General features: G+C 39.0%; 1 protein-coding gene across 2 annotated transcripts; it reads right to left on the reverse strand.

Moving 5' to 3' along the window:
- Window positions 1-13,511: 13,511 nt before the first annotated feature.
- DEPDC1B (DEP domain containing 1B) lies at window positions 13,512-119,710 on the reverse strand. Of its 2 annotated transcripts, none has more exons than XM_054488765.2 (11): window positions 119,572-119,710; window positions 106,429-106,694; window positions 72,360-72,495; window positions 70,453-70,580; window positions 69,701-69,831; window positions 67,769-67,816; window positions 63,709-63,849; window positions 22,318-22,484; window positions 19,988-20,164; window positions 15,664-15,849; window positions 13,512-14,503 (listed from the first exon to the last, which is right to left on the reverse strand). In XM_054488765.2, the coding sequence occupies exons 1-11, from the start codon at window positions 119,617-119,619 to the stop codon at window positions 14,342-14,344; spliced, it is 1,590 nt and encodes a 529-aa protein (XP_054344740.1). In that variant the 5' UTR covers window positions 119,620-119,710; the 3' UTR covers window positions 13,512-14,341. The 2 variants fall into 2 exon arrangements, with proteins under 2 accessions (XP_054344740.1, XP_063520908.1); XM_063664838.1 differs by lacking the exon at window positions 119,572-119,710 and adding an exon at window positions 119,139-119,270.
- Between the last annotated feature and the right edge of the window lie 21,323 nt (window positions 119,711-141,033).

Raw genomic sequence — 141,033 nt, forward strand, 5'->3', positions numbered from 1 at the left:
TCATTTAGCATTAGGTATATCTCCTAATGCTATCCCTCCCCCCTCCCCCCACCCTACAACAGTCCCCAGAGTGTGATGTTCCCCTTCCTGTGTCCATGTGTTCTCATTGTTCAATTCCCATCTATGAGTGAGAACATGCGGTGTCTGGTTTTTTGTCCTTGCGATAGTTTACTGAGAATGATGATTTCCAGTTTCATCCATGTCCCTACAAAAGACATGAACTCATCATTTTTTATGGCTGCATAGTATTCCATGGTGTATATGTGCCACATTTTCTTAATCCAGTCTATCATTGTTGGACATTTGGGTTGATTCCAAGTCTTTCATATTGTGAATAGTGCCGCAATAAACATATGTGTGCATGTGTCTTTATAGCAGCATGATTTATAGTCCTTTGGGTATATACCCAGTAATGGGATGGCTGGATCAAATGGTATTTCTAGTTCTAGATCCCTGAGGAATCGCCACACTGACTTCCACAATGGTTGAACTAGTTTACAGTCCCCACAACAGTGTAAAAGTGTTCCTATTTCTCCACATCCTCTCCAGCACCTGTTGTTTCCTGACTTTTTAATGATTGCCATTCTAACTGGTGTGAGATGGTATCTCATTGTGGTTTTGATTTGCATTTCTCTGATGGCCAGTGATGATGAGCATTTTTTCATGTGTTTTTTGGCTGCATAAATGTCTTCTTTTGAGAAGTGTCTGTTCATATCCTTCGCCCACTTTTTGATGGGGTTGTTTGTTTTTTTCTTGTAAATTTGTTGGAGTCCATTGTAGATTCTGGATATTAGCCGTTTGTCAGATGAGTAGGTTGCGAAAATTTTCTCCCATTTTGTAGGTTGTCTGTTCACTCTGATGGTAGTTTCTTTTGCTGTGCAGAAGCTCCTTAGTTTAATTAGATCCCATTTGATAGAACGCTAGCAAGACTAATAAAGAAAAAAAGAGAGAAGAATCAAATAGACACAATAAAAAATGATAAAGGGAATATCACCACCGATCCCACAGAAATACAAACTACCATCAGAGAATACTACAAACACCTCTATGCAAATAAACTAGAAAATCTAGAAGAAATGGATAAATTCCTCAACACATACACTCTCCCAAGACTAAACCAGGAAGAAGTTGAATCTCTGAATAGACCAATAACAGGATCTGAAATTGTGGCAATAATCAATAGCTTACCAACCAAAAAGAGTCCAGGACCAGATGGATTCACAGCCGAATTCTACCAGAGGTACAAGGAGGAGCTGGTACCATTCCTTCTGAAACTATTCCAATCAATAGAAAAAGAGGGAATCCTCCCTAACTCATTTTATGAGGCCAGCATCATCCTGATACCAAAGCCGGGCAGAGACACAACCAAAAAAGAGAATTTTAGACCGATATCCTTGATGAACATTGATGCAAAAATCCTCAATAAAATACTGGCAAACCGAATCCAGCAGCACATCAAAAAGCTTATCCACTATGATCAAGTGGGCTTCATCCCTGGGATGCAAGGCTGGTTCAATATACACAAATCAATAAATGTAATCCAGCATATAAACAGAACCAAAGACAAAAACCACATGATTATCTCAATAGATGCAGAAAAGGCCTTTGACAAAATTCAACAACCCTTCATGCTAAAAACTCTCAATAAATTAGGTATTGATGGGATGTATCTCAAAATAATAAGAGCTATCTATGACAAACCCACAGCCAATATCATATTGAATGGGCAAAAACTGGAAGCATTCCCTTTGAAAACTGGCACAAGACAGGGATGCCCTCTCTCACCACTCCTATTCAACATAGTGTTGGAAGTTCTGGCCAGGGCAATTAGGCAGGAGAAGGAAATAAAGGGTATTCAATTAGGAAAAGAAGAAGTCAAATTGTCCCTGTTTGCAGATGACATGATTGTATAGCTAGAAAACCCCATTGTCTCAGCCCAAAATATCCTTAAGCTCATAAGCAACTTCAGCAAAGTCTCAGGATACAAAATCAATGTACAAAAATCACAAGCATTCTTATACACCAATAACAGACAAACAGAGAGCCAAATCAGGAGTGAACTCCCATTCACAATTGCTTCAAAGAGAATAAAATACCTAGGAATCCAACTTACAAGGGATGTGAAGGACCTCTTCAAGGAGAACTACAAACCACTGCTCAATGAAATAAAAGAGGATACAAACAAATGGAAGAACATTCCATGCTCATGGGTAGGAAGAATCAATATGGTGAAAATGGCCATACTGCCCAAGGTAATTTATAGATTCAATGCCATCCCCATCAAGCTACCAATGACTTTCTTCACAGAATTGGAAAAAACTACTTTCAAGTTCATATGGAACCAAAAAAGAGCCCGCATCACCAAGTCAATCCTAAGCCAAAAGAACAAAGCTGGAGGCATCATGCTACCTGACTTCAAACTATACTACAAGGCTACAGTAACCAAAACAGCATGGTACTGGTACCAAAACAGAGATATAGATCAATGGAACAGAACAGAGCCCTCAGAAATAACGCCACATATCTACAACTATCTGATCTTTGACAAACCTGAGAAAAACAAGCAATGGGGAAAGGATTCCCTATTTAATAAATGGTTCTGGGAAAACTGGCTAGCCATATGTAGAAAGCTGAAACTGGATCCCTTCCTTACACCTTACACAAAAATTAATTCAAGATGGATTAAAGACTTAAACATTAGACCGAAAACCATAAAAACCCTAGAAGAAAACCTAGGCATTACCATTCAGGACATAGGCAAGGGCAAGGACTTCATGTCTAAAACACCAAAAGCAATGGCATCAATTATAAATATTGATGTGGTTGGCTGTGTCCCCACCCAAATCTCATCTTGACTTGTAGTTCCCATAATCCCCACGTGTCAGGAGAGGAGCCCAATGGGAGGTAATCAAATCATAGGGGCAGTCATCCCCATGCTGTTCTCATGATAGTGGGTTCTCACAAGATCTGATGGTTATATAAGGGGCTTTTCTCCCTTTGCTCGGCACTTCTTCTCCTGTAGCTTTGTGAAAAAGGATGTGTTTGCTTCACCTTCCACCATGATTGTAAGTTTCCTAAGGCCTCTGTAGCCATGCAGAACTGTGAGTCAGTTAAACCTCTTCTCTTTATGAATTTCCCTGTCTCAGGTATTTCTTCATAGCACCATGAGAATGGACTAATACAAATATTAATTATATTTTACTTAGTTCTCATGAAAATAATTTTTAGTCCTCCAGTTTTTTAAAAATTAAGTTTCATTTGCTTTATTAAACATAGAAAGAAATCCATTATAAACTACTCAAGAAGACTACCTTGTTATTACTTTGAAAGATACACTAGCAGCAAGATGTAAAATTTGTGGGGGCTAGAAAAGGGAGAAAAGCTTTTGTTATATTCTCTAGAAAAGGCTCTAGATACTATGTGTCCTCAGTTCTGACAGAAGAGCCCCAAAAGAGGCATTACAAAGTGAGCAGACCTAGCCACATACATAATTATTTTTTGTTTGGAAATAAGCACTGTTGGTGACATTTTATGGAAAATATAATTTATTCTACATCCTCAAATGAAGCAAACAATTCACTCAACAATTCTCTAAGGTGAAATTTGCAAAAACTGTAAATAGAATTTTAACTTAGATTCACTACTTAATTATGAAACTTACATTGCAACATAAATATGCACTAACAAACTGAAAGTGACTTTTTTTTATTGGGTTAGCACCCTGTTGTCCCATTGTTCCCAGTTTATTTCCTCAAATTGAAAATTTAAACGTTAAAGTTAACTAGACACTGAAAAAATTCATCAGAGGGTACTTATTACACTGTTAATAAATATATCCTCCACTTATCACAGGAAGTATATTTGTTCTATAAAATTAAATAAGAAATATATTTCCAAGTTGATACAAAGTAGCAAATTCTGTTTATTAATGTGGTCTTAGATCCCAACTTTCAAATCACTTGAGTACCCATGAGCAAATAATTTCTTTAAGACTCAATAATCATAGTTTATGTTTTATGGCAACTTGTTTGGAAGACCCAATGATGTCAAGGTATTATACTCTGCAAGTTATATTGTCTTAAACAAGAAAATGCACGACTGCAAATGCTGTAAAATCAGAATTTCCTATGTTTCATGCTGAAGTGAGTACTTCAAAATACTATGATGATCAATATAAATACAGTTGAATCTCTCCTAAATACTGATTTTTCATAGGTAATAAAACTCTTACTTTTCCCTAGGTCTTTGACATATGTAGGTTTTTGTTCTTGAGGGTAAAAGTAATGATTTACCACAGCCACACCCATATAACTAAGGACCATTTTTACTGATTCCTCTTTTAATCATGATTTAAGATTTTTGTGACTTTCCAAACATAAGACATTTTTAGTTTCTTCTTCCTGTACACAAGCAGCTCACAAACATCAGCTTTTTAAAAGTTATATTTCCTATAACAATGTGCAGAAACTCTCTTCTATATGTGGGAATCAAAACCAGACTCTTGGATAACATAAGTGCTAAGTCGTGACCCATATGTCTATTAAATTTGCCAGACTCCCAGACATGACTTCCCTGAAGGCAGATGCAGGAACACAAAGACGTGTGAGAAATAAAAATGAGAAATGGCTGAATTCCATCATCCTGCTCATACACAGAGTGTCTTCAACCTTGAAAATTTGCTATAGTACTCGTTTAAAATTTTCTGTATGGAACATTCATTTGATAAATTTCTTACCAGAGTCTCTTAGGGCAATGATACTCCCTATGACATTTTTGACTCATCATACCTAAAAATAAAAGCAATTATACATAAAAATGAAAAATACTTTAAAAATCATACCTAAAAATAAAACAAATACATGCTTATGTCTACAGTGCATCAAAGAAAGACTTTGTTTTCATCACTGTTGCAGTATCTTTTGTGGGAATTTGTGGAAAATGCGATGAAAAATCTTTAGCATATATTTGTAGAAAGAGACCAAAAGAAATTGGAAGTGAATTTGGAAAAGCTGGTTAAGACAATGAAAATGCTGCAAATCAAAAAGAAATTTCAGATCTTAAATTTTTTAAAGTATAGGTTGAAAAATGACAAACGAGCTTATACATAAGTATCCAAAGTAAATGTGCTAAAAACCATAAAACATTGCTCACTGGAAACTATACAACACATTAGTCAGGAGCCTGGGGTTTGCAGTTAGACAGTGCTTGTTTTGACTGCCATCTATTTTACTTGCAAGCTGAGTAATCTTAGGGATATTACCCAACCTGACTGAGCCTCAGTTTCCTGAGCTGTAAAATGGACAGTAAAATGAATGTAAAATCCATAATAGTGGACATATGAATTGAACAGGAGACTAGAAGTGCTGAAATGTAAGAACATTCTGAAGAAATTATCCAGAAAGCAGCATAGAAACACAAAAATACAGACATATGTTGAGATTAAGAGACAGAGTATAGAGTGAGATCTAACATACATTTAATTAAAGATTCAAAAGCAGAGGAGAGATTGTGACAAAGGCAATATTTAAACTGATGAAAGACCTCAAACTTCTGATTCAAGAAGCTCAAGAAATCCCAAGCAGGATAATTATTTAAAAAGTACACACCAAGATATAGCAACATCAATGAAAGACCATGAAAGAGAGAGAGAAAAGCAGCCTGCCAAGAAAGGGGCACATTATTGATAAAGAAGTGATATCTAGAGTGGCAGCTGACTTTTAAACAGCAATAATGTAAGCCAGCCAACAAAGGGATAACTGCAGTATATGGAAATAAAATAGCTATCAACTTAGAATTCTATACGCAGTGTATTAGTCAGTTCAGGCTGCTATAACAAGTACCATACACTGGGTGGCTTATAAATAGAAATTTATTTCTCATAATCCTGGAGGCTGGAAGTCCAGGATCAAGGTGTGAGCATGGTCCATTTCTGGTGAGGGCTCTCTTCCATGTTGTAGACTACTGACTTCTTATTGTATCCCCACACTATAGAAAGAGGGCAAGAGAGCTCTGTGGGTTCTCTTTTATAAGGGCACTCATTCTATTCATGGTCTACTCTCTTGGCCTAATCACCTCCCAAAGGCCTCATCTCCTAATACCATCACTTTGGGGGTTAGGATTTCAACACATGGGTTTTCTGGGGAGACAAACATTTAGTCCATAACTTACAGTTAAACTATCTTTAAACGATGATGGCATTCTTTACACTAAATTGTACACTGAATGGCTAAAATACAAATTTTCTGCCATATATATTTTACCACAACTTAAAAAAATATATAACATACCCCAAATCACTGAATTATACATTGTAAGTGGGTGAATTGTATGGTTATGTGACTTATATCTCAATAAAGCTGTTAAAAAGAATAAGGGCAAAATTTAAAAAGTTTTCAGACAAAAACAAAGTAATCCCTTACTGCAGATAAATTCTAAAGAATTTACTTTAAGAAGAAAAAAAGTGGTAAAATACATGGGTAAGTCTAGTAAACAAAGACTACATAAAATAACAACAATATATTATGAAGTTTAAAAAGCAATAAAACATAATACATTATAATAATATCTAATTGGAAGGGTGTTCTTACTGCATTAAGGTCCCTAAATAGTCTGAGATGATGGAAAAGGTACTGACTAACTTTAAACTTTGATATGTTAGTGTAAAAGACACAATTCCTAGGGAATCCAACAAGAAGATTAGAAACAGAGTGCATAGGTTTCAAATTAGCAGGAGAAATCATGAAATTATTTCCAAAATCCAAACAAAGGCAAGAAAGTGAAGACAATTAGTTAGAAAGCATCAGTAAAGGTGCTTTTACCCAAAATTAGAGTAGATTTATACCTAAAATTAGAGTAATCATATTAAACTGTCTAAATGCTACAATTAAAAATAAAGACTGTGAAGTTGGCTTCTTAAAACATAAACTACATGCTGTTTATAAGAGATACACCTAAAATATAATACAGAAAGACTGCAGACAAACACATTACTAATGATAAAGAATGACATTTTATAGTGATAAATAAAAAGGTCAGTCCACCAGATAAATATGAAAATTCAAAATGAATTTAATCAGAAATCTATAATAATTCTCTCAGTAATAAATATAAATACAGCCAAGGTGAGAAGATCACTTAAGACTAGGAGTTTGGGACCAGTCTGGGTAACAAACACATCAAGACAAAATCTCTAAAAAATTTGAATAAAATTAGCTGAGCATAATTAGTCCTAGCTACTTGGGAGGCTGAGACAGGAGCATCACTTGAGCCCAGGAGGCCAAGGTTGCTGTGAGCTATGACTGCACCACTGCACTCCAGCTTGGGCAACAGAGTGAAACCCTGTCTCTAAAAAGAAAAGGGGGGAAAAAAACATACACACACACACATATATACAGGCAAAATAAATCAGTAAAATTGTAGGAAATTTAAACAAGATTTTATATATAGAGAAAAAACTGTAATCACTGCAAAATTCATATTCTTTTCATGTGTACAGAATATTAACAAAAATTGATCATATACTAGGCTATGCAACAAGTCTCAACAAATCTCAGACTGAAATTATACAAACCATTTTTCTGACTTCAGCATAATTACATTATTTATTTTTTAAAAGTTAACTAAGTTCCACCCAAGATTCAAGAAAGAAATCATTCCAATCATATATAGAAAAAGAGAGTAATTTTCAGCTTAATTTATAACCTTGATCAGAAAGTCAACAAAGATAGTAAGAGAAGAAAATTTTCAGGCCAATTTTACTCATGAACATAGATACAAGAACTGTAAACTAAATATTAGCAACAGAATCTAGATATACATATTCAAATGATAATACATCATAATTAGATTTATGCCACTCCCAGAATGCAAAGTGGCTTAATATTAGTAATCAATTAATGTAATATAACCCCAATGATAGACTAAAAGATAGAACTTATAAAATCCTCAAATGTAGGAAAGGTAGTTGATTAAGATTCAACATCAACTTACAGTTAAAACAAGCAATAAAAATTTTTTGACAATAGAATAGAAATAGAAAATAACTTCTTTTAAAATTATAAAAGGGTATCTACAAATACTCTAATGCTAAAAACTTCCTCTTTGAAATTAGGAGCAAGATGATGCTGCTGCGATCCCCACTCTATTCCACATTAAACAGTAACTCCCTCTTATCTGCTAGGGATATGCCAGACCTCCATAGGTGCCTGAAACCATATAGTTTTGTTTTGTTTTGTTGATATAGGGTCTTACGCTGTCACCCAGGCTGGAGTGCAGTGGTGTGATCTGGGCTCACTGCAACCTCTGCCTCCCAGGTTCAAGTGATTCTTGTGCCTCAGCCTCCAGAGTAGCTGGGACTAGAAGCGCCCGCCACCACACCTGGCTAATTTTTGAATTTTTAGTAGAGACAGAATTTCACCAGGTTGGCCAGGCTGGTCTCAAACTCCTGGCTTCAAGCATTCTGCCCGCCTTGGCCTCCCAAAGTGTTAGGATTACAGGCATGAGCCACCATGCCTGGCCCTGAAACCGTATAGTATTGAACACTATATATACAGGCATATCTGGTTTTATTGCACTTCACAGATTATATTGTATATTGTATCCAGATCACTGCATATTTTACAAATTGAAGGTTTGTGGCAACCCTGCATTAAGAAAGTCCCTTGTTGCCATTTTTCCAACAGTAATGTGCTCACTTCGTGTCTTTGAGTCACATTTTGGTAATTCTTACAATACTCAAAGGTTTTTCATTATTATTACATCTGTTACGGTGATCTAAACAATAGCTTTTCACTGTAGATAAAACAGCGTTCTATTGGCAGAAGATGTCATCTAGGACTTTCATAGCTATAAAGAAACCAATGTCTGGCTTCAAAACTTCAAAGGACAAGCTGACTCTCCTGTTAGGAGCTAATGCAGCTGGTGACCTGAAGCTGAAGCTAATGCTCATCTATCATTCAAAAAATCCTTGGGCCCTTAAAAAATACACTATATCTACTCTGCCTGTGCTCTACAAAGCCTGGATAACAGTACATCTGTTTACAGCATAGTTTACGCAATATTTTAAGCCCACTATTGAGATCTGCTGCTCAAAAAAAAAAAAAAAAAGATTCCTTTCAAAATATTACTGCTCATTGACAATGCACCTGGTCTACCAGGCATGGATCCATGAAACAAAGGGATAAGTCATTTTCAGAGTGGGCAAAGCACGACAGTCCAAGATTTCATCATGCTATAAGAACAGCACACAATTTAAAACTTGTTTATTTCTGGAAATTTCCATTTAATATTTTCTGACTGTGGTTGAGCATGGCTTACTGAAACTGTGCAAAGTGAAACAGCAGATAAATGGGAACCAGGGAACTGCTGTACTTAAGATCTCCAGTGTCCTGAGACAAAAAAGAAGGAAAGGATGGAGGGAGCCAGGGAAAGGAAGGAAGGAAAGGAAGGAAAGGTAGGAAAAGGAGGAAAGGAAGGGAGGGAAGGGAGGGAAGGGACGGAAGGGAGGAAAGGGAGGGAAGTGAAGGGAGAGAAGGGAGGGAAGGGACGGAAGGGAAGGGAGGGAAGGGTATGGAGATTGGAAAGTATGTTGTATTTAGGTCACTTTATAACAAATTATTCTTCAATTAAGTGGGTTAAAACAATAAACATTTATTATATCACAGTTTCTGTGGATAAGGAATCCAGGCACAGCTTTGCTAAGTCCTCCAGCTTAGAGTTTCTCAAAAGTCTCCAATCAAGGTGTCAGCTAGGGTAGAGTCACCTCAAGGTTTGACCAAGGGAAGATCCACTTCCAAGATCACTCGTAAAGCTGTTGGCAGGCTTCATGTCCACGCTGGCTGTTGGCTAGAGACATCAGTTCCTTGCCTGGTGGGCCTCTGAAAGGGCAGCTCACAACATGACAGCTGGCTTTCCTCAGAGCAAGCCAGGGAGAGAATAAGAAGGAAGACAAGCCTCTCCCTCCTCCCTCCTCCCTCCTCCCCCCTCCCCCTTCCCCTCCCCCTCCCTCTCCCTCTCTTCGTCTCCCTCTACTTCTTTTTTCGGTCTTCCTCTGTTGCTGAAGCTGGACTGTACTGCCATGATCTCGGCTCGCTGCAACCTCCCTGCCTCGGGCTCCTGTGATTCTCCTGCCTCGGCCTGCCGAGTGCCTGGGATTGCAGGCGCGTGCCGCCACGCCTGACTGGTTTTTGTGTTTTGGGTGGAGACGGGGTTTTGCTGTGTTGACGGGGCTGGTCTCCAGCTCCTGGCCTCGAGTGATCTGCCTTGCCTCGGCCTCCCGAGGTGCTGCGATTGCAGACGGAGTCTCGCTCACTCAATGCTCAATGTTGCTCAGGCTGGAGTGCAGTGGCATGATCTTGGCTCGCTACAACCTCCACCTCCCAGCCTCCTGCCTTGGCCTCCTAAAGTGCTAAGATTACAGCCTCTGCCCCGCCGCCACCCCGTCTAGGAAGTGAGGAGCATCTCTGCCTGGCCGCCCATCGTCTGGGATGTGAGGAGCGCCTCTGACCGGCCGCCCCATCTGGGAGGTGAGGAGTGCCTCTGCCCAGCCACCCATCGTCTGGGAAGTGAGGAGCACCTCTGCCAGGCCGCCCCGTCTGGGAGGTGAGGAGCGCCTCTGCCAGGCCGCCACCCCGTCTGGGAGGAAATGAGGAGCGCCTCTGCTCGGCCTCCCCGTCTGGGAAGTGAGGAGCGCCTCTGCCCGGCCGCCCCACCTGGGAAGTGAGGAGCGCCTCTGCCTGGCTGCCACCCCGTCTGGGAGGAAGTGAGGAGCGCCTCTGCCCGGCTGCCCCGTCTGGGAGGTGAGGAGCACCTCTGCCCGGCCGCCCCGTCTGGGAGGTGAGGAGCACCTCTGCCTGGCCGCCCCGTCTGGGAGGTGAGGAGCACCTCTGCCTGGCTGCCACCCCGTCTAGGAGGAAGTGAGGAGCGCCTCTGCCCGGCCGCCCCGTCTGGGAAGTGAGGAGCACCTCTGCCTGGCTGCCACCCCGTCTGGGAGGAAGTGAGGAGCGCCTCTGCCCGGCCGCCCCGTCTGGGAAGTGAGGAGCACCTCTGCCTGGCTGCCACCCCGTCTGGGAGGAAGTGAGGAGCGCCTCTGCCCGGCCGCCCCGTCTGGGAAGTGAGGAGCGCCTCTGCCCGGCCGCCCCGTCTGGGAAGTGAGGAGCGCCTCTGCCCGGCTGCCCTGTCTGGGAGGTGAGGAGCGCCTCTGCCAAGCCGCCCTGTCTGGGAGGTGTACCCAACAGCTCCAAAGAGACAGTGACCATCGGGAGCGGGCCATGAGGACGATGGCGGTTTTGTTGAAAAGAAGGGGGGGAAGTGTGGGGAAAGGAAGGAGAGATCAGATTGTTGCTGTGTCTGTGTGGAAAGACGTGGGCATAGGAGACTCCATTTTGTTCTGTACTAGGAGAAATTCTTCTGCCTTGGGGTGCTGTTGATCTACGGCCTTTCCCCCAGCCCTGTGCTCTCTGAAACATGTGCTGTGTCAACTCAGGGTTAAATGGATTAAGGGCGGTGCAAGATGTGCTTTGTTAAACAGATGCTTGAAGGCAGCATGCTCTTTAAGAGTCATCACCACTCCCTAATCTCAAGTACCCAGGGGCACAAACACTGCAGAAGGCCGCAGGGACCTCTGCCTAGGAAATCCAGAGACCTTTGTTCATGTGTTTATCTCCTGACCTTCTCTCCACTGTTATCCTATGACCCTGCCACATCCCCCTCTCCGAGAAACACCCAAGAACGATCAATAAATACTTCATAAAAAAAAAAAACCCAAACCAAACCAAACCAAACCAAAACAAAGAAAATTATTTGGCTCCGTTTGGCTTAAAAAAAAAAAAAAAAAAAAGAAGGAAGACAAGCAAGATGGAAGTCAGAATTTTGGAATCTAATCTCAGAAGTGATACCCCATCACTGATGATGTATTCTATTACTTAGAAATGTGTCATTTTAGCTCCACCCACACTCAAGGACAGGAAATTACACAAGGCATTAAATACCAGGAGGCAAGGATCACTGAGGACAATATAGATGCTGTCCACCACGGAACAGAAAAGCAAAAGCTGTTTTTTTCCTAATATGTAGACAATGCAAAAGAATCATACTAAATGTTTAGAATTAACAAGTCTAGCAAGGTTCACTGTAAACAAAACTCAGGAAAAATCAGTTTTATACCATACACAAGCAACAAACACGATAAGGAAATTTTACACCAGCATTTACAAAAGAATTAAACATCAACATTGATCAGCTGAGTAACTGTTGAAACAAGAAATGGGTACTATGTTCTTTGAAAATTTTGATACTTTTTTTTAAAGTATCAAATACTTGGGAACAAATCTAACAAAAGATTTGTAAATCTTCACAGAAAAAAACAACTTTTTTCTCATTTATTTCAAATAAATGGAAGGGTAAACCATGGTCATGGACTAGAAGACCTAATATTGTAGACAACAATTCTCTCCAAATTGATTTATACATATAATGCAATCAAAATTAAAAAAAAAAAAAACTCAACAGGGTGAGCGTTTGTCTCTCTGTGTGTGTGTGTGTGTGTGTGTGTGTGTGTAGGCTTGACAAACTGATACCAAAATTTGTACAAAGACGAAAAAGTCAAAAAAATGGAAAAAATGTTCAGCCATATTAATAATCATGGAAATGCAAAATAAAACCATGATCAGACACTATTAATAACCACCACATTGACAACATTTCAAACTCTGACGATAGCAAGTTTTAGTGAGGATATTAAACAAAAGGCGTTCTCATACACTGTTAATGGGAGTGTTAATTGGGACAACCATTTTGGATAACTGCTATTATCTATTCATCAATTTCACACTTAATTGGTGCTTATGTTTTATGATCTCTCGATAAGTATGTTATTTTTTTTTAAAAAGTAATCTTAAAAAAAAAAAGGAAAGAAAACAACCACATATACTTCCAAAGACAAGCAACAGGAAAAGAGATTCTGAAAAATAGACTCTACCTCGGAGTGAAAATAGAGCAAAAAGAAGAATTATTCTTGGCTCTAAACAGAATGCCAAAGTCTGAGAATGAATCCTGAAACACTAAAAATCTCCCATTACATTACGTATTTGGAATGTAAGGTGGTACCCAAACCAATAGGAATACTTTGGTCCATTTTTAAAAGCAAAATCTGCATCAGATGTAGGAGGTATTTTGCTACAAGAGAACAGGAGCAAATCTTAAGTGCAAGGACAAATCAGTCCAAGGAGTACTGTAAGCCAATTAGCAGGTGTTGCTCTCAGCTTTTTGGGTAATTGCACTCAGAGGAAGACTTTCAGATGCTCCATAATCCAAGTGCACCACAATTTTACAAAAGGACAAAGCAATGCTAAAAAATTGGCAAAGTGCTCGCCTAAAGACCAGTCAGTACAAAAGCCCAAATCTTACTTTTCATTTTCTCATAGAAATAAATGACTGATGAAGACCACTGGCAAAGGCATTTGAGGATGCTCTCTAACTGATCTAAATAAATGCCAAAAAAGAAACACGAGTAATGGCATTTTTAAAAAAAAATAAGTTTATTTACATTTCACTTACTTTCAAAAGGATGAAAATATATTTATAAAGGAAGTAGTCTCATTTTATTTAACCCATTTGCGTTTGACTTAGAATCACAGGTCTAAGGGTACCCAAAGAATTTATCCAGTTCAACTTTCCATTTTTACCTAAGACTGAAATTATACCATTGCAGGCAGATGAAAATCTACTCCACTTATAGGTAAACATCAACTAATATATATGTTATAAAAACACTAGCTTTAGTAAAATCTGTCATAACAACCAATAAATCTGCAATAAAAGCATTGCTATCACAATATAAGACATTAAAAAATTTATCTGCAGCAATAAAACCTGGAATTTATACAGGAGAAATCAAAATTGGCTACTAAGTCAATAGCATCACAGTAACAGTACCCAGTGTCTTTCTTATTCAAGTATACACACTATTTTTAAGTCTTAAGGCTATAATAAAGATACCAGTAGCTAGGATGTATATACACAATTATTTAATAAACACCATGAAAAAGAAAGCAAAGAGATAAAAATACCCTTAAATTCTGTAGCAATTACAAACATGTTAACATTATCACTATATATTTGACTCATAAATTTTAACCAATGTATACACTTTAAAAATAGCATTGAGTTTTATAAAAATACTAATGGCTAAACATTTTTAAAAACTAAGGCAATCTTTATCTATGTATTTCAGTAGTCTTTGTTTTATGCTTTTCTTTCTTCCACCACCAAAGTCTTTCTCCTAACCACCATTCACTCAAAACAACAACAGTGGTCTCTAGTGCCTATTGCTGTGGAAGTATTATTACATTCGAAAACTTCTAGTTCTTTGAAATGGTTGGAAAGGCTTCTTTAGTGCCCACATTAGCAGCTGTGGTTTCGGTTTGGGTTTTTCAGGAAACAGAAGTGCTTCACTTTCTGGTGTAGGAAATCGTTCTTGATAGACTTCAGGATAGGATTTCTGAAACTAAAAAAATGAATGGTCCAAGAAGAGTAAAAAAAGACACATAAAAGCCAATAAAATTAGGCAGCCAAATTTTAAGAGTTTCTGAGCCTGTATTTTCCTGTTTTTGTTTATTTTTGTTAAAACATTTCATTCCAATTTCTATAGAGCTAATCCATCTTTCCTTTGATCTAAGCTTCAAATAAGTTCCCCTTTTAATAATGTTTCTTAAAATTCCCCCCACTGCCAACTATAAATAGACCTCACTTTTTAAATATTCACAAGTAACTCTGACTTCAAAATAACTTCTGTTCTACACAGTTAAATAAAATTTTGGCCCAATTACATTTCACCATTTTTCTGTTTCTCCAAGTCAGCCCCACCAGCTTCTGCTCAAATGGAAGAGGGAATATTCTGGTGTATATTACTTTGCGAAAAGCTTAAAAGAGAGGCAGTATACTTTCTGTTGATCTTTACCACTAAACTCTTCTCCAAAATTACTCTGAGAATAATATGATCAGAAGCCCAGAACTCTGGTGCTCTGTGTGTAATCCTACAGGTACGGTGTTTCCTGAATCCAACTATGTAGAGTTCAGTCTTTAAAAACAAAAACCACTCACCTGATCATGGATCAACCTTTATGAATAGTCAAAAGTAACATATTGTGAATTAAAAACGATTCCCTGGAACCCTAAGCTGTGTCCCCTAACATAAGAGGAACTAAAAACTTGTACTGATACCTGAGGCAAGAAACTAATTTGATAGTGGCTATCTAAAACCAATGGCTTTTAAACTCTAAACATTTTACACCTGTGAATTCCATCTGCTTTGCCTTTCGAAAACATGAAAAGAAATCTACCCTCACTGATAGCTTCTCTGAGATTAAAGCAGATGCTCTGCTAATTCACATCATGCCACATACCAAAACAAAGGACAAATATTAGAGAATAGCTCCATAAATGAAGAGTTTGGCAATGGTAACAGATTTACACTGAAGAATAAAGATCTAGGAAACTGACCACAAGTGTGTAAATCAGTGAGACTTCTGGAATGTATGAACTATTATACTTAGAAAACTGCTATGGCTCAGAAGATGAGATTTACATGAAGCCTATTAAAATTAAAAAAAAAACATAAAAACAGTAGGGAGGAGAAAAAATGGCTTATAAGGAATATCATTTTACCTGCTTCAGTTTCTTCTTCTTCTCTTTGTTGGAGAGTTTGGCATCTGTTATGACTTCCTCCAACAAGGCTGCCAGAGGTTCCTGAGAGCCGTATGATCTTTGATATTCAAATTCCTCTGGACTAATTTGACGGCAAAATGATGGAGCAGATAAAGTGATATCCATATCAGCTCCTGGGTATTTTATCTGAGGTAAAAGGATTAGTAGTGAAAGAATATGGCATATTTTCAAATAAATTATAAGAATTAGTTTAGATCAAATACAGGATATCTCCTTGTACTGTAGCGATGCCATGTTAGTCCTCAAAATTTGATTGGGGGAAACTCTATATTGAAAAGTAAAAGTATTTCCATAACTTCAAAATATTATTATTTAAAGCCACGGTTTTAAACTGGATTTTTACCTTTGTAAACCCAGGAGCCATTTCAATAACAAAAAAAGCTTGTGCCCTTGTTGGGAACAGGCCCCAAAACTGGCCATAAACAAAATCTCCACAGCACTATGACATGCTTGTGATGGCCTTGATGCCCACGCTGGAAGGTTGTCGGTTTACAGGAATGAGGGCAAGGAACACCTGGCCCACCCAGGGCAGAAAACCACTTAAGGCGTTCTTAAACCACAAACAATAGCATGAGCGATCTGTGCCTTAAGGACATGTTCATGCTGCAGATAACTAGCCAGAACTCATCCCTTTATTTTGGCCCATCCCTTTATTTCCCATAAGGAATACTTTTAGTAAATCTTATAACTGGCTTGCTGTCAATAAATATGTGGGTAAATCTCTGTTCAAAGCTCTCAGCTCTGAAGGCTGTGAGACCCCTGATTTCCCACTCCACATTCTATATTTCTGTGTGTGTGTCTTTAATTCCTCTAGGGCCGCTGGGTTAGGGTCTCCACGACCGAGCTGGTCTCGGCATTCCCTCTTTTAACAAGATCTGAAATTCAAGCATAAATTAAACACATTGACTAAAATGATTCAAAACATTGATAATGCTGTATATCCACTGGAACTATCTGGGCGCCTTCCCACATCTGAAGAGTGTGATTCTCAATGCCTTGGGGATGGTAGTGGCATGCATTTAGCTAAGCTTTTAGGAAGAGAGGGGTACTACAATCATTTCCTAACATCTTACCCATGAGAATCAAGTAAAACAACAAATCTGCAGACATTGCAGAAGGGATAAGGGAGAAGAGAGAAATAAGAGGAAAAAGGAAACCAAGACCTGTGAGTAAATGAACATACATTAAAAATATTTAATTTCAGAGCCTGGAGTCCTTTGAAATAGAAGGTTGCAGATGAGCATCATAGAAGGCTTGTGTCAAAAACATTGCCTATCTAATAATGTATCCCAGGGTCAGCTCTGAAACTGTCCTAAAACAATCACTGGAATAATCCAAGCAACACTGCATTTTCAGAGAAGCACTCCCCTAAATGTGATACAGTGTAGAGGCTTAGGAGCCTAATCAAAAGAACAAAGATCTATAGGTTCTGAGTGCTGAATGGAACAGGTGCTTGGCAATTCTAATATGTACTTGCAAGAGAGAAAAAGTAACTGGACAAGTGAATCACTACTGATTTTATTCAGAGCACACTGCAGTGTCTCTTCACAAGATCATGTTTACCTGCAGTTAAATTAATCACCATAGCTCAGCCTTCTGAACTACAAGTAATAGCAAAGGGCTCACAAGGCTAAGTTACTACATATATGCCTGTGCTATGCATGTGAATACACAAACCTAGCAAGTATACAGGGCAACACAGTTATTGCTTGATATTGTTTGGCTGTGTCCTCACCCAAATCTCATCTTGAAATGTAGTTCCCATAATCCCCTTGTTGTGGGAGATGGGAGGTAACTGAATCACAGGGTGGTTCCCCCCATGCTGTTATTATGATAGTGAGTGAGTTTTCATGAGATCTGATGGTTTTATGAGGGGCTTTTCTCCCTTTTGCTCGGTGCTTCTCTCTCCCGCTGCCTCATGAAGAAGGAAGGATGTGTTTGCTTCCCCTTCTGTCATGATTGTTAAGTTTCCTGGGTCCTCCCCAGCCATGCTGAACTCTGAGTCAATTAAACCTCTTTCCTTTACAAATCACCCAGTCTTGGGTATGTCTTTATTAGCAGCATGAGAACAGACTAATACACTGCTATAACATTTCCTTGCAGAAACTTGGGGAAGTATTTCTGTTCATTTTTATTTTCTTTAGGTTTGGCTCATAAAAATATCAGAGGAAAAAAAATTAAACTAAAACAGCAGTTAAGATTACACTTTTCACCCATGCAAGTGGCAAAGGTACATATAAGTGTTAATGATAATATCCAAACTAGGCAAAGGGGCAAAGAAATGAACACTCACTTTCTTATACCACTGACAGAAATGTAAATTGAAATGATCATTCTAAATTTGGCAATATGCTATCGATACTTAAAATATGTTCATGGCCTTTGGCCAAGCAATGCTGCCCCTAGAAGTTTATTCTTAGAAAATAATCACAGATTAGCCAAAAAAAAATCTACCTTTAAAAATATTTACTGCTATACTGCTTCCAAAATGGGGGAAAGCATGGAAACAATCTAAATACCAACCAAAAAGTATCATTTAAATAAATTATGGTATATCCATATTATGGAATACTATGTTGCCAATAATATTATTATGGAATAACATAACAATAATGATGATACCAACAACAAAGGCAGCTACTAATTGTAGGTTTACAATGTGATAAACATTATTGTGAGCATTTCACATGTATTAAGCCCACATGTATTTTAATCATGTTTTAATTCCCTAGAAAAACTCTATGAGGTAAATATTAACTACTATTATTCTCATTTTACAGATGAGAAAAAGAAATGTTGGGACAGATGTTGAAGCAGAGACATATTATATAATTTGCCTAAGGTCACACAGCTAACAAAAGGCATGTCATGAATTCAAAGGCTCCTGAGTCTGTGCTCTTGGCCATTCTCATGCCAATCAACAATATTTAATGATGGGGGAATTTTTTTCTCATTGTTAAGAGAACGTAAGTGGCAGGAAGGGAGGCAGGCAAGAAGGAAGAAGGAAGCAGGGAAGGAGGGAAGGAGGGAAGGAAGGAAGGGAAGAAGGAAGGGAGGGTGGGGAGGGAGGAGAGAGGGAAGAAAGTAAGGTAGGCATGGACATAGACAGCAGACAGACACAGAAAAAAAAATTTGAAAGACTATAATACTGACTATGAACATTTTAGTGTAACTCTGATACTTTTTGGTGTGTTTTTTCTATATTTCCCAAGTTTCTTCAATGTGTTAGGTTGATAATTGCAAAAAAAATAGAAAAAATTTTAACTTTAAAATTGCCTTCTAGAAACAGCTGGACAGTTAATTATTTTTGTAATACCTCAGAAGGAGGCAGTTCACTGGTCCTTAATTGTGGTGCCTCAAAAAGATCTCAAATGAGAAGAGGTCCAATCAGTCAGAAGGAGTGAAGTGGACCTTCTGCCTGCCTTTACCAGGTTTCTGCTCCCACAGGCTGACATACAAACCCCACTTTGGGGTCCACACGATAATAATATATTACACTTCTTTTGCATTGTTTTTATATAACCACCATGACAACAGCAGCAGCTACCTTTCAAAGAATACCTGACATTTGTCAGAAATTCATCCTAGGAATTGTAAAGTATAGTGTTCTAATCTTCACAACTTTATAAAGAAAGAATAGCCCATTTTAACGCCTGAGGAAAGAAAGTAAAATCCAAAGAGGTTAAGGGACTTGCCCAGAGTCACACAACAGAAAGGATACAGCTAGGAATTTGGCCAGGGTTTCATGGCTCTCATGCCAGTGTTCTCCTACTGTACTATGATTTTCAGACAGGCAATATGGAATGATAGTTTAGAGCACTGATTACAGAGGCTGACTGCATCAGTCAGAATTCTGGCTCTGTGGCCTTAAACAAAGTTATTTAAGTTCTTTGTGCCTTAGCTTTTTCATGCAAAAAGTGAATATTAAACTAGGTCACAGGGCAATTATGAATCAAGACACTTACTGCACATAAAATCATTTCCATCAGTACGTATATGTAGATTCTGAATAAACTCATTCAAGGAATTAGCAATAAAAGATATGCCACATGGATTGATATAACAAAACCAAATGTGCATTCTGTAAACTTTTCAATGATAATACAAACACATGCAGGGGATTACTATGTGCCAAGACCTGTTGTAAGTACTTTATAAACATTAATTCACTTAATCCTCATAATAAAATGCCCCAAGAAGCCTAGCAAGCTTACGTGACTTTATATTGCCAATTTTATAGGACTGATAATATCCTCTCCTTTACCTGGACTCTTCGTAGATGAGCCACATGCTCCTCTATAGAGGTCTGCAAGGCCAAAGGGACTTTCAGAATTTCCTGGTAATTGTCCATCAGAAACGTTACCAATCTAGCAGCTAATAACTCATCCAAGTCCACTTCATCCTTGGAACACAAGATGCAACGGGAAAACGTCTGAACCATCTAAAAAAAAGAGCGGGGTAGGGGGTAAACGCAGACGAGTATTTTTCTGAACTGAGTGCAATCTAATTTGCAAAAGGCAAATATGAGAAATAGTCTAAGGCACAGGGTGCATATTCTACCAGGAGTACCCAGCCATCTCAGATGGGTTGATGGTGTCAACAACCAGAACAAACAAAATGTACATCTTCCTGTTAAGAGACTGCAGAGAGATGCTTATCTGAGCAATTTTTAAAGGTACTTCCTTTTACGCATGATTTTAAATATACACACATATATATATATATACACATACACACATATAAATATATGAAAACAAATTTTGAAAATCATTATCACCATGACTTGAATCATGTAGCACTATTAAGTTCAAAGCACTTTATAGCCATTTAGTCAATTATTATTTATCCTAATTTCATTATTGATTTCTTTTAAACTGCTAACACAGTCCACATGCCTCAACCATTACATCTTTTCCTAGTTAGCTTATTTTCTCTAGGATTTTCGATGTATATTTGACAATCATCTTTGAACAAAGCCATGGGACTTTTCAAGAAGTACATTAAGTGATGAGACTCTCTTTCAGGCAAGCAGAAATGCAAAATATATTATAGCATCAATATCATGTAATAATTTCCATAGAATTTATATTAACTATTCCTTTTTTTTTTTTTTTTTTTTTGACGGAGTCTCGCTCTGTAACCTAGGCTGGAGTGCAATGGTGTGATCTCGGCTCACTGCAACCTCCGCCTCCCAGGTTCAAGCAATTCTCCTGCCCCAGCCTCCCGAGTAGCTGGGATTACAGGCGCCTGCCACCATGCCCAGCTAATTTTTGTAATTTTAACAGAGACGGGGTTTCACCATGTTGGTCAGGCTGGTCTAGAACTCCTGACCTCAGGTGATCCACCCGCCTCGGCCTCCCAAAGTGCTGGGATTACAGGAGTGAGCCACCACGCCCAGCCTAACTACTCCATTCTTAATACTGTTTTTGGACTGGCTTTTTTTGTTTTGTTTTGTTTTTTCCTACTACTTTTATTGCTGACAATCTTCCTTCAAAATCTTTAAGTAAAAAATCATGTAATTCTGCTTAGTAAGACTTCATTAACACACTGCAAATGATCTTCACTTACATTTACATGTACAGAGAGACACACAGGCAGAGAATTTTTTGCCTGGAGACCATGGACCCCAGGGACTCTGTGATCGCCTTGAAACTGCATGCAAAGTTTTGCACATGTATTTTATATTCAGAATAGATATAAAGTTTTCTTCAGCTTTCCGAAAAGGTCTATTAGCCTCTCTAACCATCCACTCACTCCAACAAAATATAGAGATCAAGAATCCTACTGGGCACTAAGTGTTCCTCTGATCTTACTCTATTACTTCTAAAACTGGGCCAGTGAATCCCCAGGGAGTACACAGTGGTTTAGCAGGATATGGAAAGCACATACATTCCACTGAAGCACCAGTTTTGCTCCAAGACATTTTTTGAGGAAAATTAAGAGATTTTGCTAGTACGTTAATTCTAAAATAAACTCTCTTTAAAAACATATGCCAATAGAAGCAGAGATTAGATGGTAGTTACCACAGGCTGGGGGATACAGGGGCATGGAAATAGAAGATGATGGTCAAAGGGTACAAAGATCCAGTGAGACAGCAGGAGCAAGTCTTAGTGCTCTAGTGCACAGCATGGTGATGACAATTATAATAATATATTGTGTATTTCAAAATTGCAAAAAGAATAGATTTTTAACGATCTCATTACAAAAAAATGATAAGTTGGTATGGTAATGAATCTGTTAATTAGCTTGACTGATTCTTTCTATAATGTATACATAAATTAAAACATCACATTTTACCCCATAAATATATGCAATTATTATTTGTCAATTAATAATAAATTTAAAATAATTTTAAGTGGGAGAACAGGATGTAGCAGATCTCTCTACAGAGTTTGCCCCTACTCAAGTCTCCATTTCTCATTATGTTCTTTAAGACACTTAGAACAAAAGCACGACACAAGTCTGGGTGGACACTGACTGTGGCTCTTTTAAGCAAGCCTGGTTTGTACTTCCCTCTGATCACCCGAACTAATACACCTTACTCAGTCTACTTTCATTCCAAAAAGTCATATCTGATGTTAAAAATCAACCTACCAGTGTTCGGGTACCAAAGCCATCACACAGGGGTGGCATCTCTTTGTTTAAGCAAATCCTTGCCATCATCCTCATCAATAGCTGTAACTTTCTCCTATTTTCAGGAGGCAGGAGAAGGCAGCAAATCTGAAATGCTTCAACTGCCACTTTCTCCTTCTGTAACAAACCTGATTTAGAAAAAAAAAATGTTATCTTTCAACACCTATAGCCTAGTAGATTCTATATGGTCATATTTTAACAAAATATATATTAGTAAAATTACATAAAATATTTTCACATATTCAACTATACTGGGTCAATTGAATATAGATCCATTGTCACTCACAAATCACTATAGAAAATACAAACCATCAACCAGGCATGACAAATATATAGAACCAAATACAGCCATTTTCTCCTCCCATACACTAGACAGATATATCTCAATTTTCATAGCACTCTTTCCCGAACCAGGAGCAGCCAGGCTAACACTACCCTAACCCTCAACTCACCTAACAACTCACGTTGTTAATAAGTCCAAAACAGCAAGAACGTGAACGTGTCATCACTCCCCTGAATGCTTCCCTCTGTATTATTTCCTCATTATCAGCAGGCTCACCACCTTGCATGACTCTCACTGACTAAATAAAGGACTGATGCCCACAAAGTCAGTCCACTGCCAAATGGCTCCCCTTCTTTCTAAATAATGCCTTTCAAATAACCCTTCCTTCCACTTAGGCTATCTTTCTTAGTTAAGTGTGCCGATTCAATCATGTTATATGCCATCCTTCCTCATCTCAGGTATGATTTTGCTAAAAGTTATGATATTCTAGCCAGGCACAGTGGCTCACGCCTGTAATCTCAGCACTTTGAGATGCTGAGATGGGAGGATCACTTGAGGCCAGGAATTTGAGACCAGCCTGGGCAACATAGTGAGAACCCATTTCTACAAGAAAAAAAAAAATTTAATTAGCTGCCATGGTGGCACATGCCAGTAGTCCTAGCTATTCAGGAGGCTGAAGGAGGAGAACTGTTTGAGCCCAGGAGTTTGAGGTTACAGTGAGCCATAATGGCACCAGCCTGGGCAACACAGCAAGACCCTGTCTCTCTTTTTTTTTTTTTAAAGGATATTATAATATTGCTCTCTTTTTTACTATATTTGTCCCTGGACATACTTATATCCAAGCCCTCTAATGAGGTAAAACTGCTTCTATCAGTTTATCTGTCCTATATCCAACTATTTCAAGTTACCACTAGTCTTTGGGAGGCAAAAAACATCTTTTATATTGAATAAGTATTTATTGACCATCTACAATATACAAGAACTGTGCTAGATCCCAGAAATACAAAGATATACCAGGCCTGTTCCTTTGAAGAGCTTATGCACTGTGAGGAGAAACCCATAAACAAATAAGTGACAAATGAAAAGCAATGCAAGAAATATCTGCAAGGGCCACAGAAGGGGAACTATAAGCCACTCAGTATGACATGTAGTTATGAGGGGAATGACTTGGTAGAAGTAAAGCTAGAAAGATCAACAGAGATGAGGTCTCAGAAGGCCCTGACTGCCAGATGAAGGAGATTGGGTTTGATCCCAAAGGCAGTGGATGTGCACGGACGGGAAAGGAGGGCAGAAGACAGATCTTTTCTAGACCAAGTGCTGATCCTAGACGTACTCAGGAATGCTGTTGATTATATCATTATCATCTATGTAGACCTGTTTTCAATTCCACATCATCAAATCATGGAAAGAAAAAAGGTTTACGATAATATTTTAATATATTCTTTCATTTACCCAACAAATATTTATGAAGCCCCACCTGTATTCCGGGAACTGTATTAGGAGGGGACATGCAGTGAGGAATAAAGCAAAATCCCTGTGTGATCTCATGGAGCTTGTTTTCTAGAAGATAAAAAGCAAAAAGATATAGAAATACAAGGTCAGGCAGCAAGATGCTATGGAGAAAAATACACTGGAGAGGAGCTGGGGAGTGAGGGGATGTGCTCCAAAAAAAACACTTCTATCATCTTCAGGAAGGCCCTCTCTAAGGAGGTAACATGTGAGCAGAGATCCAAAGGAAATGAGAGCAAGCCAAGGAAATACTGCAGAGACAAACTTTCAAGGTGGAGGGAATGGCAATTACAAAGATTGTAATGTGAGAGCATACTGGGAGTGTGTGAGGTACAGGAATGCGGCCAGCATCAAGAGACAGTGTGTGTAAGGAAAACACAAGTCAGAAATCAGGTTAGAGAGGCAGCCAAGGGGCAGATCATGCAGAACTTTGTAGGCTATATCATTAAAGACTGAGGGGTTCATTATAAATGACCTGAGAAACCACTGGTGGGTTCTGAACAGAGGAGTCACTTGATCTGAATTGCTTTTTACTGTGGCACCTGTAGAGCAAATAGATTGCAAGGGGAAAGCAGGGAAAAAGGAAGACACACAGCATGCTGATGGTCTGAATGGGGATGTAGCAGTTGAACTGGTAATAACTAGTTAAAATCTTCCTCCACAAAGCCATCTAGTTTTTCTGTAAAGCCTCTGTCTCACTGTCCCACGAATCCCTTCTTTTTCCAAATTAAAAATCCCTTTGCAAAGGCAGATATCCTTACTGCATTGTATCTACATTGCTTTATGAATGAGACTACAAGCTAATTGAAAGCATAATGCATTTATTTTGGCAAGCCACATTTCCTAGTATAATACAAGGCAAACAGATAAACACTCAAATACCTATTTATCAATAGACTATATATTATATTATATTATATTATATTAAATTAATTATTAGCCAGTATTATATGGCTACTAAATGATAATTTTTGAAGTTATGCAACAATATTAGTAGTACAATATTTTTTAAAAAATAAAAGCATGCTGATTATAAAGCCTTTATGAAAAATAATGTATTAAAAAAGAAATATATTTTAAAATTAAGAGTACATCAGGGCTGTAAAATAATCAGAATTTTATAAAAGAAATTTAAAAATTTCTTTGTGAGGATGCTATTAAACAAATATGTAAAAATTATATCCACTATATCTTTTCAAAAAATTATTACTAAATTCTAAACAGCCAGTTGCTTGCCAAACTTACAGTAGATAATAATTTCAGACTTTATGAAAATTAAGTGAGGCTAGGCATGGTGGCTTACACCTATAATCTCAGCATTTTGGGAGGCCAAGATGGAAGGATCACCTGAGGCCAGGAGCTTAAGACCAGCCTGGACAACATAGCAAAATCCCATCCCTACAAAAACATTAAAAAATTAGATAGGCATAGTGGTGCATGCTTGTGGTCCTAGCTACTCAGAAGACTGAGGCAAGAGGATCACTTGAGCCTATGAGTTTGAGTCTGCAGTGAGCTATGATTGCACACTGCACTCCAGCCTGGGCAAAAGAGCAATACCCTGGGAAAGAAAAAGGAAAGGGAAAGGGAGAAAGAAAGAAAAAGCAAAAAAGAAATCAAGCAAGAAAACATACGTAAATCCATCTCAGGAATTTATCTACAGAAACCTACATACTGGGTGATAAGCCACCATCCTTGACTCATAAACATCCCAATAACTCAACCTTCCTGTGAGACCCTTTTCCTCCCTCCTGTCACTGATCCCAGCTGGGACTCCTCTACAATTTCTTCCAACTGTCAACCTTCCTATTTCCTGTGAAAACAGAAGCCTATGCTACTATCTCTTCCTCCTTTAAATCCATAATCTTTCCCCAAGATCATCCTCCTGCTTCTAGCAGTGGAGGAGCCACTATCAGTATCTTTAACAGAAGGAAGTCTCTGCTGCACAATATTGGATAATGTGGAGGGAGAGGGAGTTGCTTACTCCCAAAGCTAAAGGAGCAGCATGAAAGGATGAGGTTCCTGTCACCTGCAGCTGGAGCATGGAATACAGTTTACCAGACTGGGGAGAAAACCCACTGTAAGGACTGGTTAGGTCTATAACACTACTAGATTTGAATCACAGTTGAGCTACATAATGAATTAAGTAGGACTCTGTAAGTTGATCTTGTAATTTAGCTGTCTTTTATAGCAATGTTCTGAGTAGTGGGGAGAGAGGAGAAGAACAGAACACTTGTTCAAAGCTACCTGCTTGGAAAGGCTTGGGACAAAACCTATTATTTTGACATAATTTATGAGATAAAATTGAAAAATTAATTCATTTCTCCCTCCAAAGAGGTATAAAATTGCTATGCCCAATTCCATTTACCTGCTTACTTTTTTCCAAGTATACATTACTACCACCTAATATACTACAGAATTTACTTATTATGTTATCTGCCATTGTTTCCCCTCTGCCCCACTGGAATGTAAGCTCCACAGGGTAGGGGTTCTTATCATTTTCGTTTGTTGATATGCCTCCTGTGGCTAGAAAAATACCTGGTACATCATAGGTACCAACACATTTCTGTGTAAAGAATGAATGAATGAATGATATGAATGAATGAATACATGAATGAAGGATAAGAATGACCCATCTCTTATTGGGATTATAGCCAGAATATCTGGATTAAATCCCAGCTCTCACCGATTGTGGACAAGTCAACCTCCATAAATCAGAAAATGTTGTCAACAGTCATAAAACCAAATCAATGTACTACACTGGGTATCCATGGGCTATATAGAGGAGTCAAGTGAACTAAAATTTCAGTGGCATCAGTCATAGCTACTACTACCTTAAAGTGTTAAAACTAACATCAGGAGGAAGATACAACATGAATCACATACAACTTTGGCTGGATTTTCTTTAAAATCTGGTTAAGAAATGTATTGTGCACTAATAGATAAGATTAAATTTGGCTCTGGGCCTCACAACAATAGCAGGTAAAATTCCACAATGTCCCAACACAAGCATATTATTGAATAATAAATCATTTAATTATATGCTCCTAAACCCTAATTGCCTAAACATTTGTAGAACCACATTACATAGTATGGAAGAAGATATAAACTTATGTAAACATCATCCACATATTATGTTTTTGTCAAATTCACCATGTGTAATTCAGAAAGCCTCTGTCACAGTTATTACTCTGTGAGTCACTGGAAGATTTTCAGGCTTGCATTATTATTACATACAAAAAGGTATGTCTCATTCCCTGGTGTTAGAAGGTCCTAAACAACTCAAACTTTTTTGATTTTTCAGCTGAAACTTTGTAGATGTTTTTGTTAGCTTCAGTGAGAGAACTATCTTTGCAGTTGCTATTTGATAGTTGGCTCCTTGTTATAGATTAGTGAAGTCTTTACTGGAGTCATCTATTAATATACAGGTATAACCTCGTTTTACTGCACTTCCGTTTATTTGCTTTGCAGGTATTATGTTTTTTACAAATTGAAGTTTTGTGGCAACCCTGTGTTAAGAAAGGCTATCACCACCATTTTTCCAACAACATGGGCTCACACCATGTCTCTGTATCACATTTTGGTAATTCAGAATATTTCAATTTTTTAATTATTATTTTATCTATTATTATGACCTATGATCAATAAGTAATCTTTGCTGTTACTACTGTAAGTGTTTGGGGGAACCACACAATATGCCCATAAGACTGTGAACTTAATCAACCAATGTGTGTGTTCTGACTGCTCCACCAACAGTGGTTCCCCTGTCTCTCTCCCTCTCTTTGGGCCTCTCTATTCCCTCAGACACAACAATATTGAAATTGGGCCAATTAATAACCCTACAATGGCCTCTAAGTGTTCAAGTGAAAGAAGAGTCACATATCTGTCACTTTAAATCAAAAGAAACGATTGACCTTAGGGTGGCAGGTTAAAAGCTGAGAGAAGTCACAAGCTAGGCCTCTGGTGCCAAACAGCCAAGTTATGAATGCAAAGAAAAGTTCTTGAAAGAGACTAAAGCGCTACTCCAGTGAGCACACAAATGACAAAGCAGTGAAACAGCTGTGTTGCTGACAGGACGAAAGTTTGAGTGGCCCAGATAGAAGATCCAACCAATCACAACATTTCTTTAAGCCCTACCCTAATCTAGAGCAAAGTCCTAACTCTTCAATTCTATAAAGGCTGAGGGAGGTGGGGAAACTACAGAAGAAAAGTTGGAATCTAGCAGAGGCTGGTTTATGAGGTTTGAGGAAAGAGGCTGTCTTCATAACATAAAAGTGCAAGGTGAAGCAGCAAGAGTTAATGTAGAAGCTGCAGCAAGTTACCTAGAAAATCTAGCTAAGATCATGATGAAATTGGCTACATTAAACAACAGATTTCCAATGTAGACAAAACAGCCTTTAATGGGAAAGGATGCCATCTAGGACATTTGTAACTAGAAGGGAGAAGTCAATATTTGGCTTTAAAGCTTGAAAGGACAGGCTGGCTCTCTTGTTAGGCGCTAATACAGCTGGTGACTTGAAGTTGAAGCCAGTGCTCCTTTACCATTCCAAAAATCCTAGGGCCCTTAAGAATTCTGCTACATCTGGCTGGGTGCGGTGGCTTATGCCTGTAATCCTAGCACTTTGGGAGGCTGAGGTGAGTGGATCACCTGAGGTCAGGAGCTCAAGTCCAGCCTGGTCAACATGGTGAAATCTTGTCTCTACTAAAAATACAAAAATTAGCCAGGTATGGTGGCATGTGCCTGTCGTCCCAGCTATTTGGGAGGCTGAAGCAGGAGAATTGCTTGAGCCCAGGAAGTGGAGGTTGCAATGAGCCAAGACTGCGCCACTGCACTCCAGCCTGGGCAACAGCGCAAGACTCCACCTAAAAAAAAAAAAAAAAAAAATAGAATTATGCTACATCTATTCTACCTGTGTTCTAGAAATGACAACACATAGTTTAGTGAAGATTTTAAGCCCACTGTTGAGATCTGCTCAAAAAAAAAAAAAAGAATAGTAAGTAATGGTAAGTAATCAGTGTTACTTTCCTGATTTTTATGCTTGTATGAGGGTCCTGTAGGGGAGTGACCTAGTTTATAGGAAAAACACTCAGAAATATTTATAGGTGATAGAACATTTGATTGGCAATTTACTTTCAAATGGTTCGGAAAAAAAAAGTTCTTTGGACTGTACTATAGCCGTTCTTGTAAACTGGAGATTGCTAGAAAATTTAAAAATTTGTTTAAAAGAAAAATGGTGAAAGGTCTGAGGGAATGCAAGGTCATATGCGGGCTAAGAATAGTGTTATGAATACTCTAAGGATGTCAATGATATCGTTATGGTTTCCATCATTGCCACAAATAACTGAAGGATATAAAATATAAGTGTGACACCTGGGAGATATCATCACTCTTCTAAGCTTCTCTTGTGCTATACACACACAGGAGCTACATGCTACTTTTTAAATGCATTGCTTTTTTGTAGTCTTCATTATGCTTCTCTTCTCATGAGATATTCATTGCGAGATTTCAATTTCTCTAAATCGATTTGAAGGCCATGATTTGACCCTTACAAAATCTGCATAACAAAAACACATTTTAAAATAGGGTGCTAAGATAGTGCAACTATGGACAAATAAACTGTGAATCTTCAGCTTTAAGGGGGCCTACTTCAAAAACAGTGGAGCCAGAAGGGGCTGCTGATTTGTCACGGAAGAGAAGCAGTTTGGGTTTGTGAAAGATAGTAGACTCATGGAAATATTCAACAGGCAGATGACGATAGCAGCTCTGGAATTTAGGGGACAGGTCAACACTTGAAATACATACTTGAGAATCATTAATTTATTCATTCAATGAAGGTTTGAAAAGAGCATAAAATGTTCTAGGACTGTGCTAAGATCTGAGAATCCCAAAACAGTGAGACAAAGATCTTGTTATCAAGAAGCTCACAGTCTGGAGAAGAAGATGAACGAACACAAGCCATCATAAAGCAATGTGGAAGACAACAATAGAGATGTGTCAAAGGGATATCATGGAAGCACCAAGGAGACTGACAGGTAATCGATAATGATCTGTCCCAGGAAGATTAAAATATAATAGCCATAAGAGGAAGTTACTTTTTTAAGTCTGTATTTGAATACTTAATATAATGTCACAGAAACACACAGAAGTCATTCAACAACTATTTCCTCAAAATCAGATGAACTAAGACAGTCCATGAAAAAAGGCTGTTACATATGTATGTGTGTGTGTGTGTGTGTGTGTGTGTGTATACATAAAAAACAGATGTAGGGTCATTGTTTTGCCATTAATTGGGTCTGAGGTTTTAAGCATTCCTGTATGACCACCCAAGAGATTACTTCTTGATATATTTTAATCAGTTAAGTTCTTTGTACCAGTGATACTTAGTCACAAATTGCACCTATGTTGTACTTTCAGTTTTCAAGTCTTACAGGAACCATTCTCTGCTATACCTCTGTGGTCCAGGGGATGAAAGGGATTTACACCTCTGTACATCTTTCCTTCCTTTCTCTTTCACTCCTATAAAAGAGGGCAACAGAAGTCTGAACTTGTTTGTTTAAACTCCACCAAATCATTCTGAGCATGGTTCTAAAAGCAGCACCATGCGTTTTCCCATCTGAGCCTTCATTTTATCTTTTCTGACTGTAGAGTGGTCATGCTCATAGTTAATAAACAAACAACACAACTTTTAAAAATCACTTTAATTTCTGTGAGTTTTGGGGGGTTTTTGTTTTTTTACACTTTCTTTCTAGTTTCTATGTCTTCCTCCAATCGTCTCTGTTTTGTTTTGTTTTGTTTTGTTCTGTTCTGTTTTGTTTAAGAGATAAGGTCTTGCTTTATTGCCTGGGCTAGGCTCAAGGGATCCTCCTGCTTCAGCCTTCCAAGGAGCTGGAACTACAAGCATGTGCCCCAACACCCTGCTAATCCATTCAGTTTTGTAAAGTTTGTTTATATTTGTTTATGTTTCTAAGCCCCTGCTTGATCTCTTCTCTTTAACTTACCATATAAGATAGGAATTTATTAATATTTAGATGTAATATGTTTATTAAATAATGTTGTCTTTCCCTTTCAATTGGATATGAGTACTGCATTTATTTATCCAAATACGAAATGTTAGGTTTTTTAAAGTTATTATTAGCAGGCCAGGCATGGTGGCTGACGCCTGTAATCCCAGCACTTTGGGCAGCCAAGGCGGGTGGATCACCTGAGGTCAGGAGTTCGAGACCAGCCTGGCCAACATGGCGAAACCCTATCTCTACTAAAAATACAAAACATAGCCAGGCATGGTGGCACATGCCTGTAATTCCAGCTACTCAGGAGGCAGAAGCAGGAGAATCACTTGAACCTGGGAAGCAGAGGTTGCAGTGAGCCAAGATCATGTCACTGCACTCCAGTCTGGGTGACAGAGCAAGACCTTGTCTCAAAAATAAATAAATGAATAAAGAAATAAACAAACAAAGCTATTATGAGCAAAGTTATGAAGAACAAAGCCACCCCTACAGCTAATACTTCATGCACATACATGACATTTCACTCAAATTAATACTTGAGTAAAATGAATCAAAAACATCCCAAGTTTAAAATCTCGAAAGGGGGGGGGGGGGGGGGTGGAACCAAGATGGCCAAATAGGAACAGCTCCAGTCTACAGCTCCCAGCGTAAGCGACTCAGAAGACGGGTGATTTCTACATTTCCAACTGAGGTACCGGGTTCATCTCACTGGGGAGTGTCGGACAGGGGTGCAGGACAGTGGGTGCAGCGTACCAAGCCTGAGCCAAAGAAGGGCAAGGCATCACCTCACCTGGGAAGCACAAGGGGTCAGGGAATTCCCTTTCCTAGTCAAAGAAAGGGGTGACAGACGGCACCTGGAAAATCGGGTCACTCCCACCCTAATACTGCGCTTTTCCAACAGTCTTAGCAAATGGCACGCCAGGAGATAATATCCCACGCCTGGCTCGGAGGGTCCTACGCCCACGGAGCCTCGCTCATTGCTAGCACAGCAGTCTGAGATCAAACTGCAAGGTGGCAGCCAGTCTGGGGGAGGGGCGCCCGCCATTGCCCAGGCTTGAGTAGGTAAACAAAGCAGCCAGGAAGCTTGAACTGGGTGGAGCCCACTGCAGCTCAAGGAGGCCTGCCTGCCTCTGTAGACTCCACCTCTGGAGGCCGGGCATAGCCAAACAAAAGGCAGCAGAAACCTCTACAGACTTAAATGTCCCTGTCTGACAGCTTTGAAGAGAGTAGTGGTTCTCCCAGCATGCAGCTGGAGATCTGAGAATGGACAGACTGCCTCCTCAAGTGGGTCCCTGACCCCTGAGTAGCTTAACTGGGAGGAACCCCCCAGTAGGGGCTGACTGACACCTCACATGGCCGGGTACTCTGAGACAAAACTTCCAAAGGAATGATCAGGCAGCAACATTTGCTGTTCACCAATATCTGCTATTCTGCAGCCTCCGTTGCTGATACCCAGGCAAACAGGGTCTGGAGTGGACCTCCACCAAACTCCAACAGAGTTGGAGCTGAGGGTCCTGACTGTTAGAGGGAAAACTAACAAACAGAAAGGACATCCACACCAAAACCCCATCTGTACTTCACCATCATCAAAGACCAAAGGTAGATAAAACCACAAAGATGGGGAGGAAACAGAGCAGAAAAACTGGAAACTCTAAAAATCAGAGCACCTCTCCTCCTCCAAAAGAATGCAGCTCCTCACCAGCAACAGAACAACGCTGGATGGAGAATGACTTTGACGAGTTGAGAGAAGAAGGCTTCAGACAATCAAACTACTCTGAGGTAAAGAAGGAAGTTCGAACCCATGGCAAAGAAGTTGAAAAACTTGAAAAAAAATTAGACGAATGGCTAACTAGAATAACCAATGCAGAGAAGTCCTTAAAGAACGTGATGAAGCTGAAAACCATGGCACAAGAACTATGTGATGAATGCACAAGCCTCAGTAGCCGATTCGATCAACTGGAAGAAAGGGTATCAGCCATGGAAGATGAAATGAATGAAATGAAGCGAGAAGGGAAGTTTAGAGAAAAAAGAATAAAAAGAAACGAGCAAAGCCTCCAAGAAATATGGGACTATGTGAAAAGACCAAATCTATGTCTCATTGGTGTACCTGAAAGTGACGGGGAGAATGGAACCAGGTTGGAAAACACTCTGCAGGATATTATCCAGAATTTCCCCAATCTAGCAAGGCAGGCCAACATTCAAATTCAGGAAATACAGAAAACGCCACAAAGATACTCCTTGAGAAGAGCAACTCCAAGACACATAATTGTCAGATTCACCAAAGTTGAAATGAAGGAAAAAATGTTAATGGCAGCCAGAGAGAAAGGTCAGGTTACCCACAAAGGGAGGCCCATCAGACTAACAGCGGATCTCTCGGCAGAAACCCTACAAGCCAGAAGAGAGTGGGGACCAATATTCAACATTCTTGAAGAAAAGAATTTTCAACCCAGAATTTCATATCCAGCCAAACTAAACTTCATAAGTGAAAGAGAAATAAAATCCTTTACAGACAAGCAAATGCTGAGAGATTTTGTCACCACCAGGCCTGCCCTACAAGAGCTCCTGAAGGAAGCACTAAACATGGAAAGGAACAACCAGTACCAGCCATTGCAAAAACATGCCAAATTGTAAACACTATCGAGGCTAGGAAGAAACTGCATCAACTAACGAGCAAATTACCCAGCTAACATCATCAGGACAAGATCAAATTCACATATAACAATATTAACCTTAAATGTAAATGGGCTGAATGCTCCAATTAAAAGACACAAACTGGGAAGTTGGATAAAGAGTCAAGACCCATCAGTGTGCTGTATTCAGGAAACCCATCTCACGTGCAGAGACACACATAGGCTCAAAATAAAGGGATGGAGGAAGATCTACCAAGCAAATGGAAAACAAAATAAGGCAGGGGTTGTAATCCTAGTCTCTGATAAAACAGACTTTAAACCAACAAAGATCGAAAGAGACAAAGAAGGCCATTACATAATGATAAAGGGATCAATTCAACAAGAAGAGCTAACTATCCTAAATATATATGCACCCAATACAGGAGCACCCAGATTCATAAAGCAAGTCCTTAGAGACCTACTAAGAGACTTAGACTCCCACACATTAATAATGGGAGAATTTAACACCCCACTGTCAACATTAGACAGATCAACGAGACAGAAAGTTAACAAGGATATCCAGGAATTGAACTCGGCTCTGCACCAAACGGATCTAATAGACATCTACAGAACTCTCCACCCCAAATCAACAGAATATACATTCTTCTCAGCACCACACCACACCTATTCCAAAATTGACCACATAGTTGAAAGTAAAGCACTCCTCAGCAAATGTAAAAGAATAGAAATTATAACAAACTGTCTCTCAAGACCACAGTGCAATCAAACTAGAACTCAGGATTAAGAAACTCACTCAAAACTGCTCAACTACATGGAAACTGAACAACCTGCTCCTGAATGACTACTGGGTACATAACGAAATGAAGGCAGAAATAAAGATGTTCTTTGAAACCAATGAGAACAAAGACACAACATACCAGAATCTCTGGGACACATTCAAAGCAGTGTGTAGAGGGAAATTTATAGCACTAAATACCCACAAGAGAAAGCAGGAAAGATCTAAAACTGACACCCTAACATCACAATTAAAAGAACTAGAGAAGCAAGAGCAAACACATTCAAAAGCTAGCAGAAGACAAGAAATAACTAAGATCAGAGCAGAACTGAAGGAAATAGAGACATAAAAAACCCTTCAAAAAATCAATGAATCCAGGAGCTGGTTTCTTGAAAAGATCAACAAAATTGATAGACCGCTAGCAAGACTAATAAAGAAGAAAAGAGAGAAGGATCAAACAGATGTAATAAAAAATAATAAAGAGGATATCACCACCAATACCACAGAAATACAAACTACCATCAAAGAATACTATAAACACCTCTATGAAAATAAACTAGAAAATCTAGAAGAAATGGATAAATTCCTCGATACATACACTCTCCCAAGACTAAACCAGGAAGAAGTTGAATCTCTGAATAGACCAATAACAGACTCTGAAATTGAGGCCATAATTAATAGCTTATGAACCAAAAAAAGTCCAGGACCAGACGGATTCACAGCCGAATTCTACCAGAGGTACAAGGAGGAGCTGGTACCATTCCTTCTGAAATTATTCCAATCAATAGAAAAAGAGGGAATCCTCCCTAACTAATTTCATGAGGCCAGCATCATCCTGATACCAATGCCTGGCAGAGACACAACCAAAAAAGAGAATTTTAGACCAATATCCCTGATGAACATCGATGCACAAATCCTCAATAAAGTACTGGCAAACTGAATCCAGCAGCGCATCAAAAAGCTTATCCACCATGATCAAGTGGGCTTCATCCTTGGGATGCAAGGCTGGTTCAACATACACAAATCAATACACGTAATCCAGCATATAAACAGAACCAAAGACAAAAACCACATGATTATCTCAATAGATGCAGAAAAGGCCTTTGACAAATTTCAACAGCCCTTCATGCTAAAAACTCTCAATAAATTAGGTATTGATGGGATGTATCTCAGAATAATAAGAGCTATTTATGACAAACCCACAGCCAATATCATACTGAATGGGCAAAAACTGGAAGCATTCCCTTTGAAAACTGGCACAAGACACGGATGCCCTCTCTCACCACTCCTATTCAACATAGTGTTAGAAGTTCTGGCCAGGGCAATCAGGCAGGAGAAGGAAATCAAGGGTATTCAATTAGGAAAAGAGGAAGTCAAATTGTCCCTGTTTGCAGATGACATGATTGTATGTCTAGAAAACCCCATCATCTCAGCCCAAAATCTCCTTAAGCTCATAAGCAACTTCAGCAAAGTCTCAGGATACAAAATCAATGTGCAAAAATCACAAGCATCCTTATACACCAATAACAGACAAACAGAGAGCCAAATCACGAGTGAACTCCCATTCACAATTGCTTCAAACAGAATAAAACACCTAGGAATCCAACTTCCAAGGGATGTGAAGGACCTCTTCAAGGAGAACTATAAACCACTGCTCAATGAAATCACAGACGATACAAACAAATGGAAGAACATTCCATGCTCATGGGTAGGAAGAATCAATATCATGAAAATGGCCACACTGCCCAAGGTAATTTATAGATTCAATGCCATCCCCATCAAGCTACCAATGACTTTCTTCACAGAATTGGAAAAAACTACTTTCAACTTCATATGGAACCAAAAAAGAGGCCACATTGCCAAGTCAATCCTAAGCCAAAAGAACAAAGCTGGAGGCATCGCGCTACCTGACTTCAAACTATACTACAAGGCTACAGGAACCAAAATAGCATGGTATTGGTACCAAAACAGAGATATAGACCAATGGAACAGAAAAGAGCCCTCAGAAATAATGCTGCATATCTACAACTCTCTGATCTCTGACAAACCTGACAAAAACAAGAAATGGGGAAATGATTCCCTATTTAATAAATGGTGCTGGGAAAACTGGCTAGCCATATGTAGAAAGCTGAAACTGGATCCCTTCATTATATCTTAGACAAAAATTAATTCAAGATGGATTAAAGACTTAAATGCTAGACCTAAAAACATAAAAACCCTAGAAGAAAATCTAGGCAATACCATTCATGACATAGGCATGGGCAAGGACTTCATGACTAAAACACCAAAAGCAATGGCAACAAAAGCCAAAATTGACAAATGGGATCTAATTAAACTAAAGAGCTTCTGCACAGCAAAAGAAACTACCATCAGAGTGAATAAGCAACCTACAGAATGGGAGAACATTTTTGCAATCTACTTATCTGACAAAGGGCTAATATCCAGAATCTACAATGAACTCAAACAAATTTACAAGAAAAAAGCAAACAACCCCACCAACAAGTGGGCAAAGGATATGAACAGACACTTCTCAAAAGAAGACATTTATGCAGCCAACAGACACATGAAAAAATGCTCATCATCACTGGCCATCAGAGAAATGCAAATCAAAACCACAATGAGATACCACCTCACACCAGTTAGAATGGTGATCATTAAAAAGTCAGGAAACAACAGGTGCTGGAGAGGATGTGGAGAAATAGGAACACTTTTACACTGTTGGTGGGACTGTAAACTGGTTCAACCATTGTGGAAGACAGTGTGGCGATTCCTCAACGATCTAGAACTAGAAATACCATTTGACCCAGCCATCCCATTACTGGGTATATACCCAAAGGATTATAAATCATGATGCTATAAAGACACATGCACACTTATGTTTATTGCGGCACTATTCACAATAGCAAAGACTTGGAACCAACCCAAATGTCCATCAAGGATAGACTGGATTAAGAAAATGTGGCACATATACACCATGGAATACTATGCAGCCATAGAAAATGATGAGTTCATGTCCTTTGTAGGGACATGGACGAAACTGGAAAACATCATTCTCAGCAAACTATCTCAAGGACAAAAAACCAAACACCACATGTTCTCACTCATAGGTGGGAATTGAACAATGAGAACACACGGACACAGGAAGGGGAACATCACACAACGGGGACTGTTGTGCGGTGGGGGTAGGGGGAGGGATAGCATTAGGAGATATACCTAATGTTAAATGACGAGTTAATGGGTGCAGCACACCAACATGGCACATGTATACATATGTAACAAACCTGCACGTTGTGCACATGTACACTAAAACTTAAAGTATAATAATAATAAAATTAATAAATAAAAATAAACAAAGAAAAAGAAAATGTGGCACATATACACCATGGAATACTATGCAGCCATAAAAAAGGATGAGTTCATGTCCTTTGTAGGGACATGGATGAAAGATGGAAACCATCATTCTCAGCAAACTATCACGGGGACAAAAAACCAAACACCTCATGTTCTCACTCATTGAGCAATGAGAACACTTGAACACAGGAAGGGGAACATAACACACCAGGGTCTGTCCTGGGGTAGGGGGAATGGGGAGGGATAGCATTAGGAGACATACCTAATGTAAATGACGACTTAATGGGTGCAGCACACCAACATGGCACATGTACAAATATGTAACAAACCTGCATGTTTGCACATGTACCCTAGAACTTAAAGTATACCCTAGAACTTAAAATATTAAAAAAAAAAAAGAAAGAAATGGCTTTCAGGAAAAACAAACATGCATTAAAGAACAGTTTTTGGTTATTACTCATCTTTGTACAATTATATACTACTTTCTTTTCTTAGTAATTCAAGTCTTGAGCCTAAGTTTTTTCAGACAATAAATTCAAATGTTTTCTGAATGTTTTTGGTGAATAGCAACTATGCTTATCATCATATGATATACTGATTTTCACAAATAGTGATTTTGACTTCTTTATTACCTTTAGGATATTGGCAATGTAATTTATGAGTTGTATTAAATAAAACCCTTGTCTGCAAAAAATAAAAAATAAAAATAAAACATGATGCTTTAAAAAAAAAGTCCTCAGATAACATGTGTTACTTTTTTGTTCAACTTTGATTTATAATTAAAATACTACAAAAATGTAGAAATTTTAAATGTAGAGCTCAGTGAGTTTTGACAAATGCATACCCCCATGTAAACAGCACAACAACGAAAATATAAAACTCTTCCACCCCCCAAAGAATCTACTGGTGCTCTTTGGCAGTAAGGCCTCTCGATCCCCTAGACCAAAGCAACCTCTGACCTGCTTTCTGCCTCCATAGATTCCCCTTTCCTAGAATTTCATGTAAATGGAACCAGAATGGCTTTTATCACTCAGCATATTTTTGAGATTCATTTATATTGTTGTATGTACCCATAGTTTATTTTTATTGCTGGGTAATATTTCATTGCATGGATATGCTACAAAATGTTTTTCCATTCACTTGCTGATAGACATGTAGATTGTTTCCAATGTTTTGATATTATGAATAAAGCTGCTATGAATACCACACAATTTGTGTGAACACATGTGTTCTTATCTCTTAGATAAATACCTAGGAATGAAATTAAGGTATATGTATGTTTAACTTAGTTAGAAATGATGAACTCATTTTCCAAAGTGGCTATGTCATTTCACAGTCCTATCAGCAATGTCTGAGGGCTCCAGGAGCCCCACATCTCACCAAAAATTTATGTCAGTGTCTTTGGCTTTAGCCATTTTAGTGTGTACATGGTAGTATCTCATTGTGGTCTTAATCTGCATTTCCTGTATGATTAATGATATTAATAATCTTTTCATGTGCTGAGTATTTCATATATATTCTTGTCGTGTCCAATATTTTTGTCTTTTTTATTGCATTGTCTTGTTATTGAAGTGTTCTCTACATATCCTAGTTATAAGTGTTTTGTAAGCTATGTAATGGGAATTTTCTTGTCTTTTCATTTTCTTAACAGTATATTTCAAAGAGCAGAAATTTCCAATTTTGATGAAGTCTATTTGATATAATTTTTATTTTATGGTTATGTTTTCTAGGAACTAAGATATCTTTGTCTATGCAAAATTGCAAGAATTTTTCTCCTATACTTTCTTTTGGAAGGTTTTTAGATATATCTACTATATTTGAATCTGTGATCTAGTCCAAAGTAAAATTTGAGTGCATACAGTATACAGTATAAAGGTTCACTTTTTCCATAATAGATATCCAGTTGTTCCAACACTACCCTGAAAAGATGATCCCTTCCCTTGGCTTCTTTGCTGCAAATCACTTGACTACAGATACGTGAAATCTACTCTTGGACCCTCTATTCTATTCCATAGGCCTAAATATCTATCCTTATGCCAACACCACACTAAATATCAATATACTTTACAGGAAGACTTTACAGTAAGATACCAATACCACACCTGAAAGTAAGATTTTATAGTAAGTCTTAAAAACAGGTAATGTAAGTTCTCTAATTTTTTCTCCTTTTCTCCACATTGTTTTGGCTATTCAGCTTATTTGTATTTCCAAATAAATTTTACAAAATGCTTGAAAACTCTACCAAAAAAAGCCCTTGGATTTTTATCAAGCTAAATAATCCATGGATCAATTTTGGAAGAATTGACATCTTATCAATATTGCATATCTTTCAGTCCATGAACATAGTATGTCTCTCCAGTTATTTAAGTCATCCTTAGTTCCTCTCAACAACATTTAATAGTTTTCATTGTCAGGTCTTGCACATACCTTGTTTATCCCTACTTATAATTCATCCCTGAGTAGTCCATGTTTTTTGGTGTTATTGGAAACAGATTATTAGGTTGGGTTTTTTGGGGTTTTGTTTTAGTTTTCCAACTGATTTTTATACAGTGGTCTTATATTCTGCTTCCTTGTTAAGTTTAATTATTAATTCATAAGTGCTTTTTGGGGGCAGATTTCTTGGGATTTTTGATATCAGCAAATGTAGTTTTATTTCTTCTTTCCAGTCTTAAATCACTTATTTCATTTTCTTGCCTTTAAGGCATGAAAGCACTGCTGACCTCTCATGAAATGTTGCATAGAAGTGATGAGTTTTGTCTTTTTCTGACCATAGGGGAAAGCATTCAGTCTACCACCATTAAGAAAAATGTTGCTCTGGGAGCCAAGATGGCCAAATAGGAACAGCTCTGGTCTACAGCTCCCAGCGTGAGCAACGCAGAAGACGAGTGATTTCTGCATTTCCATCTGAGGTACTGTGTTCATCTCACTAGGGAGTGCCAGACAGTGGGCGCAGGTCAGTGGGTGAGCGCACCGTGCGCCAGCCGAAGCAGGGGCGAGGCATTGCCTCACTCGGGAAGCGCAAGGGGTCAGGGAGTTCCCTTTCCAGGGGTGACAGACAGCACCTGGAAAATCGGGACACTCCCACCCGAATACTGTGCTTCTCCCACGGGCTTAGGAAACGGTGCTCCAGGAGATTATAGCCCGCACCTGGCTCAGAGGTTCCCTACGCCCACGGAGTCTCGCTGATTGCTAGCACAGCAGTCTGAGATCAAACAGCAAGGCGGCAGCGAGCCTGGGGGAGGGGTGCCCGCCATTGCCCAGGCTCACTTAGGTAAACAAAGCAGCCTGGAAGCTTGAACTGGGGGAGCCCACCACAGCTCAAGGAGGCCTGCCTGCCTCTGTAGACTCCACCTCTGGGGACAGGGCACAGACAAACAAAAGACAGCAGTAACCTCTGCAGACTTAAATGTCCCTGTCTGACAGCTTTGAGGAGAGCAGTGGTTCTCCCAGCACGCAGCTGGAGATCTGAGAACGGGCAGACTGCCTCCTCAAGTGGGTCCCTGACCCCTGAGCCCCGAGCAGCCTAACCGGGAGGCACCCCCCAGCAGGGGCAGACTGACACCTCACACGGCCCGCCGGGTATTCCAACAGACCTGCAGCTGAGGGTCCTGTCTGTTAGAAGGAAAACTAACAGAAAGGACATCCACTCCAAAAACCCATCTGTACATCACCATCATCAAAGACCAAAAGTAGATAAAACCACAAAGATGGGGAAAAAACAGAGCAGAAAAACTGGAAACTCTAAAAAGCAGAGTGCCTCACCTCCTCCAAAGGAACGCAGCTCCTCACCAGCAACGGAACAAAGCTGGACGGAGAATGACTTTGACGAGCTGAAAGAAGAAGGCTTCAGATGATCAAATTACTCCGAGCTACGGGAGGATATTCAAACCAAAAGCAAAGAAGTTGAAAACTTTGAAAAAAATTTAGAAGAATGTATAACTAGAATAACCAATACAGAGAAGTGCTTAAAGGAGCTGATGGAGCTGAAAACCAAGGCTCGAGAACTACGTGAAGAATGCAGAAGCCTCAGGAGCCGATGCGATCAAATGGAAGAAAGGGTATCAGCCATGGAAGATGAAATGAATGAAATGAAGCGAGAAGGGAAGTTTAGAGAAAAAAGAATAAAAAGAAACGAGCAAAGCCTCCAAGAAATGTGGGACTATGTGAAAAGACCAAATCTACGTCTGATTGGTGTACCTGAAAGTGACGGGGAGAATGGAACCAGGTTGGAAAACACTCAGCAGGATATTATCCAGGAGAACTTCCCCAATCTAGCAAGGCAGGCCAACATTCAAATTCAGGAAATACAGAGAACGCCACAAAGATACTCCTTGAGAAGAGCAACTCCAAGACACATAATTGTCAGATTCACCAAAGTTGAAATGAAAGAAAAAATGTTAAGGGCAGCCAGAGAGAAAGGTCGGGTTACCCTCAAAGGGAAGCCCATCAGACTAACAGCGGATCTCTCGGCAGAAACCCTACAAGCCAGAAGAGAGTGGGGGCCAATATTCAACATTCTTAAAGAAAAGAATTTTCAACCCAGAATTTCATATCCAGCCAAACTAAGCTTCATAAGTGAAGGAGAAATAAAATCCTTTACAGACAAGCAAATGCTGAGAGATTTTGTCACCACCAGGCCTGCCCTAGAAGAGCTCCTGAAGGAAGCGCTAAACATGGAAAGGCACAACCGGTACCAGCCGCTGCAAAATCATGCCAAAATGTAAAGACCATCGAGACTAGGAAGAGACTGCATCAACTAACGAGCAAAATAACCAGCTAACATCATAATGACAGGATCAAATTCACACATAACAATATTAACTTTAAATGTAAATGGACTAAATGCTCCAATTAGAAGACACAGACTGGCAAATTGGATAAAGACTCAAGACCCATCAGTGTGCTGTATTCAGGAAACCCATCTCACATGCAGAGACACACATAGGCTCAAAATAAAAAGATGGAGGAAGATCTACCAAGCAAATGGAAAACAAAAAAAGGCAGGGGTTGTAATCCTAGTCTCTGATAAAACAGACTTTAAACCAACAAAGATCGAAAGAGACAAAGAAGGTCATTACATAATGGTAAAGGGATTAATTCAACAAGAAGAGCTAACTATCCTAAATATATATGCACCCAATACAGGAGCACCCAGATTCATAAAGCAAGTCCTGAGTGACCTACAAAGACACTTAGACTCCCACACATTAATAATGGGAGACTTTAACACCCCACTATCAACATTAGACAGATCAACGAGACAGAAAGCCAACAAGGATACCCAGGAATTGAACTCAGCTCTGCACCAAGTGGACCTAATAGACATCTACAGAACTCTCCACCCCAAATCAACAGAATATACATTTTTTTCAGCACCACACCACACCTATTCCAAAATTGACCACATACTTGGAAGTAAAGTTCTCCTCAATAAATGTAAAAGAACAGAAATTATAACAAACTATCTCTCAGATCACAGTGCAATCAAGCTAGAACTCAGGATTAAGAATCACTCAAAACCGCTCAACTACATGGAAACTGAACAACCTGCTCCTGAATGACTACTGGGTACAAAACGAAATGAAGGCAAAAATAAAGATGTTCTTTGAAACCAAGGAGAACCAAGACACAACATACCAGAATCTCTGGGATGCATTCAAAGCAGTGTGTAGAGGGAAATTTATAGCACTAAATGCCCATAAGAGAAAGCAGGAAAGATCCAAAATTGACACCCTAACATCACAATTAAAAGAACTAGAAAACCAAGAGCAAACACATTCAAAAGCTAGCAGAAGGCAAGAAATAACTAAAATCAGAGCAGAACTGAAGGAAATAGAGACACAAGAAACCCTTCAAAAAATTAATGACTCCAGGAGCTGGTTTTTTGAAAGGATCAACAAAATTGATAGACTGCTAGCAAGATTAATAAAGAAAAAAAGAGAGAAGAATCAAATAGATGCAATAAAAAATGATAAAGGGGATACCACCACCGATCCCACAAAAATACACACTACCATCAGAGAATACTACCAACACCTCTATGCAAATAAACTAGAAAATCTAGAAGAAATGGATAAATTCCTCAACACATACACCCTCCCAAGACTAAACCAGGAAGAAGTTGAATCTCTGAATAGACCAATAACAGGAGCTGAAATTGTGGCAATAATCAATAGCTTACCAACCAAAAAAAGTCCAGGACCAGATGGGTTCACAGCCGAATTCTACCAGAGGTACAAGGAGGAACTGGTACCATTCCTTCTGAAACTATTCCAATCAATAAAAAAAGAGGGAATCCTCCCTAACTCATTTTATGAGGCCAGCATCATCCTGATACCAAAGCCAGGAAGAGACACAACCAAAAAAGAGAATTTTAGACCAATATCCTTGATGAACATTGATGCAAAAATCCTCAATAAAATACTGGCAAACCGAATCCAGCAGCACATCAAAAAGCTTATCCACCATGATCAAGTGGGCATTCATCCCTGGGATGCAAGGCTGGTTCAATATACACAAATCAATAAATGTAATCCAGCATATAAACAGAACCAAAGACAAAAACCACGATTATCTCAATAGATGCAGAAAAGGCCTTTGACAAAATTCAACAGCCCTTCATGCTAAAAACTCTCAATAAATTAGGTATTGATGGGACGTATCTCAAAATAATAAGAGCTGTCTATGACAAACCCACAGCCAATATCATACTGAATGGGCAAAAACTGGAAGCATTCCCTTTGAAAACTGGCACAAGACAGGGATGCCCTCTCTCACCACTCCTATTCAACATAGTGTTGGAAGTTCTGGCCAGGGCAATTAGGCAGGAGAAGGAAATAAAGGGTATTCAATTAGGAAAAGAAGAAGTCAAATTGTCCCTGTTTGCAGATGACATGATTGTACAGCTAGAAAACCCCATTGTCTCAGCCCAAAATCTCCTTAAGCTGATAAGCAACTTCAGCAAAGTCTCAGGATACAAAATCAATGTACAAAAATCACAAGCATTCTTATACACCAATAACAGACAAACAGAGAGCCAAATCATGAGTAAACTCCCATTCACAATTGCTTCAAAGAGAATAAAATACCTAGGAATCCAACTTACAAGGGATGTGAAGGACCTCTTCAAGGAGAACTACAAACCACTGCTCAAGGAAATAAAAGAGGATACAAACAAATGGAAGAACATTCCATGCTCATGGATAGGAAGAATCAATATCGTGAACATGGCCATACTGCCCAAGGTAATTTACAGATTCACTGCCATCCCCATCAAGCTACCAATGACTTTCTTCACAGAATTAGAAAAAACTACTTTAAAGTTCATATGGAACCAAAAAAGAGCCCTCATCGCCAAGTCAATCCTAAGCCAAAAGAACAAAGCTGAAGGCATCACACTACCTGACTTCAAACTATACTACAAGGCTACAGTAACCAAAACAGCATGGTACTGGTACCAAAACAGAGATATAGACCAATGGAACAGAACAGAGCCCTCAGAAATAACGCCACATATCTACAACTATCTGATCTTTGACAAACCTGAGAAAAACAAGCAATGGGGAAATGATTCCCTATTTAATAAATGGTGCTGGGAAAACTGGCTAGCCATATGTAGAAAGCTGAAACTGGATCCTTTCCTTACACCTTATACAAAAATCAATTCGAGATGGATTAAAGACTTAAATGTTAGACCTAAAACCATAAAAACCCTAGAAGAAAACCTAGGCATTACCATTCAGGACATAGGCATGGGCAAGGACTTCATGTCTAAAACACCAAAAGCAATGGCAACAAAAGCCAAAATTGACAAATGGGATCTAATTAAACTAAAGAGCTTCTGCACAGCAAAGGAAACTACCATCAGAGTGAACAGGCAACCTACAAAATGGGAGAAAATTTTCGCAACCTACTCATCTGACAAAGGGCTAATATCCAGAATCTACAATGAACTCCAACAAATTTACAAGAAAAAAACAAACAACCCCATCAAAAAGTGGGCAAAGGACATGAAGAGACACTTCTCAAAAGAAGACATTTATGCAGCCAAAAAACACATGAAAAAATGCTCACCATCACTGGCCATCAGAGAAATGCAAATCAAAACCACAATGAGATACCATCTCACACCAGTTAGAATGGCAATCATTAAAAAGTCAGGAAACAACAGGTGCTGGAGAGGATGTGGAGAAATAGGAACACTTTTACACTGTTGGTGGGACTGTAAACTAATTCAACCCTTGTGGAAGTCAGTGTGGCGATTCCTCAGGGATCTAGAACTAGAAATTCCATTTGACCCAGCCATCCCATTACTGGGTATATACCCAAAGGACTATAAATCATGCTGCTATAAAGACACATGCACACGTATGTTTATTGCGGCATTATTCACAATAGCAAAGACTTGGACCCAACCCAAATGTCCAACAATGATAGACTGGATTAAGAACATGTGGCACATATACACCATGGAATACTATGCAGCCATAAAAAATGATGAGTTCATGTCCTTTGTAGGGACATGGATGAAACTGGAAGTCATCATTCTCAGTAAACTATCGCAAGAACAAAAAACCAAACACCGCATATTCTCACTCATAGGTGGGAATTGAACAATGAGAACACATGGACACAGGAAGGGGAACATCACACTTCGAGGACTGTTGTGGGGTGGGGGGAGAGGGGAGGGATAGCATTGGGAGATATACCTAATGGTAGATGACGAGTTAGTGGGTGCAGCACACCAGCAATGGCACATGTGTACATATAGTAACTAACCTGCACATTGCGCACATGTACCATAAAACCTAAAGTATAATAATAATAAAAATAAATAAATAAATAAAAGAATTTAAAAAGACTAAAAAAAAGAAAAATGTTATCCATAATTTTCTCACAGGTACCCTTGATAAGGCTGGGGAAGTTTTCTTCTATTCTAATTTATTTAACATTTTTATCATTAATGGGTGTTGAATATTGTCACATACATTTTCTGCAATCGTTGAGATGGTCACATGAGTTTTTTCCTTCATCCTATTGATATGTTGAATTATACTGATTGATTTTAGATGTTAAACCAGTCTTACTTTGCTGGGATAAACCCTACTTGGCCATGATGTATTATTGTCCTTTTTATCTACTGCTGCATTCAATTTGCAAATTTAATGTATTTTTGCATTTGGTTTTATCAGGGATATCATGTCCCACAATTTTTTTGTGTAATGTATTTGTTGGTTTTATTACCCATGTCAATACTGGCCTCATAAAATGGTTCAGGAAATATTCCCTCATCTTCTATTTTCTGAAAGGACTTTCATACAAATGTCATTATTCATTCCGAAGTGTTGGGTAAAATTGATCAGTAAGCCATCTGGACCTGCAGTTCTAGCTTAATTCTAGCATAGTCAGAAAACTTAGTACAATTTCAATCATTTTAAATTTACTGAGCTTTGCTTAATTACATGTCACCCTTGACATACATATTATTTTATTATTATTATACTTTAAGTTCTGGGGTACATGTACAGAACATGCAGGTTTGTAACATAGGTATACATGTGCCATGGTGGTTTGTGGCACCCATCAACCCGTCAACTACTTTAGGTATTTCTCCTAATGCTATCCCTCCCCCAGCCCCCGACCCCCTGCACAGGCTCCTGTGTGTGATATTCCCCGCCTTGTGTCCATGTGTTCTCATTGTTCAACTGCCACTTATGAGTGAGAAGATGTAGTGTTTGGTTTTCTGTTCTTGTGATAGTTTGCTGAGAATGATGGTTTCCAGCTTCATCCATGTCCCTGCAAAGGACATGAACTCATCATTTTTTATAGCTGCATAGTATTCCCTGGTGTATAGGTGCTACATTGTCTTCATCCAGTCTATCACTGATGGACATTTGGGTTGGTTCCAAGTCTTTGCTATTGTGAATAGTGCCACAATAAACATACGTGTGCATGTGTCTTTATAGTAGAATGATTTATAATCCTTTGGGTATATACCCAGTAATAGGATGGCTGGGTCAAATGGTATTTCTAGTTCTAGATCCTTGAGGAATCGCCACTGTCTTCCACAATGGCTGAGCTAATTTACACTTCCACCAACAGTGTAAAAGTGTTCCTATTTTTCCACATCCTCTCCAGCATCTGTTGTTTCCTGACTTTTTAATAATCACCATTCTAACTGGTGGGAGATTCTATTGGTTAGAAGCAAGTAACAGGTCCCACATATACTCAAGGGTACAAGGTAGCAGGAAAATTGGGGGCCATCTTGGATTCTGTGCATCCATAAGTACTTTCAAATATTCTATTTTATCTCCACCATTGGTTGATAAGCTATACCTCTGTTTAAACAACCACACCAAGATACAATGCAATTCTTAAAAATCAGTAATAAAATCCTAACAGCAGTCATAGGGAACAAAAAAAAGATACATTCTACCCCCCTCCTCCTTCAGGATTCCAATTACATGTATATTAGACTGCTAAATATTTCCCATAGGTCATTGAGGCTGTATTTTTTGTTGGCTTTTGTTTTGTTTTGTTGTGGGAGGTTTGTTTTGTTCTTTTTTCTCTCTGTGCTTTGTTTAGACTAGCTTCTATTGTGTGTATTCAAGCTCATTGATCTTTAACTTCTGGAGTGTCTAGTCTACCCCTAATCCTATCCAGCAAAATTTTCATTTGAGATACTATATTCTTTTTAACACCTAAAGTCAAATTTAGTTATTTTTTCTTTGCTTGTTCTTTTTGTATGGGAATATATTTTTTAAAGTATATGATTCTAGTGATTTTTTTTGTATAGTCACTAAGTTATACCCATCCCTATTATCTAATTCCAGAACATTTTGTCACCTTCCCATTCTCTCCTCCCCACAACCCCTGGAAACCACTTATCTTTGTCTCTATAGATTTGCCTATTCTGGACATTTCATAAAAATGGAATCTTTTACTTAGAATAATGTTTCCAAGATTCATCCAAGTTGTTGTAGCATGCAACAACATTGCATTCCTTTTTATGGCTGAATAATATTTCATTGTACAGATATACTACATTTTACTCCTTCATCACTTGATGGACATTTCAGTTGTTTCCACTTTTTGGCTCTTCTGAGTAATGCTGATATGAACATTTGTGTACAAGTTGCTGTGTGAACATATGTTCTCAATTCTTTTGGGTGTACATCTAAAAGTGAAATTTCTATATCACATGTTAACTGTATGTTTAACTTTTCGAGGAACTGCCAAACTGTTTTACCAAATGGCTGTGCCATTTTATAGTCCCACCAGTAATGTACAAGAGTTCCAATTTATCCACATCCTCACTAACACTTATCCAAATTAAGAAATACATTTTACACTGCAATAATAAATATATGTGTTTAATTAAAACGAAAAAGTTTATGAAAATACCTACTCTTGCTACATACAATGCACTCTGATATTTTGCATACTATTCTATTTTTTTCTTTTTTTAATGTTATTCTACAATACAGATTTCACATCCAACATAAAGTTTCAAAAACAATGGTTTAGGGAATACTGAGTTTGAGCTGAGATTCTTGTATAACATCCAAAAATACACAGTCAGAAGTCAGAAACATATTCTGATCTTGAGTTCAGGAGATCTAGAATGAAGATACAGAACTGAAAGTCTTCAGCACATGGGTGATCTATGAGGCAGGTATGTGATCAAAGAGATACACGGGAAAAGGGCTGAGGTTGGGGGTATCTATAAGACTTGTGAGGTCCTTCTTTACATACAGTTCCAAGGATGTTAATTATTTTTCAATTCATTCAAATGTCAAAGCAGTATTCCACTTTTAGTTTTGCATCGAATCTTGGAGTGCTACATTTTGTTTTCCATGATTCAAATTCATGCAGAAATGCTTAGATTCTAAAAACCAGTTTAATCTGAGCTCTTTGTTCCTTAACTTCTTCCCCATTGCTGGATGATTACCTAATCTTTTTTATTTCATCACTAAGAGGTTACTGACAAAGGTATAGAAAAAAATGATTACAAGATAACTTAGCTTTTAAATACACAAGAAGACCTACAAATAAATTCAAAAGACATCTTCATCAAATACTTTTTTTTTAAGCATGTAATGAGTTTATTATTTTTAATCAATGTATTAAAATATATTTAATTTATCCACTTTAATTTCTAATATGACAAATACTAACAGATATAAGGCACATAAAGAAAAACTCTTTGGGTCCTTAATAATTGTTAAGAGTAAAAAAGGGTCCTGAAACCCAAAAGTTTAAGGACCACAGGATTAGCAGATTCCTAGTAAAGGGACAAGAGGAACCGAGGCTGCGGTTCCCAAATACATCCCCTAACAGCTACATCAGATTCCCGGGCTTGCTCCATACCCATTGAATTAGAATTGCCAGAGTTTTGTTCCAGGAAATTATATTTCTAAAAAGCTCTCCAGCTAATTCCTATATGCAACCTAATGCTTGGAGGCAGAAGCACCCACAATGAGTTGACAAGTATTTCAGTCAACTCCTTTGGTTTGCAGGAATAGCGATGTACTCAAGTAAGCTCCAGTAATTGGGGAGTTGATTGCAAAGATATACTTGGCACCACTGGCATGTCTTGTGGGATCAGTTATACCACAAAACAGGTGTTGTAATAGATCCCCACCCAGGAAAGAAGTGGGAGATCACAGCAGGAGTTTGTGGTTCTTCACTCTGTGTTCTGCCATCAGTATGACTGAACTTTATGACTACAGGACTCTATGCACTCCCTAGTCAGCTTCCCTCTGTCCCTCCTCCAAATAGCTGCTTCTCCATGCTTGTAGCTAAGCCAAAAGAACAAAGCTGGAGGCATCACGCTACCTGACTTCAAACTATACTACAAGGCTACAGTAACCAAAACAGCATGGTACTGGTACCAAAACAGAGATATAGATCAATGGAACAGAACAGAGCCCTCAGAAATAATGCCACATATCTACAACTATCTGATCTTTGACAAACCTGACAAAAACAAGAAATGGGGAAAGGATTCCCTATTTAATAAATGGTGCTGGGAAAACTGGCTAGCCATATGGAGAAAGCTGAAACTGGATCCCTTCCTTACACCTTATACAAAAATTAATTCAAGATGGATTAAAGACTTAAATGTTAGACCTAAAACCATAAAAACCCTAGAAGAAAACCTAGGCAATACCATTCAGGACATAGGCATGGGCAAGGACTTCATGTCTAAAACACCAAAAGCAATGGCAACAAAAGCCAAAATTGACAAATGGGATCTAATTAAACTAAAGAGCTTCTGCACAGCAAAGGAAACTACCATCAGAGTGAACAGGCAACGTACAAAATGGGAGAAAATTTTCACAACCTACTCATCTGACAAAGGGCTAATATCCAGAATCTACAATGAACTCCAACAAATTTACAAGAAAAAAACAAACAACCCCATCAAAAAGTGGGCAAAGGACATGAAGAGACACTTCTCAAAAGAAGACATTTATGCAGCCAAAAAACACATGAAAAAATGCTCACCATCACTGGCCAACAGAGAAATGCAAATCAAAAGCACAATGAGATACCATCTCACACCAGTTAGAATGGCAATCATTAAAAAGTCAGGAAACAACAGGTGCTGGAGAGGATGTGGAGAAATAGGAACACTTTTACACTGTTGGTGGGACTGTAAACTAGTTCAACCCTTGTGGAAGTCAGTGTGGCGATTCCTCAGGGATCTAGAACTAGAAATTCCATTTGACCCAGCCATCCCATTACTGGGTATATACCCAAAGGACTATAAATCATGCTGCTATAAAGACACATGCACACGTATGTTTATTGCGGCATTATTCACAATAGCAAAGACTTGGAACCAACCCAAATGTCCAACAATGATAGACTGGATTAAGAACATGTGGCACATATACACCATGGAATACTATGCAGCCATAAAAAATGATGAGTTCATGTCCTTTGTAGGGACATAGATGAAATTGGAAATCATCATTCTCAGTAAACTATCGCAAGAACAAAAAACCAAACACCGCATATTCTCACTCATAGGTGGGAATTGAACAATGAGAACACATGGACACAGGAAGGGGAACATCACACTTCAGGGACTGTTGTGGGGTGGGGGGAGGGGGGAGGGATAGCATTGGGAGATATACCTAATGCTAGATGACGAGTTGGTGGGTGCAGCGCACCAGCATGGCACATGTATACATATGTAACTTACCTGCACGTTGCGCACATGTACCATAGAGCCTAAAGTATAATAATAATAATAATAATAATAATAATAATAATAATTTAAAAAAAAAGAAAAAAAAAGAAAATGAAAAAAAAGAAAAAAAAAAAAAAAGAAAGAGGAACCTGACAGTTGGCAATAAAGCAGAAACGGAAAATTGCTTGGAGGTGAATTTGAAGAAGCATCAAATACTTTTAAACCCTTCAAGATCATAAACTATTACTGATTTTTTAAAAGCTTCTCTTTTTTTTAAGGTTCTGGTTTAAGAAGTTCTGAAGGACATTAGCATTCTATCTTTTTTTTTCCCCCCAAAGAGATTCAATGTTGTAACTGTTTTATTATTTGGGTTCATTTCATTTTGCTAAACATAAGCTAGAATAACTTTTTCACCTTCATCATTTCTACAATCTCAACATCATCATCAAAATGCTGATTCTTCCTTCTTTTGAGAAAATGACAAAGGCCTCTGTCGCCCCAAAGGTAACTTGTTTCTTGCATTTCCAAATGATATAATAGTGCTTTCTCTAACTAATAGTGCTTAACAGATTGTTAAGATCTCTGACAAGTAGTTTCACATAAAAATCTTCCTATCATTTGAGAGAAGAAATGGCTGGATATCAATATATGATTATTCCATCTTAACTAATACATTACGCCAATTTTTTATCTTTTTCAAAATAAAAAAAAGATAGGAGGAAAGTATTATCCAATACTTTAACTTTCATGTTTTTATATCTGTAAGTATGACAGGTTATCACTGCCACTTAATGAGAAAACTGGGTCCAGAAAGGCAGTGATTTGTCAAAGTAGGTACAATCAGGTCAACAAACCAAAGAACTTAGTGATATTTTCATTGGTGAAATAAGAATAAATAATAAAAAGAGCATAAACAATCCAACCAAATAAACTGTGCAATCAATCTATGAGACTTTTGCAATCAGGGAAACAATCATTTAGCTGGCTTGAAGTGGAATAAGTGAATAAATAATTTAACACTCAAGGAAACCCAACTGTTCCTATGATACACATAAATGCAATCAAGTACAGAATTATTCAGAATTGTTAAGTGCTTTCGGTGATACCTACCTTCGTCACCTTCTTTCCCAATATCTAATAGTTACATCAGATTTCTATTTTCAAATCACTAGAAACACAAATTTTTCATCTTTGCAAAGTAGTCCTCATCATTCCACTAACATGAACAACGTCAAGAACAAGCTATTCCTTTTGGGAGCTCTGAAAAGAAATGAAACACGAAGGTTTTTGAGACGGCCTGGAGTTCCCTGAAAGGCCAATGGGACCATTGTTTTTTCAGCCAGAGAAGAAACTCAGAAGAGTTCATTGTAGTTTTTGACCAACCAAAGGAATAAAAAAAAAAAGTCACAGTTTCATTTTCACTAAGAACATGTATAAAAAATAAAAGGTTTACACTTAGCCAGGATTCAGACTACACATCAATTAGTAAAAATTCTTGCCTAAAGAAAGACACAGCAAGAGGAACTATTTCTCCAGAGATTTTCAAAAAAAAGGAAACAGGCGCCATTGGAAATTGTTTAAAATTAGATACAGATTCATCCATGCACATGATGATGCCCTTTCCTGCGTAAAAAGTCTCAAACTGCTATAGCATTTCTATGACTTTTTTTTGCTTTTATGCTTAGAAAGTCCTTTAGACACCTAAACACCAGGCAAATATCAACTGTATTTTATATACAGATATAAATATGTATTTATTTGCATTATTAACATTTCATTTTCTAATCCAGTTGGAATTTATCCTGCTGAAATGGTGGAAGAAAGGTCTTAAACTTCTTTCCCAAAAGTTCTATGGATTATCCTAGTGATCACTGATATAAGTAGCTTGTGTAGGATTCCTCAGGACTTGACTGAGGGGGTGCCATGGCAGCTTTGGGACGACTTGGGGCCGGCCCTGTCCTGGGGAAAAAACAGCTCTGGTCCCTGGCCCTGACTGCTGAGGAGGCAGCTTCTGTACAGCTTCTCTGGGGAGTTTTTCTTACATTGTCCGCCATGTTGCTGCAATGACATGATTCCGTGAATTTTTTATGGTGAAGAGCATTCCACTGTGTATATACACTGCATTTTCTTTATCTCTTCATCTGTTCATGGACAGGTAGGTTGATTCCACATCTTGAGTATTGTGAATAATGTGTCAAGAAATGTAGGATTTCACGTATCTCTTCAATATACTGATTTCATTTGCTTAAAATGTATATTCAGTGGTGGGATTACTACAGCAAATGATAGTTGTATTTTATTTTTTGAGCAACCTCCAACTATTTTTCATAGTGTGTATACTGACTTAAATTCCACCCTACATTGTGTAGTAGTGTAATAGTACCCTTTTGTCCAACTCCACACTGATCACTGCATTGTAAAAAATTTGTTTCTTTTTTGTAACATTAATTCCAATGAGAGTGGAGAAGATATCTCAGCGAGTTTTAATATACATTTTCTTGATGATTAGGTATGTTGAGAACCTTTTCTTTTACCTGGTAGTCAAATTCATGTCTTCTATTCAGAAACATCTATTCAGGTTCTTTGCCCAATTTCCATCTGGTTATTTGTTGTTTTGTGTTGTTGTTGTTTTTCCTACTTAGTAGTGGTAATTTCTTGTACATGGTAGATAACAACCCTTTCAGATATATAATCCCCCATAATTTTGTCCCAATCTACTGGATGCCTTCTGTATCAGTTCATTCTTTTCTTTCCTATGCAGAAGTTCATCAGTTTTCCATAGTCCCACACTTATTTTTGCTTTTGTTAGCAATGATTTTTGTGACAACAGAAAAAATTATTTCCAACCCACTTTATTGGCAGAATCATTTTCCTCTATGTTTTTCTCATATTTTTCTTTTTGCAACCTGTGAGCATAAATTTGAGTTTCCCTAAACATGCATTCACCCTATGTTTTCTTTTAAAAGTTTCATCGTTTCTGATATTGTTTAGGTCATTAATTTATTTTGAGTTGATTTTTGTGTATTGTGCAACATAACAGTCCTCTTTATACTTCTTTATATGAATATCCAGTTTTCTCAAAATAATTTATTAGACAGACTCGCCATTCCCCATTTTGTCTTTCAGATGTTCTTTCAAAAAATGTGTTGACTATCCATTTGCGTTTATTATTTGGTTGCCTCAATTTGTCCACTGCCGAGTCAGCTCCTTGCCCAGAGTAGGAGCTATCGAGAGATGTGCACTCGGCGTGGCTGCAAGGACCAAGGGAGCAGCCCAAGCCAGTAACGGCCTTGGACGGGGAAGGGGAGGACGTGGAGACCAAGAGCAGGCAACCTGGCCCCACCAAGCAGTGGAGGCTTTGCTTCCTCTTGGGATGCTTTGCACATCTGCAACAGGCACTGTGCAGGCCCTGAAAAGCATGGCTGTTGTGGAAAAGAAAGGCATTTCTAACCAAAAACCAAAACAAAAGAAAACAAAGAAGCAGAAAAGGCTATAGAAGTTTCCAAAACTGGTTGCCATGAAAGAAATTCTGCAGGCACAAATAAAAACCAGCCACAGACTGAAGGTGCACTCAACCCACTCAGGAACTCTGCAACTGTGGGCTCTTTAGCACTTGGGAGCTGATCCACAGCTCACTGACTTTGAGAACCAAAAAGACGTGTTCAAATTTTCAACAAATTCTCAGAAGACAAATGAGTGCAAGAACTCCTACTGCTGAAGACATCTGTACCCAGCAGAATATTGTGCTCCTGTTATTGAAAGGGTGTGAACCTCCAGAAATACCTCTACATTGTGGATAATGTTAGAAGAATGCATCAGACATGAACCACCTACAAAGAACATTTTGTGGTGGGAACAGTTTTATGATTTCTTCAGAATTTTGCCTTGAGAATATGAGAACGTGTTTTCAGTGGTCCAGAAGATCTGCTGCCCACCCCAAGCAGTAGGTGGAAACAATCCACATCTGTTCACATTCACAGATTGCACCCTGGGGAACAATTCATTGAAGCTCAGGCTGAAGACCTGGTGGAGGAGCCTCCAGGTTACAGGTCAGAGGAGGAGACCTTATTTGAGGTCAAGGTAGACTCAAAAGCAAGTGAAAACCTTCCCGTTGAGGAAATATTGAAACAGCTTCCTCATTACTGGGCATTGGAAAAGGTCCCATGAAAGACAATGGCAGCCTCAAGAATCAACGAATATGATTAGCCCCTGGACATCATCTATGAGGGCAGCTGTAATGACGAAGACTCGTCAGCTGCTCCTGAGGATCTTCTCAGCAGAAATGAGGAAGATTTCTTCTCAGGGAAATGACATGTTCCCACCCATCGTCAACTTCATGTGACCCAGAGTGGATTCTGGAGAGTATAAGTGACGGGGAGGACTCTCCAGCTCCCTGCAAGGACCATGTGGAAACCAGATCTGAAAAGGAAGAAGGCACTGGCAATATATCATCAACTGCCAGGGAAAGCAAGTGGATTCTGGAAAGGATAAGTGATGAGGAGGACTCTCCAGGTTATTTCTCATCCTGATAAGTCTCATTTGCATCATATGGGTCCTATTAGCACAGATATCTCCAAATGGGCCACTCTTCTATTACACAGAATAAATTGCTCATTAAAGGCCTCTAATTATAGCTATTTTCCTCCTTGCCATCTACTATAAAAGGGTCAATCAACGCGGGGCTCTAGGGTCTCACTGAAATTGTGGTCAGCCTTATTCATAGAATCACAGAGTTCACCCACAGAACAAAAAACTGGTTGGTGGCTGGTGACTGTCCTAAGTTAATAAGTGGGGCACACTATCTGAACTTTGCCATTTTTGTAACCATTCTGGCTATCCTGGGAATCTCCCCATTCACTAAGCCCATTCCTGGTGTATGTAATGTCAAAACTGTTCAACATGAATGATGTCCTGTGCTGATGAGGATGAAGAGACACCCTCACTCTCCAAAGCTGTCAGAAAGAACCCATATAGAGGACCAGTGGAACAATTTGTCTATTTTGTTGCTGTTTCATTAATTCCCTATGAGACTGCATGCCTGGGCACTGTGCCCTCTGCCAGAACCTGGGGTACCAGGGGCACTAAGAGGCCATCTGTTGGGGCAGCCCAGGCCACTCAGAGCACACAGGGCCACAGCGATGGCAACGCTTGGCTGGAGCGCTCCATGCCCGTGTCCTGGAAGCCACTCCTCACCCCAAATCGGCTGCCAGGCATCATCCCAGGTGCCAGGATCATTGATGCCACCACCACAGGCATGCTGGGGAAAGGCGGCTGTTGCAAACTGAGCAGCCAGCCAGGCCACCTGCCTTGATTGGAGCCTGGTCCCACTCAGCCCCAAATCCTGCAGCCTCCACCCATCTGGCCAGAGCGCCCCCTCTGCAGTCAGGCCCAGCGGCCACACGGAACTTTGCCCAGAATATCCAGCTCCTGCCTAAGAGCCATGGGTGCATCTGGCCCCACGAGACCAAAGTTGGCTACTCCCGACCTGGCCTCTGCCTTCTGCAGTGCCCAGCACAGGCCTTGCTTCAAGGGCCCATGGCCTCCAAAGTGCTCAGCACCCACCAGGGACCACTGGCAAACTAGCAGGGGTGCCTCTAGGCTGGGTCCCTGGTGCCACTTTATATAAGCCAGCCTGGGGAATGGAGACCTCCACAGCTGTGGGGATAATGCAGCATCCAGGTCTGGGATTTTAGGTGGCTGTGGTGGTGTTGGGGACAGGAGACTGAGGCAAGTTGCCAGTGGACTCCTGGAAGTGAAGAGAAGTCAGGGGAAATGTCTGTCCCTGTCCTTGTCCTGATGCCAGCAGAATAAGCCACAAGCTGGGGGATTCCTTTTAAAACCTGCATTATGCCCTCACCTAAGTACTACCACAATCATTTCCTTGAGTGCCTGCTGTGTGCCAGCTGCTGTGCCAAGCTCTTTGTGTGTATCTGAACTTCACAAAGGCCTTAAGGCAATAGTTAATAGCATTATGCCATTTTACTTCTGAGGAATCTGAGGCTAGGGGATAAATAACTTGCCCACAGTGAGTGCAGAAGCCAGGACTGGAATCCATGTCTGCTTCTCTCTAGAGCCTGGACTCCTTACCCCTGAAGTTACTCTCCTGGCTTCTCTATGGTAGGTACTGTTCAGTTAGTGTTCACACTGTAACAAGAGGAGCTGGCCCTGCTGCCTTCCTTGCCTCTTCTCTCCTTCCTTACTCTGGTGACTTCCTCTGGCCAAGGAGAGGATCTGCAAGACTCTCTCTCTACTCCATGTAAAACGACTGGATTCTTGTGGAGAAACTGTGAAGTGGACTTGGGAAGCACACAAGAAAGCTATGCTGGAGGCTTGGGAAAAAAGAGTAGCTATAGGCAAGTACTCCAATAGAAACTCTGCCTCCACCGTGAGAACATGCCAGGGTTGGCCTGCTGGAGGGAGACATGTGGAGCAGAACTGAGTCACCCCAGCCAACCTCCAGACCTGGGAGGCCCCTGCCAACAGCCTGCAGTCCTGGGAGTGAGCCCAGCTGAGACCTGAAGAGCTGCCCAGGCTAAATCACCAGCCTGTAGATTTGTGAGCTGAAAGGAGAAATGATAAAGAAAGTGTTCTTGGAATTCATTTCTGGCAGAGTCTTGTGAGCTTTGCTTTCATTTGTTAGTGAAATGCTTGACATTTTTCCTTCACTTTATAAACATTATGTGTAAATTACTCAGAATCCTAACTGAAAGTAATTTCCCATTAATGCAGGCTATAAAATACCATTTTATTTGAAACTATGCCTCAGAAATAGATAGTACAGGGCACCCCTTTACACTCGCAAATTACACCCACAAATCCAGGAAGCACAATGTTGGGTGTGTGAGACAGAGACTTAAAGCTACTACCAAGGAAAATGCAGAAGAGGCAACTTTGGACAGACATAGGCAAATGGCAGAGAGTGGCATGCAGTAGAGTCTGCAGCAGTGAAAAATCCAATTATGGGACACTAAACTTTAAAAGCCAACTTTTGCACATCTGCAATCTCTGGGCGACCAGTACCCTTCTAAGAATTTAATCTGCCTAGACACCAAGCAAGGGCCAAGAAGGAGGAAACAGAAGCACTGGCATGCGTGGTCTGAATGAGGAAGCCAAAGAACCCACTGTCCTATCAGTGTTTTTTTCCTTCCAAGTCAGACACATACAGCGGACTTCCTTTGCGACCACTTGCTGATCACACATCATCTGCAATCATGAATCTTGGAAATAAATCATTCCAAATGCTCTTAAAAATAAAAATAAATAGGCCGGGCACAGTGGCTCACACCTGTAATCCCAGCATTTTGGGAGGCCGAGGCGGGCGGATCACGAGATCAGGAGATTAAGACCATCCTGGCTAACACGGTGAAACCCCATATCTACTAAAAATACAAAAAATTAGCTTGGCATGGTGGTGGGCACCTGTAGTCCCAGCTACTCGAGAGGCTGAGGCAGGAGAATGGTGTGAACCCAGGAGGGGGAGCTTGCAGTGAGCCGAGATCGTGCCACTGCACTCCAGCCTGGGCAACAGAGTGAGACTCTGTCTCAAATAAATAAATAAATAAATAAATAAATGGCTTGTGCATTTTGTTACAGCCAGGTAATACCTAGGCATTTCCCTAAATTTCCACCTTTAATGAGTACCTAACTCCACTTTATTCTGACAATCATGGTAGGCAGCAATCATTATGTTTTGAGGTAATTCAACATCCTTACCTTGGCTCATCTGCATCTTTAAAAGCTCCAGCCAATACAAAATTAGCTGGGCATGGTGGTGCATGCCTGTAATCCCAGCTACTCAGGAGGCTGAGGCAAAAGAATCACTTGAACCCAGAAGATGGAGGTTGCGGTGAGCCGAGATCGCACCATTGCACTCCAGCCTGGGCAACAACAGCAAAACTCCATCTCAAGAGGAAAAAAAACAAAAAAACTCCAGCCATAAGCCCTGGGCTCTGAGAGCAGATAGCACCATTGGCAAGAACTTTGGACTAACATGGGCAAGAGCCCTCTGTCTGGTCAAGCACATAAACTAGGCACTCTCTGAAAAAAAAAAAAAAATTGTTTTTCCTTAAGAATTACCATGGGATAGGGACCCTGACATAACTTGAAGAACATAAGGGAAGAGAGGTAATAAGGCAAAGATTTCACTGCTCCAGAGGGTCTCCTTAAAGTCACTAGACAAAAGAACCAACGAATGGAAACCCTAACCTTAAGGATGTTTCTAGGTTAAAAATCACAGGGGAAGATCTCAACCTATTGAGTTAAATGATCCAGTGCATAATCAATCTAGTGAATGTCTATGGCATTTTCTATATTTAACATTTAGGAGAAAGGGAACAGCAAAGAGCTATTATCTCAGTATTCCAGCCTCCTAACAAATAAACCAGGAGTTGCAAGCTCAACTGCCTACGGGAGCAGACAAATGAAATAAATAAGTGAAGAGAGTCAAGTGAACTTGGCTTCAGAGTCTGAAAAGCAATGAGGAGTATTAGAGATTTGGCAAATTGGAGTTCACGCTCCTTAAACACTTGCTGCTTCTAGTGGAAGCACTCACTATGCAGCTGCAGCAGTTTGTATCACCAAAAATTCAAGCCCAGGGCTGCCAGATCTTCTAAATTTTTTTTAAAAAAATCAGAAATATGAATTCTGATGTGAATCTCCTATTTCTTAAGGATTGGCAATTTAATTAAATTCTCTTTTTAAAAACACAGGTCAAATCAGACGTTTTCATGGTGAATTTATGTGGGCCATATTTGGCCTACAGATGAACAGTGTGGGTTCTCAGATTATACAGCCTACAAGTCACTCAATTTTCCAAAACAGTCTACCCTGCTCCCGTAGCCTTTTCTGCTTCCTATCTGCCTCCCTCCTTTCCTCAATATGCCAAATTATTGCATGCTACACATCTCAACGGACTCTAGGTTGGGTATGGAGTGTGAGTAAAGAATGCTACTCTATCTCAATCACCCCATTCAAGAGTCAGCTGAGCTTTGATCTCACTACAAGGAATTCCTATTTTGGAAATGAAGATCAATTACAATGGAGTCATACTGGCAGGTCAGACAGCTGGGCCAAATTAAATAATTTTTTTAACATAAGTAACAAATAAGTCTTTCATCTCCAAAACTGCCAAGTCTTTTTTAAAGAATCTTTAGATGTCCTATCTCATGTATCAGTGATGACTAACTGCTCTCATACAGCTTTGCCACCAAGCCCAACCATGCCACAAGCAAAGGAAGAAACCTCAAAAGAAGTTCATTAACTAAGCTGAACATCACTTCCATTGAAAACACTGTAGAATTTTTAGCTTCTACGCAAAGTAGAATTATTATTTACTTTAAAATACTTTAATGATATCCTATTCCAATCAAAGTAAGTAAAAGGTTTAAAGGATGGGTCAGCCCCACCGGGATCCAACCTACATATCTAGATATTTACCTTTTCCCACAGACTCTAACAGGATTGCTATGTTAGATAATCTTTGTTAAACATGTAAACAAACTGTGGTCTTCTGTATCTAGAAGGCCTTCTTCTTTCTTCTTCCACTATGAAAGGATCTAAGAAAATAGTTTTCGATGTAAGATATCTCAAATATATTCACTTTAACAGGACTAGATAAGGCAAGGTTAATGTATTACCATCCATATGCATTAGTGCATTCCTGCTGATACCTAAAGGCAATAAATTCCCCCAATCTGCCCATCCTTTTCCACCCTGAAGCCACTAAAGATGATATATTAGAGGGCAGCTGACTCCAATACTAATTTAGAAGCAGCTTTCATTCCTAGCTGAGATCAAAATGAATAATTGTGATAAAATAGAGCAGTGACATCGTAAATATAACTGATGCAAATTGGAATTCGTTTTTGAAAAAGTTTCCAAAACAGATACTTTTACTATAGAACATTATAAAAATAGAAAATGAGAATGAAATCTAAGAAGTTATTTTTAATACAATCTTTAGAACTCTTATTTTACCAGTGGCATAAAGGCAGTAAGTGGCTGGTATGGTTTGGATCTGCATCCCCACCCAAATCTCATGTTGAAAGGTAATCTCCAGTGTTCGAGGTGGGGCACGGTGGGAGGTGATTGGATCATGGGGGCAGTTTCTAATGGCTTAGCACCATCCCCCTTGGTGACATTGTTGCAACTGTGAGTTCTCCCAAGATCTAGTTATTTTAAAGTGTGTAGCACCTCCCCTAATCCTTTTGGTCCTGCTCCTGCCATGTAAGATGCCTGCTCCCATTTTGCCTTCTGCCATGAGTAAAAGCTCCCTTAGGACTCCCCAGAGGCAGACACTGCCATGCTTCTTGAACAGCGTGCAGAACCATGAGCCAATTAAACCTCTTTTCTTTATACATTACCAAGTCTCAGGTATTTCTCTACAGCAATGCAATTCCTAATACAGTTGCTGTAATAGGAATCCACCCAATTAGTCCATTAGCATACTAAGCAACAGCAAATATTCATCACTAGCCATGATGCTCACAATTCCATGGGCCCCCAATTCTCCTCAGTTGGAGCCAAAATACCAAGAAGATCCAGTAGTCTCAAAACCCAGTAATAGGCCTAATCTTTTAATTTGTTCCAATGTTGTTCTGTGGGAAAACACTGACTCTTATTTACATGGTTGATAATTGTTGTATTTTGTTATTATCAGGAAATCTATAAAAGCATAAAATCCAAAGTATTTCTCATGAGATCAAGTAACTTATTCACATATTGCTGATACTTTGTTACAATACAATGGCAGCATCCATAGTTTCCAAAATGAAAGAACGACATAGAGAAGGAGGAAGAGGAAGAGTAAGCAAGGGAAAAGAAGGGAAAGGGAAAGATGGTTAAACCCAACAACATTCAAAAACAGAAGTATGCTAATTCCTACAACTTTACCTAACAGAATATGATACCCACACAATAATTTCGTCCTTAAAGCTCTTTTGACAAGAAAACAATAATACTTAATGAACAATTACAAGAACAAGAAAATCTGATTTCCAAGAAGAAAGGAATATCAGAACGAACTGTAACAATAATGTTGATTTTTTTCCTTTCTACCATGTTCCTTTCAGTGTAAATTCTAAAGTATAAATCTATATGAGGAATAGCTACACACGTTTTAATTAATGATAAAGTCACTATATTTATTTCATATGTCTCAAATTACAAAGTCCCACAAAAAACCTGTTTCTTCTACAAAAAGAAATTAGATTTCTAAACGAAAATACACCTCCCACACTTGACTATTCATGAAGTCATAGCCAGAATAATAGATTTAGCCAGGAATAGTAAATGTCAAACTTATATTCTCCTCTGCCAATAAAGTTATAGTCTTTTGAATAAAAATGACATACAATGTATTATATTCTTTCTTAAGAAATAAAAACTACTGGTCCTTGCTTTGAGTTTCTTAATAGAGCTTAACCACTTTCTTTTACTTCTGCACAGAGCAACAGAGCAAGACTCTAGCTATGCCAAATACTCTATCAGTTTTTATTTTTAAAATGGCATGAGCTTTGGCTAATGGAAGTCTCAAAATAGTGAAAAATGGAATGATTCAATATCAGTGATGTAGATATATGTTCATTATATTCCAACTTACCCAGTACGCTGACAAAAGCATCAAAAAGATGAAATGTAAGCAGAGGCTCTTTCAAGTGACCATAGTAATCAGCTATGGTTTTAAAGACATCTTTTTCAAATCCCAAGTACATAGGCTGCTTCAAATCCGAACAGTTGGGCCCTATTTTCAAAAAGACAGTGAAAGAGAAACATTAATGGAGTAATTACCTCGAAGTATTATTCTCTGTGAATATGTGTGGCGTGTACAGATATTCAGATATTTGACATATACAGAAAAGTTTTTATGGGGAAAATTGACATTAATTAAATAGGCATTCTACATTGATATTAATTAAACAGACATTTTACATTTTGCCTACACAAATATGCTTTATGTCTAAATTGAAATCTATTATAAAACAATGAAGAAAATCACTGGTTTATTTCCATTTTAAAAGAAACCTTTCTTTAAGAAAAAAACATTCTTCTGAAAGGCATTTTTATTAAACGTAAACAATAATTTTCTTTGAAATACTCAACATTATCCTAGTCTTAATAAAGTTGACCAAGATAACAATTAGCTCACATATGTAACAGACAAGTTATAAAGCAATTTTTAAAGATTTTCATTATTTCATCCTTGTTATATTATAAAATCCTACAGTCATAGAGTTGAGCGAAATAATCAATTTCTGCCTCTATTTCAGACTAATAAATATTTAAACTTAAAAAAAAAATCCTTAAAAGGGGATTTTTTATTTTGTCTTAATTCATTCTGATTATAAACTCTTTATTTGATCACTGACCGACCATCAAAAGATAGTTTATCAAGCAAAGTCATACTGCAAAGTTGAAGCAACCATTGAAAGCCTGAAACAGCCTGCTCCCAACCATACTCTACTCCAGCAACAAGCAAGGAAACATCCACTTGTGTCTGGCCCAAAGAGGAACAAGAAATGTTCTCTACAGAGTTGGCAACAACTGCCCCACCAATCCAGCCACAGGCCACAGATTTACACTGCCAAGTTGAGAGATGAACTGGAGCTGCCTGTACCTTGAGGAAAATAGCAAGTCATCCCATGAGGAACAGTGTAGCCAGCCTTCTCTATTTCCATTACAGCATGGAAGAAAGGACCACATCCTCATTGCCTAGTTCTGGCTCAGCAGAAGACTAAACAACTGTACCCAAATGGACCTCTACCCCCAGAGGAACAAAAGCAGCAGCCAAGATAAATTGAAAGGAAATTCTTCCTACAGAATCTCTCTAACTAAAGAAAGGGGATCAAGCTAAAAAGGACAGTAAAGCATTCTGGGTCTTTACATTTCAAGGTCACTGTAACATGATCAAATGACCTTTTCGGCCTCCTTAAAGACTCTCTTACCTTTCAATGTTCTGTTCTCTTCTTATAAAATAATTTGATTGGCTAAAATAATGAAAATTGTGAAATATCTATGCGTGTGGTACAGCATGAATTCAGCAGCAAAGGTAGCTGCCATTTTGCTTGCCTCCTGCTCTGACATATCCTAAGCTTAATCAATTAAAATAATTAGGTTGGTATGTCTCAGCAAGCAATACACATTGCCTAGAATTACTCCCTGTCAGGATAAGTACGCGGTTCATTCTAAGCAGTTGTATCCCTTTGTGAACATCTCATCATCCTTCTTAAAAATATGCAAAAAATTTTTAAAGGTTTCCCTAAAAAAAATCAGTGTATGGTGAGCCCTATGAGAGGAAGCCATATTTTTATGACCTTTTCTTTCTCAGTCATCTTGAACTTTAATAATATTTTAAAAATTTTTATATAAATGTTATTCCTGACAGATTCTGGAAAAGAAATGCTTTGACTTTTTTTGTCTATTTTTTAATGAATCCTGGACATGCGCAAAGAAGAAAAACACAGTTAACTTGGTTTTTCATTTATGTAGCCAACATTGAGGCTGGCCAACAATGAATGTATACAGGCCCATGTGCACACGGGTGTGACAATAAACACAGATGGGCCTGAAGAGAAAGAGGTGAGCAGCACCTCTTTCAGAAAAGGAGGCAATAGGCCTTCAAAATACCATACAATCAGCCTATCCTTTCTGTTCCCTTTTAGATGACTGAAACACGAATTGGGACTTATTAAGGATAGGACGGACAAGAAACAGGTTGTGACTTTGGTGGACTCAAAGTAGATTCTGAGGGTCAACAGGAATTTCAGAAAACATTGTGACTTTATAAAGTTACTCAAAAGGTTAATCTTGCCCTTTGGCCACCTTTATTTGTTTGACACATAAATAAACATCTTTACAGATATGCCAGCCACTCATAAAGCATAGTACTTGATACATATGAGACAAGTTCCCTTTTCCCAGCACTTGCCACCTAGTATCACGCCACCTCACACACATGAAGATCATTAGTAATTCACCCCTCACATCTTTGCTCTTCACTGATAAGAAATTCCAGTTATTCTAAGCTTTCTGCAGAAGTTTTTTGGCTTTAGGTGCACATGCTGCTTGAGGGAAAATTATGTTCTTTACTACATTTCAGTAATCATTGAAAATTCAACATCATAAATATCTTACTATATATTTTACAACATATTACAGGCTAGATTGGTTATACTAGCTTCCTATGTTCATTCCTAGCTGATCAACTTCTTTTTTTTTTTGAGACGGAGTCTTGCTTTGTCACCCAGGCTGGAGTGCAGTGGCACAATCTCAGGTTCACGCCATTCTCCTGCCTCAACCTCCCAAGTAGCTGGGACTACAGGCGCCCGCCACCAAGCCCAGCTAATTTTTTTTGTATTTTTAGTAGAGACGGGGTTTCACCATGTTAGCCAGGATGGTCTCCATCTCCTGACCTCGTGATCCACCCGCCTCGGCCTCCCAAAGTGCCGGGATTACAGGCATGAGCCACCGCGCCTGGCCTGATGAACTTCTAAAACCTTGATTTGCCCGTTCGGAAACGGGAAGTTTAACTTCTCATTTATACTCCCTATCTCATCATTGTCAACCCTAGACAAGGATGTAATTTAAATTTCATTGACTTCAAATGCCTGAGCAGGAAGAATAAAAAGCACTTCCCCAAGCTAAGACCATAGTACACTGAATCTCAGAGGCCCAAATTTTAACCAAAAGCCAATGAAAATGTTAACAGTTAAACTCAGAGAACCTTGGGCTTCACACAAACTATTGGTTACTATTCATATACAGAAGGATAGTATAGAATGAATGAATAGCATTCATCTTCAAAAGGCTATTCAAAATCATAGGATCATGTTCCATATACTACCACTAAGATTCCCCACATTAAGCTTAAGAGTTATTTTAGTTTCATTCTATAATCAAACAAAACTAATTCCAGTTAAACCCATATTTTAGGGTCTACTAATTCACGAATTTAAAGGGAATTTTCACCTATATCTGTAATGCTAGTCCCGTACAAAAGAAATGAAAATAAACTACTACCTTGTGGTATCTGTGAGACTCAAAAGGCACTCCAGACCAAATATCACTATTATCAGTCAGCCAAAATAACTAGAACTCTTTCCATCAAAATTATTTGTTTGGGTTAAGCCATTAATCATTAGAATCCCTTCTTTGGGTTAACCCTTCTGAAAATTCCCAGAAGAATGGTAGTGTTTCTGAGATACTATAACAACTAATGCCTTCACAGTGCCTATGATATTCAATGATATGGAAATCACATGCCTATGAAATAGATTTCATATACCTATAAAAATCCTCACAGGGACCACCCTGGTCCAGGCCCTCTCATCTAACATCCAAATTACTGAAACAGTCTTTCTTGTTTCTCTACATGCAGGTTCTTCTCCTTCCAAACCATCCTTCATCCTGTGATGAAGCAATTAGAACTAGTGTGGATGGATCTACTAGAAAGTAGAAGTACTAAATCCCTTTAAAACTGTTCTAGAATTCAGTCCTTTCACTAAGTCACAAATTTATAACTAAAAGCACAGTAGTCCCAAAATAATTAACTGCCAGTCTCACAGGTGTCAAATCAATGTTCAGGCCATTGAGCAGAAATTTTTTCTAATTTAGGGCACTAATTTCTGTTAATTTCACAAAACTGGCAGATAATTAGTACTTACAATTTGCCAAACACTTCATAGCTGACAGCACCCAATGAGGAAGTTCTTCTGAAGGAAAAAGAAAATTTTTATTCAATTCCATATAACTCAAGAAATCATATACATACTTGGTATCATAAGAATGTATTACTTGCCCAAGTAATATTAACCATATCTGCTAATCACAAATCACCAATTTATGTTATTGGAACATTTAAAAGATGGAAACCTTTCTTTGTCAGCAGTGTTATAACATGCACTTACATAAATCATGCCTACAGATTTCTCTAAGGACACAACCCTTTTTAAAGCTTTAGCACCTTTTTAAAGCTATAGGAAAAAGAAAAAATGTATAGTTTGCTCCAAACAAACAAACCAAAAGACAAACCAATTATTTTAAGAATTACAGAAAGAAAAAGAAAAGAAAAAATATTAGTCATCAAACACATTTGTGAAACAAGTCCATCAAACACCACCAGCCCCACAAAAAGGGTAATTCTGTAGGTCCAATATAAGTATCATTTTACATGTTTCTGTTTTCAAAATGCTTTAGGCCAAGAACTGACATATTAATGTTAGGCTATTAGTATTAGGACAACCTTTAAATAATAATAACTGAACATTGCTACAAAAAAATCCCAGCTGAACCATTTGGTACAGAATCTCTTCCCTCCACGCCCTGCCACAGACATCCGATGAGATGGGCTAGCACTCAGGCTGCCACTTCATCTTCTCTATTTCTGTAAAACTGCGAAGACACTTGTTGAATTGTGTTAGATCTAATGAACCAGAGTCTTGTAAAATGCTCTCTTCTTTCTTAAGATCTTACTTAATAAAATGAAAGATGATTGATCATCTAATTGATAACTAAAAGTATTAATTTGCTACACTCAGGGAATGTGGAAGAATTTTAGATGTATTTCAAAGGCTGCACTCTCCCCCTCATTCTATGGAACTTAATTTTATATGTTGATATTAACCTCAAAACTCATAAAGTCACCACAAACTTATTTGTCTCTCATTGTCCTCCATTCCTCATATAGGGACTATAAAAGGAGAAGTGTTTCAGGTCTGAAGACAGGTTCTGCTCCTGTCAGGAAACATGGTATAGAAAAATCTCTTCCCCTCTCACCACTGCTCAGGCTATTCTGCTACATTCTGTCTGCTTCCCAGGAGCCTCCAGCCCTAAATTTAATCATATTTTTAAAAAGTCAAAAAGTATTATGCCATCTTCCCACATCCAAAGATCATCAAGTTCCAGGCAATTCCCAGCATCGAGGGTTTGAATTAAAGGAAGAACAAATCAATGAGCCCATCCAAATCTGGTCCTTATCCACAGAAAGATTTAAAATCAGTGTGGGGACTGTGGTCCACTATCAGTACCCTAACCACATTTTTACAAATCAAAAACCATGTTAGGTGGCTGTTATATGGTTCTTTTGTTTGTTTGTTTGTTTTTTCTGATTTGTAATCTGGTCTAGGGTAGGAAATATAAAAAATTAAAGCAATGTCAACATTTCAAAAACTACCTTATTAAAAAGAACCAAGACTATTCCAGAAAATCTAACACAGAGAAACCAAAACAAAAACGTGAGAATTCTAAATGCAGTCAGACCCCAGGGCCCACCTGAAAACTGACTCTAACTCTTAGTTATGTCTTGAATATTCTCACATTTCAGAGATTTCCCTGGGAATACGCAACCACTTAATGCGCAAGGTGGCTAACACTGAACTAGCTTCTGGATGGATTTTGCTGAGGCTCTCATTCCTAGATACTCATCTTCCTATGACATTCCCTTATTCCAAACAATTTGTTAAAAGGTATTAGAAAGAATATATGTAATGAAGGAACAAACTTATTCAGGGTTTAGGGAAGGGTCAGATAGGAGCTGATGGACCTATGCAGCCAATATATTATGTCAATAAGTAACAAAATTATATTTATGCACTTACTTGACTTGTCATCAAGAATAACAACTCCCTGCTTGCTAACACTATATACATTATGGATGATGAACTTCGAATTAACAAGTTTGATGTCTAAAACTTCTTCTAAGGAATCCAGGCCAAGAATTTTCTGTAAGCTAAAAGATAAGTAATTATATTAATTAGTTCTGTCTTTAATATTATATTTACTCAAAAACCTGGTACTACAAAAAATCAATCTTTATAATGCTTTATTTTCATGCATTGCACCCAATCTTTGTGGGGCAAAAAGGGTAGAAATTGGAGTACAATAAAACAAATGTAAAAGATATCCTTTTGCTATTAATATTTTGCCTCACAGATTTAGTAACACCCCAAATGACAAGAAAGTAATTTTGTAAGTAAAAATACTACAACACAAAAACTAACTTATCCAATGATAAGAAACTAATATTAGCATATCTTCATGAGAAACAAAATTTTGCTGTATATGATTGTTAACTTTATACATACAGTACATCAGTATCTAGGAGACCAAATTTTCTATTATGTGTCTTATTACTCTTAAGAACTTTTAAACTCCTAACTTAACTATTATATAAATAGCAGGAGATAACCCCAGAATTCAGTTAAACTATGTTTGCTGATCACAACTGCAAATAATGCAAAGTTGAGATTTTTATATATAATTTCAGAAAATTAAATATGCAGAGAGTGAAGAAGTAGCAAAATGGGAAACAATATCTCTAAAATTTCTCATTAATATCAAATGTACATACTATGATAATGTCATAGACTTCCATATCTCTTCTACATTGGCCTCTGTCAGCTGTCTGCGGTGGACAAGACGGCAAGCTGGCACCTCTCCAATTGCAATACTGTGACGCTTGTACCACATCTCAGAATTCTAATGGAGGGGGGATGTAAGAAGGGAGGGAAGGAGAAAGAGTAGAAAGAGAGTGAATAAATATTTCAATATAAGGTGGTGTGATTTTTATGAGAAATGTCTTTGATTTGGTTACTTGCAACTTGATTTAAAGTAATAATTAGAAATATAAACTAACTTTCTTTACATAGACCTCAGAGAAGTAAAGAGTGATTCTTAAGACTAGGTCACATTATAAATGAATATTCATGAATTACAAAAGAGCTATGGCAATAAGTATGGCATTAACTAGCTAATTTTTCCTGTGGACGTTTCAACTAATCAGTGAAATAGCAGTGAAATAAAATTTTATTCATTCAAAATTAAGGAATACATATCTAAATTCATACACTGTACAGACTGATTATTGACAATGGAATTAAAATGTATTACTTTTGAGGACTGTCTATTTTTTATAAGCAAATATCAAGTAAGTGCAATGTTCGAAAGTAGCCCCCAAATCTTAGCCATCTGCAAATGGCTCCACAAGGACAGCTGAAGATGGCAAAAGGAACAGAAATTTTTTTGTTGTTTGCTTTTTAGCATTACACTTCAGTCCTGGTGGTCTTCTACTGGGGATATTTTAAGGAAAAAATGTGAAAAAAAGAGACAGTCAATTCTACAATGAGCTTCGGTTTTCCAAGACTAGAAGAATCTACCTTTGTTTATATATTTGGTCAGGGGTTATTACACAATATTCCACACCCTAACCTTCTTACCCTCAACTGGCAATAATAACAAAGTTTAGGAGGAAGAGACAAAAAGGAAGAAGAGTAATAAGTTATAGAACGTACTGGAAAAGGGGATTACAAGAGAGTTTTAACAGAAACCTGCTCAGTCTGAACATATAAGAACAGCTGCCATATACAGTTGACCCTTTATATTTATGGGTTCTGCATCTGTGGATTCAACCAACCACAGATTGAAAATATTCAGAGGAAAAAAATGGATGGTTGCATCTGTACTGAACATGTAGCATTTTCTTCTTATTGTGAATCCCTGAACCAGGGGTCCTCAACCCACAGGCCACGGACTGGTATCAGTCCATAGCCTATAAGGAACCAGACTGCACAGCAGGAGGTGAGCGTTGGGCAAGTGAGTGAAGCTTCACTGAATTTACAGCAGCTCCCTGTTGTTCACATACTGCCTGAGTTCCACCTCCTGTCAGATCAGCCGCATTAGATTCTCATAGGAGCGTGAACCTTCTTGTGAACTGTGCATCTGGGGGATCTAAGTTGTGTGCTCCTTATGAGAATCTAATGCCTGATGATCTGTCACTGTCTCCCATCATCCCCAGATGGGACCATCTAGTTACAGGAAAACAAGCTCAGGGCTCCCACTGATTCTACATTATGGTGAGTAGCATAATTATCTCATTATATATTAAAATGTAATAATAATATAAATAAAATGCACAATAAATGTAATGTACTTGAATCATCCCAAAACCACCCCCACCCCCACCCCAGCAGCCCTGGTCTGTGGAGAAATTGTCTTCCATGAAACCAATCGCTGGTGCCAAAAAGGTTGGGGACTGCTGCCCTAAACAAAACAGTACAACAACTATTTACATGCAAGAGTGAAAAACTGCAAAAGTCATTCTTTCTTTGTTACTGGTCTCCCAGCTGTTGGCAGGTACGATTCTGTTTTACAGTACCTTTAAACTATTGTTCATAAAGGACCACAGAAAGACCAACCCTAGGAGTTCATGGATGATTCTCCCTGCTGCCAGCCCCTCCGTCTTTCAGTCATGGCACTTACCATCACAACTGGCCTCACTGGGATGCTCTCTTGTGAAGTGCCTGGTGGGGGATCATTCCATTCTGGAAATTTAATAACATCCTTTTGGTATGGGGGCTTCTTTGGATATGGTTTCAGGGGTGAAGAAGGAGGAAATCTAAAACCCAAGAAGAAATTCTCTATTACTGAAGTCAGTGGGAGACACAGATATTTTAACAATAGTCTCCACTTTTGTGTACCTGAAAATTTATACAATAATTTGTACAATATTTATACAATAATTACATAAATTTTAATTACTTAAACTGCTCTATACCATACCTGATAAAGAAAAGAAAGGTGATTGAATACATATTTTTTATCAGATAATCTTTTTCTGTAGGCTTGTTAGAAAAGGATACAATGCATTACATTGCACTGCAAAAGCAATGTAAGAACTCTAGTTCTTAATGTTGACATAAAAGGCAGTGGGTTGCTGACTTTTATTTTGACTTTTTATTTACTTAAGCCAAAATAACAGCTTAAAAATCTTACCCATGTTATCCATAGAAAAAAATCATACAAATAACTAAAGACCTTATCTCAAAGCAAATGCAGAAATAAAGAATTATAAAATATCTATAGTGTTCAAGGGAAGTTTATATGAAGGTGAATCCGGAGACTCACCAACAAGAGTACTGAAGGAAACAGAATGTGTCACCTCAAAATATTCCTCTTTGACATAATTTTTTGGGGCTAAAGGCCATTTGAAGCAAATACAGAAAAGTGCTTTGTCTTTCCTCTGTTTGCCTAAGAGCAGGAGTATTATTAATATGAAGACAAAAGGTCTATCTTTCCCTCTTTCCTGCCCCAAAACAGTATGTAAATTCTCCTTTACAACCTTTATCAGCTTAGAGACTGCACCAGAGACATCTAAGCAGACTTTATTAGTTTCCCCATAAATTTACCTTCCCACACCTTCCTGCCTTTGGAAGACTTAAACTGCTTTCATGTGTCCTGATGCTTCTCTAAAATTTATTGCTCTTTGTTGAAGACCATATAAGCTGGGACTCTAAGGCACTGCATCTAGTTATTTTTCTCCCACGGGATGTGCACTGCACACATTAACAAACTTGCTTATTTTTCTCTTGTTAATCTGTCTTTTCTTGCAGGAATATGTCCCAAGTATGAACTTCTGAAGGTTGAGGAAAACTATAATTTCTCATCTTCAAATAGAGAAACATTTCAAAAACAGTCGCAATAGATTTGAAAAGGAATGACTAGTGGAGAAAAGTTGCATTTCATCTTTTCTGAAAAGAATATCCAATAACTATTTTAAACATCAGTTTTGGGTCACTTAAAAAAAGAGAGTTCTGGAAATCACTAAATTAAGTTAAAGATAGCTTAAAGTTTGGGAATCAAGTTACCAAGGCAGGTGTTCCCAAAAGATTCCAAAATATAAACTAAATGAATCTCTATAGCCAAAGCATCTTTCTTTATAAATAAAGGGTGGCTTATAAAAGTCCAATTTTGTTTCCTACAAGTCAACAATCCCAACAAATGCCCATTTCCAGACAAAGTACAGCATTTATGCATGTGTATGTGCACATATGCTCACATACAGGTAGGATATTGAATGTAATTCCCGGAGTTCACAGATTGCCCACTTCTCAGTTCATTCAAAACTAAACACAATCCCTACTCCCATCCCACCACTAATGCCCTCTGTTTACTCTCCCACTTCATTCCCTCAACTATGGCATAAAAATTTTTGGACCTGAATTCCGGGCTTTCTCACAAACTATCTATGTGTCTTTTGGAAAGTATAAGTCTCTCTAAATAATAATTTATTTATTTGTCAAATGAAGGAATTAAATTGGAAGATCCATAAATTTTCTCCTAAGTTCAAAAAGATGCTTCTTATATTCCCATAACCAGAAAAAAAGTAGTATCTTCCAAAGACCAAAGCACAATTTGTTATGTGCAAAACTGTGATTGAAGAAATACCAGGAAATCACTTTTTTCCTCCACACTGAGAAGATGAGATCTTTGCTGTCAGTAATATCTGCAGTTACCAATAGAAGGTGTGCTATCTATTTTCACAGCAGTCTGACAACTTTGTCTGAGAAAAAATGCAGAAGAGCTCCCTCCAGTGGAGTACTTCTATTTCGGGCATTGAAAGTTAGCAATTTAATCCTAATATTTTAATAATGTAATATTTCACCTGTTAAAGATGATCCAGTTCAAATGCCACATTTTTCACTCAGAGAAATTAAGGCTCAAAAGAGGAAAGCAACTAATTTAAAAGCCTCACAACTGGCCAAGAGAACAAACCATCTTACACAAAGGATTTGCAAGCCTTTTATTAAGAAAATTATAAAATTTTTATGCAAAAAAAAGACAGTGTGCCCCCCTAAAAAGAAAGAAAACTATAAAATTTTATTGAAAGACATTAAAGAAGAACTAAATTGATAGCTATATTATGCTGGTGAATAAGATTCTTTCTTAAACTCAGGCTCAAGCAATCCTCCTGTCCTGTTTCAGCCTCCCAAGTAGCTGGGATTACAAGTAGTTGCCGCTGTGCTCAGCTTGGTGAATAAGATTCCATATCATACAATGTTAATTTTCCCCCATGAAGATACATAGTTACAATGAAAATTTAATAAAAATATTAATATAAAAATATTTAGGAAACATCATAAACTTATTCCAAGCCAGGCACGGTGGCTTACACTTGTAGTCCCAGCTATTCGGGAAGCTGAGATGAGAGGATCACTTGAAGTCAGGAGTTCGAGACCAGCCTGGGCAATAAAGCGAGACCCCATCTCTAAAGTAAAAAAATAAGAAACATGATCAACTGATTCTAAAATTTATATGAAAATGCAAAGGCCCAAAAATAAGACATTCTTAAAGAAGAAAAACAAAGTGAGGTGACTTGTCCTATCAGATATCAAGGCTAACATAATAGGGCAATACTGATGGCAGAGAGACCATAGTTCCTCGAGCTCCGCATTGTTGACATTTAGGGCCGGATAGTTCTTTGTTGTGGGGAGCTGTCCTGTGCACTGGGGGATGCTGCTAAGTGCAAAGCATCCCTGGCCTCTACTCACTGGATGTGAGTAGCACCCTACACAAAACACACACACCTGTTGTGACAACAAAACATTTCTCCAGACATTGTCAAATGTCTTCTGCAAAATGGCCCCCGGTTGCGAATCATGGGCCTAGACAAAGAGAATTCAAAACAAACACTACTCTTTAGAAACATGATTTATGATACAGCAGACATTACAGATCAATGGGAAAGTATGGACTGTTCAATAAATAGTACCGAGCCAACTGGTTATCCATTTGGGAAAAATGAAACTGCATCCCAGTTCAGCCTGCCATATTTCCAAAGGTGTTTACAATCATACCTCCTAACCATATGCTCTTTTGCAATATGATCTTGCCACTACTGTATCAAGAGATAGAATGTCTTTCTCTACCCTCTTCAAGTCTAGGTGAGCCCTGTCTAATTGCTTTAATAAATACAATAAAGCAGAAGCACTAGCCTAAATGGCTAGAACTCTCTTCCTGCCTCTTGAAACTCTCACTCTTGTATAACTCATTATTATGAAGCTCCCTCTTGGAAACCAGCCATCTTATAAGAAGTATGACTACTGTGAGCCCACCATGTTGTCAAATGCCTAAGCAACAGGAAGACGCCCTAGAAGATGAGATACTGCAAGGAAATAAACTGAGGTAAAGGAGCACCAAAATTCCAGATCTGCAAATAAACAAATATTCCTGGAGGTGGATTCTCCAGCCTCAGCAGCCGAAGCTGATGCCCACCTAAGCAACCTTCCAAAATTCCTGATCCACACAATTATGTAAAAACTACAATGGGCCGGCACAGTGGCTCACACCTGTAATTCCAGCACTTTGGGAGACCGAGGTGGGTGGATTGCCTGAGGTCAGGAATTCGAGACCAGCCTGGCCAACATCGTGAAATCCCGTCTCTACTAAAAATACAAAAATTAGCCGCGCATGGCGGCATGTGCCTGTAATTCCAGCTACTCGGGAGGCAAAGACAGGAGAATTGCCTGAACCCGGGAGGCGGAGGTTGCAGTGAGCTGAGATTGCACCACTGCACCACTTCAGCCTGGGCAACAGAGCAAGACTCCATCTAAAAAAAAAAAAAAAAAAAAAAAAAAAACTACAATGGTTATTTTAATCCACTAAGTTTGACATAGTTTTATTACACAACAGGTAACTAGAAAAGAAATTTGTGGTATCTGCAACAGGATCGGGCAGTGAAACGGATGCATGAAGGGCCTCAGATGGACTTCTTAATAGAGGCTGAAAGAACAGTAAGGAAGTTGTTGTGAAACAGTATGGAAGGTGGAGAAAAAAATCTGTGTTGCACAGTGGCATAAATTTCAGTAAAACTGTCACCTGTGGTAATAGGGAAACTAGAAAAGATGGATCTGGCGAACAAATTTCCCAGGATGAATGATGAAAATGACAACTGGTTTCTTTTATAACAGCTGCAATAACCAGGTGTGGATTGTGCCAAGTTAAGAGTGATGAGGTGGATAAATTTGCAAAGAAGAGCTTTATTTCTCATAAAGGGTTTCAGCCTGTAGGCTGGCCATCCCACAGGTTGGGAAGCAAAGCCTCCAGCAGCAGCTGAGAGCAAGCACTTTGAGGGAGGGGTAAAGGGAACAGGAATTTATGCTGAGCGAGGTAGCCAAATATGCATATTTAATAAGCTAAAGGAAGAGTCATGAATATTTATGAAAGGAGAAATATGCACATGTGCAATTGAGCTTCATGCACCTTTCATGGGTTGCATGTTCAAAAAATGGTGGCATTAGCATGATCTGAAGATGGAGTTTTCAGCCCACTGATGTCAAAAGATGAAGCAGAGGACACAAAATCATCACCGTGTATCCTCCACCAGTCAGCCAAAACTGGTCTGGAGATGGTGGTCAGTTTTTAGCAAGGGATATATTGTGAAATTGCAAAAAAAGTAGGAAGAGTCCAGTCACAGCCTCAGATGATTGGCTTAAGATGATAAAGCAATGAGTCATCTGTTTCTTGTTTTCCAAAGCTGGTTTCTGTTTATTCCTTGGGAAAGAAATCTGGTTAAAGGTTACTAACGAAGGGACATATTGAGGCTTGTCCAACCCCCTATCCCATCATGGCTAGGAACTCAGTTTTTAAGGTTTCTTTTTTGTAGAATGCTTTTTATTTATTTATTATTTCAATAAGTTTTGAGGGACAGGTCATGTTTGGTTACATGAATAAGTTCTTCAGTGATGATTTCTGAGATTTTGGTGCACCCATCACCTGAGCAGTGTACACTGTAACCAATGTATAGTCTTTTATCCTTCATCACCCTCCCACCCATTCCCCAAGTCCCCAAAGTCTATCATATCATTCTTATGCCTTTGCATCCTCATAGCTTAGCTCCCACTTATAAGTGAGGACACACAATGTTTGGTTTTTCATTCCTGAGCTACTTCACTTAGAATAATGGTCTCCAATTTCATCCAGATTGCTGCAAATGTCATTATTTTGTTCCTTTTTATGGTGGAGTAGTATTCTATGGTGTGTGTATATATATATATATATATATACACACCACATTTTCTTTATCCACTCATTGATTAATGGGCATTTGGGCTGGTTCCATATTTTTGCAACTGCAAATTGTGCTGCTATAAACATGTGTGTGCAAGTGTCTTTTTCATATAATGACTTCCTTTCCTCTGGGTCAATACCCAGTTGTGGGATTGCTGGATCAAATGGCAGATTTACTTTAAGTTCTTTAAGAAATCTCCACACTGTTTTCCACAGTTGTACTAGTTTACATTCCCACCAGCAGTCTAAACATATTCCTTTTTTGTCACATCCATATCAACATCTTTTTTATTTTTAATGGTCATTCTTGCAGGAGTATGGTGGTATCACATTGTGGTTTTGATTTGCATTTCCCTGATCATTAGTAATGTTGACCATTTTTTCATGTGTTTGTGGGCCATTCGCATATCTTTTTTTGAGAATTGTCTACTCATGTCCTTAGCCCGCTTTTTGATAGGATTGTTTGTTTTTATCTTGCTGGTTTGATTGAGTTCCTTGTAGATTGTGGATATTAGTCCTTTGTTGGGTGCATACTTTGTGAACATTTTTCTCCTACTCTGTGGGTTGTTTGTTTACTCTGCTGATTATTTCTTTTGCTATACAGAAGCTTTTTAGTTTAATTAAGTCCCATCTATTTATTTATTTGTCTTTGTTTTTGTTGCATTTGCTTTTGGGTTCTTGGTCATGAAGTCTTTGTCTAAGCCAATATCTAGAAGGGTTTTTCCGATGTTCTGCAATTTTTATGATTTCAGGTCTTATATTTAAGTCTTTAATCCGTCTTGAGTTGATTTTTGCATAAGGTAAGAGATGAGGATCCAGATTCATTTTCCTACATGTGGCTTGACAATTACCCCAGCACCATTTGTTGAATAGGGTGTCCTTTCCCCACTTTATGTTTTTCTTTGCTTTGTTGAAGATCAGTTGGCTGTAAGTATTTCACTTTATTTCTGGGTTCTCTATTCTGTTCCATTGCTCTATGTGCCTATTTTCACACCAATACCATGCTGTTTTGGTGACTATAGGTTTATAGCATAGCTTGAAGTCAGGCAGTGTAATACTTCCAGATTTGTTCTTTTTGCTTAGCCTTGCTTTGGCTATGTGGGCTCTTTTTTGGTTCCACATAAATTTTAGGATTGTTTTTACTAGTTCTGTGAAGAATGATGGTGGTATATTAATGGGAATTGCATTGAATTTGTAGATTGCTTTTGGTAGTACAGTCATTTTTACAATGTTAATTCTACCCATCCGTGAGCATGGAATGTGTTTCCATTTGTTTGTGTCATCTATGATTTCTTTCAGCAGTGTTTTGTAGTTTTCTTTGTAGAGGTCTTTCCCCTTCTCAATTAGGTATATTCCCTAAGTTTTTTGGTGTTTTTTTTTTCTTTTTTTTTTTTGGCGGGGGGTACTATTGTAAAAGGAATTGAGTTATTGATTTGATTCTCAGCTTGGTCACTGTTGGGGTATAGCAGTGCTACTGATTTGTGTACATTAATTTTGTATCCTGAAACTTTAATGAATTCATTGATCAGTTCCAGGAGCTTTCTGGATGAGTCTTTAAGGTTTTCTATGTATACGATCATATCAAGAAACAGTGACAGTTTGACTTCCGCTTTACCAATTTGGATGCCTTTATTTCTTTCTCTTGTCTGATTGCTCCGACTAGGACTTCCAGTACTATGTTGAACAGAAGTGGTGAAAGTCAGTATCCTTGTCTTTTTCCGGTTCTCAGGGGGAATGCTTTCAACTTTTCCCTGTTCAGTATAATGTTGGCTGTGGGTATGTCATAGATGGCTTTTATTACCTTAAGGTACATCCCCTCTAGGCTGATTTTGCTGAAGATTTCAATCATAAAGTGATGCTGGATTTTGTCAAATGCTCTTTCTGTGTCTATTGGGATGATCATTTTTGTTTTTAGTTCTGTTTATGTGGTATATCACATTTATTCACTTGCAGATGTTAAACCATCCCTGCATCCCTGGTATGAAACCCAATTGACCATGGTGGATTACCTTTTTGATATGCTGTTGGATTCGGTTAGGTAGTATTTTGTTGAGGATTTTTGTATCTATGTTCATCAGGGATATTGGTCTATAGTTTTCTTTTTTTGTTATATCCTTTCCTGGTTTGATATCAGGGTGATAATGGCTTCCTAGAATGATTTAGGGAGGATTCCCTCTTTCTCTATATTTTGAAATAGCGTCAATAGGATTGGTACCAATTCTTCCTTGAATATCTGATAGAATTCAGCTGTGAATCCTTCTGGTCCTAGACTTTTTGTTGTTGCTGGCTATTTTTTTCTTACCATTTGAATCTCACTGCTTGCCATTGGTCTGTTCAGAGTTTCTATTTCTTCCTGGTTTTATCTAGGAGGGCTATATATTTTCAGAAATTTATACATCTCCTCTAGGTTTTCTAGTTTGTGCACATTAAAGTGTTCCTAGTAGCCTTGAATGATCTTTTGTATTTATGTGGTATCAGTTGTAATATTTCCCATTTTGTTTCTAATTGAGCTTATTTGGATCGTCTCCCTTTTCTTGGTTAATCTTACTAATGGTCTATTGATTTTGTTTATCTTTCCAAAGAACCAGCTTTTTGTTTCGTTATCATTTGTATTTTTTTGTTTCAATTTCATTTAGTTCTGCTCTGATCTTTGTTATTTCTTTTCTTCTGCTGGATTTTGGTTTGTTCTTCTTTCTCTAGTTCCTTGAGGTGTGACCTTAGATTGCCTATTTGTGGTCTTTCAGATTTTTTTATGTAGCCATTCAATATAATGGGCCACCATGCCCGGCCCAGAATACATTTTTTTAAACCACAATGAATCTATAAGAAAAAACTTCTGTGGAGAAAAGCAAAACACATGAACCAGGCATTTCCAGATGTGGAATTAGGAATGGTGAATAAGCATAAAAATATACTCAACCTCATCAGTAATCAAGGAAATTCAAAATAACATCATGAAACAGAATTTCGCACACATCAAATTGGCAAAAGTTTAAGTCAATATCAAATATTTTCTGCTACTGAAATAAAAATTAGCATATGTTCTTTTATGAAGGATGTCTTTCTCAATAAAACTGAGAACATTTAAAAACAGCAGAGCTCCCTCTAGTGGGCTAAATTTCATTTTGCTTTAAAAACTGTAAATTTAATCCTAACATGATCATGGATTCCAGAATTATAAACTCCCTTAGAAAACATCTAGAACAAACTACACATTTGTACACTGAAGAAATTAAGGCCAGAAAAGTTACTGGCCACAACTAATTGTCCAACCAAACAAGCAGGTCTCCTAGTGCCACCACCACTGCCAAATATTGGCTGGAGAAAAGCAATTTAAAAATAATCCATACCAGAACTATCCTTTGGTGAATTTACTTGTAAAAAAAATTAGGATTTATTACCTAATAAATCAATAAAATTATTCTAAGTCATCTAAACCACAAAGAAACATAGTTATAAATCTTAATAAACTTGATAAATGACAGCTCTCTCAATGATTTAAAGCCCTTTTAAGAGTTTAACTATACACTGTGGAAGCATCAGTAGAAATTTGCAACATCAACAGCTTTGGCCAGCCTGCCTCCTTGCCTTACTAGCTTACAGACTTTGTACCCAAAAACAAAAAGCAAACAACAATACAAAAAAACACAGCCAGATATTGTTTATTATATGGGCTGGTCTTTCTGAGACTACTATTTCCCAGAAATCCTTGAGTTATGCAAAACCATAGCAATTTGCAGGGTTTTGCTGTGCTCTGTAAACCCATTCAACATATTTCTTGAGCCCATTAGTGGTATATATCACCTAAATGCTGAAAAACTGCTAATGATTACATTTCACAATACTTTCTGAAAGTGTGTCAGGAACATAAAGTGTTTGAGGAAAGGAGAATGGGAGATGAAGTTGGAAACCAAACTAAGGAAGGCTTTAAAATCCAAACTCAGAAATCTTTCCTTATTCCACATGAATAAAGATTCCATTGTAAGTAAAGGATCAAGTGAGCATTTTTAAGGAGAGAGGTGAGCTTATCTGAAAGACACTCCTACCTTAAATTAACAATAGTTATTTAGAAAATAAATTCCATTTGCAACAGAAAAAAATCTATAAAATATCTATGACTTAAAAACACATACATATACAAGATTTACAAGAAAAACTACAACCACTTAAAATAGCACAACCCCACAATAAGTGGGGTGATTATTGCACCAAACCCCACAATAGGTGGGGTGAAAACTGCACCAAAATAATCACCCCAGAAATACGTGGGGTGATTATTGCACCAAAAAACATGAACTACTTAGATATAAATATAACAGGCAAGGCGCAGTGGCTCACGCCTGTAATCCCAGCACTTTGGGAAGCCAAGGCAGGCAGATCACGAGGTCAGGAGATCAAGACCACCCTGGCTAACTCAGTAAAACCCCGTCTCCACTAAAAATACAAAAAATTAGCCGGGCGTGGTGGCAGGCGCCTGTAGTCCCAGCTACTCAGGAAGCTAATGCAGGAGAATGGCGTGAACCCAGGGAGGCGGAGCTTGCAGTGAGCTGAGATGGCGCCACTGCACTCCAGCCTGGGCGACAGAGCGAGACTCCGTCTCAAAAAAATAAAAAATAACAAAATATGTTCAGGATCTATATAGTCAAAGCTACAAAAAAACTGCTGAGAGATTAAGCACCTAAATATTATAATTTCACTCAAAATCCCAGCAAGAATTTTTATAGGAATAAACAAGTTGGTTCTAAAATGTATATGAAAAAGAAAAAGAACTAGAATAACCCAAACAATTCTGAAAAATAACAAAGTTGGAGGACTCACATTACCTGATTTCACTGGAGACAAGCTACACATGTAGAATGGAATGGTATATGAATTAAGTCAGAGGACTCTATATGGCATTGTATCCCCCTAGGAAGAATACATGTACTGGGAACCAGAGGGTGGAAGCAGGAGTGGCCCTACTTACCATCCCTCCCTGTGCTTCCCATCTCCATAACCCTGGGCTCTGCAATTAGCAGTCTTGTCCCTCAAAGGGACATATTCTTGACAGGGGACATAGTAAGGGTACTTTGGACTCCTTGTGGCCAGGGAGCAGCAGGTGAGAAGAGAAAAGGAATCACTATCTTGGCAGAGGTCATGGATCCTGATCAGCAGGCAGGAGAGTTGCATTTACATAATAGGGGCAGGGAGAAATACCTGTGGCACTTCCTGGAGATCTACATGGCACTTCCTGGTACTTCCTTGTCCCATTGTAACTGTGAATGGGTTTGTACAGAAACATTAGCTCAAAAAGTGCATGATTACCATGGGTCTAGATCTTTAGGAATGAAGTTTTGGGTCACACTACCAGGTAAGGCACCCAAGTCCTGCCAAGGTGATGGCTGACAGTAACGGGACTGAGAATGAAGAGTCAAGGAGGGAGAGAATGAGTACCAGCTGCAGCCATGAAACCAACTGCAACAATAGGGGCTATAGTCTTCCTAGTAATTTCCATCTTCTAGGTTTCCACTCAGGAAGTAAGCACCAACATGTGTGGGCAAGCGGATCTGTGAAGCACAAGAAATGGACTGTGCTGGCCACAGGGGTGCACAGCTCACATCTCCCTCCAAGAAGCCAACAGCTCCCAGCTGCTCTACCTTTCACACTTCCCCAGGCTGCTTCCAGCCCACCAAGGAGCACAGCAAGGTAATGAGCCAAGATAATCCTTCCAGAAGACCTAAGACTCCTCTAACAGCATCCTTTGCTTGGGAACTCCCCATCAGCCTGGGGAAATTTTCAGAACTGCAGCATGTGGTCTTAGCTCTTCCTACCCAATTCTTTCCCCTCTGCTTTCCCTGAGGTCAGGCCTTCATCACAGCCTATAGGCTCACTCCATCGCCTCCTGTTCCTTCCCCATTTATCCTTTCCTGGTGCCCCACCCCAACCCCTGGCATTAAATCTCTTGCACATCTAGTTCCCTCTTGGCATCTGATTCTCTTCTCAGAGGACCTGAATTAATGGAGTCTCCTATTAGTCTGTACTTATCTATGTGTAATGAATTCAGATCAGTGCAAACAATGTAAGTATCTGCCACATATCAGACACCAATAGGTAACAAAGATACAAGAATAAACAAGTCTTTGCCCTCAAGAAACTTAGAGTCTAGCAACTATGCCCTGCGAGCCAAATCCCACCACTTGCTTTATTAGATGTAAAGTCTTACTGGTGGAACACAGCCATGCCCATTCATTGACACACTGTGTATGGCTGCTTTCTCCCTACAACTGCAGTTAAGCAATTCTGACAGAGGTTATATGACCTGGAAATATTCACTATCTGGCCCTTTTCAGAACAAGTTTGCTGACCTGGGTCTGGTGGATACAGAGATAAAGGAATACTTACTTGCTTGTTGTATAGGCTTCACCAGGGTAAAAAGCCTGTCTGTCATGTTCCCACTGTATCCCCAACAACTGGCTCATTCAATTTGAGCACAAGTTACAGTAGACTTGGTAAATGCCTTGTATTAGTCTGTTTTCACACGGTATAAAGAACTACCTGAGACTGGGTAATTTATAAAGAAAAGAGATTTAATTTACTCACAGTTCCACATGGCTGGGGAGGCCTCGGGAAACTTACAATCATGGCAGAAGGCAAAGGAGAAGCAAGCACCTTCTTCACAAGGTGGCAGGAGAGAAAGAAAGAGTGCAAAGGGGAAAGTGCCACACTTTTAAACCAGCAGATCTTGTGATAACTCACTATCACAAGAACAGAAAGGGGGAAATCCTCCCCCATGATCCAATCACCTCCCGCCAGGTCCCTCCCCTGACATGTGGGGATTACAATTCAACATGAGATTTGGGTGGGGACACAGAGGCAAATCATGTCATACCTACATCTATTCTTGGTGACCAGTATATCCTAAAAACAGAAATGTTAGCAGTCTTACTTTGTAGATGAGGTCACAGAGATTCAGAGAGTGTCAGCATTTTGCTTAAGATCATATGAATGGTAGTAACTGAAAGCTGAGATTAGACCCCAGGCCTGCCTCATTCTAAACCTGTGTTTGTTACAGTCCTTCTATACTGAGCTCACATTATACTTAACTGCAGTTCACTGATATGGGGAGGACTGAGCAACCTTAACTAGGGAACAGAGGTGGAGTGATTATTGTTTAACTCCTTCAACGGGAACTCACTGACTAACCTTTGAACTTCTTTGTCAATAAATACTGGGCATTATGCTGGGTGTTGAGGACACAGAGATAAAAGGCAAATTCTTTCACAGCCTTATCTCCCACAACTGCCTGTGTAATAATACCTAACTTGTTTACTGGGTTCCCACCCCCTTGATCACCCTGACCAACCTCTCTCCCTTCCTTCCCTGACACACACCTGTTGATGCATCAAAACTCAAGTGTCACCTCTAAAGCAAACTATTCTCTGACTGATTCAAGCAGAGTTAATTCCTCAGCCCTCCTATAACAATGAATTCACACACATTACAGCATTTGAAGCAATAAATTCGAATTTATCTGTTTGTCTTTCTAACTAAACTATAGATAGGGGCATAGATCAAAAGTGTTTAGCACCATGCCTGGCATACAACAGGAACTCCATGATGCCTGAGAAAGGAAAGGAGGAGGAGCGGAGGGCACTGGAAGAAGCAGCATATGTGAGGATCTAATTAACAGAGACCCAAAAACACAAAACTGAGCTAAGAAGCCGGAAAAGAAGTGTTAATCAAGTGACTGGGGAAATGCTGACTGGGCACTAGCTGCATAAAATGCTTAAGCTGACTGTGCTTCCTCATGTTCACAGGAAACATTTGGTGGGCCTCTCCCATTCCTAGTTTGAGAGCTTGTCAACTCCACAAATTCAGGGAATAGTATACCCCAGCTTTCAACAACTTTCATAAACCTAGTCTTAACAACCAACATCTCAAGGCAAGTTACCACTCTTCTCAGCAAGTTATAGTTTAGAACTGATTAATGCCTATATGATATTTATTATTTTGTTTCTAGGTCAATAATATCTGAGAACTACTCTTGTTCAATCCCTGTTCTCTCCAAAAGTGTTCTCTTCTGTGTAAATTGGGAGCTTTCAGTCAGCCGTGCTCCTTTCATATTTCTGGAGTCCTTTATTCCATTTCCCATTTAAACTCATTTATGCCTAGTGTTCCATTACTGGAACGCTAAGCATGTGGGAGTCATCTCTATCCTACTGCTCAAGGTCACTACCAAGGTCTGATTGCAAAAATTCAAAAAATTGCAACCTCAGGAATAAACAGGTTAAGGACACTAGTGGATAATAACTAGGCATCATGAATTCTCAGCAAAGAAACCTGGGTAAGGATATTAAAAAAAAAAAAAAATTTCAAGGCCAGTTGGTAAGACCAAGTGTTTAAAACAAATAAATATAAAGGGAAAGGATAAAGAAGTCAGCAGGAACTATGACCCCAAATGAAGGATCAGGATAGAAGAATAAGCCAAGGATTTGAAATTATCATGAGTTAATCACCAAAAAGCCTAAAAAAGGACATTATAAAACAAAAGTCTATCAATAATCAGGAATTACCTTTTATGACTCAGGGCAGTATATTTCAACATTCTATTTAACACACCTACATGTACTAGTTCTTTTGCAAAGATGGCAGTGATAACATAACCCCAGAATCAGTTTGACTTAACAGCTTAATACATAACTTTGAACCTTGGGTCCACATATAACTGGCCTACTACTTATACTTGATAGACTCTGCTCCTGTGCCTCGGTGCCTACAAAGGATCCTGAACTCAAATCCATCCCCCATATCTCTGATTGCCACAGATCAATCTGATCTGTTGCTTTGCTTTCACATACACCTAATAATCTGTTGCAGTCACAAACACATAATAGTCATTGTGCTATTTCCTAGGCCCAAAAAGCTGCCCCAGTCTTGCCCACTCTACAGCCATTGCTTGTTATATCCATCTGGGTCTTAGTTGCAACTGTAAGGAACAGAAACAAATTCTGGCTGATTTAACCATAAAGGAATTTGGAGATATCAAATAGAACACAAAATCAATTGGAGAGCTGGAGAAACAGGATGGGGGTGGTGGATAAGACAAAGGGGGAAAAGGAGGCCACCCAGCACACATAGAAGGAAGCACAAGTGAGTTCATGCTCCAGGAACAATCTGGTCCTAAAGCCACTGCCAGTAGTTCTGGATGCCTCTGTGTACTTCTGTCCTTGTTCCTGCAGTCCACCACTTCTGTCACAGGAGGATTCTAAGCTGTCCCTTCCCCTTTGCATGCCTCATTCAAGATGCAAAGTGCTAAGGAGGAACATACAAATGGCCAAGGAGAAGACATGCCTGAGCCCTCACTGCCAGGGGTAGGAAGCAGGAGTGTCTCACCCCTGTCGGCTTCCACTGTAGGGCACAGGGCCCTGCCTCCCACCAACACCCACACAAATGGGGATTCCCACAAAATAGAAAAGAAGTTTGGCAAGAAACAGAAATAGAAAAGAAATGCCTGGCAGCAACAAAGTTGTCCCTATATATTTTTTTCATCATTATCCCACAACAGCCTGGGCATTCATTCTTGACCTTTGTGGGAGATGTGGGTGCAGACTCTGAGACAGTCACCCAGCTCCAGGGACTCCAAAATCCTTGAGAGATTACCTAGGAACAAAGCCATCACAAAGACTTAGACACCCACTAAACAATGCAGGTGTGTTTGAAGAACTGTTCACTGGCTTGAAAATAGTTACAGTTACATTCCAAGCCTCTGTAAGCAGATGCTAAACATTAACAAAGATTCTAAATGTAAATAGCAATTTCAGATTAATGAACAATATGTTTAAAACTTTGTTTAAAAAAAAATCAGACTTCAAACAAAGCTTATGGACTACATACAGAGCAGTTACAGGGTCCAGCCTGAAATTTGCCTATAAAACACAGGTCCTTCCTTCCTTTTCAGCCCCACAGCTAGCATTCTCATCTAGGCAATATCGCTTTCACCAGTTACCTTAAACGCCTCAACCAGCTTCTCTGCCTTACAATCTATTCTGTCCCTATTATTCAATTAACTCTGTTCTAGAACAAAGACTCCATCACTGCTCAAAACACTAACAGTAGCTGCCTTCTCTGTTTTTTTTTTTCTTTTTTTCTTTTTGTTTTTTTGCTTTTTTGTTTTTTTTGAGACGGAGTCTTGCTCTGTTGCCCAGGCTGGAATGCACTGGCGCGATCTCGGCTCACTGCAAGCTCTGCTTCCTGGGTTCATGCCATTCTCCTGCCTCAGCCTCCCGAGTAGCTGGGACTACAGGCACCCGCCACCACGCCCAGCTACAATTTTTTTGTATTTTTAGTAAAGACGGGATTTCACTGTGTTAGCCAGGATGGTCTCGATCTCCTGACCTCGTGATCTGCCCGCCTCAGCCACCCAAAGTGCTGGGATTACAGGCGTCAGCCACCGCGCCTGGCCTTTTTTTTTTTTTTTTTTTTTTCTTTGAGACAGGTTCTCACTATGTTGCCCAGGCTGGCCTTAAAAATCCTGTAGCACACCAACACGGCACATCTATACATATGTAATAAACCTACATGTTGTACACATGTACCCTAGAACTTAAAGTATAATAATGAAAAAAAATATCCTGAGCTTAAGGAATCCTCTGGCTTCAGCCTCCTAAGTAGCTAAGACTACAGGTGCATGGCACTATACCTCGCTTTAATAACTTCTCCTTTTGAAATAAAACCCTACTCCATAGTCAGAAATGTAAGAAATTCCACCAAATGTATCCCTCATGATTTCCTGACCTAAGGTTTCTGTTCCAGCTGGGTCATCCTCCTCCCTTTTCTCCCAGGAAGCTTATTTGTGTGTTTTTGACTGACAGCCTTGATCTTGCCATCTTTCCTTTTCCTTCCCATCCCTTCTTTTTATCCAGATCCTGCCCTGTTTAGCAGACCCAGGCTGAAGTCCTGCTCCTCCTCCATCTCCTTCCCCTTCTCTTTCTCCTTCTCCTCCCCATCTCCCTCCTGTTCCATGAGGTTCCAAACACTCCAGTCCACACCAATTGGATCACAGACACAATTCCTACAATGGCCAGGCAGATAACATAATCATGATACAGTCTGGTATAATATTATAGGGAAATGGTGGGGAATGTGGCCACTGGAGTGAGTTTGCCCCATCTAAAGACTTTCTGGTTCATAATGTATTAAGACTCTGTGCTAGAAGTTAATGACGTTAAGTGTCTATGAGAAAGAGAACTGAGTGGCTGGGGGAGGGATATGTGAGGAAGGCTTTTCATTGCATATGCCCTTTTGCACTTCGTAAATTTTGAACCACATAAATGTATTATCTTCACAAAATATACAAAACTTAAAAATAAAAAGGCGATAGAAAAAACTTAATGACTAAACCACAACGCTGGTCAAACAAAATAGATACGTCAACCCAATGACTGCCAGTGTAACTGATTGTTTGTTATGGGCTATTTTAGGTAATTAATTAAATATTGTCTTGATTCTGCTAAGTAGCAGAATCTTTTTCATACAGACACACACACACACACACACACACACACTCTCAAAAGAGATTATAAAGTCAGGCAGATAAAGAATCATGTTATATTTCCTTTTTAGATCCTTCACTGCCACGGATTGGAAAACATGTGATAGGTACTCCATATCCGGAAACATAAAAGTTTAGAACTAAAAAGGATCTTAAAGATATAGTCCTCCCCGTCATTTTCTTCTTTTTTATTTTTTCTTTTTTTTATGAGACAAGGTCTCTCTCTGTCACCCAGGCTGAAGTACAGTGGCATGATCATGGCTCACTGCACCCTTGAACTCTGGGACTCAAGCAATCTGCCCCACTCAGCCTCTGGAGTAGCTTGGTCTATGGTACATGCCACCACTTCACCTAACTAAATTTTTAACTTTTTGTAAAGACAGGGTATCACTTTGTTGACCTGTCAGTTTATATTTGAGAAAACCAATGCCCAGTAAGGCTAAGAACTTATCCAACTAATCACAGGATGACAACCCATGACTATGAAATGAGTAAAAACAAAAGAAAAATAAAATCACACTAACAAGTTTTGTGCTTTCCTAGAAAAACAAAAGATGTCCACTAGAGGGAGGAAGTCATCCATTAATTTAAAGGTGAGGTATCTAAAACGGGTCCAAAAGACCTATTGGGTAGTGATGAAAGAATTTTTCCCAGGGCCACAGAAAATGACTTAAGGGCCACCTCCCTCAAACAACTTAAATTTGAGTTTCTTTCACTGGAGGTACAAATACAGGTTTTGCAAATCTCTAGCTTAAGAAAGTTATTAGCATAGGGTAAAAAAAAATTTTTTTTTTTTGGTGTATAGCCCTATCAAGTTTAACACATGTATACATTTGTGTATCTACCACCAAAATCAAGAAACAGAACTATTCCATTACTCCCAAAAACGCTCCTTCCTGCTCTCCCTTTACAGTCGCACCCTTCTCCCACCCAACGGTGCTACATTGTATGGATGTACAATAGTTATCCATTCACCCATGGAAGAATGTTTAGGTTATTTCCAGTTACTGGCAATCTATAAATATTCACTTACGAGTTTTTGTGTAAACATTGCTTTTGTCTCTCTAGGATAAATACCCAGGAATAGGAATGCTGAATCATATAGTCAATGTACTTATTAACTTTAAAAGAAACTAACTTTTCCAAAGTGACTAACAATCTAGGTGTCCAACAGCAATGTATAAGATTTCCAGTGACTGCATCCTCACTAGCACTAGATATCATTAGTATTTTTATTTTAAACATACTAATAGACACATAGTTTTATCTCCCTAGGGCTTTAATTTGCATCACCCTAATGTATACTACATTAAACATCTTTTCAAATGCCCATCTGCTAACTGCATACTTTTGGTGATATGTCTTTTCAAGTCTTTTGCTCATTTTTTAATTGGATTGCTTGTTTACTTACTGTTGAGTTGATGAGTTCTTTACATATTCTTGATACCACTCCACTGTCACATATGTGGTTTGCAAATATTTTCCCCATCTGTAGCTTGTCCTCTCATCCTCTCATCCAATGTCTTTCACAGAGCAAAAATTGTTCATTTTGATGAAATCCAATTTATCATATTTTTCCTTTATGTTTGGTGCTTTTAGTGTCATGTCTAAAAACTCTTTGCCTAATACCAAAACAAAGGTTTTTCTCCTGTTTTTCTAAAAGTTCTATAGTTTTATATTTAAATCTATGATCCACTTTGCACTAATTTTTGTATGAAGTATAAGGTTTATGTTGAGGTTCTTTTTTTATTTTGGCATATGCATGGATGGATGCCCAATTATTCCAACATAATTTGCTGAAAATACTCATCTTTTCCCATTAAATAGAATTTACATCTTTGTAAAAAATCTATTGGCATATTTATATTTATCTGTTTCTGGACTCTCTATTCTGTACCACTGATCTGTATGTCTATCACTTCACCAACACCATAGTGTTAACTTCTGTGGCTTTATATACTAAGCCATAAAACTGGGTAGTATGATTCCTCTGCTTTTTACATTAAGAACTGTGAAAGTAACATTATTCAATAAATCTGGCGATAGCTACATAATGAACTTTAGTTTCAAATTAAAATCAGTATTTTGGAAATAGGCCAGAAAAATAAGAAAGTATGAGAGAAAAGGAATAGAAAGAGAGAAAGAGGAAGAAAAAGAGAAGTTGAAACATGAGAATGACACACATAGAGGGAGAAACAAAACAGAAAAAAGAGAAGGAAAGAAAAAAAGGAATGAGAGAGGCAGGAGAATAAAAAGAAAATGGTCCCTACGTGTTAGATCTCAATCCCCACCAACTGAGCCAGTGAATTTCTACCTGTGAGCCATGAAAACCTTCCCAGTTCAACCACCCACCAGAGCTAGCACCAGTGATGAGAGCAAGTCAGGAGCCATGTACAGGCTCCATGCCAGAGAAACCTTTCCTGCTAAAGGGCTACAACAGGACAAACACTTTTCTCATTAAATAATCCAAAACAATTATCATAATATAAATTTTTATTTGTATAGAACCCACTAAGTTAGGTTTAAATAATATTACATAATTGTTCAGATGGGCAGAAGCAGTAAGTACAGGATTTCTTTAACTAGAACATTTTTGGTGTTTTGTTTAGATATTTTAAAGGGGAAAGTGTCTGAGGATTAAATATGTACCCTGTCTACCTCATAGAATTGTCGTAAAGATCAGAGGAGATCATAAAGATTAAATGACATCACAGAAGTAGAAATGTTTCATAAACCAAAATTTCTTATAAACATATAAAGCAGTATAATTCAATCTCCTTATCCATTAGAAGTTTAGGGTCACGAAGCTTTAAGACACAGACAACAGCATCTAGTTCAACCATGAGCACCATTTAGTGAAATCTAAAATTGTTTTCACCAGCAGCAAACCCAGAACTCTTTCTAGTAATTGCTGTCGGTTAACAGGAAAGAAGTATAGTGCTGAGTACATCTCCGCAACATCTCATTATTATTATAGGCATTCAGATATTACGAACTTGCTTTCCTTCCTTATACACTAAAATTCACTCCTCCCTTCAATTTTTCTATACTGAACATCTTGAGTCTTTAAAAAAAACTTACAAATTTAAATGCATTCACAGAACAAATATGGCATGCATTTTTTAAATCTAGAAATCATTTTTGACACATTCCAAAATAAGGGCTTTACTCATCTTTGTTATAAAATTCTCTAACATATATATGCAAATCCCCTCTCTTCAAAATATACAAAAAGAACCCTTATGTTTCAGGAAGCTTTCTCTAACTCATAGATAAAGGAAACCACCTCTCTTTTGCTATATTTATATAAGTATTTAGGTTATGTTTCCCTTGCCTCCTTTATTTGAGAAGAACTTCTTGAAGAAGACAGTTCATCATTTAATACGTATTACATAGTACTTAATGCATTGCAAGAACTTTGTGAATATAAACGTGTTGATTACACCAAATGTTTCTTGCTTATTCTGTGTGTTTACTCTTTCATTTACTAATACATTTGATAAACTAAATCAACCTCATGTTGTGAAAATAGAGGCAGTCTGGCATAGGCTTCAGAGATGAAGACCTCATTTCAAATCCTGACTCTTCTACCACTACCTGGATTACTTTGGACAAGTTAGTTATTTTGGCTTTATTAATTTCCTAATCTTTACAACTAGGATACTACCATTTCCACCTACAGGTGTTGAGTTAAATAATGAATTATGTGATGAGGATGGAACATCATAGAAGCTCTAGAACATTAGTTCCTTCCTTTCTAGCAAGAATCCTTCAATGTCCATTCCAGTATTCTCAGAACTACTTACAAAATGTTTCCCTTCAGTCCAGCCCACCCAGGCCCCCCACCACCAATGCCAGCACCTGCATATACCACCCAGGGACCTGAGGACCATCACACCTTGCCCACTACCACCACCCAGGGGCACACATACACCACCCAGAGCTGCAGGACCAGCCTGCCTGGCATCTACATCATCAGAAAAACCTTGCCACAGCCTCTGCCAACAACCTAAGCCATTGAGGAACTCACAGACACCACTGGCATTGATTACAGCCAAAGAAATAATAGAGACTAAATTACTGTGCATACCCAAAATCAAAGGGAAGGCACTCTAACCAGCCAACACTATAGATAGATCTACAGGAAAAAAGTCTTTACCTACAAAAGCCAATCCATAAAACTAGAAGAAGCAACTGTTCCATCAGATACACAGATAACAACACTGAGGCATAAAAAACATGAAAAGGCAAGGAAACACGAAACCTCCAAAAGGACGCGATCATTCTCCATTAACATCTCAAAGAAAAGGAAATCAATGAAATGTCTGAAAAAGAATTTCAAATAATGATTTCAAGGAAGCTCAATAAGATACAAAATAACACAGACAGACAATACAAAGAAATAAGGAAAATAGCTTATGATCTGAATTACAATTTTTTTTTTTAAGAGACAAGGTCTCACTATGTTGCCCTAGCTGGACTCAAACTCCCCTACTCAAACAATACTCTCACCTCCTGGGTAGCTGGGGCTACAGGTACACACCACCACACCCAGCTCTGAATGAGAAATTTAATAAAAAGATAGTTATAATTAAAAAGAACCAAACAGAAATCCTGAAAATTAAGAATTCAATAAATGAAATAAAAAAGCATACAACCAACATTTCAATAGGCTAGATCAAGCAGAAGAAAAACTTTCTCGATTTGAAGACAGGTCTTTTGAAATAACCCTGTCTGATAAAAATAAAGAAAAAACCAACCCAAATGTCCAACAATGATAGACTGGATTAAGAAAATGTGGCACATATACACCATGGAATACTATGCAGCCATAAAAAATGATGAGTTCATGTCCTTTGTAGGGACATGGATGAAGCTGGAAACCACCATTCTCAGCAAACTATCGCAAGGACAAAAAACCAAACACCACATGTTCTCACTCATAGGTGGGAATTGAACAATGAGAATGCATGGAGACAGGAAGGGGAACATCACAGACCGGGGCCTGTTGTGTGGGGTCGGGGTGGTGGAGCGTGGAGGGATAGCATTAGGAGATATACCTAATGTTAAATGACGAGTTAATGGGTGCAGCACACCAACATGGCAAATGTATACATATGTAACAAACCTGCAGTTGTGCACATGCACCCTAAAACTTAAAGTATAATTAAAAAAATAAAAATAAATAATAAATAAAAAGGAATAAAGAAAATAAAGCAAGCCTACATGACATATGGGATTACCATTAAGCAAATAAATATGTGTATCTTGAGCATTTCAGAAAGTGAAAGATGGGAAAAGGCATAGAAAACCTATTTAATGAATAAATATAAGCAACAAATTGGAAAACCTAAAGGAAATGGATATATTCATAGACACATATAACTTACCATGATTGAACCAGAAATAAATAGAAAATCTGTAACAGATCAATAACAAGTAACAAGATTGAATCAGTAATAAAAAGTCTCCTAACAAAGAAAAGTCCAGGACTGGACAACTTTACTAATGAATTCTACCACACCTTTGAAGAGGAATTAATATCAATTCTTATCAAATTATTCCAAAAAAATTGAAGAGAAGGAAATTATTTCTAACTCATTCAATAAGGCCAGCATTACCCTGATACCAAAACCAGACAAAGATACAACAAAAAAAGAAAAAAAGTGGCCAGTGTCCCTGATGAACATAGATACGAAAATCCTCAACAAATTACTAGCAAACCAAATCCAACAACACATCAAAAAGGTAATACACCATAATCACATGGGATATAGCCCAAGGATGAAAGGAAGGATCAGTATACACAAATCTGTCAGGCACGGTGGCTCATGCCTATAATCACAGCACTTTGGGAAGCTGAGGCTGGCAGATTTCTTGAGCTCAGGGGTTCAAGACCAGCCTGGGGAACATGGCAAAACCCTGTCTCTACAAAAAATCTAAAAAAAAATTAGCTGAGCATGTGGCGTGCGCTTGTAGTCCCTGCTATGCAGGAGGCTGAGGTGGGAAGATCACTTGAGCCTGGGAGGTTGAGGCTGCAGTGAGCCAAGATCGCACCACTGTACTCCAGCCTGGGTAACAGAGCAAGACCCTGTCTCAAAAAGAAAAAGAGAATGCAGTGAAAGAAATAAAGATTTACTTACATATATACATCACAACAACAGAATGAAGGACAAAAACCATATGACCACTCAACAGATACAGAAAAAAAGCATTAGATAAAATTCAACATCCATTCATAACAAAAACTCTCCATAACTTAGGTACAGAAGGAATATAACACAATAAAAGCCATATATGACAAACTCACAGCTAACATCATTGAACAGAGAAAAGCTGCAAGCTTTTCCTCTAAGAATTAGAACAAGATAAGATGCCCAGTTTCACCACTCTTACTGAAAATAGTACTGGAAGTCCTAACTAGAGCAATTAAGCAGGAGAAAGAAATAAATGACATATAAATTGGAAAAGAGGAAGTCAAGTACTCCCCTTTCACAAATGACATAATCTTATATAGAGAAAATCCTAAGATGCCACCAAAAAATTCAGAACTGATAAATTCAATAAAGTTATAGGATACAAAATCAACATACAAAAATCAGTAGCATTTCTATACACCAATAACAAACTAGCTGAAAAGAAATCAAAAAAGCAATCCCATTTATACTAGCTACAAAAAAAAATACCTAGGAATAAATTTAACAAGGAAGTAAAAAAATCTCTATAATGAAAACTACAAACACTGTTGAAAGAAATTGAAGAGACACACAAAAAAATGGAAAGACATCCCATGCTCATGGCTCAGAAGAATTAATGCTGTTAAAATGACCATACTACCCAAAGCAATCTACAGATTCAATGCAATCTTTATCAAATTACAATGACATTCTAGAGAACACAAAAAAAAAATCCTGAAATTTGTATGTATCCACAAAAGACCTTGAATAGCTAAAACAATCACAAGCAAAAAGAACAAAGCTGACAGCATCACACCACCTGACATCAAAATATACTACAAAGCAACAGTAATGAAACAAAATGATGTTGGTATAAAAATATACATAAACCAATGGAACAGAAAAAAGAACTCAGAAATAAATCCACATGTTTACAACCAAATGATTCTCATAGCCAAGATGCCAAGAACATACATGGGGGAAAGGATATCCTTTTCAATAAGCTAGAAAAACTGGATATCCTTATGCAGAAGAATGAAACTAGACGCCTATCACTCACCATGTATAAAGGTCAACTCAAAATGGATTAAACACTTAACTGTAAGACCTGAAACTATAAAACTACTAGAAGAAAACAGGGGAAATGTTTCAAGGACACTGATCTAGGCAAAGACTTTATGGGTAAGACTACAAAAGCACAGGTAACAAAAACAAAAATAGACAAATGGAACTATATCAAACTAAAAAGCCTCTGCATAGCAAACAACACAATGAAGAGTAAACCCGAAGAATGGGAGAAAATATTTGAAAACTATTCATCCAACAAGGGACTAATATCCAGAATATATAAGGAGCTCAACAACAAAACTCAAATAATCCAATTAAAAAATGGGCAAAGGATCTGAATAGATATTTCTCAAAAGAAGACATACAATTGACCGATAAGTATGTGAAAAAAATGCTCAACATCACTAATCATGAGGGTAATGCAAATGAAAATCACAATGAGATACCATCTCACTTCAGTTAGAATGGCTATTATCAAAGACAAAAAATAACAAATGCCAGCAACAAATGCTGGCAGGAAGGCAGAGAAAAGGGAACTCTCATACACTGTTGGGGGGAAAGTAAATTAGGATAACTACTATAGAAATCAGTATGGTTTTAGGTCTAACATTTAAGTCTTTAATCCATCTTGAATTATTACCATTTGACCCAGCAATCCCATTACTGGCTATATACCCAAAGGATTATAAATCATGCTACTATAAAGACAAATGCACACGTATGTTTATTGCAGCACTGTTCACAGTAGCAAACATTGGGAACTAACCCAAATGTCCATCAATGATAGACTAGATTAAGAAAATGTGGCACATGGAGGTTCCAAGAGGGCCAAATAGGAACAGATCCAGTCTACAGCTCCCAGTGCGAGCGACACAGAAGACAGGTGATTTCTGCATTTCCAACTGAGGTACTGAGTTCATCTCACTGGGGCTTGTCGGACACTGGGTGCAGGACAGTGGGTGCAGCCCACTGACCGTGAGGCATCGCCTCACCCGGGAAGCGCAAGGCGTCCGAGAATTCCCTTTCCTACCTAAGGAAGCCATGACAGATGGCACCTGGAAAATCGGGTCACACTCACCCTAATACTGTGCTTTTCCAACAGTCTTAGCAAATGGCACGCCAGGAGATTATATCCCACGCCTGGCTCAGAGGGTCCCACGCCCACAGAGCCTTGCTCACTGCTAGCACAGAGGTCTGAGATTGAACTGCAAGGCAGCAGCAAGGCTGGGCGAGGGGCGCCCGCCAATGCCAAGGTTTGAGTAAGTAAACAAAGCAGCTGGAAAGCTCGAACTGGGTGGAGCCCACCGCAGCTCAGTGAGGCCTACTGGCCTCTGTAGATTCCACCTCTGGAGGCAGAGCACAGCCAAACAAAAGGCAGCAAAACCTTCTGCAGATTTAAACGTCCCTGTCTGACAGCTTTGAAGAGAGTAGTGGTTCTCCCAGCACGGAGTTTAAGATCTGAGAATGGACAGACTGCCTCCTCAAGTGGGTCCCTGACCCCCGTAGCCTAACTGGGAGGCACCCCCCAGTAGGGGCCAACTGACACCTCATACGGCCAGGTGCTCCTCTGAGACAGAGCTTCCAGAGGAACAATCAGGGAGCAACATTTGCCATTCTGCAATATTTGCGGTTCTGCAGCCTCTGCTGCTGATACCCAGGCAAACACGGTCTGGAGTGGACCTCCAGCAAACTCCAACAGACCTGCAGCTGAGGGTCCCGACTGGTAGAAGGAAAACTAACAAACAGAAAGGACATCCACACCAAAACCCCATCTGTACGTCACCATCACCAAAGACCAAAGGTAGACAAAAACCACAAAGATGGGGAGAAACTAGAGCAGAGAAGCTGAAAATTCTAAAAATCAGAGCGCTTCTTCTCCTCAAAAGGAACGCAGCTCCTCGCCAGCAATGGAACAAAGCTGGATTGAGAATGACTTTGACGAGTGGAGAGAAGAAGGCTTCAGAAGATCGGTAATAACAAACTTCTGCAAGCTAAAGGAGGAAGTTTGAACCCATCGCAAAGAAGCTAAAAACCTTGAAAAAAGATTAGATGAATGGCTAACTAGAATCAACAGTGTAGAGAAGACCTTAAATGACCTGAAGGAGCTGAAAAGCATGGCATGAGAACTACGTGACGCATGAACAAGCTTCAGTAGCCGATTCGATCAACTGGAAGAAAGGGTATCAGTGATAGAAGATCAAATGAATGAAATAAAGCGAGAAGAGAAGTTTGGAGAAAAAAGAGTAAAAAGAAATGAACAAAGCCTCCAAGAAATATGGGACTATGTGAAAAGACCACATCTACGTCTGATTGGTGTACCTGAAAGTGATGGGTAGAATGGAACCAAGCTGGAAAACATTATGCAGGATATTATCCAGGAGAATTTCCACAACCTAGCAAGGCAGGCCAACATTCAGAATCAGGAAATAAAGAGAATGCCACAAAGATACTGCTCGAGAAGAGCAACTCCAAGACATAACTGTCAGATTCACCAAAGTTGAAATGAAGGAAAAAATGTTCAGGGCAGCCAGAGAGAAAGGTCAGGCTACCCACAAAGGGAAGCCCATCAGACTAACAGCAGATCTCTTGGCAGAAACTCTACTAGCCAGAATAAAGTGGGGGCCAATATTCTAAATTCTTAAAGAAAAGAATTTTCAACTCACAATTTCATATCCAGCCAAACTAAGCTTCATAAGTGAAGGAGAAATAACATCCTTTACAGACAAGCAAATGCTGAGAGATTTTGACACCAACAGGCCTGCCTTATAAGAGCTCCTAAAGGAAGCACTAAACACGGAAAGGAACAACTGGTACCAGCCACTGCAAAAACATGCCAAATTGTAAAGACCATCGAGGCTAGGAAGAAACTGCATCAACTAACGAGCAAAATAACCAGCTAACATCATCATGACAGGATCAAATTCACACATAACAATATTAATCTTAAATGTAAATGGACTAAATGCTCCAATTAAAAGACACAGACTGGCAAATTGGATAAAGAGTCAAGACCTATCAGTGTGCTGTATTCAGGAAACCCATCTCACATGCAGAGACACACATAGGCTCAAAATAAAGGGATGGAGGAAGATCTACCAAGCAAATGGAAAGCAAACAAAAGCAGGGGTTGCAATCCTAGTCTCTGATAAAACAGACTTTAAACCAACAAAGATCAGAAGAGACAAAGAAGGCCGTTACATAATGGTAAAGGGATCCATTCAACAAGAAGAGCTAACTATCCTAAATATATATGCACCCAATACAGGAGCACCCAGATTCATAAAGCAAGTCCTTAGAGACCTACTAAGAGACTTAGACTCCCACACAATAATAATGGGAGACTTTAACACCCAACTGTCAACATTAGACAGATCCACGAGACAGAAAGTTAACAAGGATATCCAGGAATTGAACTCAGCTCTGCACCAGGCGGACCTAATAGACATCTACAGAACTCTCCACCCCAAATCAACAGAATATACATTCTTCTCAGCACCACATCACACTTATTCCAAAATTAACCACTTAGTTGGAAGTAAAGCACTCCTCAGCAAATGTAAAAGAACAGAAATTATAACAAACTGTCTCTCAGACCACAGTGCAATCAAACTAGAACTCAGGATTAAGAAACTCACTCAAAACCGCTCAACTACATGGAATCTGAACAACCTGCTCCTGAATGACTACTGGGTACATAACGAAATGAAGGCAGAAATAAAGATGTTCTTTGAAACCAATGAGAACAAAGACACAACATACCAGAATCTCTGGGACACATTTAAAGCAGTGTGTAGAGGGAAATTTACAGCACTAAATGCCCACAAGAGAAAGCAGGAAAGATCTAAAATAGACACCCTAACATCACAATTAAAAGAACTAGAGAAGCAAGAGCAAACACATTCAAAAGCTAGCAAAAGGCAAGAAATAACTAAGATCAGAGCAGAACTGAAGGAGATAGAGACACAAAAAACCCTTCAAAAAATCAACGAATCCAGGAGCTAGTTTTTTGAAAGGATCAACAAAACTGATAGACTGCTAGCAAGACTAATAAAGAAGAAAAGAGAGAAGAATCAAATAGACACAATAAAAAATGATAAAGGGGATATCACCACCAATCCTACAGAAATGCAAACTACCATCAGAGAATACTATAAACACCTCTATGCAAATAAACTAGAAAATCTAGAAGAAATGGATAAATTCCTGGACACATACACCCTCCCAAGACTAAACCAGGAAGAAGTTGAATCCCTGGATAGACCAATAACAGGCTCTGAAACTAAGGCAATAAAAGTCCAGGACCAGAGAGATTCACAGCCGAATTCTACCAGAGGTACAAAGAGGAGCTGGTACCATTCCTTCTGAAACTATTCCAATCAATAGAAAAAGAGGGAAACCTCCCTAACTCATTTGATGAGGCCAGCATCATCCTGATACCAAAGCCTGGCAGAGACACAACAAAAATAGAGAATTTTACACCAATATCCCTGAAGAACATCAAAGCAAAAATCCTCAATAAAATCCTGGCAAACCGAATCCAGCAGCACATCAAAAAGCTTATCCACCATGATCAAGTGGGCTTCATCCCTGAGATGCAAGGTTGGTTCAACATACACAAATCAATGAACGTAATCCAGCATATAAACAGAACCAAAGACAAAAACTACATGATTATCTCAATAGATGCAGAAAAGGCCTTTGACAAAATTCAACAGCCCTTCATGCTAAAAACTCTCAATAAATTCGGTATTGATAGGATGTATCTCAAAATAATAAGAGCTATTTATGACAAACCCACAGTCAATATCATATTGAATGGGCAAAAGCTGGAAGCATTCCCTTTGAAAACTGGCACAAGACAAGGATGCCCTCTCTCACCACTCCTATTCAACATAGTGTTGGCAGTTCTGGCCAGGGCAATCAGACAGGAGAAAGAAATAAAAGGTATTCAATTAAGAGAAGAGGAAGTCAAATTGTCCCTGTTTGCAGATGACATGATTGTATATTTAGAAAACCCCATCGTCTCAGCCCAAAATCTCCTTAAGCTGATAAGCAACTTCAGCAAACTCTCAGGATACAAAATCAATGTGCAAAAATCACAAGCATTACTATACACCAATAACAAACAGAGAGCCAAATCAGGAGTGAACTCCCATTCACAATTGCTTCAAACAGAACAAAATACCTAGGAATCCAACTTACAAGGGATGTGAAGGACCTCTTCAAGGAGAATTACAAACCACTGCTCAATGAAATAAAAGAGGACACAAACAAATGGAAGAACATTCCATGCTCATGGATAGGAAGAATCAGTATCGTGAAAATGGCCATACTGCCCAAGGTAATTTATAGATTCAATGCCATCCCCATCAAGCTACCAATGACTTTCTTCACAGAATTGGAAAAAACTACTTTCAAGTTCATATGGAACCAAAAAAGAGCCCTCATTGCCAAGACAATCCTAAGCCAAAAGAACAAAGCTGGAGGCATCATGCTACCTGACTTCAAACTATACTACAAGGCTACAGTAACCAAAACAGCATGGTACTGGTACCAAAACAGAGATATAGACCAATGGAACAGAACAGAGCCCTCAGAAATAATACCACACATCTACAACCATCTGATCTTTGACAAACCTGACAAAAACAAGCAATGGGGAAAGGATTCCTATTGAATAAATGGTGCTGGGAAAACTGGCTAGCCATATGTAGAAAGCTGAAACTGGATCCCTTCCTTACATCTTATACAAAAATTAATTCAAGATGGATTAAAGACTTAAATGTTAGACCTAAAACCATAAAAACCCTAGAAGAAAACCTAGGCAATACCATTCAGGACATAGGCATGGGCAAGGACTTCATGTCTAAAACACCAAAAGCAATGGCAACAAAAGCCAAAATTCACAAATGGGATCTAATTAAACTAAAGAGCTTCTGTACAGCAAAAGAAACTACCATCCGAGTGAACAGGCAACCTACAGAATGGGAGAAAAATTTTGCAATCTACCCATCTCACAAAGGGTTAATATCCAGAATCTACAAAGAACTTAAACAAATTTACAAGAAAAATATCAAAAAACCTCATCAAAAAGTGGGCAAAGGATATGAACAGACACTTCTCAAAAGAAGACATTTATGCAGCCAACAGACACATGAAAAAATGCTCATCATCACTGGCCATCAGAGAAATGCAAATCAAAACCACAATGAGATATCATCTCACGCCAGTTAGAATGGTGATCATTAAAAAGTCAGGAAACGATAGATGCTGGAGAGGATGTGGAGAAACAGGAATGCTTTTACCCTGTTGGTGGGACTGTAAACTAGTTCAACCATTGTGGAAGACAGTGTGGCAGTTCCTCAAGGATCTAGAACTAGAAATACCGTTTGACCCAGCCGTCCCATTACTGGGTATATACCCAAAGGATTATAAATCATGCTGCTATAAAGACACATGCACACTTATGTTTATTGCGGCACTATTCACAACAGCAAAGACTTGGAACCAACCCAAATGTCCATCAATGATAGACTGGATTAAGAAAATGTGGCACATATACACCATGGAATACTATGCAGCCATAAAAAAGGATGACTTCATGTCCTTTGTAGGGACATGGATGAAGCTGGAAACCATCATTCTCAGCAAACTATCGCAAGGACAGAAAACCAAACACCGCATGTTCGCACTCACTGGTGGGAATTGAACAATGAGATCACTTGGATACAGGGCAGGGAACATCACACACCACGGCCTGTCAGGGGGTCGGGGGCTGGGGGAGGGATAGCATTAGGAGAAATACCTAATGTAAATGATGAGTTGATGGGTGCAGCAAACCAACATGGCACATGTATACCTATGTATCAAAACTGTACTTTGTGCACATGTACCCTAGAACTTAAAGTATTAAAAAAAAAAAAAAAATACCAGTATGGAGGTTTCTCAAAAAAACTAAAAATAAAACTACCATATTATCCAGTAATCCCACTACTGGGTATTTATCCAAAAGAAAGGAAATCAGTATATCAAAGAGATATTGGTACCTCTATGTTTATTGTAGCACTATTCACAATAGCCAAGATATGGAATCAACCTAAGTGTCCATTGATGGATGAATGGATAAGGAAAATGTGGTACATATACACAATGGGACACTACTCAGCCATTAAAAAAAAAAAAGAATGAAATCCTATCATTCATGGCAACATGGATGAACCTGGATGACATGTTAAGTGAAATAAGTCAGGCACCAAAAGATAAATAATTCACGATCTCACTCATATGTGGGAGCTAAAAGAAGGAGCTTATAGAAGTAGAGGATAAAATTATGGTTATTAGATCCAGGAAGGGTAAGGGGAGAGAAGGACAGCAAGAAGTTGGTTAATGGATGCAAAATTACAGTTATATAGGAGGAATAAATACTAATGTTCAGTAGCGTTATAAGGTGAATAACAATAATTTATTGTATATGTTCAAAAAGCTAGAAGAGAGGTTTTTTTAATATTCCCAACACAAAAAAATGATAAATGTTTGAGGTGATAAATATCCTAACTACCCCGATTTGATCATTACACATTGCATACTTAGATCAATATATCACTCAGTACTCCATAAATACGTACCATTATTATATGGTAATAAAAATTAAATAAATTAAACTAAAATTTAAATAAATACATTGAAAATTAATAAAATTTAATTTAAATAAATTAAAGAAATAAATGTTTAAAGGCTCCTTTCCACAAAGCTTGATATTTAGAAGGATGTTCCTGGATTTTGACATTTCATTGACTCTCCATCTATTTTCAAATCTAACCTGCCTCTCGCTCATACTCCCCTCCTCTGTTTTCATAACTTGGCAGTAGTACTCTTTGCCCAAGGAAAGCAGTTAAGACACGGCAGGTAGGACAGCAAATGCTCTTTCGTGGAGCACTGTAATAGAAGCCTGCATGTATGCAACGGCTGGCTGTACACTCATTAGCTCACTCTCAATTCAAGGCATGGGCACCTTAACAAATGATTTAGATGTCTAAACAGATTTCATCCCAGATTAATCTAGGTAATTGGCAAAAGTCGGTGGTTAACTTACACAACTTCCACTCAGGAAAATGGAAAGCCATAATGAACTTTCAGGTAGTAAATGGTGAAAAAAAAAATACTGTTCCATTTATGACTCACAAGTATTCTATTAGAGAAACTGGAGGAAAAAATAATTATTTAATGGATGAATTTAATCTGTCTTGTGTACTCCATTTTTTAAAGGGGGATACATGGTTAAGTCTTAATATTGAAGTGAAACATGTTCTGGCAGTTAGTGCTGGGTAGTCGGCTCCTATTTTACTCTGCTGGGACTCATAAAGCCTCCTGGGACTCGATGGAAGGTACCCAATTTAAGGTCACAATAGAATAGAATGGAAGTTACTCATCCAGAGACTCTTTCAGACGTGTTCTAGCTAAATCTTGATGGGGTACAAGCAATTAAAGTTTCCCAAGAGAAACAATCATTTAAGAATTCCCAATAAAGTGTAACATGTAGAATCAGGGCTAAAATTTCCACTGCCTGATGCTATTAAGTACTAAGGTCTCAGAATAGGCCAAGATTACCCAATATCCTAATTAAAAGTGGGATCAGCAACGCCAAAACTAACCACCAAGTGGAGAGATGACTAATTGCCCAGATGACAATACTGGACGCAAGAGACTGCTGATGAAACTCCCTGAGGAAGTTAGATCCTAATGCACAGCGATGTCTGTTCTTCACCCTATGCACTCACGACAGACACTCTCACCCTGCTCTGCCTTTCTCAGCAGCTAGTCCAAGAGGGAGACAAAGAAGTGTTTCAGGTACGAAAGAGCCAGGTTTTCTCTGTGCAAAGCCATGTGTCCCAGTGGAATGCCCTCACTGAATATGTTGCAATCACACTCCTTATTTTTCAGCTGGAGTAAAAGAAAGCATGTAATAAGGGTCCATATTCTCCATTCTTTCTTTTAATCTGTGTAGATAACTCAACAATTCCTTTATGGACCTGTGTGACTTCATTCCTCTTTAGTCTTCTCCCACACCTGAATCTGAGGTTGGTCCCCTCCACCTCCAGCAATAAAACTGCCAAGTATGCAGTGAGAAGTGAAGTGCAAGACAAGCAGTCTTCATTTTCCCTTGGATTATCTGGTGGTAAGTGTCCACATGATAAAATAGCACTGAAACATGAGCAAAAATGTTTGCAGAAAAGCAGACTCACATTGTCAGGCTTAATCTGAGACATCAGGGGATTCTAGCATAATTCTTCACATGGGCCCTGAGCTGTTTAAAGATCACACACACTCTGCTACTAACCTCCTGAATATACCAATCCCCATTGCTCAGAAAAGCTGAACCCAGAGCTACTGTTTCACCATCTCAGATTCTCCAGGAGAAGTACTAAGTTATGGCCACCATCTTCCCAGGTGAGCAAAAGGCATGAAAAGATTACCTTACTGAAACATCACTGCAACAAAACACAGCTCTGGTATGCTCTAAAAAGACAAGAAAAATCCCAACTGGTTTTATTGTAGCAACACATTCAGTTCTCCACTCAACAAATCACAACTAGACCCACTGTTCGGTGAACAAGGTAAATTCTTACACATCAGGAAGCTTCAACAGACTTGGACCACATTCACTCATCTCCCCAATTCCTCACCTTCCAGGTTTACATGTTGCCATTACCTGTATAAGTGACGATTGTCTTCAAAATCTTCCTGACCCCATTTTCCCTTGATGTCTTCAATAACGTGATTCTTCAGGAATTTTTTTAGCAACTGGACTGTTTGTTTGCGGGTCACTTCAGGGCCGAAGTTTTGACTGCACCTCAGCAGCTCATGCAGCCAATCCACAGCTTCGGCTGCTGTGAAACAATGCTCATAGCTCTTGAAACAACAGCGATGTTTCCGTAACGGCATCTTAACACGAAAAAGCTCCACGGTCTCATTCCACTAGCGGAAAGAAAGAGAATGGCATTTAGTAATCAACTGATTTTTTTAAGATTACTACATCTCAAATAATTAAAGCAAAGAATGCAATTTTTCCACTTAAACTGCTTTAATAACAGGTAGAGCCTTGAAGATGTTTTATTTACAGGCTTCAAACTCTAATAAAGAAAAGTTTGGGAGAATGGATGCTGGTAATGGCTGTACAACACTGTGAATGTACTTAGTGCCATAGAACTATACACATAAAAAACAGTTAAAATAGTTTCATATTATGTATATTTTACCACAATTAAAACAAAAATAAAAACTTTTTTTTTTTTTTGAGATAGAGTCTAGCTTTGTCGCCCAAGCTGGAGTGCAGTGGCATGTCTCTGCTCACTGCAACCTCCGCCTCCCAGGTTCAAGCGATTCTCCTGCCTCAGCCTCCCGAGTAGCTGAGATTACAGGCGCCCACCACCACGCCCAGCTAATTTTTTATTTTTAGTAGAGATGGAGTTTCACCATGTTGGTCAGGGTGGTCTCGAACTCTTGATCTCAAGTGATCCAGCCACCTCGGCCTCCCAAAGTGCTGGAATTACAGGAGTGAGCCACTGCACCCGGCCTCAAAAATAGAAACTATTGATAGAAAAAAAACTCTCAAGAAAATGCAGCTTTTCAAGGGTGGTTCATCATTTATTCATTCAAGAAATATTATTTATGGAGGAGGTTGCCATCAAGTTGTCCTATTAATGGATTTTTACATAAATGAAGAACATACAGTAAATAATGATTAAAACTAAGCTCACTATGCAAACTTTGCTTTTTGGAGTCCCCTGTTTAATATGACTTTACCTTCATTCAGCAAATATTTCTAGGTTGCTTATTATGTGAAAGGCATTGTAGGAGGAGGAGGAAAAGAGATGAAAAAGATAATACAGTGCCTGATGTCAAACAGCTCAAGGCCACAAAGATAAACCTTTGAAAAGTGATGAGCCAGTTTTTGCTTACATGCAAAACAAAGCTTTTTGAAAGAATAGCTACTAGATACCTCAAATAATATATATTAGTTTAAAACTACCTCATGGTTCCTTTGAAAGGACCTAGAAGTTTAAGTGTGCATGACATCTTCAGATATCACATTGAAAAGTAGACTGGGTAGAGAGAGCTCAGTCTCTGAAGTCAAACACTGCTGGGTTGAGAGGCCTATTCTACAACTGACCAGCAGGGCAACCTTTGGCTCATTGCTAAACGAGCCTCCATTACTCCGGGTGTAATGCAGTACCCACATGACAGGGTTATTACAAAGACCAGATGAGATAATGTTGATGCAGCCTATCACAGTGTCTGTCATGAAAGAAGTGCTTAATAAACATTAGCCATTATAGCATCATTTCTGCTGTATTTATTAATATTATCAGGGTGGGTGTGGCTGTCAGAGCTGAGTGAGTTCATTGGAAAGACCCCAGAATGGAGTCTCCATTGGCCATTAGTCCAGCCTCTGCCAATAACTATGTGGCTTTGGTGCAGTTAACACTTTTCTCTAGGAATTTGTCCTAAATAAAAACATGGCCCTAGAAGCTCAAAAAAATCTCAGATTTTGGGAGTCAAAAATCATGGAAATTAAAATGAGAGGTCTGCTAAGAAACAGCACACCACACACTGATTGGATCCACTTCAGTTAAGTCCAGGGAATATATATCCCATTGCTTCCACTTTATTCAGGAACCTTGCTTTGTCAAATCAAGTGCATACTAACTCACTGTAATACACTGCTGGCCATGCTGACCACACAATGATCCTAATCTTCAAGTTAAGAAACACTGGACCACTTCAGCATAACAGAATCAATCCCTGAGGAATGGGAAAACATGAGGTATGGAGTCAGACCTGAGTTCAAATACCAGTTCTGCCATATACTGGTTGCACAGGGCCTGGCACATGGTTAAGATCTGAAAAAAATCCAGTTTCCTTCCACTACAAGATGCCACTAGGCGGCAGGTGAACTGCCATGTCTCATAGCATCCTTGAAGACAAAAACCAGATGTCTCTCTTAAATGTTACTTTCAAATAACTTCATGACAACTCAGCTTCTTTCTCCTTATATCTGTGAAGTTATATCAGTGAGCAGGAAATCAGGAAGCAAATAAATGACTTTTTTTTTCTCATTAGACTATAATATGTCCCAAACTTGTCTCCCCATTGTGTCTTTGTATATATGTAATCCTCATAATAACCATCTTTCAGAAGGAATTAAGAAATTTACTCAAATCTACCCAGCTAATAAGTGGTAGAACCAATCTGTATATTCAAATCTATATCTTGTATTTTAAAAAATCTATGTTCTACCTACAGTCTGCTGAAAATACAAAAATGTTAAAGGGAAATAACAGTCTCATCTCCATATTGTTTAAAGCTAGCTCTAGAAAAGAATCTCATAAGTACTTGTTTAATAAATGCTTATATGAGATGTGATCTCTTTTTTTTTTCAGCCACTTTACTTTTAGGGATTCACCATGTAGAAGCAGAAATATAACGGATTAAAAAGCATTTACAGGCCAGGTGCAGTGGCTTACACCTTTAATCCTAGCACTTTGAGAGGATGAGGTGGGCAGGTCACTTGAGCCAAGGAGTTCGAGACCAGCCTGGGCATGATGGGGAAACCCCATTTCTACAAAAAATTTAAAAATTAGCCAAGCGTAGTGGTGTGTGCCTGTAGCCGCAGCTACTCGGGAGACTGAGCAGGGAGGCTGAAGTGGGAGGATCACTTGAGCCTGGGAGGTCAAGACTGCAGTAAGCCATGATTGCACCACTGCCTTCCAGCCTGGGCGACAGAGTAAGACTCTGTCTCAAAGAAAGATAAAATAAAAGTATTTACAAGTTAAATTTTATTTAAACATGTTGAATTATATTTAATAAACCTGAGTGTTTTTTCAGAGAAAGCATTTATAAGTATTTTATATACTTATAAACATAAGTATATTTATGCTTTATAATCAGAGAAAAATTAGAACTAATTTGCCATTTTATAATCAGAGAAAAACTAGAACTAATTTGAATAAAATTGACTGAAGTGTGGAATAGCCACAAAACAAACTACTATCAATAGTTCCAAACAGAAATAGATATCATAAGTATAACAAAGTGGAAGAAAAACGTACAAAACACTATACATAATCTGATCCTATCTGCTTTGGTATATGCATATGAAAAGCTAAATGAATATACAACAAACTTTAAAAAAAAGGAAAGTCACCTCTTTTGAAGAAGGAATATAAGGCAACTTTTACTGTGTAACATATTTCTAATTTCTTCCTACATAATTATTTCAACATCTTTTTAGGAACATAGGCTCCCTGCCAGTCCTCCTAAAGTCCTTAAAATTCATAGTCATATTCTCATTTTCTCTTACTCTTCTCTTTCAAGTCTGTCACTTTACAAACCCTGAATCTTTTATTTCTCACCTCTCTTCCTATTTAAATCAGATTTTTCTGACGTCACCTTTTCTTTAAACTGTATTTCTGATCTCAGAGTTGTTTTTTGTTTTTTTTGTTTGTTTGTTTGTTTGTTTTTGCCCAACCTTGGGTCATGTTTTCCCTTCTAATCATGCCTTTTCTTCCAGATTTCTCTTCATACTCTCTGCTGCCCAACCACCTGAGAAACTATTATCCTATTTCTCTTTTATTTTTGATGGCTAACCTTCTCAGCCACATTCATAATTCCTGAGCATACAACAGCAGGAGCTTGAGGGACAGAAGTGGGGTTTGTGTATGCATGTACCCCAGATGTGTAGCACAGTGTGTGACCCACACTAGGTAGTCAACAAGCAAGCACTTAATCAATCTTTCACTTTTTCTATTTTTTTTTTTTTTTTTTTTGAGACAGAGTCTCACTGTATAGTCCAGGCTGGAGTGCAATGGCATGATCTCAGCTTAATGCAACCTCCGCCTCCCGGGTTCAAGTGATTCTCCTGCCTCAGCCTCCCAAGCAGCTGGGGTTACAGGCATGTGCCACCACACCCAGCTTATTTTTATATTTTTAGTAGAGATGAGGTTTCACCATGTTAGTCAGGCTAGTCTTGAACTCCTGACCTCAGGTAATGCACCCACCTCAGCTTCCCAAAGTGCTGGGATTACAGGCGTGAGCCACCACACCCAGCACTTTTTCTACTTTTTTTAACCAACTTCTCAAACTCACAAAATTTAATCCCACTAATTCCTAATCATGTCTTCCTCCTCGCCAAATTGAAATAGCTTTCTATTCTTACATTAATCTTTCTACTTCTTTTGACACTGTTATGAGCCATGCTCCAAATTAAGTTAGTCCAAATTTAAAATCTTTTTTAACTTAAAAACACACAGAAACAAGGCAAGCCACTGAGTAGGATAAGATATATCTATCATTTCCAAACAAAACAAAAAAAATCTATAAGAAAAAGACATTCCAATTAAAAAATGAAAAAAAATTTAAACAGGTATATCATAAAAAAAGATCTTCAAATGTCCTATAGCATATACAAAGATGTTAAACCTCATTAATTATCAGTGCAATGTAAAAGAACTCAAAAAGTCAATATCACGACATGGCTGTCAGAATAACTAAAATGAAAAGCAGGCGGATCTAATGATCCCACTTTTGGGTATTTGCCCAAAACATTTGAAGTCAAGATGTCAAAGAGATGTCTGCACTCCCATGTCATTTACTATTTACAAGAGCTAAGTTACGGAATCAACCTGAAAGTCCATCAACAGATAAATGAATAAAGAAAATGTGGTATACATATACAATATAATACTATTCAGCCTTTAAAAAAAGAAAGAAATGTTGTCATTTGCAACGACATGGATGGAAGTGGAGAACATTATACCAAGTGAAATAAGCCAGGAACAGAAAGACAAATAATGCCTATTCTCATTTATACGTGGAATCTAAAACAATTGAGTTCAAAGAGGCAAAGAGCAGAATGGTGGTAACCAGAGGCTGAGGGGAGTGGGGAACGGGGAGATAACGGTCAAAAGGTACAAAGCCTCAACTAGACAGGAAATTATCTTTTTTATTTGAGATATCTTGACATCATGGTGAAGATATTAATAATAATGTACTTTCAAAATCTGAGAGTAAATTGCAAGTGTACAACAAAAAAATGTTAAGTATCTGAGGTGATGGATATGGTAATTAGCTTGATTTAATTATTCCATTGAATTCATAAATCATAACATCATTTTGTACCCCACGAATATATACAACTATAATTTGTCAGTTTACAATTTAAAAAACTAAAATTTTTTTTAGAGACCTAAAAAATAAGAAAAAAGGTAGGCGATACTAAGTGCTGGTAAGAATGTGAAAGAACTAGAAATCTCATACACTGCTATAAGGAATGTAAATTGGTGTGACCAGTTTGGAAAACAGATTGGCAATATCTGCAAAAGCTAAATATCTGAACACCTTATAACTCAGCAATTCTACTCCTAAGCATATACCCAACAGAAATCCATATATATGTTCCCCAAAAGACACATTATTCATAATGGCACTATCCATAATAGGCAGAAACAACCCAAATGTCCATCAACATAAGAATAAGTTATAATATATTCACCAATAGAATGCAGTGAAAATGAACGAACTATTGCTACATGCCATAACATAAATGAATCTCAGAAAATAATATTGAGATGAAGAGGCCACATATGAAAAGTAAATACTATATGATTCCATTTACTTGAAGCTCAAAAGCAGGCCAAATGATCCATGATAATTGAAATAATGATAGCAGTTACCTTCATAAGGAGGTAGGGACCAAGTGGGGGAAAGGAGACTTCTGCGGTGCTAGTAATATGATATTCCTTGATCTGAATGTTGGTTACATGGGATACTCACTTTATGAAAACTTGTTGAGTTGTACACTTTTTGTACAACTCAACAAATTTTTTTGAGCATTTTTCTGTACATTATGCCTAATTAACCCCTAAAAACAAAAACACATACATACACATATGCACATGCTCACATACTAAAATTATTACCCACATGAAAGTTGGCAAATATGAACTGGTTGGTTGGGGTGGTAAACTGGATGTGGAAGAGAGTAGGGAGGTTGGAGAAGAAACCAAGTGAGTGGATGAAGGAGGGAAAGTATGTAAACAGGAAAAGCAGAGCAAAGGCTAAATAATGAATAGTAGAAAGGAAGCCCATAAAGAGTCCAAGAATGCTGATTTAACTTCTCTACCTATCCACCCACTTTACAAGGTTATTGTAAGATCAAATGAGATCATGACTATAAAAGTCCTTCGTTAAAAATGTGTTCCTCAAATTTAAGGATCATATATAAAATGTCCAGGATATCTCTTAAATTATAAGGTTCAATCTATTCTAGAGCTGGAAAAAATCTTTGGGACAAAATCAAGACCTTAGCAGGATACACAACTTAGCAAATGTCATTCAGGTACTTAGTCTGTGAATAAGATCTGGAATCCTGTGCTATGGACTTTTCTTCAAGTAGTCATTTCACTACACCAAGTACCTATGGATATTACCATACCTTTAAACAATTTTCACATATTTTTAATCATTGATTATTGATTTTTTTAATACATGCTCTGATACCTAGCTTTCATTTATCATTAGATTTTTGCACTGAAAAGGCATAATCAAGTATGTAGGGCCGGGGGACAGGTGAATAAAAAAGATTTTTGTTTATGTTGGTTGAACAATCATAATCATGAACTAAAATTACCTAATGCATAATACCTTATGCATTACATAAACGTAATGAAGACATGGCTCTCTGGGACCCAATATTTCCAAATATCACTAGGTATATCCACTAATTGACCCAGTCTGGTTAGCAGTTCTGTTGTTCTTTTAATTACAGAAGTAATAACACTCATTGAAACAAACAAATTAAACACAGAAGTACACACAAAAGAGTTTGCATGTCTTACTCCATACCTATCACATACAGACACACAGACAGAATTTTTTCTTTGTAGGTGTGTCGTTTATTGTTGTTTGCCATTTTAAAAAATGAGATCAATCATGTTGTATATGTTATCCTAAAACATGCTTTTGCACCTAACAGATATCTCCCTGAATCATACCTGCAGATCTAGCCCATTCTTAAGAATGTGTCATAATTTCTTCTGCCATTTTCTAACAAATGGTCATCCAAGTTCTGCCCAGTTCAATTTTTACAAATATGTTACAAGTATATACTTGTTTATATAACCTAAAGTACCAAGGCTTTTGTTTACTTTTGATAGATTTCTAAAAAGTATCAGCATATTTAAATCAGTTGTAGCAATTCACACTTCCACCAACAATGTGGGAGCCTAAAGCCTTACACTTTGGCCTACACTAGATGTTATCATTCCTTTCATTTATGCCAATCTATGTAAAAGAAATGATAGATCCATATTTTGTTTGCGTTTTCATATCTTTACCTTTAGTCATATTCATTTCTTCTTCTGAGATTTGCCATTTTTCTATTGGGTTATCTCTTTTTTAAAATCAATTTTAAGAACTGTTTAATCTGTTAATGTTTAAGGGCATAGAAGTTAGGAAAGTTAATCGATTTTGTTCAGTTCAATATCCTCACAACAAAGACCAGTGCCTGACATATAGTATACCCATTTAATATGTACTGATGAATATAGAATATTAAACCTTTTTGTCATATGTTACGAATGTTTTATCTTAGCCTATCAATTTCTTTACATAGTCTGTAGCTATACAATGATTTTGTTGTAGATGTTGATGTTTTTATAAGGAAATAATTATCTATTTTCTTTATCAGTTAGTTCAGGGTTTATTCTCTTAAGAAAGCTTCCCTATCCTGAGGTATTAAAATATTTATCAAAATTTTCTTTTAATATTTTAGAGGGTATGTTTTTTAATATGTAAACCTTTAACTGAATTTTATATGGTGGGAGGCAGGGGATCTCTATTTTTTTCTGGATGGAGAGTTGTGTTAGTCCATTCTTGCGTTGCTGTAAAGAAATACCTGACACTGGGTAATTTATAAAGGAAAGAGGTTTAATCAGCTTACGGTTCTGCAGACTGTACAAGAAACATGGTGCCAGCATCGCTCAGTTTCTGGTGAGGCCTCAGGAAGCTTTTATTCAAGGCAGAAGGTGAAGCGGAAGCAGGCTGAAGGAGGCACGTAACACAGCAAGGGGGGAGCAAGAGAGAGTGAGGGACAAGGTGCCACACTTTTAAACAATCAGATCGCACATGAACTCAGAGTGAATATTCACTCATTATCATGAGGACAGCAACAGGCCATTCATGAGTGATCTGCCCCAATGACCCAAACACCTCCACTAGGCCCCACCTCCAACACTGTGGATTACATTTCAACATGAGATTTGGAGGGGACAAACGTCCAAACCATATCAAGAGTCAATTATGCCATGCTTTTCTAAATGAACAGTAATACTATTAAGTAACCTTACATACCACACTTCTTGATTATTTCTATCCCATCGAGCGACTATCTGTTCCTGTGTAATATCATACAGTTGTCATTACAGTCAATTAATACCAAGTATAAATCTCTGGTAGGACAAGGCCCCTGTCTTCTTTGTAAGGGAATGTGAAAACTTCTTTCTTTTTTTTTTTTTGAGACAGAGTCTCACTCTGGTGCCCAGGCTGGAGTGCAGTGGCGTGATCTCAGCTCACTGCAACCTCTGACTCCCTGGTTCAAGTGATTCTCCTGCCTCAGCCTCCCAAGTAGATGGGATTACAGGCATTTGCCACCACACCCAGCTAATTTTTGTATTTTTAGTTGAGACAGAGTTTCATCATGTTGGCCAGGATGGTCTTGATCTCCTGACCTCGTGATCCACCCGCCTTGGCCTCCCAAAGTGCTGAGATCACAGGCATGAGCCACCGCACCCAGCATGAAAATTTCTTTTTGTGAAGTTCATTTATTTTTGTGAGGGAAAACTTTTTTCAGTTCTCAGAATTTTACTCTTCAGCATGAGCTTTCAATTCATTGCATTCTCCCACACAAGAAAAAAAGAATCCATTAGGATTCAGAATGGATTAACTGCTCTATTGCTACTGATGTTTATTTCATACTAGAAAATGTCTAATAAAACATCTTTATCAAAGTCTCATTGCCCCTTTTAAAAACAGCATTTATAAATAGACTTTTGAATTTATTCATTTTGATTCTGAATGGCATTTATCATTATGGGTTACATTTCCTTAATATATGAGATACTTTAGATTTTTCAAAGCCTGCTGAGGTCACCTTGGTCTCTGTTCCCACTTATTTCCAAATATAACTAAGGGGTTATTTGGCTACTCTGCTCAGAAAGAAAAATAATTATCTTTAAATAATCTAACAATATACCATTCTCAGTCACTTTTGGAAACAAAATATCCTATGTCAACAAAGAACAAGAAAGAGCTTGAATTTTTTTTTCATGACATTATATTTAAAGAGAATCTTTACAGCAAATGGAACAAAACAGATTTGTTTTATGATTTTAAAACACTTTTTGTTTTGCTCTACTTATTAATTTCAGTCCCCTAGTTTCTCAGGAAAAAATAAAATCACACAATTGTTTTTGCTTAACATGATGAGGCAAACTATAAGACATACACCTACTGCTGTGCATCCTGTTCTTTTCTCCAGGATATTCCATTTCCTTTCTTCTTAGTACCAAAAATATTATGATAGCGGTGCTATAAAGAAAACTGACTGGTCTGGGAGTTCAGTGACAACCAATCCTAGATCTACTTGTACTTGCCACAACCTCGTTGTGTGATCTTGCCATTCTAATTCTCAGATTCAATGAAAGCTGTATGTCTTTTAAAATTTATCAGTTGCATCAGACCATATATATAACTCAGAATAAGTTCAAAGAAGATTTAAGCAGTTTCTAGAAAAAAATTTCTTTCTCTCTACTTGAATGAACTATTTATACCAAGTTTACAAAGATGAAAGTTATTTCAATGAAAATGTATAAATGGCTAATTAGCTTCACATTTATCATGAGTTGGGGCTGTCATTTGACTTTTGTCATAACATTTTACCTAATCCACAAAATGTTATTTTCAAATAAGACTTTGGTGCTTAAAAAAAGCACCAAAGAGCTTTTTCTAAAGCTGTACATGCTTTGAGAAAGTAAAGTGAGTCATGAAAGGAGAAAATAAAGGCCTAGTTTTTGTATCCCAATAGATTTTTACCAAGCTTCCCCTGAAGAAAGTTTAGAATGAGCATGATGGGAAAAGGAAGAAATTGTATCCTGCGGATGGAGGGAGGAAAGGCCAACTAGGTTCAACAAGTAAAAAGAGGACTAGTCTCAAACTATTAAATATATGATTTACCTAGCAACAGCTTTAAGTCACAGCTGAATTACACTGGGGAAACAATTACAGATTTTACAATGGAAAGAAGCAGCTTCAATGTTGGCTGCAATCACTGACAGCAGGAATACTCACTTTTGAAAAAAAAATTGGCTATTGTTTTCTGTTTTCCAAATCTTAGTTTAATATTATGTTCCTCAAACACTATGAAGTTGAGAACTGAATTGATTACCTGGGAAATTGTGGTGAAACTGAGGTGTTTGTTTCATTTATTATCCATGTCATTTATCTTCTTAACTTAATCAACCTAAATTTAGCCTGAATATTATTTGTTAGGGACTGAAGACTTCTAGAGAGCAGAGAGCACCCTTTTTTAATTAAACAAATTCCTTTGATAATATTTTAATGTGGCTCAAGAATCCAGCAGTATCTATATATGGACCCTCTGCATCCATGAAAAGAAGTACCTCATACAATTCTGTGAATATGAGACTAAAATACAATTCCAATTATGAGGTAATATTTTTTAGTCTAATGCAGGAAGAATGAAGACTAGTCACGTCAAGAACCAGAGCCTTGCTATGTTTTCCTTATGTAAGTGCTGTAAATAAATTGGTGAAGAGAATGATCAAATGCCTTATTTTCCTCCCTAAAGTTAAACCCCAGATCATTCTGGTGTCTGTATAGAGTGTTTGCAAAGATGAGTGCAATAATTCTTCTCGTCCTCTCCACATGCACCTCTGTGGCTTTGCCACTCTGCCCATCAAGAAGTGGAGTTGAATTTCTAGAATCTGGATTTAGCTGTTTAACTTGCTCTGACCAATGAGATTTGAACAAAAAGTCACAAGCTGAAACTTCCTTTTAGCTACGTTGGAACCATGAGACCACTACGTGAAGATGCCTCCGATAACCTGTTAGAGATATCTGGCCCAGGTAACAGCCAGGACCAAGTCAAGCAGCCATCTTCCATCATCCAGTACTAGCCAAGTCACATTATTTGTGGCACATGAGTGACCTCCACAAAAGAACCATTGACATGAGTCTAGCCGAGATTACTGATCCAAAGGATGAGCAAATAAAATGCTTGTCTTTATGCCAAATAAAACAATGTCACAGACTCTCCCAATCCCCTTATTATTATTATTTATTTTTTTTTTTTTTTGAGATGGAGTTTCGCTCTTGTTGCCCAGGCTGGAGTGCAATGGCGCGATCTCAGCTCACTGCAACTGCCGCCTCCCAGGTTCAAGCGATTCTCCTGCCTCAGCCTCCCGAGTAGCTGAGATTACAGGCGCATGCCACCATGCCCAGCTAATTTTTGTATTTTTAGTAGAAACGGGGTTTTGCTGTGTTGGCCAGGCTGGTCTCGAACTCCTGACCTCAAGTGATCCGTCCCCTTAAATCATGTAAAATTTCATGAGTATGTGGCATGTGCAGTTTTCTGTGTAGAGGATCCTTAATCTTCACCAGATTCTCGAAGTGATCTATGAGCCAAATTTAAAAAGTAAAGACCCATCAGCCCCAACTATGATTTCTCTTCCAGAAGCTGGCCTTCTCAGCTCTGGCTTGACCTACTGGTATAGTGTGTGGCTGGCTTTGGAAAGAAAAGGAAACCCTATTTACATTATCTGTATCCCAGCATCCTCACCTCTTCCATGAGTCTAGCTGAGTAAGAGTATGGATCTTTGTTCCCATCTTTTCCTGCGTATTCATTATGATGCATGGAACGATGAGAGTAATTCCCATGTTAAATGTGGCCAGAGAGGTTGGCAGACCAAGGAGCAAGTTACCGTCCTCCCAAATTACCATTACACTTCCACAGAAAGTCCTCTAAAAACTTGCCAGAGACATTACCAAATTGTCACCCTTTGTTGCATTATAGTAAGCCTTTGAGGTAGAAATCACTAAAATTACTTGCTCCAAGTCAAAGCTGACCAAGTACACCTCAATACCAAAGCTTTTCTCCCAGAAAAAAACAAAACAAAACAAAAAAAAACAGGACCCAGGACCCTCAGGGTCTGCAAAGACTCTCCTAAAACATCTGTCCCGGCCAGCTCCTCATTTGGATCGGTGCTGACAGAAACAGAAACGCCAGGGGCCGGAAATGTGGCCAACGCGATGCCCCTCTGTTCTGGGCACCGTTTGTTCGAATACCTCGTCAGATATCATCAGGTGTCACTCAGGAAGGAGACACGCCCTGCCTGGACTGCCGCGAACGCTGAGCGTTACGGGGTACGTGGTGGCCCCTCAGGTTACCGACCGGGTCCGTTAGATTCCAGAGGACAAAAGGCAGGGAACAGCCTGGTCTTGGGGTCTTTAAATAGAGAGGCGCCATCTACTGCCGAGAACCCAGTCAACATCTCACGGACAAAGCTGCACTCACCCCAGGCCGGCTGAGCTCTGGGCCCCGTTAGCCTTTCTTTGAGGCTCGTCCACTAAAAGGCAGCCCCAGTAGTCCCAGCTGAAATGCTCCACACCCGAGCCCCGCTGGCCTGCGGAAGCGAAGACTGACAAGCACTCTGTCCGCGCGCTGACTGGGGGCTCGCGGCACCGGCGGCTCCGCCCAGGCCCCCGCACACTCACTCACCAGCCTGGTAGCTCGGTACGGCCCGGGCCCCACGATGCGATGCTCCATGGCGCGTAGGCAGCAGCGGCCGCAGCCGCGCCAGCGCGGATCCCCGCCAGCCGGAGGAGCAGCAGTTTGAATCACAAGCCCGCGGGCTCCGGGCGCTGATTGGGCGGCGCGGCAGCACGTCACCGGAACTGCGCGGGGTGGGCAGGGAGGCAGGCGTCTCCTCGGAGACCCGCGGCGCCGGGAGCTCCGGGTGCAAACTTGCCGGGGGCGAAATCTCTTGCCCACCCTGGTCCCACCGTGCGAGCACACCTGGGCAGATGCGACTAAGGGGCCAGGGGCGTCTCCCCAGCGCTGGACAGCGCTGTGCAGCGCCCTTCCCAGATTTCTGCGTCCGCGCAACACAGACGCACGTTTTCTCTACAAAAGGATCAATAATAGGTGTTATCCAGCGACCGAAACCCAGCTTTGGGCCGCGTGGATAAATCCCTGTCCTCCCTACCAAGTGCACTGTGAGCCTGGAGGTGCTGCTAACGCTGGGAGAAGCGGTAGTGAAATGAAGCGAGGCGACAGCTTTTACCAGTGTAGGGACATTTAAAAACGGGATAGAGAGCACAAGGAGCGTAGACAGTGTGTTAAGGGCAATAAAGAGCGGGAAGGGAGCGCCGATTCCTCTTCTGTTTGTTCTCACGATAGTCTTTTCTCCTTTAATTTGAGTTCTATGTTTTGTGCTGGACTGATAATTTTAGTCCTCGGCAATAGGGTTGTGAGTCCTTTTTTGACTGCTTAGAATTTTCCCCCCGGGAATTGCTAGTCCGATTTGCAATCTTTCAGAGGGACAAATGAAGTAACTCCATATACTTAGGACTCTGTACACCTACTCAAATTTGGTCATCTCCGTAAGTACCCAGGACAAGACGTTGAAGGAGTGAAGGTGTGCCATTCCAAAATATGCCTAATTGGTATATTGATTATTTCGAGCGGAAAACATTGGAGAAATGGTAGTTTCAAAAAGGGCAAGCTGACCTGCCTCTTCCGATGCAGCAGGCCACAAAGATTTCTGTGGGATGGGCATCCTCTCCCTACCACGGTGAGAAAATAGCCTTTATCACCAAAGGCTTGGAATTGAAGGCTGCAGTGGACCTGAGTAAACATTCTTAACGAAGTAACCCTATCTTCCACTAGGAGATATAGGAGACTTTTTACATATATCTTCTAGTGACTCCCCAGAAAATGTTACTGCCTTTGTGAGCTGTGGAAGTTAACTCGAGTCACAGGGCACCAAAATATGTTAGCAGCTGCCCATATCCGAGACACAGCCCCAGAGTATGTTACAGGCAGCGAATCCCTACAGATCTGCAGCAACCTCAATTCTTGCCTCCTCAGAAGAAAGAGTTCGACTGAGAGGCATAAGGCAGAAGGAGAGACCAAGGCAAGTATTAGACCAGAAGTGAAAGTTTATTAAAAAGCTTTGAATGAAAGGAAGTACACTTGGAAGAGGGCCAAGCTGGTGACTTGAGATCTAGTGCGTAGTTTGACCTTTTGACCTGGGGTTTTATATGTTGGCATACTTCTGGGGTCTTGCTTTTGGGGCTTTGCATTACTTCTCTCCTGATTCTTCCCTTAGAGTGGGCTGTCCACAGGCGCATACTTGAGCCCACTTGCCCAACTCCTAAGATCTTATCGGGAAGCCGCTGACCAACAGTTCAAGTGTTTTCTATTAGGAGACTGCCTTTCCCTGGTGCCGGCTGTGACCACCCATTATTTCAGAGAGACAATTAACAACCACCTGACCATCACCTGATGGCTGCCTGACATTCCTGATGTGTGTGTGTATGAGGGGAAGCCCTCTCCTGCCTTGCTCATGCCTGACTGGCTACCTACTGTAACACCTTAACCAGATTTTCTTTGTCATGGCTTTTCTTCTCAAATTTATCTCTCTCTGTCTAAAAAAATGAATAAAAGCATCTTACTTTGCCACTTCTTCAGACTTCACTCTCTTGTGAAGATCCCCATGTGCATGTAAACTAATAAAATGTGTATACTTTTCTCCTGGTAATCTTCCTTGTGTCAATGTGGTTTCTAGATACAGCTGGAGAGCTCATTAAGAGGTAAAAGGGAGCTTGGAGGTGATCTCTGGCTCCCCTATAACATCATAAGAAAGAGCAAAGTAAGGGATTGGACCACCTCTTTATCCTCAAAACTACACCACTACCACCACCCATTTGCTGCTTTAGGTTTTTATTTAGAAAGCCCAAGAAATGTCCTGAGATGATACATATATATTGCTTTTGTAATTAGAAAAAGCAATTTAAAATTTTTTTTCTTACTTCCAGTAAGTGAATCCTTATCAGAACCTTTTTTCTTTTAACCTCTAAGCTCCATGGAAGAGATCTTCCTGCCCTTGGCAAGGAATAAAAAGGTATACTTGTGTCCTTGACACAAGAAACAGGAGAAAGGGAATTTTAGAGCCTTGTCTGAGACCTGCCACCACCTATCATGGTGGTGAAACTGGAATCTGATACAAAACATTACGTTCAGCATCATGCAGCTTTCTAGTTCTGTAAGTATCACAAACTGTGAAATTCCATAGATCTGGATTTCAATAATGACTGGTACTACTTACCAGTGGAGTGACTTCAAGCTAATTATTTAATTTCCATCTACTCACTGGTAAACTGGGAATATTAATGATTATCTTGCAGAGTTGTAAGGATGTATATAAATTGCTAAATATAGTGCCCAGCATATATTTACAATGCCCAGCATATAGCAGTAATAAAAAGAACTATATATATATTTTTTTAAAATCATGCCAGCTTCTTGAGCATTTCCCAAGAGCCTGTTACTAACCATAGACAAGATGGCTGTTACTAGAAAGGCATACTTCCAAAGGATCTACATATCAGAAGCCACAAAGAGTCATTGCACGGGCCAGGGGCATCTGCCCAACGCTGGACAATGCTGTGCAGCACCCTTCCCAGACTTCTGCGCCCACGCAACAAAAACACACACACTATTTCTCTACAAAAGGATCAATAAAATGGTGTCATCCAGCGATGCCTCACACCTATAATCCCAGTACTTTGGGAGACCAAGGCAGGTGGATCACTTGAGCTCAGGAGTTCAAGACCAGCCTGGGCAACATGGCAAAACGCTATCTCTACTAAAAATACAAAAATTAGCTGGCTGTGGTGGCACACTCCTGTAGTCCCAGCTACTCAGGAGGCTGAGGTGGGAGAATCGCTTGAACCTGGGAGGTGGAAGTTGCAGTGAGCCGAGATTACCCCACTACACTCCAGCCTGGGTGACAGTGTGAGATCTTGTCTCTAAATAAATAAATAAATGCCTCAAAGAAATCGAGGTTTTACATTTGTTCATTCACTTATTCAGCAAGTATGTAAGAATACGCTACTGTGTGCCAGGTAAAATTCCAGTCACTGAAATCATGCAATAGATAAAATGCAGCTTCTAGGAGCTGACTCCTAAGTAGAGGAAGGGATGACAAGCCAGCTATAATACATTCAAATATGTATTATATATCAGGTAGTGATTGAGTACTGGGAAGAAAAGTAAAAGACTAAAGTGGAGAGGGTGGTAGGGGGAAGTTGCTGTTTTGGTTCAGGTGGTCAGGGAAGGCATCTTTGATGAAATCACATCTGAGTAGACGATCTGAGTAAAGTAAGGGGTAGTTGTCTGGGGAAGAGCTTCTACGCTGAAAGAATGAGCAGCCCATGAGAAACTTCCAGGAGACATGGGAAGGAGGTTGGTGCTGACTAAAGTGAGGGAGTAAAAGGGGCAGTGGAGGAGATGGAGTTGAATACAGAGTGGAGTGGGGCTTTCAGACCACATTATGGGCCATGGGATTCTGATCCTCTTCTGAATTAGTGAAAATATATTAGAAAATTTTGATCAGCAGAGTGATCAAAACAGATCACAATCACTCCGCTGATCTTTGGCCAATCATTTTGGCCAAATCACTCTGGCCATTGCGTGGATACTGGACTCGGGTAGGCATTGAGGGTGAGAGAGGAGGCAGGAAAACCAGTTGAGGAAGCTGCTACAATACCTCACTGGAGAAAGTAAACATATTCGCTTGGTATGGTGCTTGGCACATAGTGGCATTCAACAACTATTTACCAAGTGAGTAAATGAGTGAGCAAATGTGTTGCTCATGTAGTGTATTCTTACATAAGCTTTAGAAGTTATTCATTTCTTAAAGATCAATTTGATTCATTCATTCTGTTTGCCGTTTCTCACATGAATATGGGCAACAAAATAATAGCTAGCTTTTATATTTTTATTTTAATGTATCAAATTTGTTTTTAAAACTCTTACTTTTTATCATTAAAGTCCTCAGAGATTTTGAGTTTGGGAAAATACAATCTGCACATACTCCATGACTTGTGTTATAATTGCCCCTCCACCTCCTGCCGCCTCACACTTACACCATTACAGTACAAAGTTAGCATAATAAAACCTGTGCCAAGGAATATAGCTAAATGGATTTTCATATCTGAGAATAAGCTCAATTTCTGACACATCACAGCTATGCCATGTAGCACATATGGTGAAGTATAATTCTCTACACCTTGGAAAGAGACGTAATGAAAAAAATTTTTAACTAACATTGATCTGGCCAAGAAATATAGGATGAATTAAAGGAGGAAGATTCTGAAGATATGAAAGCCATTTGGAAGACAGCTGAAGGAATATAGGCATGGAATTCCATGAGTAATAGAGTGTTATGAGAAAATACCCATATAATCTTGAGCAAGACTCAACTTCTCTGATTATCAGTTTCCTCATCAGTAAAATAGAAATAATAATGGTACTTGCTTCATAGGGTTGTTGAAAGACTTAACTGAGGAAATATATACAAAGCTCTTAGAATTTTGTTTCCCTTATATGGTAGGCAGAATTCTAAGAAGGCCCCTATTTCAGAAAAAGAGAACTAATAGAAGACATATACATATATGTACAGAGAGAAAGAGACAAAAACAGACAGAGATTTATTAAAAGGAACTGGCTCACATGACTATGGAGCCTGATGAGTCCCAAGATCCGTAGTTGGGAAACTGAAAACTCAGGAGACATGATGGTGTATTTGCAGTCCAAGTTCAAAGATCTGAGAACCAGGGCCAATGGTATAGCTCCAGTTTGAAGTCTGGTAGGCTTGAGACCAGGAAGAGCTGATGTTTGAACTCTTCAGTTTGAGTTTAAAGTCAGGAAAAAAAAAATGTTCCAGCCTGAAGGCATTCAGGCAGAAGAAATTCCCTCTTATTCAAGAGAGAAACAGTCTTTTGTTTTATTCAAGCCTTCCACTGATTGGATGAGGCCCACCTATATTAGAGAGGGCAATCTACTTTAGTCTATTGACTTACATGTTAAACTATCAAAAATACCCTCAAGAAATACTTGGAATAATGTTTGACCACATATCTGGGCACCCTGTGGCCCAGTAAAGTTGCACATAAAATTAACCATTACAGCCTCTGAGATTCCCCAGCCCCTGATATACATAAACCTTCTTCCCATTATTCAACCAAACACTAATCTAGACACTGCTGTAATGGGATTTTGCACATGTAATTAAGGTTGTTGATCTTGAGGTAGGACAAATATCTAGATAGGCCTACTTAATCATATGAGCTCCTTAAAAGGAGAGAATTTTCTCCAACTAGTTGTGTAAGGGAAGCCAGAACTAAATTCCACCAACCTGAATGAGCTTGGAAGCAAATTTTCCCCTAGAGCCTCTACAGGAGAACTCAGCTGGCTGATGCCTTGATTTCAACCTCCAAATACCTGATACATTGAACAGAGAGCAGCCACATTGTGCCAGATTTCTCACCTACTGAACTGTGAACTAATAAATAGGTGTTGCTTAAAATCCGGTAAATCTGTAGTAATTTCTTATGTACCAACAGAAAACTGATACACATTTTACATACAAAACTCTCAAATGCTTGTTCTAGTTACTCTATGGCTGGAGTAGGAATGGGAGAAAAAAAGTCAATATTTAATGAGTAATTATTTACAAGGGATGAGGGAGAAGAAAACGTCAAAGATGGCTCTAAATATATTCTGGAAAGCTGGCAAAAAAAAATTGTGCCATTAACCATAAGGAAAGAAGAGTTGTCTGGGTAAGCAAGAAGGAACATGGAGAAGGGGTCTCAGACTTTCCTGTGCATAAGAATTGTCAAGGTTCTTATGCATAGTAAAGTGCATAAAACTCAATTTTATGGATTCCACCCACAGAGGTAGCTAGAAGTACCTAGATTCCATAGCTAATTTGCTGTTTGACTATTTGCTAGTAGCTCCAAAGATAGATGACATGTACAGATTTCTAATTTTGATGAATCAAAAACTTGAAATCCCCACCTTGGGGGATGGAGTGTAAGAGAATATCATCTAGCTTGTAATTAAGCCCATCCAGCCACCTGGGATCCTCAGCTCAATATGGCTTTCTACTTTTCTAATAGAGAAAAGTAGAGTTAATCTCTACTTTTCATACCCAGTGCATGTTACCGGAAAAATATTTTGTTATACTGGTATTGGATAATTCACACAAGTCATTGGACTTATTCCTTATACATGCCAAAGGCCAAAGAAGTTGATATTTGGACATGCAGCATTCAAATGAGAATGAAATATCCAAAGAGAAATAACCCATATTTGAAAATACTAGATGAAGAGGTTGGGTACAGTTGGGGAAGTTAGAGGGAGGAGGAGTAGAGAGAGGAACAGAGGATCTTTCCAATGTCCCATTTCAAGGCTTTTGGTTTACGGCCTTGACTGACCTGTTTCTCTGGCCCTCATACTACTGCCTCACCCCTGTGCCTAGACTTATCTGCCTACACCTGGCTCTTCAGGTACCACAATCTCTCAGCCTTCCCTTGGCCCGTGCTAAATCTTATGACAGGGGCTTGTCCCACTCTTGGCTCCAACCCTGGAGGCTAAAGCTCTGGACATTCATCAAAGACCTTCTCCTCTATTTTACTTTTAAAGGCACAAGATTCAAGTTTCTGCCTCAGCAGAATTACAAATCATTACATATTACTGAACTTTGGGGCAGTTGACAAATAGTCAAACAATATATTGTTTGATATCCAGTATTAGTAGATCAGTTGTCTGGCCCATGGCACCTAAGCTCAGTTTTAAAAGAAATGAAAAAAGTAAGATAAAATTATTGGCATTTTTTAAAGATTCATCACAAATGGTCCCTGAAATAGCAAGTGTACTTAATTTAGCTGGGGGAAAAAAAACTCAATTAAAAATTTAAAAAGGAAGTTAAGGTAGAAGGGTGGGGAATATACAGAACTTTTGGGAAACACTACTGCCAGATCCTACAGACACTTATAAGAAGTAAGGTGCTCAAGGCAGAGGGTGCTTCCTTCAGGGCAAGATATTCAACAGGAAATTTCCTACACCTGGAATCAACAGTAGAGCATCCTGGGTGCCTAGGCCCATGGACCACATGCACATGCAAGAACCCAGAATCAGAAGTGGAGAGTAGCCGGGTGCACAATCTCAGTGACTCTGGAGGATTGCTTGAAGCCAAGAGTTTGAGACCAGCCTGACAAAATAGTGAGACACTTGTCACTACAAAAAAAATTTTTTTTTAAATTAGCCAGACTTGGGGGTCACACACCTGTGGTCTTAGTTACTGAGGAGGCTGAGGTGGGAAGACTGTTTAAGTCCAGGAGTTTGAGGCTGAAGTGAGCTATGATAATGCCACTGCACTCCAGCCTGGGCAATAGAGCGAGATTCTGTCTCTAAAAAATAAAAAATAAATTTTAAAAAATGGATAGTGGTTGGTGTCACTAAGCCAGAAACAGGATGAAATTGAGATTGTGAGCAAAAGCAGTTGGGGAACAAGGAAGGTCTGTGAGCTGGGGTTGGGGCAGGGTGTCTGTATGTGTTGGGCTCCCTTGAAGGGCTAACAAAGGCAACAATGGTGATTGTGTTCGCCCCCAACACTGCTGCTCTTATTTTCTTGCAGAGCCAAGCAACTGAAACTTGCAAGGATATAAAAATATAAAAACAAAATCATTTTAAGCTTTTGTCCTTACTGATGATGATTAGATTTTATATTTTTCTTTTGTTTATCCTTAAAGGTTTTAATGAGTATTCCAATATAGGCTTATCATTTAATCATATTAAATGTTTTGAATCTGATAAATCCTCTGTGGTATAAAAATACATATTTTATTAAAAGACTTTTTAGAGTAGTTTTAGGCTCACAGCAAAATTTAGAGGAAGGTTCAGAGATTTCTCATATACCCTTTTACCCACATGAGCATAGCTTCTCTCATTATCAACATCCTCCACCACAGTAGTGCATTTGTTACAACCGATGTTTTAACTTTTCACTGGGTTATAATACATTGATATATATGTCTTTTTTAGTAGGACTCTAAGTCCCTTCCCAAATCTTATGTGAAATTGTAATCCCCAGTGTTGGAGGTGGGGCCTGGTGAGAGGTGACTGGATCATGGGGTTGGTTTTTAATGGTTTAGCATCATCCTCCTAGTGCTATTCTCTTGAGGGAGTTCTCACAAGATCTAGTTAAAGTGTATAGCACCTCTCCCCTATCTCTCTTCTTCCTGCTCCCACCATGTAAGATGAGCCTGCTTCCCCTTCACCTTCTGCCATGATTGTACATTTCCTGAGGCCTCCCTAGAAGCTGAGCAGATGGCCAGCATCATGCTTCCTGTAGAGCTTGTGGAACTGTGAGCCAATTAAACCTCTTCTTTATGAATTATCATCCCAGGTTTTTCTTTAGAGCAATGCAAGAATGGACAAATACACACATATGGAGAAAAGTACACAAATCTTCTTGATATTTCTTGGTGAATTTCACAACCTAAACACATCCTGTAACAAGCACCCAGATCAAGAAACAATATATGAAGGGTATCCCTCCTCCAGCAGTTCCACAGTGTAATGGTGAACATTCTGGATTCTGAATCCAGCTGTTCAAGTTCAAGAAACAAAACATGACCAGCACCTGAGAAGACCCTCTCATGGCACTGCCAGTCTCTACTCGCTAAGGGTAACTGACACAGATATTTTACTGTGTAAGAAAAAAGAGAAGCGAAAAAGACTATACAGCAGACCAAAAAGGGAACAGACGCTGAGACACAAGTTACTAGGAATTTAGTCCCTCTACATTATAACCCAAAAAACAGTGTTGGAAACTTAAGGAGAAAAAGATAAAAGGATTTTATTTAATAGACAAAACTCTTACAGTATCCAGTTTCAGACTGGATCTACCATTTGTGAGTTTTCCTGTTTCAGTTAAAACTAAAGAGTGACTTTCTAGACATTGAAACCTGTTTGACTGCATTTTCTTGTCTAACTTTCTCTGAAAAGCCTCTGGCTTGCTCCTGGAATTAATTTGCAGGGCAGTGGTGTTATTCCAGTTCCAATGAGGGATTAGTAGAGAGTGGCTCTGCAGAATTCACTATGAAGTTGCCTCCAAATCTGTCAACAAACCAGAACCCTGGAGACTATTTTAAAAAGAGTTGCCAAGGCCTGACTTCAGGGCCCTTGAAAGTAGCTGCTTTTAGGAGAGAGGGACCAGAAGAGTTACCACAGAAATGTCTTTTTTTTTTCTGTTTTTAAGATAGGGCCTCACTCTGTTGCCCAGACTGGAGTGCAGTGGTGTTATCTCTTGTCTCACTGCAACCTCTGCTTCCTGGGCTCAAGCAATCCTCCCATATGAGCCTCCCAAGTAGCTGGAACCACAGGTGTATGTCACCATGCCCAGCTAATTTTTGTATTTTTTGTAGAGATGGGGTTTTGCCATGTTGCCCAGGCTGGTCTTCGACTCCTGGGCTCAAGAGATCTGCCCGCCTTGGCCTCTCAAAGTGCTGGGATTACAGACATGAGCCACCGTGCCCAGGCTTTTTTTTTTTTTAAAGATAGAGTCTCACTGTCACCAAGTGACATCACTGAAATGCAATGGTACAATCATAGCTCACTGTAACCTCAAACTCCTGTGCTCAATGATCCTCCTGCTCCAGCCTCCTGAGTAGCTAGGACTATCACATCTGGCTAATTTGTTTTCATAATTTTTGTAGAGAAGCGGTCTTGCTATGTTGTCCAGGCTAGTCTTTTAACTCCTGGCCTCAGGCAATCCTCTCAACTCAGTGCTTGGATTACAGTATGAGCCACCCTGTCCAGCCAGAAATGCCATTATTATCTGATCTCCTCCTGCAAGCTAGCAGAGAGCTGAAAGTGGGGTTCTGCAGGCCTTGCTAGTAAGGGTCATGAGGACCTGGGCAGAATCCTAGGAGAGAATAGCTCTTGCTGTTCTTCTGTGCTTGAAGCTCCAGCTATCAGAAGTAGCATCTTAAAGGAATATTAGATAAAAGTCATAAAGAGATTCAAGTCCAGTCTTCAAACTGAGCCAGGAAAAGTACAGAGCCAAAGGAGATGGAAACAGAGGAGGTACAATCAGAGAGGATGTTGAGGCAGAGCCTGGAGCAACTATAAGCTGCAGTGCAAATAGCCAGAGCCAAGTTTTGACCATGAACTTTTAAAGAGATAAAGACCACAGCTCCATCTACTGAGAGTTCTTGCCACAAAATTTGAAGCTAAAGCTGACCATACCTCATCATTATGATTCAATTACCAATTTACAGGAATGTAGAGGATAGAAGAAAAGAGGGGTGGGGTACAATGAGCAAAACTTTATAAATGTGGGAAATTCTATACATGATCAGGTGTTTGCAATTGCAGGAAGAGGGAATGTGACTGATGGAGGGAGAACCCATAAGATATTTAAGACAAATTAACTAATCACAGTATGTGGACATTATTTAGATCATTACTCAATGAACTGTAAAAATAATGAAAACAAAACATTTTAAAAGCAATTATGAGATAATTGGAAGGTGGAATACTGAATCGCTATTTGAGGATAATCAGAAATTATAGTTTAAATTTTTACACGATTGTTGTATTGTGGTTATTTAAAAAATAAAAGAAAATAAAAACCTTCTAAATCTTTTAGGGTAGTGATTCTAGATCTGGAGCAGGCATCAGAATCACCAGGAGGACTTATTAAAACACAGATGATTGGGCCATATCCCCCAAGAGATTCTGATTCAGTAGGACATTGTTGGCACCTGAGAATTTCCATTTCAAACAACTTTCCAGTAGATTGTAGTAAGCAAGTCTGGAGACCACATGCTAAAAACAATTGTTTTAGATATATATTTTGAGATATGCATGATTAAAGGATACAATTTCTAAGATGTGCTTAAAAATCATATGGAGGAATGGGCATGGGTGGAGACAGACAAGATTGCCTGTAATTGATAACTGCTGGAGCTGGAAGATGATGGGTATAGGAGGGAATATTGTTACTTTTCTGTCTACTTTTATTATGTTTGAAATTTCTGTTTTGAAAAGATTTTTTAAGACAAAGGAACACAAAAACCAATAAAGCATTTGACAAAATTCAACATCCATTCCTGATTTTAAAAATCAACCATGGATGCTTGGTACCAAAAAAACCTCTCAACAAACTAAGGAATGGACAGGAATTCTTCAACCTGATAAAAAGAAGCTTTGAAAATCCTACAGCTAACATTACAATTAATGCTGAAAGACTGAATGCTTTCTCCCTAACATCAGCAACAAGGCAAGGATGTCTGCCTTCATTATTATTATTTTTTTTATTATATCCATGTAACTTTCTGTATTGTCTTTTTAAATTTAATATTATTTTTTATTATACTTTAAGTTCTGGGATACATATGGAGAACGTGCAGGTTTGTTATATAGCTATACATGTGCCACGGTGGTTTGCTGCACCCCTCAACCCATCATCTACATTAGGTATTTCTCCTAATTCTATCGTTCCCCTTGCCCGCCACCCCTCAATGGGCCCTGGTGTGTGATGTTCCCCTCCCTGTGCCCATATGTTTTCATTGTTCAACTCCAGCTTATGAGTGAGAACATGCAGTGTTTCGTTTTCTGTTCCTGTGTTAGTTTGCTGAGAATGATGGTTTCCAGCTTCATCCATGTCCCTGCAAAGGACATGGACTGATTCTTTTTTATGGCTGCATAGTATTCCATGGTGTATATATGCCACATTTTATTTATCCAGTCTAACATAGATGGGCATTTGGGTTGGCTCCAAGTCTTTGCTATTGTAAATACTGCACAATAAACATATGTGTGCATGTGTCTTTATAGTACAATGATTTCTAATCCTTTGGGTATATACACTGTAATGGGATTGCTGGGTCAAGTGGTATTTCTGGTTCTAGATCCTTGAGGAACTGCCACACTGTCTTCCACAATGGTTTAACTAGTTTTGTTTTTTTTTTTTTTTTTTTTTGAGACGGAGTCTTCCCAGGCTGGAGTGCAGTGGCATAATCTCGGCTCACTGCAACCTCTGCCTCCCAGCTTCAACCAATTCTTCTGCCTCAGCCTCCCAAGTAGCTGGGATTACAGGCACCCGCCACCACACCCAGCTAAATTTTTATATTTTTAGTAAAGACGGGGTTTCACTATGTTGGCCAGGCTGGTCTCAAACTCCTGACCTCGTGATCCACCCACCTTGGCCTCCCAAAGTGCTGGGAATACAAACATAAGCCACTGCAGTCAGCCAGCTGAACTAATTTACACTTCCACCAACAGTGTAAAAGCATTCCTATTTCTCCACATCCTTTCCAGCATCTGTTGTTTCCTTTTTAATGATCGCCATTCTAACTAGCATGAGATGGTATCTCATTGTCGTTTTGATTTGCTTTTCTCTAATGACCAGTGATGATAAGCTTTTTTTCATATGTTTGTTGGCCACATAAATGTCTTCTTTTGAAAAGTGTCTGTTCATATCCTTTGCCCACTTTTTGATGGGGTTGTTTTTTTCTTATAAATTTGTTTAAGTTCTTTGTAGATTCTGGATATTAGCCCTTTGTCAGATGGATAGATTGTAAAAAATATTTTTTGCTTTCCATTTGCCTGGTAAATCTTCCTCCCTCCCTTTATTTTGAGCCTATGTGTGTCTTTGCATGTGAGATGGGTCTGTTGAATACAGCACACCGATTGGTCTTCACTCTTTATCCGATTTGCCAGTCTGTGCCTTTTAATTGGGGCATTTAGCCTGTTTACATTTAACATTAATATTGTTATGTGTGAATCTGATCCTGTTATTATGATGCCAGCTGGTTATTTTGCCCATTAGTTGATGCAGTTTACAGTGTCGATGGTCTTTACATTTTGGTTTCTTTTTGCAGTAGCTGGTACCGGTTTTTCCTTTCCATTTTTAGTGCTTCCTTCAGGAGCTCTTGTAAGGCAGGCCTGGTGGTGAAAAAATCCCTCAGCATTTGCTTGTATGTAAAGAATTTTATTTCTCCTTCACTTGTGAAACTTAGTTTGGCTGGATATGAAATTCTGGGTTGAATCAGAGAAATGCAAATCAAAACCACAATGAGATACCATCTCACACCAGTTAGAATGGCGATCATTAAAAAGTCAGGAAACAACAGGTGCTGGAGAGGATGTGGAGAAATAGGAACACTTTTACACTGTTGTGGGGACTGTAAGCTAGTTCAACCCTTGTGGGAGACAGTGTGGCGATTCCTCAAGGATCTAGAACTAGAAATACCGTTTGACCCAGCCATCCCATTACTGGGTATACACCTATAGGATTATAAATCATGCTGCTATAAAGACACATGCACACATATGTTTACTGAGGCACTATTCACAATAGCAAAGACTTGGAACCAACCTAAATGTCCATCAATGATAGACTGGATTAAGAAAATGTGGCACATATACACCATGGAATGCTATGCAGCCATCAAAAAGGATGTGTTCATGTCCTTTGTAGGGACATGGATGAAGCTGGAAATCATCATTCTCAGCAAACTATCACAAGGACAGAAAACCAAACACCACATGTTCTCACTCATAGATGGGAATTGAACAATGAGAATACTTGGACACAGGGTGGGGAACATCACACACCGGGGCCTGTCATGGGGTTGGGGGAGGGAGGATGGATAGCATTAGGAGATATACCTAATGTAAATGACGAGTTAACAGGTGCAGCACACCAACATGGCGCATGTATACATATGTAACAAACCTGCATGTTGTGCACATGTACCCTAGAACTTAAAGTATAATAAAAAAGAAAAAGAAAAAAAAAAGAAATCCTGGGTTGAAAATTCTTTTCTTTAAGAATGTCAAATATTGGCCCCCACTCTCTTCTGGCTTGTAGGGTTTCTGCAGAGAGATCTGCTGTTAATCAGATGGGCTTCTCTTTGTGGGCAACCCATCCTTTTTCTCTGGCTGCCTTTAACATTTTTCCATTCATTTCAACCTTGATGAATCTGACAATTATGTGTCTTGGGGTTGCTCTTCTCGAGGAGTGTCTTTGTGGTATTCTCTCTATTTCCTGAATTTGAATGTTGGTCTGCCTTGCTAGGTTGGGGAAGTTCTCCTGGATAATATCCTGAAGTGTGTCTTCCAACTTGGTTCCATTCTCCCTGTCACTTTCAGGTACAGCAATCAAATGTAGGTTTGGTCTTTTCACATAGTCCCATATTTCTTGGAGGCTTTGTTCATTCCTTTCATTCTTTTTTCTCTAATCTTGTCTTCTCACTTTATTTCATTAAGTTGATCTTCAATCTCTGATATCCTTTCTTCCACTTGGTTGATTCAGCTATTGATAAATGTGTATGTCTCACGAAGATCTTGTGCTGTGTTTTTCAGCTCCATCGGGTAATTTATGTTCTTCCCTAAATGGGTTATTCTAGTTAGCAATTCCTCTAACTTTTTATCAAGGTTCTTAGCTCCCTTGCATTGGGTTAGAACATGCTCCTTTAGCTCGAAGGAGTTGTTATTACCCACCTTCTGAAGCCCACTTCTTTCAAATGTCACACTCATTCTCCATCCAGTTTTGTTCCCTTGCTGGTGAGGAGTTGTGATCCTTTGGAGGAGAAGAGGCATTCTGGTTTTTGGAATTTTCTTCCTTTTTGCATTGGTGTTTCCTCATCTTCATGGTTTTATTTACCTTTGGTCTTTGGTGTTGGTGACCTTCGGATGGAGTTTCTGTGTGGTGGTCCTTTTTGTTGATGTTGATGCTATTGCTTTCTGTTTGTTATGTTTCCTTTTAACAGTCAGGCCCCTTTTCTGCAGGTCTGCTGGAGTTTGCTGGGGGTCCACTCCAGACCCTGTTTGCCTGGGTATCACCAGCAGATGCTGCAGAACAGCAAAGATTGCTGCCTGCTCCTTCCTCTGGAAGCTTTGTCCCAGAGAGGCACCCACCAGCTGCCAGCCGGAGCTCTCCTCTATGAGGTGTTTGTCAACCCCTGCTGGAAGGTGTCTCAAGTCAGGAGGCACGGGAGTCAGGGACCCACTTGAGGAAGCATCTGTCCCTAAGCAGAGCTCAAGTGCTGTGCTGGGAGATCCACTGTTCTCTTCAGAGCTGGCAGGCAGGAATGTTTAAGTCTGCTGTAGCTGCCCCAATAGCTGCCTCTTCCCCCAGGTGCTCTGTCCCAGGGAGATGGGAGTTTTATCTATAAGTTCCTGACTGGGGCTGCTGCCTTTCTTTCAGAGATGGCCTGCCCAGAGAGGGGGAATCTAGAGAGGCAGTCTGGCTGTAGCAGCTTTGCCATGCTGCGGTGGGCTCCGCCCAGTCCAAACTTCCCAGCAGCTTTGTTTACACTGTGAGGGAAAACCACTTACTCAAGTCTCAGTAATGGTGGATGGCCCTCCTCCCACCAAGCTCAAGCATCCCAGGTTGCCTTCAGACTACTATGCTGGCAATGAGAATTTCAAGCCAGTGGATCTTAGCTTGCTAGTGGGATCCACTGAGCAAGACCACTTGGCTTCCTGGCTTCAGCCCCCTTTTCCAGGGGAGTGAAGACTTCTGTCTCACTGGCTTTCCAGGGGCCACTGGAGTACGAAAAAAAAAAAAAAAAAAAAAAAAACTCCTGCAGCTAGCTCGGTGTTTGCCCAAACGGCCTCCCAGTTTTGTGCTTGAAACTCAGGGCCCTGGTGTTGTAGGCACCCGAGGGAATCTCCTGGTCTGTGGGTTGCAAAGACCATGGGAAAAGCATAGTATTTGGGCCGAATAGCTCCAACTGTCATGGCATGGTCCCTCCTGGCTTCCCTTGGCCAGGGGAGGGAGTTCCCTAATCCCTTGTGCTTCCTGTGTGAGGTGACACCCCCCACCCCCGCCTCTGCTCGCCCTCTGTGGGTTGCACCCACTGTCTAACCAGTCCCAATGAGATGAACTGGGTACCTCAGTTGGAAATGCAGAAATCACCTGCCTTCTCCATCAGTTTCCCTGGGAGCTGCAGACCACAGCTGTTCCTATTCGGCCATCTTGCCCCAATCATCTGCCTTCATTATTTTTATTCAACATTGTATTGGTGGTTCTAGTTAGTGCAGTGAGGCAAAAAAAGAAAGAAAAATTCTCCAGTTTGGAAAGAATAAGTAAAATTGTCTTTCTTTGCAGAAAACATTATAATCTATGTAGAAAATCTTATGAAGTCTAGAAAATAGCTACTAGAATTAAGAAAGCTTTGTCATTTTCAGGATATAAAATCAATAATCAAAACTCAGTTGCATTTCTATATGCTATCAATGAACAATCAAAAATTTGAATTTTTAAAAATGTCATTTGTAATAGCATCAAAAACCCATAGGGTTAAATATCTAGGGATAAATCTTATGAAAGATGCATAAGACTACACACTGAAACTATAAAACACCTAAAAAATTAAAGACATAAATTAGTAGGGAGATATATAATGTCCATGGATCATAAGACTCATATAACAAAGATGTCTTGTCTCCAAAAATTGATTTATGCAATCTCAGTCAAAATCTCATCAGAGATGAGATTTGCCATAGAAAACAGCAAGGTAATATCAAAATTTATAAGGAAATGCAAAGGACCTAGAATAGCCACTTGAAAGTGAAGAACAAATTTGGAGGACTAACACTCTCTGATTTCAAACTACATCAATCAAAAGAATGTGGTGGCATTGATATAAAGATAGACAAATAGACAAATGGAAAAGAGTCCAGATATTAATGTATTATACTCCCAACATTTATTTGTAAATAAATTATTTGAACTCAAAACACAAATATTCTATATAAACTGGAAATATTATACATTATAGAAAGATTGCCGACACTCCCAACAAAAGCCTATTGAGCCCTCAATACCCCAAATTTACTGTTCTACTAGTATCACCATTGAATGTCACCACCACACTTAAATATGTTAACAAATTCTGCCATTCTTGGGTCGAACTGGCAAGCCCACCTGCTAGGAAATTGGAGAAGGAATTCTCTCCACTGTACCACTGGGGACCATCCCTGTAGCCAAGGACAGGAACTCTAGCAGGGTAGGGGCTAAATAATTGTAGGGCTCTGATATGGTTTGGCTCTGTGTCCCCACCAAAATCTCGTGTTGAATTGTAATCCTCAATGTTGGGGGAGGCACCTGGTGGGAAGTGACTGGATCATGGGGGTGGATTTTCCCTTTGCTGTTCTTGTCATAGTGAGTGAGTTTGCATGAGATCTGGTTGTTTGAAAGCGTGTAGCACGTCCCCCTTTGTTCTCTCTCTCTCTCTCATGCTGGCCATGTGACAATGTCACTGCTTTCCTTTGCCTTCTGCCATGATTGTAAGTTTCCTGAGGCCTCCCCAGAAACAGAAGCCTGGATAGCCCACAGAACCATGAGCCAATTAAACCTCTTTTCTTTATAAATTACCCAGTTTCGTTTCAGTTTCAGGTAGATCTTTATAGCAGTGTGATAAAGGACTAATACAGGCTCTCTATTGTAAGAGTTCCTAGGAGCATATTTCTTTCTAAATCTGCATTCTATCCCAACTTGGGAGCCCCAGGTGGGTTTCTTTTCTTCCTTAACTAATACTGAGAATGAATACCTATTCTGCTCTTAGTCATATTACCACATGGAGAGACTTCCTTAAAGCAGTGGTTCTCAAGCTTGTCTGCACATTACAATCACCTGGGGAGTTTCAAAACTACTGATGCCTTTGTTCCACCTCCACGGATTGTAATTTAATGGCTCTGGGATCGGGGAGCATAAGATTCCCAAGTGATTCAAATGTGCAATCCAGCTTAAGAACCATTGCCCCTGAGGAGTATTTCTGGCCTTGTAACTTGTCTGAACAGGGGGTTTAGGAGGTAAAACTGGAAAGCATGTTTCAGATACTTCTGGGTTATCTGCGGGATCTGACTGCCTGCAAATTCTACCAATTCTGTACTGCTGTTCTGAGCCATCAATTTTATAAGAACAGGCCTTACGCAAGGGGCAGACGGAGCAGTAAGTGGGAGAAGTCTATTCTTGCCCAAGAGTGACTATGACAAGATAATTATGTCTAACTTAGGCATGAGGAAGTATCAGTAAGCTCATTTAGTCATAGACCTAAAGTCATCTAACCACTTACCTGCCCAACTTTTTATTTGAAAAAATTTCAAAGGCACAGAAAAGCTAAAATAATCCAATGACACCTATGTACTCTCCATCTACATACATAAATTGTTAACATTTTGTTCCAGTTGCCATCTCTCTCTCTATCTCACTCATGCTCCCTCTGCATGCACGTGCATGCATACTTTTTTTTTTTGGCTGAACATACACAGCTGACACTTGAACGACATAGGTTTGAACTATGCAGGTCCATTTTGGTGAAATTTTTCAATTGTGCCTGCCTTTCCTGCCTCCCCTTCCACCTTCTCCAACTCTTTCACCTCTGCCACCAGAGACAGCAAAACCAACCTCTCCTCTTCCTCCTCCTCTTCAGCCTATTCAGTGTGAAAACAATGAGGATGAAGACCTTTATGATGATCCATTTCTACTTAATATATAGTAAATATATTTCCCCTTCCTTATGGTTTGCTTGATAACATTTCTCTAGCTTAATTGATTATAAGAACACAATAAATAATACATATAACATACAAAATATGAAAGCTATTCGCAGTTGAGTTTTTGGAGAGCCAAAAGTTATACGTGGATTTTTGACTGCACAGGGGATTGGCACTCCTAACCCCCATGTTGTTCAAGGGTGAACTGTATATCTCCACAGGTATCTACTAAGAATGAGGGAATCTTCTACTCAACCACAATACCACTTTTACACTTACAGTTTAACATTGATAACATAATATTATCTAATATATGGTTCATATAAAAATTTCTTCAATTTACCTCAAAAATTTCTTTATAGCTATTTTAAAGACCACATACTGCATTTGGTTTGTTTCTTTACTCTCCATAATGTAGAATAAACTCTCTCCTTTTTACCAGACATTGACACTTTTGGAAAGTCCAGAACACTTGTGTCATAGAATGCCCTATAATGATTGTTCCTTATGATTTAATTCATGTTGAACCTTGAACAAGAATAGTATGTTGACGATTTTATGCACTTCCAATTGCATCACATCAGGAAGAATGTGGTGTCAGTTTGTCCCATTATCTAATGCTAAATTTAATCATTTGGATAGGGTAGTGCCCACCAGATGTCCCCGTTGTAAAGATAGCTTTTTCCTTTATACTTAATAGGTAATATGTGGGGTGATATTATGAGACCATACAAATATCCTGTTCCCCAACAAACTTTCACTCAATGTTTTTTGACAATCCTCACATGTATGAGTTAGTACATTGGTGGTTTCAAATAGTGATTTTCTAATTCTACCATTCCTTCTACATTTTTAACAGGTATTCTTCTGTTAAGAAGAGCTTTTCTCACTATTAGAAATGACAAAGGGGACATTACCACTGACCTCACACAAATACAAAAAACCTCCAGAGACCATTAGAAATTATGCACATTAACTAGAAAACCTATAAGAAATGGATAAATTACTGAAAACATACAACCTCCCAAGACTGAATCAGGAAGAAATTGAAACCCTGAACAAACCAATAATGAGTTCTGAAGTTGAATCAGAAATAAAAAGCCTACAATCAGAAAAAGCACTGGACCATACAGACTCACAGCCAAATTCTACCAGACATATGAAGAAGAGCTAGTACCATCGCTAGTGAAACTATTCAAAAAAGTTGAGGTGGAAGGACTCCTCCCTAACTCATTCTATGAGGCCAGCATAATTCTGATACCAAAAACTGGCAGAGACACAGAAAAAAAGAAAAAGAAAAAGAAACTTCAGGCCAATATCCTTGATAAACATGGATTAAAATAACTTCAACAAAATACTAGCAAACTGAATCCAGCAGCACATCAAAAAGCTAATCTACCATGATCAAGTAGGCTTTATCCCTGGGATGCAAGGTTGGTTTAACATATACAAATCAATAAATGTGAATCACATAAACAGAACTGAAAACACAACCACATGATCATCTCAATAGATGTAGAAAAGGCTTTCAATAAAATTTAACACCCTTTCATGTTAAAAACATGAACAAACTAGGCATTGAAGGAACATACTTCAAAATAATAAAAGCCATCTATGACAAACCCACAGCCAACATTATACTGAATGGGCACAAGTTGGAAGCATTCCTCTTAAGAAGCAGAACAAGACAAGGATGCCCACTCTCACCGCTCCTATTCAACATAGTACTGGAACTCCTAGCCAGAGCAATCAGGCAAGAGAAAGATACAAAAGGAATCCAAATAGGAAGAAATAATGTTAAACTATCTCTGTTTGCAGACAATATAATACCCCATAGTCCTAGAATAGAAAAAGAAACCCCATAGTCTTTGCCCAAAAGTTGCTAGATCTGATAAACTTCAGCAAAGTTTCAGGACAAAATATCAGTGTACAAAAATGAGTAGCATTTATATACACCAACAACTTCTAAGCCAACAGGCACATTAAGAACACAATTTATTTCACAATAGCCACAAAAAAAATAAAATACCTAAGACTACAGCTCACCAGGGAGGTGAATGATCTCTACAACAAGAATTATGAAACATCATTGAAAGAAATCAGAGACCACACAAATGGAAAAACATTCCATGCGCATGGATAGGAAGAATCAATATTGTTAAAATGATCATACTGCCCAAAGCAATTTATAGATTCAGTGCTATTCCTATCAAACTACCAATGACATTTTTCATAAAATTAGAAAAAAACTATTTTAAAATTCACATGAAACTAAAAAAAGAGCTTGAATCATCAATGCAATCCCAAGCAAACAGAACAAAGCTGGAGACATCACATTTCCCAACTTCAAACTTTACTACCAGGCTACAGTAACCAAAACAGCATGGTACTGGTACAAAAACAGACACATAGACCAATGGAACAGAATATAGAGCCCAGAAGCAAAGCCACACACCTATAACCATCTGATCTTCCACAAAGTTGACAAAAACAAGCAATGAGGAAAGTAATTCCTCAATAAATGGTGCTGGGATAATTGGCCAGCTATATGCAGAAGATTGAAACTGGACCCTTTCTTTCACCATATACAAAAAT

The sequence above is a fragment of the Pongo pygmaeus genome, chromosome 4, assembly GCF_028885625.2.
Source record: "Pongo pygmaeus isolate AG05252 chromosome 4, NHGRI_mPonPyg2-v2.0_pri, whole genome shotgun sequence".
NCBI lineage: Eukaryota > Metazoa > Chordata > Mammalia > Primates > Hominidae > Pongo > Pongo pygmaeus.

What these genes read in the sequence shown, in the direction of transcription:
- DEPDC1B (XM_054488765.2), bottom strand. Translation starts at nt 119,619, where the DNA reads ATGGAGCATCGCATCGTGGGGCCCGGGCCGTACCGAGCTACCAGGCTG. An exon ending in TATGAAGTGTTTGGCAAATT is followed by an intron (nt 63,850 to 67,768) that starts GTAAGTACTAAT and finishes TTTTGAAAATAG; the next exon opens with GGCCCAACTGTTCGGATTTG. An exon ending in GCTTTGGTACCCGAACACTG is followed by an intron (nt 20,165 to 22,317) that starts GTAGGTTGATTT and finishes TCTTTTTTTTAG; the next exon opens with ATGGTTCAGACGTTTTCCCG.